Source organism: Antechinus flavipes, chromosome 6 (genome assembly GCF_016432865.1).
Source record: "Antechinus flavipes isolate AdamAnt ecotype Samford, QLD, Australia chromosome 6, AdamAnt_v2, whole genome shotgun sequence".
NCBI classification, from domain to species: Eukaryota; Metazoa; Chordata; class Mammalia; order Dasyuromorphia; family Dasyuridae; genus Antechinus; species Antechinus flavipes.
In genome coordinates, this window is record NC_067403.1 from 180503324 (window position 1) to 180629094 (window position 125771).

The following is a 125771-nucleotide window of genomic DNA, read 5'->3' on the forward strand; positions in this document are numbered from 1 at the left end:
GTGCTTGAGATTCAAGAGGAGAAGGGAGGAGAATATAGCCTTTACAGTAATGGTGGCCTAGGAAAGAACTAAGAAATGGAGGGATTACAGTGAAAACAAAAAATAGATTTGGCAGAATGATGGGGGAAGGTAATAAAAAGACATAGGATGAATAAATGATTATCAGATGAAGAAATTATGTAGTCCAAAAACATGGAAGCAGAGCACTTAGGAAGTCTAGAAAAGAATTCTAAAAGAAAAGGGTCCAAAACTACGTGAGCAGGGCCACATCTCTAGATCTGATTGCCCCAAAATAATCCATCCTCATATCACTCCCAGTGACCAATAGTTTATAATACAACTTCTATGTCACGGGAACCAGCCCACCCAGTATTTACTCCTTAGCAAGAATCCAAAGGCCCATGTCTCAGTCCATTAGAAGGATTCCTAGAAAAATAGGAATCAACTTGTTCAACCCTGTTAAATTACCAAGAATTTCAAATTTTCATTGGCTATTCTTCTCTTCTTTCTCTGAGGCATAGTTCTCTTCCCTCTAATCTTCTGATATAGGTAAGAATTCCCTTTACCCCTTCAAAACTGCTTTCTTCCTTATTTTATTTATTTATTTTTTTGGGGGGTAAGTATACCTTTCAGTCTTTCGAAGAATCTATTTTTCTTCCTGATAACCTGAAGAAAAGAAATGTATGGAGTGCAAAATATTCAAGAGGACTTGCACCTCTAGTGTAAGGGCTTGCTGAGCCCTTTTCATGACTGCCCATCTATCTTTGGTATCCACCTGATTCACTCAACTTTCACCTATGGTTCCAAGAAGCTGTAGCATGTGCACTACCCACGCCCTCATAAGCTGTCTCAGCAGCTGGACTAACCCAGGTTGAAGGTAACCATTGTACCTCAAACCCATTAGTGAGTTCGGGGAGTGTCTATTTCAAGCATGTGAAGACTTTCTCCAGTGAAATGGGCAGATGACAATAATTTGTTCGAACAGCTATGAAAGCAGCTGTAGTAGGTATTGTGGTCAGACATCAAGACAGCAAGGTCATCCAGTGCATCCCAAGCTATTACAGTTGTCTTGACTTTTGTCCTGCCACTGGATTTTGATGACTCTGGGAAAGTGACAGTGACAGCTTTGAGTAACTCTGCCTTGCTTGAATCCAATTCACTTACAAGTCAAAACATTATCTTATGATGTCAATGATTCTTTTCAAAAATGAAAGACAAACAACAACTAGGAGTTTAGAATAGTCCTTATTCCTTCAACTCTAGTAGACAGATCAACTTACATTTTGTACATATGTAGGTAAGTGTTACTCAGCACTGGAAGAACTCCAAGCAAAACACATTAAAATATTCCTTTTTTTTTTTTAATTGTCCTACACAGCGACTAGAACTTAGGTCTTGTTTGCTAAGAGCTTTTGTGGACATCTGTGGAGGCCGATGATCTTTAGGTAGGCATCAAGACAGAGAGAAAAATGGATTTGAGATGAAAAAGACTTTTTCACTGAAACTGACCAAAAGTCAACTACAACTGACAAACTACAATAGATGTAGGAGAGAGGAATGAGGGACAATAGTTGATTTGCCAGTGAGCAAACAAGGATGACTCCCTAGAACTAGAGTGAAGAAGTAGTATCAGACCTGGGTGCCAAAGTAGGGACCATCTGGTGGCTCTGTTGTCTGACACCCAGTGCAGGGTCATAGATGCAGATTAGAAAGGAGCAGTTGTCAGTATAAATACTAATTGTGATTGAATACAGAGTGATTCCAATAAGCTGTATGGTTCTGATCTCAGGAGCTGAGTGCCATATTACAAGCCAAAGAAGAACCTGCAATTCAGATATTCTGAAATTGCAGACCCTCCCAGCAGGCCAATAATGTTTGAATTAAGCAGCAATCTCTTGAAACTGTGAAAGAGAAATAAACTGATAGACCCAATCTGAGTCAGGGTTTTGTAGGATATGAAATAAACTGTTTCCCTCTACTCTAGACTATACCATTTTGGAAGCTCTGATAGCATGCATTTCTCCAGCCAGTGCTGTAAAAATAACAGAACGATGCAAAAGGATAGAAATTCAGGTTAGACATGTTCCCCAGAAGTGTATAGAGCCCAGCAATAATATAAACACCAAAATCAAGAAGTACATCGGAAGAATGAACAAAAAAAGAAAAAAATGCATGACCAGAAAAAGCTATTATGGCAACAGTGAAGCTCAAAATACATAGGAAATAATGCCTGAAACATCTGTAAGAAAAATCTCAAAGAAAAATGTAACTTGGAGGCAGGTAGGTAGTGCAGTAGATAGAGTACCAGTCTTGAGGTCAGGAGGACCTGAGTTCAAATGTGATCTCAGACACTTCCTGTGTGACCCTGGACAAGTCACTTAGCTTCAATTGCCTCAGGGGGAAAAAATGTAACTTAGACACAAGTTCAACAAAAATTCTTAGAAGAGTTAACATATGAGTTAAAGAAGGAAGTTAGAAATTATTTTGAAAGTAAAATGGGATCAATGGAGGAAAAAATGGTCTTAAAAAAAGATAAAATTCAGAGGGGAACAATATGAAAAGGAAACCAACAGCTTAAAAATACAGCAAACCTTAACTGAAGTTGACTTAATAATTAGAATTGGCCAAATGGAAATGAATAACTTTGGGACATCAAGAAAAAAATTAAAATAAAAAAAACTGAAAAATAAAAGAATATAAAATATCTCATAGGAAAAACAACTAGCTTAGAAAGGAAAGAGAATTAAAACATTATAAAACAAAACAAAACAAAAAAGGGCCTAGATATAGTTCAAGAAATCATAAAGGAAAAAATTTCAGACATTTTAGAATCAGAAGGCAAATTAGAATTGAAAGAAGCCACCAGTCATTTTCCAAAAGAGACCCCAAAATGAAAACTCCTAGCAATATTATAGCCAAAATTCAGAGTTCTCATCAAAGGTTCTTCTCACTCAAGTTCATTCAGTTATCAAAGTAGTTTTCCTAAAATGCAGGTGTGGCCATGTCATCCTCCTACTCAATAACCTCCTGTGACTCCCTATTGCCTCCATGATCCAATACAAAATGCTCTATTTGGCAGTCAAAGCCCTTCATAATTAGCACCACCCTAACTTTCCATATTTCTCCCTTCCATCCAGTGACACTCATCCTCTGTGTTTTCATGAACAAGATCTTGCATCTTTCAGCTCTAGGTATTTTCTCTGGCTGATGCCCATGCTTAAAATATTCTTCCTTTTCATCTCTACCTACTGACTTCTCTAACTTCTTTGAAATCCCAACTAAAATCCCCCATTAGATTGTATGTTCCTGGTAGCCAGAAACTGAGTTTTATCTTTTTTACTATCCCCAGCATTTTTACACAGTGCCTGGAACATAGTAGGTGCTTAGTAAATATGTATTAACTATATAAATACAGAGATAGAGATGTATATTACGTGGATTTTGGAATCCAAAACCAGTTTCACCATTTCATCTAGAGCCCTCTGCTGTCTCAAATTGGAGTTTTCCCCTTACAATTGTTGTGTAGGAGTGCCATCTGCTGGCTCAATCACATGATTTCTATTGGAAATGCTTTCAAAAAAATTTGACCTGTCAATCGATATTTAAAATAAGTACCTACTATGTGCCAGACACTGTGCTAAAATTCTAGGGCTACAATAAGAGACAAATGTCAGTCCCTGTTCTCAATCCACCAGGAATTTGTTTTCTAATGGGAAAGACCACAGTCAAACCATTATATACAAAGCAAATTAGATAGAGAAAGAATTGATAAATAACAATTTAAAATAGATAGGTGTATGTATGTACATGTATGTATATATACATACATGTACATACATAAAATTGTAGCCTTCTCTAGGGTAGGGTGGATAGGGAGGAAGAAAAAAGCGTACAACAGAGAACAATGGAAAACTTAGAAGAAAGCACAGAAAAACAAGTTAACTTTGAAAACAATGTAGTAACTATTATGTAGTTTTTCAAAAAGAGTAAACCAGGTGAAATGGAAATTCATGGTTTTATATTGAATCCTCTATGTTGAACACGGAAATGCTCTTTTGTGTGTGTGTGTGTGTGTGTGTGTGTGTGTGTGTGTGTTCAATATATATATATATTTTAATTGTTAAAGTAATTAAAAAGTAATTAATCCATTCTGACTGCTGGCGAGGTGGTTGTAATATCCCAAGGAAGTCAAAGTTGGAAACAGAGATCCAATACAATTTAAAAAACATCCAGAGGATCATAACTCTAGAACCATGAAGCTCTTTGAGTTAAACTCCCCCATTTTCAGGTAAGGAACCAAGACCCTAAGTTGTCTATGTGACTTCTGCAATATCATCAGAGGCATGACATGAAATCAGCAATTTTGAATCTGAATTCAGTGTCTGAGTGACCACACTGGGCATAGGAAGGGGTAAGTGAACTCGCCTAGAATTATCTTGTTAGGCAGGACCTTGATAGGATATGAAACCCAATGTTCCCTATCTGAAAGATCAATGCTATTCTCACATTGCATGGTAGCAAAGATCTAGAAACAAAGTGAGTGCTCATCAACTAGGGAATAAGTTATGATTCATGTGTATGCATATGTTAGATCTGCTTTAGTATATTGTAAATTTTCTAAGGGTGGGGATTTGGCCATTTTCTTTTTAATTGAAGTGAATCTTGCTGGACAGAATGTGATATATAAATGTGATGATATACATGATGAATTCATGGAATTTAGAGAAACATAGTGTGATTGGATCAATATCTAACAAACTTTCCCCTATCACTATCATATTGAGTTAGTTCTTTTCCTAAAAAGGCAAGTAAGCTTCCTTTCTTGAACTTTCTTGGCCCAAGGTGCTAATGCATGATGCAGCTTCCTGGTGGCCTGAGGTCATATTGATTTGGTTTTCTGATCACCTAACATCATAAAAAGGCCCACCCCCATGAAGCAGGGATCATCTACACTTGGAGGATGCCCCAAGACCATCATAATCACCACACAGAACCCCACACATGGAAAATTCCCATTGTCCTTAGAAGACAGCAGCAAAGTGAATGATGGTGATCATGCCTCTTCTTTAGTGTCATGTTCACTGATGAAATCTTGTCAGTTTCTGATGTTTAACCTCACAACAGAGCCATTGGACATGTTCTGTGGGTCTTCAGGAGCAGTCGCCAGGCTGAATCTTCCCAGGACAGTAATTAAGGGCAATAAGGTTCTGGAAGCATTCAAGTCTTAGGATTCTGGGATTCTGGGTCCTTGGCTGTCTCCATTAGGGTCTGAGGGAAGAAGGTGGGAAAGGTGGATGGTGATTTGATTTGTCTAGGACATCCTGATTCTCCTTCAGGGTGCCTTGTTGCTTCAGCTAGACTAGCTTTCCTGATTTGTGAATGGGAATTGGTTGGCAAGTAGTAATTGTGTATTTTCCTACATCCTATCCTTCTCTTTCTTTGCCATCCTCTTTGTAAAGAAGATGGTGAGACAAAAAGTTGAAATAGCCCAGGCAATAAAATTCAAGACAGCCGCAATGAGGAAGATTTAGAACTTATTTGGTACCGAGCTTGGGACGGAGTTCTAATCGAATTCCATGCTTTACAGAACTAAAGACAGCCTTATAAGCATTTCTGTTTGGCTTGTTACATTTTAATCTGTGATTTGCATTTTACAACAGGAAGATAGGGGGTTTTACAGGATAAGAGGAGAAATCCCACCGGGGCATTATCAAAGATAGATGGTTTCAGGTACCACCCTCTTGGTACCACCCTCCTGGAACAGATATCCTAAAGGCATTGTTGAGCCAGCCTTTTGGAATGCAGAAGAAATTCCCCGATCTAGCTGAGTAAACTCTTCTGCTGGCCCAAGGCAGAAAGGAGGGATTTGTCCATTTCAGAGTGAGCTCAACTTCAGTGTTTTGTTAGATTTAATCTGCTTTTATTCCTCTTCTTCTCTTCTTTTCCTTCACCCAGAATTTTCTGTTCTTTCTTTCCTTTCAACCCTTTTCAAATCCACTTTCTTTTAGAATTTATTTTGCTTAGGACTCATTTCTTCCTTATCTACCTTACCTTTAATTCCTCCTTTTCACTTATCTCTTTTTCCTCCTATTTTCCTGTTGAGTGAAATGTATTTTAGTACAACTATGTACCCAACTATGTCTAAATGTGCATTTTTCCCTCCTTTGATCAGTTCAATTGAGATATACAAATGTCACCTGATTCTCTCACTCACTCCTCCTTGTTAGTATTGATTTATACTTGAGTATACCATCCATTTTTTCCCAGTTCTCCTCCCTCATCTCTTCTCCCCACTCCCCCAATATATTCCACTTTCCTTAAGTCTTTTCTTAAGATTATCTTTCCAGTATTTCCATAAGATTATCAAAAGAATGGGGGCAGCTAGGTGGTGCAGTGGATAGAGTACCAGCCCTGAAATCAGGAGGACCTGAGTTCAAATTTGACCTCAGACACTTAACACTGTGTGAGCCTGGGCAAATCACTTAATCCCAATTGCCTCAGGGAAAGGAAAAAAAAAAAGATTATCAAAAGAATAACAATACCACTCCCAGGCATTCCTTCTAATGGTGATAGTATTCCAAGGATACGTGTATCCTTTTCCAACATTAAAATGCAAACTATGTATCCTCTTTTAGCCTCTTATGATTCCTTGCTTAATTTTTTTAAATATTTCTCTGAATTCCTGTGTATTTCAAAATTTATGTGTAGATCTTATTTTTTTCCATAAGAAATACTTAATTCACTATTTCATTAAATGTTCATCCCTCCTCCCACTACCCACAGAATTATATACAGTTTTGGTGTGTAAGTTATTCTTGATTATTAGCCTATATCTTTTGCCTTCTTGAATATTATATTCCAACTTTGCTTTATTTTAAAAATAAAATTTCTATCTCAAGGAGTCATTAGTTCCTATTTGGTTAATTCTAATTTTCAGGGAAGTCAATTCTAATTTTCAAGAAGTTTCTTTTCCCTTCCTGAGTTAGGCTTTGTCCCTCTCCCTCTAGGCTACTGATTCTCTTTCCAATTTTTGCTCCTATAACTCTCATTTACTGACATTTTTTTCCTCTGCTGCTCTCATTTGGATTTTTAAAAAAAATATTTTTAAAACTTTTTATTTCTAATTTTTAATCTCTTTCAGAAATTGATTGGACTTGTGCCTAAACTCTGTTTTTGTTTTTTGTTTTTTGGGGGTGGGGCTTTAAATGCAAAGTTATTCTATTTTTCTATATTTATGTCCTGAACACTCCTGCAGTCATAATACCTTTGTTATGTTGGATTCCTTTTATTTTTTTTCCTCATTCTTCAAGCTTGCTTCCTGATTTCAGATTTGATATTAGGGTTGGACTCTCTGCAAAGAATCTCTAATCTAGGTTTTTGTCTTCTTGAATCTTTCTGTTGCTTTCTTGGGAATAATTGGTGTTTTGTTCCAGAATCTCAAGGACAACTCAGACTGGAAATTTCTCTGATCTGGAAACTCATTCTAGCTTTGGACTTTATAGAGTAAAATACATCTTCACTCCTATGGCCATTTCATATGACTGCCTTGTTCTTCTCAGAACCTCCATTTTTAGGAAAAGGTCCAGGCTACCTATGCCTTCTCATTCCATTCCAGAATATCCTTCATTCCTTCCCCAGAAACCTCTCCATCCTTGGAAGTTCATTCCAATCCTGAATTTCACAAAATAGACTTCACATCTTATGTCCTATTCTTGTCATTGACTGGTGACTCCAAGAACCTATATTTTAAGGAGGATATAATGTCTTTGTTGCTTTCCAGGCTTATTCCCAACTCTATCCTTATACTTTCTCTGTCCCCATGTTCAGTGCTTCACCTCCCACCCTATAAGCTCATTCCCAGATTTCCAGGTTCCTTTTATATGTTGTCTTCCACATTAGAGTATAAACTTCTTAAGGACAGGGGCCATTTTTCTTACTGCTTACATTTGTATTCATCATACTTAGTACAGTTCTTCGCATATAGTAAATACTTAACAAATGCTTATTGATTTGCCTTTTTTTTTTTAACCTAGAAGTTTTCAGTGCTCCCAGTGCAGTAGGACAAAATTTTACCACTACCATCTTAGTCTAACCTTTGTAAGTTCCAAATCTGGGTTGGATTCTGTGCAATACTCCTATCAGGTTGCCCCAGTTAGAAGTTCTGGACTTAGTCATTATTAGTCAGCTGGAAATTTCTGATTTCTCAGAGTGATACAACTTAAGGCTCTTATTTGATCTGGCATTCATGCCCTAGTTATGTTGCTACTGGCCTGGAGGCTATAATGGAGACCCTGAACTGCTCCTAGAACAGTGTCCTATTAGGTTTAATTATAACTCCTAGAGTCAAAGGCACACAACTACTGTTTTCTTCTGAACTTGTTCCTATCCCAGTGCACAGCCCATGATAGTGCCTAAACAATTACTAAAGTACTCTTCACCCTGAAACCTCACTTCTAAATCTCCCCACTCTGAGAACCCCTTCTTAGTCTGCCCTGGATCTGTGACCACAAAGTGCATCACATTGAAGGACAAGCTGCCAGTTGGTGGGGTTCCACATCCCACACAAAGTCAATGTCTTCCTGAAATGGTCTGAGACCTCTTCTTGCCTTGGTGTAGAACCTGTTTTCTTTCAGTTCCTGTGCATCCCTCATTGTCCACCCGCCTCTTTGCCTATATCCCTGTGTTGATCTGGGATGTAAACATGCCTCATCATGATTTTTTTTTCTTGAATTTCCTGATTAGTGTTCAATCTAGTATGTTTTCTGGATCTTGTGGAGGAAATTTGTCAGGAGGACAAATTCTCTTTTTCCCTACCCATAATTTTTCAAAGATCCCAAGATTATAGTAATTCTGTCTTTGGCATTATAGTCATGAAATACAAGTGGTTTGGGACAATGTTCCCAGTTAGGGAGAAAAAAGTCTCTAACAATGGGCTCAGAAATTGGGATTCCAGTTCCTCTACCAAGAGAGGTCTCTCCTCTGAGTGCCCCCATGTCCTCATGCTACAACTAATGGGAGAAAATGAAATTCAAGAGGAGGGTCATCTACATGTGTATATTTAACCACATATTCATGGGAAATAATATTAGATCAGTCAGATGCAGTCTTTAACAGGATAAAGAGACATGGTTAAGAATAGTTCTTGTTCCATACATCTGAACTGGGATTAGAACTGTCAGTTCTTCTGTCAGTTGTTTCTCTCAGTGTTCCAGCCATCTAAGTGTCAATAATAATAATAATAATAAATCCACAGTCTTATATCTCCCATTTGCCTTTTTACCTTTCATTTTTCATGGTGAAAGCTTTGTTTAGATTAAGGGAACTGCTGATATTGCTACCACTAGTCATTATGGTTGTGTTGTTTAATGTGTTAGGAGAAAGACCCCCCTTCCCCCCCATCTCTACCTTTTCGTCTCCTTCTTCCAAAATGAGATCTTTTAAAAACTGATCTCTATTGCGATTTTCTAAAAATTCCTGAATCTTTAGCTGAAAAGAGAAAAGAAACCCACTCTCCAGTCTTATCTTTTATTAGTCTTCCTCTCTTTCAGGGTGGGAAGAAACATAACTCCCAGGCTTTGTCAACTTTATAACCCTTGCTGCAATGACAATTTCATCAGGAATATACCCCTTTCTCATTTCTGCCAGTTCTTTCTCTGTTCAACTGAGGAACCACCTATTCAAAGACTATCTTAACATTTAAAACCCTGCACAATTTGGGCTTTAACCTACCCATCTAGACTTGCAGTACATTTTGCCCCTTCACACATTCTTTTTTAGACATGATGAGCAGCTAAGTGTTCCATGGATAGGACATGCCACTTTCTGCTTCTATGATTACACAGGAATCTGATTCTGTGTGATTACCATGCCTCCCTCCATTCTAAAAATAATTTAATATTTGCTTTGTATATTCTTTATGTATTTATCTGTGTGGATGACCTACAATCCAGGAGTATACAAGTTTCCTGAGAGTAAGGACCATTTTGTCTTTGAATGCTCAGCACCTAGGATAGTTCCCTAAGCTGAGTTCTGCTTAATAAAGATTTGATAAATTAAAATAATTGGCTTGATTATGCCAAAATGAATTGTTAATATTCTCTCTCTCCCTTTGTTATTTTATTTTCCTGAAATGCTTTGGATCTCTCCTTTGTTCTCATCATACTCTCTTTTTGTAGACATATTTGTTTATAGGTTGGATCTTCCCTGCAGTAAACTCCCTGAGGGCAGACACCATCTTTAAAAAAAAAAAAATTCTTTGAATTCTTATCCTATGTGCAGGATCTTGAAAAATAATTAGTGCATAACTTCTATCTATTTATCTATCTACCCATCCATCTATCCATCTATCTCTAAATCTATCTAAACATATATGTGAATATCTATAATTATTTATGTATGCCAGTGTGTGTGTATGTATGCATGCATGCGTGTGTGCATGCACTAAATCTGGAGAAAGAAAAAGAGGATTTCAAGCCTTGGCTGTGTCACTTAATACTTGTATAACCTTAGGTAAGTCAGTTAGCTTATCTGAACTTCATTTTTCTCATCTGTTAACATGAGGAGATTAGGTTAGATGCCCCTTCTGTCCCCTTTCCAATCCTAACAGTATGATTGTGTTTGTTTCCAGTCCTTTGGAATTGAATGAAAAGAATGACAGAAAGCTAGAGGAGGGAAAGTGTGGGAGTTATTCACTAGTCAGCCAATTCAAGGCCACATGCTCTTGACTACAGACAACATAACTCATTCTTTTCAAGTAATTTGGCCAGAAACAAAGGGAAAACTTTCCCGATAAGTGTATAAAATAGAACCCAATGTTATTTAAGAAGGCTTCCTGAAGACCAAATACTTAGACTAAGATGAGAAAGGAAATTGAGGATGAATATAAAGAATAACTATAGAAGATGAACATAGGTAATACTTTGTGGAGTTTTTTATTATACATTGTTATCATGTAAAACGTTTCCATATCCTCATGTTGTGCACAGACCCCTCCCCCCCAAAAAAAAAACCAAGAAAAACAAAGAAAATAAAAAAGTATGCTTCAATCTGTATTCAGACACACCATTAGTTCTTTCTCTGTGAATGAATAGCATTTTTTATTGTAAGTCTTTCAGATCATTCCATTTGTTTTGGGTGTACTTCTGAGAATAGCTAATTCATTCAAAGATGATCATCTTACAATTGCTATTACATTGTAATATCTTACTTTGCATGAACTCATATAAGTCTTTCCTATTTTTTTCTGAGAGCATCCTGCTCATCATTTATTATACTACAATAGTATTCTATCACAATCACATATCACATTTGGTTCAGCTCACATTTTGTTCAGCCATTCCCTCAATTGATAGGCATCCCCTCAATTTCCAATTCTTTGTCATCAGAAAAGAGCTTCTATAAATACTTTTGTACATATGGGTCTTTTCCTTTATTTATTTATTTATTTATTTATTTGTTTATTTATTTATTTATTTATTTTTTTGCTGAGGCAATTGGGGTTAAGTGACTTGATCAGGGTCACATAGCTAGGAAGTGTTAAGTGTCTGAGGTCACATTTGAACTCAGGTTCTCCTGACTTCAGGGCTGGTGCTCTATCCACTGTGCCATCTAGCTGCCCCATCTTTTCCTTTTTTAAAGAATATCTTTTTAGATATAGACCTATTAGTGGTATTGCTAAGTCAAAGAGTATGCAGGGTTTTATAACCTTTCATATAATTTTATAATTATATATAGTTTCATAAGCCTGGAAACAGGAAGACTTATCTTTCAGAGTTCAAGTCCAGCTTCAGACACTGCTAGCTGTGTGACTCTGAGCAACTCTCTTAACCTTATTTGCCTCAGTTTCTCTTTTGTAAAATGAGCTAAAGAAATGACAAACTGCTCCAGTATCTTTGACAAAAAAACCCCCACTCTCCCTAAGGGTCACAATTAGAACTGATTGAAAATGACTAAGTGGCAACAAATAAGAATGTTGTTGCCTAAAAAAAATTAGCAATTACATACAAGCTTGTAATCCTGCTAGTGTGGAATGTCCAGTAGCAAGATTTTCCTGTTATGTTTAAGGTGTTGCATATGACTCAAAAACCTGGGGCCATTTAAGTAGATTTCCTCATTATTGGCTCATAAGTTCCATCCAACAAAGCAGGAAAACTCTATTCCATTTACATACATCCTCTTCATACTGCAACTTAGAACTTCCTCTACACTAGCACTTTATTTACCATATTGCAGAAGAAAGATTTTTTTAAAGAAAGAAAATGAAACAGATCTTTGAATAGTAACTCATTAATCCCCAAGAAATATGTAAATCTTTAGAATTGTTTTTTTTTTTTTTTTTGGAGGAAAGCCTTTCTTTTCTTTCCTCCTCTCCAGATCAGGTTCTGTCTCAGTGTGTTCCTCCCATATACAATTGGTATTCCTTATGACTCATCCCATAGCCCCAGTCCAACAGCCCAGTAGCTTCTCCATCTAGATGAAGGTGAGTAAAACACTCTCAGGAATTAAAGCCAAAAGAATTCTTCCTTAGAGGTCATCAAAATTAACCCCTTGATTTTAGTCTATAGATTCCTCCAGATGCCATCTTCCAAGGGTAGGACAATGGAAGAAATTCCAGTCCTCTTTACCTCCTCCAACTCTGCTGTGCCTTTCTAGTCTCATCTAGTTACAAGACTCACCTATCATACATGAGGACGCACACAGTATAGTTTTCTCAGTGACTTAAATGGGAGGGAAGAGCATTTGCTACAATAAAATTATCCTCTCCAAAAAAAAAAGTTGTGAAGCAATATGATAGAGTGGGTAATGCATCAGACTAGAAGTCAGGAAGTCACAAGTTCAAATCTTGTCTAAGACACCTGAATGAATAATTGAACAAAAGAATGGGGGGAAGCATTTATTAAGCCTTACTAAGTGCAAATTATTGTGCTAAGCACTAGGAATATAAATAGGAAAGTATGAGAGTCCCTCATCTCAAGCTCACATCTAATAGGGAGAAACAACAGAAAGCTGCAACTCAGCTGATAGAAAGGTTCCGTGATCCTTAGGGTATAATTTTAAAAAAGATAGTAATGTCTTTTTTAAAAAAAAATCATTCCCACCTACAAACTCTATTTTTCAAATGTGGCCATTTACCAGTGCTAAGGATTTTGGTGAAAAATTCTTTCTTGAGTTTTCAGTAGCAATGGCCCTGGCACCCATGGGAATTGTTGCCAGTTTCCAGCTCTACAAGGATTGCTTCCATGAATGATGTCTATGGGACTTGAGCAGAAGTCAAGGAAGGACGGTCCCAAGCAAGAGGAAGATGTTTATCAAGTGTTGCCTAATCTTTTTTGCTAAATATGAGAACAAAGTTTAAATGTTTTCCTCTTCCCCACCTTTGAACTCTTCTTGTTAGTCTTTCCTTCCTTTTCTTTTCCTATTCTTACCAGTTACTTCTTCACTCATCCCCGTGAATCTCTCTGGTTGATCACCATTTATTTTCCCACTTTTCTCAAATAGGAAGTGAATGGGGGAGAAGGGAGGGCTCAAGAGATCTCCATATCTACTACAGAGATAGCAATTTTGTCAACTGCCTTCCTCCCAGTACCTGGGCAGTAAGTATAGTTCTTAGACAATAGGAAAGATGGTCTTAGCTTGGAAGAAATTGCAGAATAATGCATGGTTTGTTTTGGGAGGGAGGGAGAATACGTATTTATTAAGCACCTATTTGTGCTAAGTACTTTACAAATATTGTCTCACATGATCCTGATGTGCAAGAGTAAAAACTGGGTTTACATTCTGCTTCTGACCACTTCCTGATAACAAATGGGGGCAAATGACATCCCCTCTCTATTTCAGTCTATGTATTAGATGAGGATTTTAAGGCCTACAGAAAACATGTCATAAAGTTGTTGGAAGACTCAAATGAAGTCATACATTTTAAATTTGCACAAATTGCTAACTTTCAAAGAACAAATATGATATGCTTGATATTTGTATTTCTATATCCTGGGCTTCTAGTTAAAGCATTACTCTTAGAAACTAGTTATTCAATACCCTATTCCCAATTCCATCTCCTTATAAAAGGAGATCAATTCTCTCTGTTATCACCTTTTCTTATGTTTTCCTTCTCTCCCACCTTTTCAAAATTAAGTGCCTCCTTTCTTCCACCTTCTTATTATCAGGGCAGCTATGTAGAGCAGTAGACAGAGGACTGGGCCTGAAGTCAGGAAGATTCATCCTTCTGAGTTCAAATCCAGCCTTAGAAAATTATAGCTTTGTGACTCTGGGCAAGTCACTTCATCCTGTTTGCCTTGGTTTCCTCATCTGTAAAATAAGCTGGAAAAAGAGATGGCAAACCACTCCAATTTTAGCAAAATTCAAATGGAGTCTCAAAGAGTTGGATAGTACTAAAATGGCTAAATAAGAAAATGCTCTCTGAGCTCTGTTTCCTCCTCTGTAAAAGTAATATGTTGGAAAGGATGATCCCTAAAGCTCCTCCCTATTTCTTTAATACCACCAAAATTAAAACTCTTAGAATCACAGAGCTGTAAGGGTCCATCAATAAGCTGTCCAGTCCAACCCTGAACCTGAATATAAATGGCCTCTAAAATATTTCTGACAAGAAATTATCAAGTCTTTGCTTGAAGCTCTTGTAATGAGTACTTAGAATAAGGAGAAAGCTCACTACCTTCTAAGGTAATCCATTTTATTTCAGGAGATTCAGGTGTATATGACTAGAAAGTTTTCCTTATACTAAATTGAAAAGTGCCCCCTCACAAGTTTTTACCAGTTGCTCATAGCATTTTATCGATGTGAAAATGTAGACTGTATATGGCAAATGACACAAAATGTAGAATATAAAGCCCCTGGGGGTAAGGAATATTTTATTTTCTTTTTTGTATCCCCAGCATCTAGCATATAATAGGTGCCACAAATGTTTTGGATTTGTTTTGTTTTTGTTTTTATTAATTGAAGTGTTCAGGGCTTAGGGCAGATCTCTGGAACATTCTTCTTCTAGATTAAAAATTGATGACTCCCCTTTGATAGGAGAATTCAGCCAATTCTGAATCTATTTAAAGGTACTCTCATACAGCCATCTTGTCTTTGAAACTAATAAGAAATATTTGATTCAATGCTTTCCTGAAATCTCTGTGCTCTATACTTAACTCAAACATTCCTTTGATCTACCAGGCTGATACCCTTGTACAAAAGGGAACAGAGGTCCCTATGGCAGGTAGTACTTTTGATGAAGCCAACCTGACTTAGTGATGATTGTTTTCCTTTCTCAACAGTAACACATGAGGTGACTTCTAGTTCTTCCTAACTCCTTTCTGATGAGGACTGGATAATCAGAACAGGCTTGACAGGTATTTCCATTTTGCATTCAAAGAATCTTTCCACCTTATGTTCACTCCATGCAATCCATCCCAGTCCCATGAATAGCCCTTGATTTCTGGATCCTCAACTATCTAACAGACTCTAGTCAACCTTCTCATTTTTCACATTTTCTTTTTTTGATTTTTGTTTTTTCCTCTCTTTTGAAGGTCATTGAGATCTCTTCCAACTCAAATTCTCTGGCTGTCAGGGAGAATAAAAGATCAGGGAAGATAAACAAATGCTTCCACTTGTCCACAGATCCAGCACTATCGGCAAGGCATCAACCAAATGACTATGGCTTGGTTATATGATGTAGGTGCATTCAGTTGAAATCAATAATTATATTTAAATACTGACTGGGAACAAAACATAGTTTTGGATGCTAGGAATATGAAGATATACATCTATTATGTTTTCAAAAAGTTGCCAGGTTATAAAGAAGCTGGGAAGGAAGAAAGTACCTTCAGCTTAGAGAAGGCTGCCTAGAAGAGATGGTAACTGAGATAGGTTAGGCTTAGAGACCGGAGGAGGTGAGTCAGCAAGATATGATGGATAGTGACAGTTTAACTGGAAGGTGGTACATAGGAAGAAGCAGTTAGGTGGTTCAGTGGGCAGAATGCTGGGCCTGGAGTTAGAGTTTATTAAATTCAAATCTGACCTCATATACTTACTGTGTGACCTTGAACAGGTCACTTTACCCCGTTTGTCTCAGTTTCCTCATTTGCAAAATGAGCTGGAGAAGGAAATGGCAAACCACTCCAGTGTCTTTGCCAAGAAAACTCCAAATGGGGCCATGAAGAGGTGGCCATGAAAAGTCACACACTAAACAAAAGCTTCACAAACAATAGTGTAGAGAAAGAGGAGTGGGGTGAGATCCTATTTCTTAGTACTTATTGTGTGAAACATAAATTCAGAACTGGAAAGGATCTTAAAAGTCCCTCACTTTAAAGATGAATAAAACTAAGGCCAGTTAAGTAGTTGGCTAAAGTCTTAAGGTCATAAGCATAAGAGAGGGAATGTAAACCCATGTTCTAGAGCTTAGGGTTTTTTCCTATTCTGTTTCCCTCATAGAGGGATACTCTGGCCAACAATTTTCAACAAAGCAAGGAAGGAGGGAAATAAGCATTTATTAAGGGCCTACGATGTGCCCGGCGGTGTGCTAAGCACTGGGTCTACAAAAAGAGAGATAAGATAGTGTCTGACGTCAGGGAGCTTCCCATGCTAGCTCTGGGAGGGAAGCACATCATTCCCATTTTACAGAAAAGGAGGCAGGAAAATGTCAATTGACTTGCCCCGGTTTATCCAGCCAACACCCGTCTCTGGACTCCAAGCCCAGCACTCCGTCCACTGAGTCTTGTAGCTGCTTCTATTTTCGAGATAAACCAAGGGAGGGAATGGCGTGTTTAGCGATCTATTTAGTACACGTGGAAATGCAGGAAACCGGAAGCTTGGGCCTGCTGGCCTAAATGGGGCTGGTGCTTCAGGGTCAGTGGGGGTGGAAGTTGGAACAACTCAATTTTTTGCACTCAATTTTCTCGCTCATCTCTCTTTTCTCTTCTCTCCCTTTCTCATTCTCCTTTCTCTCCTCTCTCCCCCTTATCTCCTTTTCTTTCTTCTCTTTTTCACTCTCCCTCTCTTCTCCACTCCAAAACACGGCTTTCGCAGACCGCTTCTGACTTGACAGAGCTCAGGAATTCTCTTTAACAGCACCCGGAGCAGGAAGGTCGCGGATTTCCCGGGGCGGGTGGGGCGGGTGGGGCGGGGCTCCCAGAGACAGAAAAGGGGGTGGGGGAAGGGGGAAGAGGCGGGGAAAGATTGGAGGCCGGGGCCTGCGACACGTACGTACGTTAGAGCCCCCCCCACTGCGCCGGTGCGAGTTTGACGCCTGCGTAGTGCGTCGGACTGTTGCGGAGGTGCGAGGATGGCGGCGGCGGCGGCGGCGGCGGCGGCGGGCCCTGTTCCAGGCTTGGACTCGGAGAGAGCTGGTGAGCCCGGACTCCGGTCGCGGGCCGTAGGCGGCGGCGGCGGCGGCCCTGAGGAGGAAGAGCGGGAGCCCCGGTGCCCGGGGCAGGAGCTCACTAAACATTCGTACTGGTTCGACCTTTGGCTCTTCCTGCTCTTCGACTTAGTGTTGTTCGTGTTCGTCTACCTGCTTCCCTGGTGAGGAGCGCCGACGCGAGGGGCGTGGGAGACCCGAGGGGAGAGAAGGAACTCAGCGGGCCGGGGAGTGGCTGGCAGGGAGAGCAGCGTCCGCTTGCGGCCCCGTCGCGGCCCGCGCTCCAGGAGGCCTCCTCAGCATCTCCCGGAGCTGCATGCGCTTTCCCTATTAGAGTTGGAGCTCCTGGGGGGACAGGTGCCACATTGGTCCTTGGTTCCTTGGCACCCCCTGCCTGGGGGAAGGGCCATTCTGATGTGGGGATGAGATCGTTATGGGGGTGGGGGATGTCTTTCTGAAACCTCGGTATTCATCGTCGGCTGGTATAGCGAGCAAGATGAATATTGCTGGTGAAAAAATGTATGACACAAAACTTGTCTGCGAAGCCGAGGGTGTGCCCGGGAAAAAACTGATGGCTGTGTTCATTTTACTGTGAATTTGCGGGTTTGAATGTGAGCACGGATGCTGTGATACTTGTATTGAGTTTTATTGTTGCACTGTCCCAACTCTGTGCCCTCTTGGAGGTGGAAAGCCCAGAGTGGGCCAGAAAAAAGGGGATGAAAAGTGGGCAGCTGTGGGAGGGCCCAGGTTAGTCTGTGGTAACTTCTGCAAGAGCAGGGTGGGACTTTTGATTTGGGGTACACGATGATTGGAGGAAGTTGAGTTGGGATCAAGGACTTTGGAAATACATTCTTGTCTTTACTGGCATGCTGGGATTTGATGTTGAAAAATAAGTAGCTGTAAGGAAATTCCCGAGGGGAAAAAAACCTTTTCTTCTCTTCGGTTCCCTCTTTTTTAGTTCTGTAAAATAGCATTTCTTAGTCTCCTAAAATTGGTCTTTGGTAACTATGCACTTGTTTTGTTTTTAACTACTTGGAATTTGTCCTTGGCAAAAGACAGGCTTAGATTAATTAAAAAGGTGGATAGCAGTGAGGAAGTAGTATTTATGAGAATTTGGAAGAACATACTTGCAAAGGAGCTAGCTGTGACTGAAGTTTCCTTCAGTAATCAGTGTCTTTTTTGTTTTGAGGATATAAAAAATGGTCCCTAACAATTATTCCCTCATGCAAATTTATGACTCAAAACAGCTGAGTGTAAAAAAAATGGAAGATTTGAGTTTTCCTGTCAGTTCTTTCTCCTAGTAGTTCATTATTATTAAACTAATTCAGTAATATAATTCTCAGAATGAAGCGCTTTTTTCCACCCTCCTTTTCTCAGTTTCTAAATAAGAGGGAAACACCATTTTAATTTTCAGGTATACATATGTACATACATATACACATATGTTTGCCAACTAATTAGGTAATAGTGATTATCCTTTAAAAATTGTTTACAGTGTTTTAAAATTCTAAAAGGGCAGGAAAATGGTTAAATAGAAAATTACTGAAGCACCTGTGTTTTTGTTTTTGTTTTTTTACAGAATGATTAAGGTGATTCCTGTATAGACTTGATGTGCTGGATGGTTTTTGAAAATAAGGTGTTCAAGAGTTTCCAACAGCCATGGGACTTCCTTCTGTTCTGCAACAATCATTGGATCTTCTTATAGTCTCAGAGATACTTGTGTGACACTGTATTCAGTGGGTAACTAAGCTATTGCTAAATTGATACAAACAGCCTGCAGTTCATGCAGCAATAACTTTTTTCAAATGTTTAATGACTTTAAAGTGGCTTGATATAATGGAACATTTTTACTTATTAATTATATCTACATATATCTTTGATATTTAAGAAAAAATGTGGAAGTATCTGTTATTGGATTTCTGGATTACTAGGGGACTAAGAAGATAAAATATATCAACTCCTTTGGCCCTCTTTAATATGGTTTAAAAGGGAACCATTTGGTGATAGTGAAATTATAGCAGTCTCCTTTGCAGTTTCTTGTATTATTATTCTAGGCTTTTTTTCTTATTGTTCTTTACCTCATTTTCCCCATGCCATCTTCTAGGACATTCTTTAGCCTTACAAGGTTCTAAACATCCCTACATTTGGAAAAGGAATAAGATACTCAAAAAAGCCAAAGTATTTTAATGGAGGAAATTAGATCTACCACTCCTCTGTCCCACTCTCCAAAAATGTTTCCAACATTGTGACTAAAGGTTCCTCTCTCCCAGAACTGGAAGTGAACTGTATGGAAAGCATAGCCAATAAAACTGGCTAGATGGTAACAAACTTTATGACTTTTCTGAACTTGCACCAGCACTTCTTTCAAGGGCTTGGCTATAATCAGATCAGCTAAGGATAGCTAGGTAGTATAGTGGATGTAAAGCTGGGCCAGAAGTCAGAAAGAATCATGTTTCTGAATTCAAGTCTGGCTTTAGACACTAGCTGTGTGTTTTTCTTAGTTTTTTCATCTGTAAAATGATATGGAAAAGGAAAAGGCAACCAACTCCCATATCTTTACCAAGAAATCCCAAATGGGGTTCGCAAAGAGTCTGGCATGACTGAAAAACTGAACAAATGATCATTAGGGTCTAGTTGTCCAGCAATAGACAATTAGTTTTGTTTGCATTTCCCATAAAAGCAAACAAATAGCCAGTGTGTCTCCCTCCCTCCCAAAAAACACAGTTCATACATATCAAGAACACAAATGCACAATCTAATTTAAAACTTATTTACCTTTTAACAATTTTAAACTAGAAGAAAATGATTTCCTAGGAAAATAGAGCATTCTAAAGATAGTTTGAAACATTTTTTTCATTACAAGAACTGTTCAACACATTACAAAAATTACCATGAAAACTTCATAATCAAATTATAAAAATAGGCACCCTAAAATTAAAATCAAAAATTTAAAATGTGCATGATAAATTAGCAATTAGAAATTCTGCCTGCATAAGGAGTATACATTCAAATATAAAAAGTAATGACATTTTGTAGTTTTACCACTGCTGTGTAATTTAATAAAAGCTGTAAACCAAAGGCTTTAACTAAAAGTAGTACCTGGAATAAATAGCCTATTTGTATTTGATAGTTGGTATACTCAGTGTTGATAAAGTGCCAATACCAAAGACCTTTCAAATATCTGGAAATCAGGATTAATATAGAGTTGAAAGCAACAATTGCACTCCTTTCCACCATACATTAATGAATCTTTTGAAATGCTTGAAGTGAGTCAGTCTATTGCTGATGTTCCAATTATTTAAGCAGCAAAGTCAAACTTTATATTATGTACAAATGTCAATACTAAAAGCTTTATAATAGAGCTTTGGATAAAAGATAAAATGCATTTTATTTGGTCTGTTCAAGTATTTCTAAATTGTTTAAAGATATAAACTAAATTATTGAGAGCAGTAGGAGGAGGACTTTCAAACCTTTGAAAATTTTTAGAATAAATGGAAGACAAACATAAGTCAGGCCAAGATTTGGTTACAAAATAAATATACAAACTTTGTACAAGTAATTAATTTCTACTATGCTAAAGCATAGCAATTTACATTATCTCAATATTTCAGAGTATTCTCAAATACTCTTAAGTACAATTTATGATCAGGTGATTCAGAGAAAAATAATCTGCTTTGCAAATTTTAATAAAAATTCAATTTAAATAAATAAGCAGATTTTTTAAAGTAGAATTTTACAGACATCTTGGAGGCTCTTATCAGCCAAGGAATCATCCCTGGACATGTGACCGACCAAGAAAGAACAAATAGCAGCAAGAAACGGATTGTGAATTTTACTAGTAATATAAAGTATTGGTGAATATAAACTATTGTGAAGTATCCGTTTTATCTTTGGTAATTTTTAATTCTCTAAATCTAGTTTAGCGCCTTTTCCCTTCCTTAAACATTCTGAAAAGCTGCTTCCTCAATTCTTATTTTAAGGTAGAAATTGTAAGATACTTAATTAGCAAGTAGAGTGAAGAAGCAAGTAGTATGTGAACAATTGCATTCAAAATGAGGGCATAGTTAATTAGGTCTCAGGTAGTATACAAATTCCAGGTTTTAAGACCCTTTGCAGACAAAAAGCAGAAACATCACATATCTTCAGGATTCTGTTTCATTTACATACATATGATATAACAGCCCAAGGCCACAGGCTTAGAGCAAAAGAACTGTACTTTGCTCTACTTTTTTTATGCAAAGGCTAGCTGGAATGAGAAGATATCTGCTTTAAAATGCAAAGAATGATTCAGAATAACATTTTATTAACACTGAATTCCAACTGACCATCTGAAGAGTAAATTTTCCAAATTTAAGGATAGACATAGAAATCAATTTGCTGGATTATTAAATGAAGTTCACAATTTCTGGGAAAAGATTCAGGCAGCCATGGAAAGTATTTATTGGTGGCTCACAATAAGGGTCTGGCGCCATTTCATAGCATTGGTTATTAGCTTCCAAAATACAACACATAAACAACACCTTCAGGATTCACATAAAATTAGAGACAACAATTAATAGATAAAATCTCCTAAAGGTTAATATCCGAATATTTTTAGCTTACGTGACTGAAGTAAAATTCATGGCATACCAAACTCAGTGGCTTGATATACATCTATGCTACTGCTGAAGAGGCATTCTCAATAATGGATTTTCAATGAAACACAAAAATAGAGCTCTAGGAGGGAGAGATTACTTCCCTTCTGTTCCTGACTTTGAAATTTTAGTGTCGAAATCATTCATGTTTAAGGCTTTTTCCCCTCCCAAATACTATAAAAAGGATAAAATTTACACATTAATCTATTTAAGACACTTGAAGGTATCATAGGTAGTAGACTATCATAGAAGTCAAAAAACAAACAAGATTATGGGTAAAACCTCTGGCAGTTTACCCATGAAAAGTGCTTCCTTATAAGCAAATACTGCTCTGACAAGCCGTGTCATATTAGACACATGGCAACATTGATCAGGTATATGTAACTGCTGGTGAGTTGCATACACATTTATCTAACTACCCTGAAGGTTACTGGCTGACTATACACATGGTTGCTTGAACAGTTTCTGCAGCAGCTTCTGACGCCTATGTGCACAATGAATCCCAAGGAGTCCCATTTATGAAGGGTTAGAATGCTGTGAACACAACATCAACAAAGAAGGGCCCAGGCCCAACAGGTGTCAAAGCGTCAAATGCCAAGGCTTGCAAGCTTCTATTCTAACTCTAACTCTGTTTCACCCCAAATCTCATCAACTAACTTGGTTGGTTCCTACTCTACTGTCTTGAGTGGACTGAGTAGTGCTTGCTTGCTGACCTTAGTAAAGTCTCTCTGTGTTGCTCACATAGCAGGCCAGGCTTATACATTGGCTGGCTCCAAATCTTCATGGAACACAGCTTTCAGCCTTGTTTCAGTTTGGGATAGAGATTTGTTACCATTTTTGTCACTGCTCTCTGAAAAACAAAGCCTAGGTCTCTGGCAGTATTTCAATCTGTACGTGTCAGTCATACAGTTATCAACAGAAAAGTAAGTGGTAAGGGAAACTAACCCAGGTGGCTCTGGCATACTGGCCCATGCTTCACTCTGGGGAACACCTTTACTAACTGAATCCAGAGGGATATGGACATCAGTGGAAGGGCTGGATCGGATTCTCGGTTTGTACTCAGCAAGTTCTTTCCCTTGGCCTATTTCTTTCAGTCTTGTTTCTGATCCCACCTGGGAAGGAATGCTGATGGCATGCTTCTGGAGGCTTGGAGGCTTAGCTTTTCCCCTCCCTGAGAATTCTTGCTCAGGGCTGAATTCTTTCTTCTCTGACCGTGACACTGCCATGGCTTTAGCATACCTCTTTGGAGGCAAAGGAGGTGGCAAACTCTGGCAAGTGGCAGGTTCTAACACCCCAGAGTTATCAGAGGGGCTGACAGGCTGCACACAGTGAGTGACAGTAACCTGCTTAGCAGAGCTGCAGAGTTCTCCCAGACTTTGCTGGGCAAAGGATTCAACCACTTTCATGTGTACTGATGATTGGGATGAGGAGAGAGTCTCATCGCTGTCAACTAACTTGGTTGAGGCAGAATGATCAGGGATGTGAAAGGGGACAGATCCCTTAGCACTGAGCAAAGATGGACCATTTTTTTCAGGCCTTTCTGAATTAAGCCTTTCAGGAAAATGACATTCATTTGAAATTTCAAGCTGCTTTTCACTTGGTTGGGGGATGTATTCTCTTGTATCATGGTCCTTGAAAATCTGTGGATTCGATGGGGACAAAAACTTCTCACTGGTATCGTGCACATGAAATCTAAAAAATAAAGGAAGAAATATTAAATATGGAGAAAAACCATTTTCAGACATAAATGTGTGTTATAACCTATATGTCTGATTTTCTGAGACACCATACATTTAAAATACTTAATGTCACATTGAAGACATAATTTGCAACATTTCTGAGTATGTTTGATCTGAGCATTTAAAGAAAAGTTATCTATAGCTGCCTTAATAAAAGATCACAGAACCTTAGACTAAGAGATGAGAGAGAATCAATAATTTCAGAGCTCCAATTCAGTTATTTCTCTGTCTCTTCAGATGAGAAAACAGACTCAGAGTGACTTAACCATTTTTCCATTATTGTCCCCGTCAGCTGTCTGACACAAATATCATAATTTTCTTTTGGGCTGAAATATAGCATATAGGATTAAAGGTAACAACAACAAAAATGCAGAGGCATCCTGATATGGTGCCCATAAGTGCTGGCCTGAGGAAGTCAGGAAACCCTGACTTCACATCCCCTTTTCATCCACTCTGGCCAAGTCATTTAACCTATCATTGCCCTGACAACTGTCAGTTCCCTGAAGCTCTATCAGCTATGAAAAATTTAGTAATTAGGAGCAATGAAGAAATTGTAAATATTCTAGGCCAGGGGCTTAAAGCCAAATAATAAATCCAGTATTTGAAGAGCTTGATCTTTTTAATAGCAATATTAAAACAAATGCAATCATTAAAGGATAAGATCAATTGGTAAGTACTTAATAAGCACCTATTATGTGCCAGGTATTGTGCAGAGTGCTGAAGATTACCAAAAAAGAACAAAAACTAAAAGAAGCCCATACCACAAGGAGCTGACATCCTAATGTGCTTGTCTGGTTTGCAGTTTTTCTCCTATTGAACACTGTATGGCTAAGGTATTTTTCTTCTACAATAACATACTGGTTCTCTTTGGTGACAGAGCCTGCTCTTTAAAAAACATTACTTAAAAATAACAATTCTCCCATCAAAATGTGGGGATTGTCACATTGTATAATTATTAGGAAATAATAAAAAGCATTTATAAAGAACTGCCTTCACTGCAAGATTAAACAAAAGGAATTTCAATAATACAATAATTTAGAATTTATTTCTATCATTTTCATTACCTCTTCATTAAAGGATTCTCTAATTGTAGATGCAAATCTGGATGGAAATCAGGGGGTCCACAGGCCATTTCTGAAATCTTGATGTTTTCTCTCATATCTAAAACAAAAACAAAACCCCATCAAATGTTTAAAACTATTCCTCAGAATATTCCTTTTTTGTTACCTTTAAGAGGAAGATTTTCACTTTCACTTGGAGCTAAACAAGACACTGCCAGATCTCATTTGCCATTGAGAAACAACATGATGCTGGATGGAAGACTGGCCAGGGAAGGAGAACCATAATGCAAAATGTATTTAACCATAGGCATAGGTTTTCTGTACCTTAGTTTTCTCAGGTGAAAAATCAGGGAGCAACCCTTAAAAGGGCTGTTAGAACTCAAGTAAAATCTATACAAAATGTTTTATAAATCTTTAATAATAAGTGTTATATAAATGTCAGCCATTTCCCCCACTACCACTACTTGTACTAGATCTCTATAGTATCTAGCCAGGCCTTAGCTGTATCCATATCTAAAGAGTTGGAAGGGACCTCTCAGGTGCCACCAAGGCTAAAAGAGCACATGACAAAGAAATCCCACAGATTATGTGTCTCAAAAATAAGTGAAGGTGGCCAAGGAGAGGAAGTCTCCTGCTTGTCATAGCAGTCTATCTCACTCACTTGGGCACAACTCTTACTATGATATTCTTTCCTGACTTCCAACTTAAATTGGCCTCTTTGCAATTCTTTGCTCTCTGAGGACTCCTCTATCTAAACCTTTCAAATAATTTAAAACAGCTACCATAATCTGCTGGTTCCTGCCCCCAAATCTTTTGCAGTTTAAATGTGTCTAGTTTTTTCAATCAGTCCTCATAGAACTTCAACTCAAGGCTCCTCCTGATGGCCTTCCTCTGGACTCCAGTTTATGTCCATTCGTCAGACATGGTGCCCAGAATACAAGTAGTGGTGAAATACCTGCTAAACTGCTCTAATAACTTGGCCCCAAGTGCTTTTGGCCCATCTGGCTCCCAAGCCTGCCTCAGATAGCACCAAGCTCGTGTGGAGGCTTAGCCCAGGCACTATCTTTGAGAAGATCCTTCCAAATGTCATCTCTTTCCTTCTTTCATGACTTAGTTCTCATTTTGTGCCTATTTATTTGTGAGTGTAGTAGAAATTCAACTTCCCACATTCCCCAGGAAGCTGATTTTTTTAAAATCTAAAATGTTAGGTGCACAGGAGGAATTTAGTTAATGCTTACTGAATTGTATGCAGCTGGAAGGAATCTTAAGAGAAAATTTATAGAAGTGAAGATCTAGACTACCAAAAGGACTTGCTCAAAGTCACAAAATAATAAAGTTGGGATTGAAACTTGACTTGATATTGAGATATGACTTTTGTATAGCATTCCCAGTTACCCTATCTGGACTCAGTCAACCTCCATTTGTAATAGGAGGCGCAATATTCAGAAAATCCCAACCTGTGCTCAGTTAAGAGAGACCACTGAGCTTCAGCTGCAAGAAACAAGTCCCAGCTTCCAAACCACTGACCAGACTGGTGGATGTGCCTTCTAAACACTGCATGTGTTATTTGAGAAACTGATGCCTTTTGCTTGAACGTTTATTTCTGAACATGCATTTTCCTTCTCTAACCAGTGATTCATCTGTTGAAATGGAAACTTTAAAACCAAAACAAATTTTTTTCCTATGTAACACAACACTTATGAGATCCAACAATGGTTTCCCACATCCACAGTACCCAACCCCAGCAAGGAAGCATGTGTAGGTTTTCAGTTCTGCTGTGGGATCAGGTATAGAGCCTTACAGTTATATAACAAACAGTGGATAGTCTTAAGAACACCACCACAAAAATCTTGGTTTAGATGTAGTAACACTTCTCCTTGGCCAACTTCATTTGTCAGGTACATAATCTGTGAGATTCTGCTGTCATGTGCCTCTGTCTGCTGAGTTGCTTTAGTGTTTTCAGGGAATGTAGTAATTATAGCTTAGAGCCTAAATATTCTGGACAACTGGATTTTAGAACTAAGTTTCACTTGTAGCAAATCCATTTTTTTCAAAAATTGGATCTTACCTTTCCAAATGACCAATACATTTAAAGAAACTAATTTTTTAATCTTTTTGCCACCAGTGAAGAGTTATAGCAGAAAAAGAACAGAAGGAAAGAAGGGAGAAACATGGAAGGAGGAAGTGAAGGAAAGAGATGGATAGGAGGATTTTTTGGATGTACACACTCAGCACTCTGCTGGAGGAGCTCCACCTAGCTCCCTCTACAGGTACAGCAACTAACAGAAGGGAAAAGAGGAAAAAAAAAAAAAGGGTAGGGTGGACTGAGGGAGATCATGGTCAGAAGCAAAACACTGGTGAGGAGGGAAAGGAAAGAGAAAAGTATAACTTTTTTACTGTTAATGTGAATGGAAAAAACTCTCATAAAACAGTAGATAGCAGACTGGATTAAAAGTGAGAATGCTGCAATGTATTGTTTCCAAGAAACACATTTAAAGCAGAGTAATACATACAGAGTAAAGGTAAAACGCTAGAGCAGAATCTATTACGCTTCAGCTGAAGTAAAAAAAAGCAGGGGTAGTGATCCTGACCTCAGATTAAACAATAGCAAAATTAATCTAATTAAAAGAAGGAAGGAAAACATTTTGCTAAAGGGTATCATAGATAATGAAGTAATATCAATATTAAACATATATGCACCAAGTAGTATAACATCCAAATTCCTAAAAGAGAAATTGAGAGCTGCAAAAAATAGACAGCAAAATACTACTAATAGGGGCAGCTAGGTGGCGCAGTGGATAGAGCATTAGCCCTGAAGTCAGGAGGACCTGAGTTTAAATGTGGCCTCAGACACTTAATAGCTATGTGACCCTGGGCAAGTCACTTAACCCCAACTGCTTCAGGAGGGAAAAATCATCAAAACCACAAAAAGGCACTTCACTTCAACGAGCCTTCTTTTCAGTGAAAACTTTTGTCAAATGTAAAAAAAAAATACATTGTGTGTATGTGTCTGTAGCAGGAAGAAATAATAATGTAGAAATTTGTCCTCCATCATAATTACATCTTTTCCTTAAATACCCTTACTCACTTGTGTTTCTGCCCCAAATATGATGTACAAGCTGCAGGGACATGCTTCAATATCATATATGAAGAAACAGAAACAGGGCTTCTAGGAATCAAGATGGCAGAGGAAGTAATAAATAACTTTAACTCTTCCACATTCACTCCAAACAACCATAAAATACCCCAAAACAAATCCAGGAACAGCAGAACCAGCAAAAATATAAGGAGAAACAAATCTTTGAGCCCAAAACACTTGAAAGATTTGCTTAAGAAAGGTCTATCTCACTTAGGGTAAGTCCAGGACAGGAAGCATCCCACCAAGCCACACCTGAGCAAATCAGCAGTAACTCTTGAACCCCAGAGTGGTAGATCAGACAAACACAAACACCAAGACACATTCACCCTGCTCCTCCACCCCTGCCTCAGCAAAGCCAAGGGACCAGTCCAACTCCAGCTCTAAGAAACACTTCATGCTTCAGCATAGCCCTGGGCAAAGTGGCTACCTCCAGTGACCAGATTTCATGTGCTTCAGCAGACATGGGGAAAGAGGAAGCCTCCAGTAGCCAAATTCTATGTACTTCAACAAACCCCCAACCAATGAGATAACCACTAACCAGATGCCTAAGCAAATAGACAGCCACCAGCATTGGGGCCCTGTAAATATGCTTTAGTTGTATCCCTGGGGAAATGTAGAAATACCCCACTGGCCTCAGTACACAATGAACACCACCACTAGGACCCTAGTTCAGCAACAAGTAAGCTAATAGAACCTATGGTCTCCAGCAGTGATAGCCACCTCCTATCCCATCCCTCATTGCAGCACCAGACACAAGGAACACTTGCGGGCATCAGGATAATATCAATGCAGCGCCAAGTAAAAAGCCAAGGCCTGCAGCTCCTGGCACAACAATCCTGAGATGATTCCCCTTCTACCATGGGACTAGAGCTCAAATTTAAAAGAAAAGAAAAAGGCAAAAAAAGAGGGAAAAAAAAAAAACCAAACAAAAAAAGAATTTGACCATAGAAAGTTATTATGATGACAGGGATGATCAAAACATACACTCAGAAGAAGCCAATGTCAAAACATTTATGGGCAAAATCACAAAGAAAAATGAGAAGTGGCCTCAAACTCAGAAAGAACTCATGGGACGACTCAAAAACAAAATAACTTAAAAAATCATATAAGAGAGAGCAAAGAAAATTTGGGCAAAGAAATGGGAGCGATGCAAAAAGAGTCAACACCTTGGAAAAAGAAAGTTTTTAAATAAACTGGCCAAAAGGAAAAGAAAGTACAAAAGCTAATTAAAGTAAATAACACTTTAAAAGTTAGAAATGGACAAGTGGAAGCTAATGATTCTATGAGACATTAAGAATCAATCAAATAAATGAAAAAGAATGGAAAAAAAAAAAGGAAGAACATGTAAAATATCTAATCAGAAAAACAACTGACCTGGAACAGAGATGCAAGATAGAGAATATTAGAATCTTTAAACTATTTGAAAACCGAAATGAAAAGACCTAGACAGCATTTTTCAAGAAATTATCAAGGAAAACTGTCCTGATATTCTGGAATCAGAAGGCAAACTAGGCATGGAAAGTCACTGTTCATCTCAGGAAAGAGATCCCAAAATAAAAACTCCAAGGAACATTACAGTTATTTCAAATTTCAAAATTATAAAATCAAGGAAAAATACCACAAGTGGCCAAATGTCAGGGAGAGACAAGACTACACAGAAGTTGGTAACTATAATATTAAAAGACCAGAGGTCATGGAACACAATAATCCGGAAGGCAAGAAAGCTAGGTTTACAACCAACAATCATCAGCAGAATTAAACATACTACATCAAGGGAGACAATGATCATTCAATAAAATAAAAGGATTTCAAATTTTTATAAGACCAGAATTAAACCAAACATTCTTGACAAAGAGACCTAACTCAGTTTCAATTGATCAATGATGGACAGAAGCAGCTACATCCAAAGAAAGAACATTGGGAAATGAATGTAAACTGTTTGCATTTTTGTTTTTCTTCCTGGGTTATTTCTACCTTCTGAATCCAATTCTCCCTGTGCAACAAGAGAACTGTTCGGTCCTGCACACATATTGTATCTATGATATACTGCGACATATTTAACAAATGTAGGACTGCTTGCCATCTAGGGGAGGGGGTAGAGGGAGAGAGGGGAAAAATCGGAATAGAAGTGAGTGCAAGGCATAATGTTGTAAAAAATTACCCTGGCATGGGTTCTGTCAACAAAAAGTTATTATAATTAAAAAAAAAAAAAAACACATTTCATCTCTAACGTCAACATTCAAGAGAAGCCAAAACAGGTAAAAAGGAAAAGAAAACATAAAGGATTCAATAGAGCTAAACTCTTTTGATTCTTACACTTCTTCAAAATTGCATCACTAGTGGTTTAGCAAGAAGGAATATACATAGAAGATACAGGTATAAGGTGAATTTACAAGAATGATAAAAAAAAATAAGGGATGAGAAAGAGGAGTACATGGGGTATAAAAGGGAAAGGATAGAATATGGTAAATTATTTCACATGAAGAGAAGGGAAGACTTTTATTACAGTTGAGGGGATGATGGGAGGGAGAGCGATGGGCATCACTTAATCAGTTGATCCATCTTATCCAACAGGGAAAAGGGGAGGAAATTAACAGAGGTATGGGGACAAACAGAAAGGAGGGCAGAACAGGGAAGTGGTAAATAGAAACAAAACATTGGTGAGAAGGGAAACACTGGTTACATGAGAGAGGATAAACAGGAGGGAAACAGGAAAGAGGGAAACCATAATGTGAATATGAATGAGAGGAACTTTCCCATAAAACAGAAATGAAGAGCAGAGTCGATCAAAACCCAGAACCTTATAATACAATGTTTACAAGAAACACATTTGAAGGAGACACACATAGAATAAAGAAAAGGGGCTGAAGCAGAATGCTTCAGCTAAGGCAGTTAGATGACACAGTAGATAGAGCACTGACTCTGGAGTCAGGAGGACCTGAATTCAAATCCAGATTTATACACTTAAGACTTCCTAGCTATGTGACCTGGGGAAGTCACTTAATCCCAATTGCCTCACAAAAAGAAAAAAAAAAAAATAGAAAGACTTAGATAGAATGCTTCAGCTGAAGTTAAAAAAAAATGCAATCTTGATCTTAAAGTAAAAGCAAAAACAGACCTAATTAGAAGAGATAATTAAGGAAAATATATCTTGCTAAAAAAGTACCACAGGCAATAAAGCAACATCAGTATTAAACATATATGCATCCAAACTCTTAAAAAAGGGAAAAAATAGTCATCAAAACTGTATTATGGCAACCCCAACTGTCCCCTTAGATCAATAAATCCAACCAAAAAGTAAGAAAAACTAAGGAGGCAAACAATATTAGAGATGACAGACCTTTGGAGAAAACTGAATGGCAAGAGAAATGAATATACATTTTTCAGCAACACATGACACCTACACAAAAAACATCTATGTAGGACTCAGGAATCCTCAGCAATCCTAAGAAAAGTACAGCACTCCAGAGGCATAATTAGAAGCCAGGCTGTAGAAAAGGGATCCAAAAAAACCAGCCAATTGCATAACTTCTCTCTGCTGCCATCTCTCAGTGATTTCTGCTTTCTTCAAGAGCTTCACATACCTTCCATCTCTTATCTGTTGAGTTAGTAACTCCAACTGTCTCATGGATATCTCAAACTGGATATTATCCTGGCTTCTCAAACACAGCATGTTCAAAAGAGAATTCATTTTTCTTTCTTCCCAAACCATCCCCCTCTTTGCCCCCCATTCCAAAATCCTCTCTCAAAATCAAGGGCACCATTATCTACCTTGTCACCCAGAACTACAATGTTGGTGTTGTCCTTAACTTATAACTGTCTGAACCTCCACATATCCAATCCAATACCAATCTTGTTTCCACCTTCTCAATATCCCTTATAGATACACTTCTTCATTCACATAGTCAAAAACCCTAGTTCAGGTGCTCATCACCTCTTGTCTGGACTATTGGTCTAACCTTCAGACTTATCTCTATGCCTCAAGCCTCTCTACCTGAATCCATCCTCCACTCGTAGCTGCCAACACAATTTTCCTGAAGTGTAGGTCTGACATGTTGTCCCCTAGTTTAAAGAGCTATACTGTTACCTCCAAGATGAAATAAACTAAAGTTCTTTATAATCTGAAGGTAACTTTTCTGACACTTTACTCCCACAAATTTTAAAATCCAACCAAACCACCTATTTACAATTCTTTTAATACACTAAGCCACCCTCTCTGTCTTTACACCATTTTTTCCCCACCCCTCCAATGCTCTTGTATATTCATCTCTATTTCTTGGTTTTGCCAGCATCTTTCAAGACTCTTAGTTCAAATTCTGCCCCAAAACAAAAGCCCCTTTCTGGGCCCCCAAATTTATAATGACCTCTTCCTGCAGACTACCCAGATATTCCTTATTCAATCTCTTATCACTAAAGCTTGACCCAAGAGCTGCTTTCTCCACAATGCTTTCTCTGATGCCCTAATGTTAGCATTCTGTCAAAAGACTGTATCCTTGATATACTGGCTTCACACTGACATGTTATTTAATCTCTGCCTGTCTCACTTTTCTCATGTATAAAATGGAGTTAATAATAATTAGAAGAACCTCCCAGTACGGTTGTGAGGGCAAAATGAGATATTTCTAAGTTGACCAAAGTTAATGAGGCATAACTATGACAATCTCCATCCACCAAGGAGTTATTAATTCATAAGAATCAGAAAAATAGGCTCTTTTCCTAGCTGAGCTCATAGTGCTTCATGACAATGTTTGACTTTCTGCAAAAACAGTATAATGAACACTGGTTTTATATAAGCCCACAAGCATTACAATGTACCCCTCTGGACAATATAATACTTCTTTTTTATGACCTCTGGATATGAGAACAATTCTAACATCCTAGCAATCACATTAAAAAAATGGTATTCTACCTAGTATTTTTTTTAAAGGAAAACCAGTTTAGAGTAGTTTATCCCATAAAAATAGAATTATTAACTTTACTTTAATGGTATTTCAGAGACAGTGTCACTGATCCCATTAATCCTGGTAAGGGTTTCTATGGCAGCAGCAAATAACTAGTGACCTTCCCTGGTATGTCCTACATCTAGAGCTGAAAGACAGCTAGTCACATCTCCTCATTTTACAAAGGAGGAAATGGATGCCCAGAATAGTAACAAGACTTACCCAGGTCATAAATGTTGTTCAGAGGTGAGATCTGCACCTAGAAATCAAGGCTCTTTTACTTCAGCTAAAGGGGACCAGCCTCTGAACAAAATGAGTTGAGATCCAGACACTTTAATGGGAATAGGCAAGATGGAGATACAAGCCTTCACTCATGTTGTCATTCCTCAGGCTAAGTGAGATAAATCAAGAGATGGCATAATGATAACCCCTCCTAGCCCGTGAGTTATGAGTGCTCACCATGAAAACACAATCATTAAAGATGGGGACAAGACCAAGAAAAAGATGGCCTACTATTATAATTGATGTTATCTCAAAAAGCACCAGATAGGTGTACACCTGTGACAACTGTTTAAAGAATGACCTGCCTCCCCAAGCCTTGGCAGGATGATCAGGGTGTTATAACTAAAATCTGTGAATGGACTGTGCTAACTTGTCTCATGGACAAACTAACATTACAAATGATGCAATATGATTCAGGTCAATTCTGGGAACATGCCAGTTTTCCTTTACAATAGTTTAAACTTCTTTCTAGTGTGAATTCTGGGTAAATGAGAACTAATTTTTTCTTTAGATCCAAATAAGGCCTCCCCTTCATAAAGAATACATTGCTCCTCACATTTGTTTTGTCCTTGGAAATATGCAATCTGAAGAAACTAGTTCATCTCTATCTTCGTACAAATCACTGACAACACAAGGCCCAAACCTACTGCAGTAATCTTACCAAGTAGAACACTGTCCATGACAGCTTCACAACGGATGGGCAGCAGGAGGCAGCAGAACCTTATAATATATGTATAGTGTTTTCTGTGCTTCTGGGGCTCACTGACAGCAGGATTCCAACAAATTTAAAAATAGATGTGTTATTTTTCTCTTCTGCTGACACAGACATGCATGCATAGTTAAAACACAGACTGGAATCTTTACTGGGAATTTTGGGTCTAGGTGCTATGCAAAACCAAAGATGACAGATTTTAACACCACACAGAGCAAATCACTAGAGCATGACACACTGGAATGATAAACTAATGAAAACTCTGATTAGGTATCCCAGAGGAAAAAACCAAATCCTGACATGTTCCTGTCCACAAAGTTTATCTGAGTAGCCTACTATTCTGGGAACAAAATGCAGGATTAACAAAGCACACTAGGCACATGTAATGTGTTCTTGTAACATTTTTAATTAAATAGTTAAGGCAAGTTACAGTAACTTTGAAAAAGTGAATATATAAATAATTTCAAAAGGTATACTTCTTAAGAAAATTCTGAAATTGTAACTGCTACTTTTATCTCTAAGGTTGCCAGTTTTCAAAAGGAGAAATGGAGAGATTTGATTATTTTAAAAGCTATAATGTAAAACACAACATGTCAAAAAAAAAAAAAGCTGATAACTTCTTTTTTTCACTTTGACATCTAGGAACTGACATAGGTGAATAAAAAATAGATTTTAATACTTTAAAATGCTAAATTTAAAAATACATTTAAAAATCAAAGTATACTAAGTTTTCAAGTGATATAGCATTTTAGAGTAAAATGTGGTTTCACAACAAAATCCACAAGTTTATCTTCAAATAAGTTGTCTTGCAACATTTTTAAAAGCTACTAGGGAAAAGTGGCCAGTGCCTATTATTTTTATTTATATAGTTCAATGTTTGTTTTTGTTGACAGTTACTAAGTTTAGAATACATCTTTAAAAAGAAAATAGTACAGTTTTTTATTACTCCCCAACGAGCATGGCCACCTAGGTTTCTCCCCAAATTCTCCATACCATATCCCTCTAATCCATCTTTTATAGTACTACTATTAATGCTGTCCTATCATCCTGGTCCATAATTCTGGATTAGGCTCAAAAACTTGCCATGGCTTGCAAGTTGCTATTTCCTAAGTAAAATACTAATGCCCCAATAGGGCCCTTGCCCCACTGAAGTCCTCTCACTGGCCTACCTGGCTTCTCCCACCCATTCTGCATCCTGGAAGACCTCACTACTCACTGGCCCCTGCATAAATTCAGTCCTTTCAGACTTTCTTCTGCTTATCTACTTGGATTCCTTCCCTTCTTTAAAGCTCACCTCAAATATGACTTCTATGAGCCACCATGTCAGCTTGTTTATAATCCATTCAACAAAATGTAGTCCAGACACAGCTTGGTAGAGCTGCCCGTGCCACCTGGGTTAGCATTAATGGTAAAAGAGTTATTGTTTTCCCTCCTGACACTAAAGTGCTTCTTTGTAGCTTCTTTGTTCTAAGTATAGCTATAACTTCTAGGGTAGTTGAACAGTTCTGCACAAATTCTCTTCAAACACTCAAAACCAGTTCACATGTTCTTTATGATACTAAATGAATACTTCCAGGTTCTTTAAACCCACCCTCACATGGAAGACTCTTAAGGCCTTTCACCAGAACAGAGCAGATGTTTTTTAAAAGTCAACTACAACCCATCCCTCAGCACTGCTGCTAAGCTGAAAATGATTGCACAGCTTTCTACTTATTTAGGATGCTGAGACTGAGAAGACAGAACAAAGAATTTGTGAGTTGGGAGGGAGTTCAAGAGTCACTTTGTGAAATCTGAAAAAGACTCCTCTTTTGTAACATCTACACTAGTCAAAGATGTCAATGATGATAAATGTACTCTCTCTCATATTAATAATAACTAGCATTTTACAGAGGGCTTTTAGGCTTATGAAGCACTTACCACCACCTTGGAAGACAGGCGCTATTTTACATTTCAGGAAACTGAAGTAGGCAGAACATCCTACTTGCCTAGAAGTCTGAGGCTGGATTTGAATTCAGGTGTTCCTGACTCTAGTCCCAGTACTCCATCCACTGAGCCCCCAGCGAGATCCCTTTACACTAACTTTTCACATTTCTTCTCTCAGTTGAGGTTTCATAGCCACACTGTGGGCAGGTGTTACTTCACTTTTATTTTTAAAAATAACTAATGCCACAAAATGCTGGCCGTACCTGTGTGAGACCCAGAGAACTCAGACCTCCTGTCTCCTAGCTAAGAGCCACTAAGTGCTATCTCCAGTAGCATCCCAGGTGCTCTGGTAAAGATCAAAGTTCTAGTTTTCAAGATCACTTTCCAAATTTTTGACTGTCTCAGATTTTTTCAGCCACCACTCCAAAGAGATAAGGACACAAGCATCTATTGCACGCACAGTGTTGTGCTAGGGTCACTCAAAGACATGGTCTGACCCCTCCCCCCCCAATAAGAGCAAAGAAACAAAAATATAGATGCCTGGACTGTGATAGAGTCCCTTGATTGTCACCTCATACCATCCTCTTTGAGGTTTCTTACAGGGATGGCTTTAGTCCTTCAATGATCTATCTGCTAATACCTCCTCATTATGGAGAATGGAAATGAACTGTTGTTGGCTGCAAGGGAGTATATGTATATGTATATGTACATTCATACATTTACTTATTGCTCTATTACTAGCACTTGGCACAGGCATACAACAGGTGCTGAACATATGTTTTATTGGTTAGCTAAGGCCTTTCCCCATCTGCTGGAATCTTGGTTTTCAGCCCCTTCTATTATGCACCCATCTTAGACTCTTAGTTAGGATTTCCACGAGGAATCCAGGAGAGAACACAGGCATTAGGTTACTGTTCTTCACCATGGGAGCAAAACCCTACTAGTCCTGGCCAGGCAAGGCTGAAGTTTAAATCCACATGAATTAGACACTATTTCTGCCTACAAAAATAATTTTAGTTGCTAATGGCCTCCATTTGTTTTGAAAGCAATCCAGCTAGTATTTAAGTGGCTATTATGTGCAAGAACAGTGCCTGGGCTTTAAAAATACCAGTACTGAGAATGAAGCAAGGAGCTGATGTTCTAATGACGGCATATCTAAGGAGGTACAAAATACACAGAAAGAATATACCCAGAGTAGTGAGGGAAGGAGGAAGGAAGGCCGTTGGCATAGATAGATGGGAGGGATTCAGGAAAGGCTCATAGCAGAATATAGGGCTAAGCAGTTCCTTCTTAATTTGAGAGGAGGCCAGAGCAAAGGCATAGAGATAGAATATCCAGTTTCACATGTGATGAACAGAAAGAAGGCTAATTTGACTGGAGCAAAGAAGACAGGAGGGAGAATGATGACTGATGAGGATGAAAGGAAAGGCTATAAAGGCATTTTTCTATTCTATCTTAGATGCAATAGGGAGTCCCTGGACTTTCCAGTGACAAATTAGTTCTGTGCCTAAGGGTAATCAGTGGCAACCAAGTAGCTCTCCATGACCACCACTTTGAGAAGACCTCCTGAATCAGGCACCTCTTCTTCTAGTTCTACTCACTGGATATCTTTTTCCCATCCTTCGCAAGTATCTACCCCAATATGGGCATTCTTCCTTCGGGCCTCCTTAGCCACTTTGAATGTGTTGTTTCCCCCAACAACTGTAAACTCCAATAGAGCAGGGGCCATTTTGCTTCCTTGTTTTTATATTTCTCTAGCACTTGGCATAATTCTTGGCATAGTTCCAAGTATGGTGAAAATTGTTTCTGAGCACCCTCACATTTTCAAAGTCTCATCTATCTTTTAAAAAAATAAATCATCCCCAAGAACAATATGATGAGTTTATTCAGATTTGTAAAAGCAGAAAAAATTCATATTACAAAGTTAAAAACAGCTACATTATCTAAGAGCAACAAGCACAGTCAGTCTACAGTTTGAATTATCTAAGTTAGCTAACTTTTAAGAAACAACAACTCTACAATTAATATTTGACTTTGGGGGAAGAGGCATCATGTTTCTCACGATGAAAACCAAGACTCAAATCTCTGGGATTATCAACCCTGAGAGTTACTTGGAATAATCTCTTCCTTACCAAAACCTCAATATCCAGCTATAGCAGCACAGCTATTTTAGTACGTGCCACAGAAAAACACATTAACACCCAATATTGATAAATTATCTATATTTAGACAGGAAGGATGTATCCTTTGATAGCAGAAGAAAAAGAACACTATTCTGAAAGCTCTCAAAGGTCTTAGGCATGACCTAGGCATACCACAGAGAAATGTCTGACAGAAAAACTCATTTAAAAATATGATTCTCAAGGCAAGGACCGAATCACAGTAGGCTTGGAATCTATAACTAAACTTACTATCTATCATCTTGGATACTTTCCTGAGGCATCTGTGGAGGTAAGTTGGGGGTGGGGAAAGAGTAAGAGAGGAGAACCTAAGCAGGTCTAAGAGACCAAACTGAAGAGCCCATGATTGACCAAGTGGTGATTTCTATGTCTGTTATCCATTAAATATTATGTTTAGAGAAGAAATGAGCTATATCTATTAAATTTTTGACAGGAAATGTCAGGGCAATTCTTGCCCAAGGACCAGCCCCGCCAAGTTTAGATATGTTCACACAGCAACTCTCAGATTCAATTATTAAGTTAAAAAAGAAGCTGTAATCGGTGTCAGTAAAAGGCAGTTTATTAGGTTAACACACAATTGATAGAAATTATATTTGTGGTTTGTAAACCTGTCCAAGTATAGACTATTTTAAAATACAAATAAAGGAAAAGTGCTTTAGAGCAATTTTTAACACCACCCAAAGCTTTGTGCCTCTTTGTTGATGACAACCAGGAGACAAACAATGCTTTGTAGCTGGGAGTGAGTTTCTGATTGTTGTTCAAATTCACTGTCTTCTGGGGTGATTTCTAGCCAACCTTTTAGCTGTCTCCTTTGATACTCAGCCAAAGAAATATTTATCAGGCCCTGGACCCTGTGAGGCATTTTAATTTGGGAAAAGAAATCAATTTATTTTGGGCAAATGTATCCTCTCAATATGACATCATCTGATGAAAACAAAATAATTAAAGGTTTCATTATAATCAATAACATATCTATGGCTTTATTTGTGGTTTTTTCCCCAAAAGTCTAAACAAATACACCTATTCTTCATTCTGAATGAAAAATAACTAAAAGAGGGAACACTGAGCAGGAATGGATGTTCTTTGGAGAAAGAATAAGTCTCATATCCCATATTAAAAAAAAAAAAAAAAAACTGAACCAACTAAAGAAAGAGATTTTATCTTTGTGAACTGGAACTGACTACTATTTAAAAGATTGAAGGATGAGTGAAGGTGATGTGCTCCAGGTACTGAAATTCTACAGAAATTTAAAATGCCAATCTGGGAAGATCAAGAAATTTCTCAAAGCTACCATTTAATCATGTGGTTCCTCTGCCCCAGCCTTATTTCCTTTTTTTAGCCTAGACAAGTGCATAAGAACAGAAGAAGTTGGTGGCCCTGGCATGCTGCCTGTTGCTGTTTAAAGGACAGAAAGTCCATCAAAGCTGATTCCTGACTTAAGGGGCAATTCTAATACTGCAAGTATAGGAGTGAGCCTTTTAATCATTGGTAAAAGATGAGGGTCTTTGATCATATTCCCTTCCTATTAACCAATTCAGAAACTTAACTAGTGTTTCAAGTAACCAAATATGCTAGGAAGCATCCTGGCTGAGAATGAGTAAACAGCCATTGAAGAGGATCTTCACACATTTGTAGTATGTTTGAACTGGAAGAGCTTTCCGTCTGATCACCCTTTTCATTTTGCAGATGAGAAAAATGAAGTCAAGAGGATTTCTTCAACTCACCTCATCTACTGAATGACACATGGCCTACACTCCACATCTCCTAATTCCCAGCTTGAGGGAGATCTTTTGGCCACCAATATATGTGTGGTCTTTGGATTTTTCTGCCCATGAGAATGAACTAGATAGCTTTTCAGTTCCTTTCCAACTGAGACAATGATTTCTATAACACCAAGAGTAGGGACTTTTCCCTTATGTTAAAAGGTAGAGGAGTATCTTGATTTAATTAAATATAAAGTAAGTTATTTCCTCTCTTGTCTACTTATAATATTTTTTTTTGGGGGGGGGGAACTTTAAAGACATGTCAAAAATAAATTTATTAATACTCTAAAAGTTTCAGCAATCAACACAAAATAACATAAGAAAGAAATGTAAAAATCTTTTTTTTTTTTTTTTTTGCTGAGGCAATTAGGGTTAAATGACTTAAGTGACTTGCCCAGGGTCACACAGTTAGGAAGTATTAAGTGTCTGAAAGCAGATTTAAACTCAGATCCTCCTGACTTCAGAGATGGTGCTTTATTCAATGCACCACCTAGCTGCCCTATGAATGTAAAAATCTTAATGTCCTGAATATCCCAAACTAAGCCAAAAAATACTGTGAAAACCAGAGTACTCCACAAAAAAAAGAGTATTCATTTCTTTTTGTGTACATAAATTTCATGAAAATAAGATAAACCAACTTTTAAAAGATCAAACAAAATTTTCACGTTTTATATTTAAATTCTTAAAACTTCTAGAGAAAGTTTATACTCTAATATGCTCCAATCTTGTGTCTAAGTAAGGAAGACTCAGCTCAAAAACAGGAAAGCGTTAAAACCAGACACTTATTATTATCTATGTGATCCTGGGCAAGTCACTTTTTTGCCTCAATTTCTTCAAGGAATATCAGTGTTAACTAAGTGTAGAACCATCTAGAACAGGGGAACATGTGAAGCAAAGAGATTACCTTGGAAGCCAGTGTAAAAAATCCAAGCATGAACTAAACTGGCTGCCTTTATAACCAGAAAGAAGGCCAGAAGGTGGGAAGACAAGGCTGTGAGAATGGGCCTAGCACCTAATCACCATGTTGGCCAGTTGAAGACTATTTACCGGGTTGGGGGCAGGGGCATGACTTTCTTGAACACATTAACTCTAAAGGATGAATATAAACATGACATTTGGTTTTTTATTGCTACTAATAAATGAAATTCCTACCTTCCAGATGGTCTTTGCACTGTCGGGAGTTTTGTTGCAAACTGTCTACATTCAGTTTACTTGATTGAATCTGGTTACTGTAAAAATAAAACAAAACATCTGGCTTAAAAAAATGCAAATGCAGTAAGAAATTCTTCTAATATCTTTCTTACAATATTCCCAACAGAATTATATGACTCAGTTTTTACACTCTCCATGGTGTTCCAATTACTACAGAAGTAACGTGTATAAAGAATATGAAAAATAAATTGCTGTGCCAAATATTTAAAATAGGGGTGATGAGGATTTTCCTCCTCAAGAAATATATCTACTTCATAATTCTACTCTGAACAGTTTCTCTTTTGAGATTTTGAAGATAAGCTATAGACACTTTCCATACATTACCTTCTAATAGAGAGCAGCCATTTCTTCTGCTGGCCTAGCATGTCCTGGAACACCATCTGGAGAGTAGGAATGACCACATCTATTTTGCCCCCCAATTTCACCAGAAATGCTCACCTTTTTCTTATTAACTACCAAAAAGGAATGTTTATGTAACTTCTGGGGCTGGAGCCAAAATGATGGAGTAAAGCCAGGAAGCTGGCTCAAGCTCTTCCAGTTTCCCTCAAAAACAACATGAAACCAAGCTTCTGAAAAGAGTGTAACAGAATGAAACTATTCTCCAGTTCAAGATAGATGGAAAAACTTCGATAAAGGTCAGTCTCACTGAGGTGAAAGAAGTGTTCAGCTCAGCTCAGAGTCTGGGAAAGCCAATGAGAGGGTCTTAAATCACAATGGATGAGCAACTGAGATTCTTGGTCCTGACTCAGTAGTGAAACAAACCAATAAAGCAGTCCACAGTCCCAGCTCATATGGCAAATTTTGGGAAAAAAACAGGCTGTTTCCTGGAAAGAGACGATAGAGCTACTCTTGCAAACACAAGAGATTCCTGTGTTCAAAGCTAAGGCTCAGAGCGGCACAAGAAGCTTGAGACAGTCCCCCTTACCCCAAGAGCAAAAATAAAAAAAGAGAAAATACCAAAAGAAAATAATATGAGCAAAAAAACAGAAAACAACATTGACCACAGAAAGCTACTATGGTGACAGGGAAGACCAAAACACCAATTCAAGCAAGGACAAAATGTCCAGAGAATGATACCCAAGTCCACAGAAGCTTCTTGGAAGTACTCATAAAAGACTTTAAAAAAGTAAATAAGAGAAGTGGAAGAAAAAATGAGAAAAGAAATGAGAGGTATGCAAGAAAGTTAACAACTTAGAAAAAGAAGGCAATTCCTTAAAAAATACAATTGGCCAAATGCAAAAATATATTATATATAAATATATATATATATATATATCACTGAAGAAAATGGCATCTTCAAAAATTGAATTAACCAAATGAAAAAAGATATAGAAAAGCTAACTCAAGAAAATCATACATTAAAAACTAGAACTGACCAAATGGATGCTAATGACTACAAGACATCAAGAATTATTCAAACTAAAAAGAATGAAAAAATGCAAGAAAATGTAAAATACACATTGGAAAAACAGCCAACCTGGAAAATAGATCCAGAAAAGATAATTTAAAAGTTATTGATCTATCTGAAGGCCATGAGCAAAATGACCCAGCCTGGATAGCATTCTTCAAGATATTATCAAGGAAAACAACCCCAATATTCTAGAAACAGAGGGGGAAATAGTCATTGAAAGAATCCATCACTTTCAGAAAGAGATCCCACAAGGAAAAAATGCCCAATGAACATTGTTGCAAAACTCCAATGCAAGAACTACAATCTCAAAGAAAAAATACTGCAAGCTGCCAGACAAAAACAATTCAAACTACCAAAAAGGTTCAAAAAGAAATAGTTGCCAGGATTCCTGGATTTTGTAATATTATCAAATAACAAAAAAAATGAATATCAACATCTTTCTTTGTATTGTGAGCTACAAAGCGATCACATGATGGCAGATTTTAACAGAAAGGTAGAAATGTATGGCTAATGTACTTATTATTCCTAAGTCATTTCTTTTTAGTTATTTCAGTCCTCCCCAAACAAGCTCTCTTTCCACAAAGTCCTTCCCTGGGGCCTACTCAGGCTCCAACTGTGATAGTGACCTTGCCAAGGATCTGCCAGCTGACAGCAAATTCTAATCATAGAATCTAATCATATCAATGTGGTGCCAGAAAGGTCTTTTGAGCACCAGCCCAGAGGGCTTACTGTGTTTACAAATGAATCTGGCACTTTATTCAGAATAACAATAAAACAAAGAAAAATGCCCAAATGTTCTGGATTCTGAGACCCCCTTCTGTGTGATGACAAAGAGATAGAGAAGGGAGCAGAAGGAGCAAAAATGAGTTTTCAGCATTAATTTAACTGCCAGTACCAGTGAGATTCTTTTTCCACTGGCCAATGAGTGACGTGCTACTAGGGGATAAAATCTTATCAATAATGACATTCTAGGACCAGAAGACAAGCATCACAGAGATGTGCCCTCAGAAAAGCAATCAAGCCGGTGATGTCTCAAGATTAGGGATAACAGGTGGATGGAAATCTTGTGAGTTGCACTGATGACAAGGAGATGCTCCTTGTCTAGAGAAAGGATCCTAGCATATGTACAAGAGTTTTGGAGCATAAGGCAAATGGTGCCCAGCCATAGATAAGCTATCTGGGAGCCAGCAAGCAAATTGATGAGATCACAGATCCAGGCAAGGAGGGATAAATAAAGGCAATCCTGAATGAAAATGGTAGAAGAATTCTGCCATCAGTCCAGCTAGGCTGACAGATCAGAGGATAAGAAGCACTTTCCCCACTACAATACAACAAGGCAGACCATGCAAGTAACATCACTTCCACTTTACAGATGAGGAGAAAGAAGTTTGTTTCAATATAAGGAACCACATTTGAACCATTTGAAACAAGAGAATGAATACCTGATTGCTGAGCAAAGGCCCATTATTTCACTCACTTATGGAATCAGTTCACACTTATTGTTCAAAACCATAGAAAAATTCCAGACTTTCAATATTGCTAAGATATTTATCAAAGTGTTCACATTATTCAAACAAATATGATGAAAACTTTCAAAATGTTTAGGTGAGTGATGCTTTCACCTGCTACTGGCATGAAAATCTTTTTTTTTTTTTTTAATAACTTTTTATTGATAGAACTCATGCCAGGGTAATTTTTTACAGCATTATCCCTTGCATTCACTTCTGTTCCGATTTTTCCCCTCCCTCCCTCCACCCCCTGCCCCAGATGGCAAGCAATCCTTTACACTGACATGAAAATCTTTATGAATCAGAATCTGAGAGATGGGACAAGACAATCTTTTCATTTTACAGGTAAGGAAACAAGTCCAAAGATATTCACAGATTTGCTGATTAGTCCTAAGCACAGATATTTTGACTTTTAATCCTGAATTAAAGAGGTTAGGGGCACAGTCTTGCAATCTGGAAAGCCAACATGAAAATTTTTGGATCTTCCTTCATACCAAAGAAATCTAATTTTTTTTCCTCTTTTTTATGGTGTGTTTAAATAACATTATTATAAAATTTGGATTAAGTGTTTAATGATAGGGTCTGTGTGATCTGCTGGCACATGTCATCTGCAGCTTCCACAAAACTCCCCCAAAATTCTCACTTAATTTCTTATGCCAATCCGCAATATATTAAAATCATGATGGGGAAACGTGTGAAGTAGAAGGGATAACTATACTGCATCATGACCTCTAAATTTGGATAAATGTTTCAGAATATGAAGAAAATTGCAGATCTATAATTTCTTTAAAAAGAAAAATGAATCTGTATTTACATATAAATATTTGTTGAGAGCAACCAAGAGTGCAGACAAAATGGTTTCCTTTTAGTCATGTGTATTACCTGCCAGACCGTGTTTCTCTTGTACTATTGGGATTTGCTGTGTTCCCTTCCAGGAGTGGGGAATCCAAGCTGGCAGACCCACTACTGATCCGATCACTGCTTTCATACCCCGACTCAGTCCTTTGTATCTGCCCACCATCATTGAGAACCTTGTTCTCCATAAGGCCTTTCCCTTTCTCAGGTCCTTTCCCAGTAGATTCAAGGGAACTCCTGCTTCCAGTCTCCTGCTTTCCTTCATCTTCATATATGGTCATTAAACCTTTTTGCTTGGTTGTCTCTTTGGGCCAGTTGTTACCTCTCTGATCTTGGCTGTGTTTGGATTTACTATTTGCTTTGTGCTTTGGAGCAGCATGTCTCTTCTCAGCATCACTGAAAACGCTGTCAACATTCAGCGTCTCTCTCATTGGTTTCCAGCTGCGGGCCCGGCTGCGGCCACTGCTGCCACTGCAGGTGCTGCCCCTGTCCCGAGAGTCTTGGCTGCTGTCTGTGTCATATCCAGTGGCACTGTCACTTCTCCCTTTGCTGGTTATCTTTTCCCCTGAAGCAAGCATCTGGGGTTTGACTGAATTTGGCACTTGTGTGGAGGGCCGACTCTGGAGTGTGGCACGCTCATGTCGGGAAGACCCTCTCCCTTGGCTGGAAGATCCAGGTTGGCTGCCATGCTGCCGAAATCCATTTGCTGAGGCAGCAAGGGGTGCTCCAGATTTGAAGCGAGATAGATCTTCACTGGGCAACTCTGAAAAAAAAAATGCACTAAGCTTTGGGCAGTCATTTTTTAACATGTGAATTGAATGTGCTATCTGCTATGAGAAGGAGCACTCAACCACAAGCATCTCTGATAATAATGTTTGTGGTATCTGGCTGCTGGGGTAGGGCAGATACGAGGGGCCTCTACTGAAAATGCCTCAGCTTATACGATGGCACCACAACCCCTAATGGATTTCTAAAGCAGTCTTTGAGATGTGAGAATAATAACCAAAATAAAATCAGGAACAGGGAAGGGGAAGGATCATAAGAGAATCACTAATGTCTCTTAAAGGGCACATCTGAGAAAGAGAGCCAAGCATTCAGCCTGAACTGATCTTCAGGCATGTCTTTGTCAGGTGTTTGTTACAAGACTTGTCACTTACCTCGGTGTCTCCCAGTCTCTTTCCTCTGTTCCCTCTCCAAATCTCTTCTTTGGGAGGAGAGGAAGTTTTTCTGTTCAGCGGCTTTTTGAGCACATTCCCTAGAAATGTCCTTGAGCTTCTCCCTCTGGTCACTATGATCAAATTTAACTGGAAAAAAAAAATCATTCTGATCATGAAGGAAGATCTATATTTTCTTCTGAACAATTAGAAAAACTGGGATAAATCTTAGCACTAAAATATTTAAAACTGGTATATGTCAGAAGAGCACAAGATTACCATTTACTGTGTTATTACTAAAAATCTAAAGGTGTCAGAATTAGAAACTGGTCCAGCTGAAGTCTGGAATGAGTATTTCCTAAAACAAAAAAAATGTGCTCTCCAGAAAAGTAATATCCTTGAAAGATAACAAAGTTATATCAAATGTTAATGTAGATTATTCTAATATCAGAAAATAAAAAGAAAACTTCAAGCATTAGGTATTAAAATTTTGAAAGAAAAAAAAAATCATTGGAATCTTTTTTTTCATAGATGCTGTTAAATTCTGGTTCCTACCTAAGATTAACCATTATTAAGGCTAAATAATAAAGGAATTTAAAAGTTTTGGTTATAGTAAAAAAGGTGAACACTACCATTGCTTGGAATTTTAGGTTTCCTAACTAAAACTAAATATGGCACCCTTGATCTGTTTCACTTCAAACTGAAGTCACACAAATTATAATCCTGACTAAAAATTGACTGTGGAATCAGACAAAAACAAAGCAGAGTCTGATTATACTAAGAATCAGGTCAAGAACAAACAATGGTTCTAAAGTATCTCCACTCTGCACAGCATTGACTGATGCCCCACTTACTGGGAGATTTGCACATTACAATGTACTTCAACTCAAATTCTTCAAAAGTCTGTGGTACTTCAACATGACAGATATGGAACTATGTTTAAAAGGATTGCACAGATTTAACTTAGATTGCTGTCTTAGGGAAGGAAGAGTTAAGCGAGGAAAAAAACAGACTTACAAAAATGAATGTTGAAAATTATCTTTACATGTATTTGAAAAAATAAAATACTATTGAGGGGAAAAATAGTATATAGTTACTGAACCATGGGAGAGATGAAGGAAACAACTTTCCCCAACTTCCTCCTCTATAAAGTGAGGAGACTACCAGATGTCTTCTGAGGTCTTTTCCAGCTCTACAGTGTATGGAAAGACACAAACAAAAAATGAATATGGTGAGACAATAAGGGTGGGATGATCTGAGGGGAATACTCTTATCACTGAAATTATGAGTCCATTAAATTATGCTATATGCACAATTTAGATTATAGATTTGGGGCAACCTCCTTGACCTACTGGTACCTCATAAAATGCTGAATTCATAGTTCAAACAAAATTTCTGAATGAAAAATGAGCCTTAAAAACAATACATACATTAAAATATAAAGAAACCGTGAAACACAGAACCTTGCAATTTACTGGTGACAAGACAACACTAGCTAACTAAGTGCCTTATTTATGTACATGAGGTGGTAGGTCTACACAAAGAACTTAGGTTTCTTGAAAGAATTAGGCTGAATTACAAATTTTAAAATGACATTTCATAGATAGACAGACACACACACACACACACACACACACACACACTCCACAAATCTATACCTGGTCCTTTCCCACCACTCGCCAAGACAGGGCTGCGAGTCAAAGCCACAGTGTCATCAACATGCAATTTTTGATTGATTCTCTGCTTCACCTGATGACCGTATCCATCTTCTTTGGTACTTTCTGGTTTATGAGTAGAGGGCCTTTCAAAACCTTTGAAACAGAAACATTGTCAACTATGAACTGAAAACTATTTTCTGGCCATTCTTAAAATTAGCTTTTGCTTTTAGAAGATTAGTCCTCCTCCCCCTTCTCAATATGGTGCCATTTTTAGCAGAAGGTGCAGAGTTCCCAGTGACCTAACCAATTAGGCAGGGAGTTGTGAGTTTCAGTTTAGTTATGATTTCTGGAGTTATGGATTTCAAATACTTCTGCAATCTCTATGAATTTCTGGTAGTAATTATCTTTTAGTATTCCATACAATTAAAAAAAAAAAGAATCTGGCTCACAGATTTTCACAATCTTTGTTCCCAGTAAATCCATCTGATGACACACTGTCCTTAACCTACCAATCACCTAATACAATCTGGTCCCCAAATCTGGACACTGATAGTGAAAGCACTGAAAAAATTACCCAGGTCTTCATCAGCAGAGGTTTTATAATAGGACCAGTGGACGACATGTCTAAGAGCATCTTCAGTGGACACAGCTGAACCATCCGGATTTGCATAAAACAGAAGCAGTGGCTGAAAATGACATCTCGTGCACTTGGAGACCACGTCTTTCCATTTAGTCCCAACCTAAAAAGGTTTCAAGGTCAATGATCTACAGAACAATCATTAGATGAACTAAGTATTAATGATCCTTTAAAAAAAGGGAAGGGAAGGAGGACCAGAGAGGTGTCTGACATCCTTATCTTTCCAGGTATAATCACCTGCTACAGGGTCACTTGTCTAAGGTTGAATTCCACAGGACTGCTAAAACTAAATTATGTCACATCCTACACACGTGGAGCTTCAGGAGTTATCAGCCTCAAAATGTGTCAAGAGTATAAAAAGGAAAAGGTTTTTATTTAATTCACAAGGAATTTAGTAGCCTATTTCTCCACTTTAAACTGGATTATTTGTTTAGGTGAAAAAAATCAATAAAAGCCATTAGGTGATTACAGGACTTTTAGAATTGCCAATAAATGCTATTTCTACCATTAAAATGAAAACCAACAGTAAATAAGCTTCAGTGAATGATGCATACTCAAAACAGTCCATGATTTAAGCCAATTATGTTTTGAATTGTTCCATGACATTAGTGGGATGCTCTCCCTCTCTTTTCTACATTAGCACAGTGGGAACCCTGTGCTCCTAAAGTCTATGCCAAGGAATGCCATGTTGTGTCAGAGCTGATCTAGTTTGGTTAGAAACCAAATCCCATGACTAAACAACTCTGGCTGGCCAATGAACAACCTAGTGTAACTCAAAGAACTCTATATTCCATGTTACCAGCTATCTGGCCTAGGTAGGGTGGGAAGTGAGAGGGGGCCTGTGGACTTTTTTTTTCTCCAGTAAACTTTCTATTACATGGAAAGATTCAAATATCCAAATCGACATAAAGAGAATAACCACACAGATAAAATCTTGAATCAGTTGAAGTCATAAAAAGTCATTCTATCAAACAAGGAGCCGGGCCCTATGAATGGATCAATGATAATGTACACAAGGACAGAGTGAGCACTACTTTCACCAATTAAAATCACAACCTATTCACTGTAATCATGAGTTTCTGGGCACCAGAAGACAGACTTCTGAGATGGTCTTTAATTGTGTCCAGATTCATATTTAGCAGCTATTTCCATGAAACCCTGCTCATGTCTCTGAATATTTGCAGGTATTCAAAGTATGTGTTGGTTAGTCAATGGACCAAGATTCTGTGTCCAGGATTTGAGGCACACCATCACAGCCTCCTTCCTCACTGAGGCATGCAACACCTTGGTATAGCTTGGCAGACCAGTGTTTTATATCAGAGAGACTACATGTTTCATAATTTATTTTAAAAGTATTTAACAAAGAAAAATCTATAGCTACAATTCTCCCATAAACCAAAGATCTTCATGAACTTTTGGCAGCTAGAGTTGACTAAGTTAAAATAGTTTAAAAAAAAAAAAAACAGATGGGTCAATCAGCCAGCACAAAAGACCCCTTACCTCTTTCACAGTGGCATCATCAAAGAACACCCACTTGGAACTCTTGGTATGAAAAGCGAAGGCACAGTAATGTCGGCTGGTATAGCAGATCATGCCAACAAGATGAAGCTCACTAGTCTTGGCATTTTCATCAGTTACCCTATAAAACAACTGTATAAAAAGATTACCCATTGGTAACTTCAATTTGGTACAACAGTAACAAAATGAATAACACAGTCTTCCTGTATCCCTTCCTTTACTCACCCACTATTGTAGAAACTTCTACCTTTTCTTGTCACCATCAAAATCACTACAAATCTTCCTATCACCAATGTGCAATTTACTGTTATTACTCCAGTAGTGAAGATATTACCATTGCTGACTACCTTAAACTCAAATATCAATTCTACTAAAACTAAGTCCCTCTGGCAATACTGGTAGAGTAGGGAAAATACTGGACTTGGAGTCAAGGAGACTTGGGTTCAAATACTTTCTTGGAGACTTCCAAGGCTCAGTTTCCTTATGTAAAAAATGTGGAGTTTTGATGCAAGTACCTCTAAAGTGTTTTTCAGTTCCAAACCAAACCTAGTGAAGTAATGAACAAATTTTGAAAAACACAAATGAAAACACTGCCCAAACTCCTCATTTTCTAAAACTGTGCTAGATTCTCTTTAGTTCCCCTATATTTTTCTACTCATATTATTTGTGAAGACTTCAATCAGTGTGATGAAACATAATGAGTTAACTGAAACATATTCAGAAATATTCATGACCTGCCCATGTCAGTAAGGCACTTGGTAAAAACTTTGTGTATTAGAAACCAGTTAGGTAGAATAGCAGGAGCTATTTTGTTCCGTCTTTGTATTATTGCCATCATTTAGCACAGTGCCTCACATATAACAGGTACTTAAATTTTTTAAAACTGAATTTCTGAATGTTTCAGGTCCAATTTTCCAAATTCTATATCAAAACAAAATGGCCTAATGAGGATTATGACACACATATGTGAAGAATAAGTGAAAACTTTTATTAACTTTTTATAAATTTTGGCTACTGATTCAAAATATTTCAGTAGAAAATAATAAAATAACTTTTTTTAAGGGATCAATGGGCATAATCTTGGAAATCCTGGGACAAGGGAAGACTAATAAAGTACACTAGGTCCTATTCAAAACTCAATTCTAACATTTCTATTACTTGAAAATAAGATTACATTATCAAGCTCAGTATAATTTAATGACTTTGTGTTCATATCATAGAAGTTGCCTTCCAGACAGTGGAAAAAGCAAAGGCACAGGAGAAAAGCCCTACTTTTGACATTTACTGTTTAAATGATCTTAACCTTCACAAGCCTGTTTTCTTTTCTGTAAAATGAAAAGGGGTTGGACTAGCTGACCTTAAAGGTCTATCCCCAGTTTTATGTCATGATCCTATTTGTTAGGGAAATAATATAGCATATAGGAAAAGAGCCTAGATTCCAGCTGGCATTAAATATCCCAATGCTGCCACCTGCCTCCTTGAGGACCTTAGAAGTCAGCCTCCTGAGCCTCAATCCCTTACCTTTTTTTTTTTTTTTTTTTTGGCAGAGACAATTGGAGTTAAGTGACTTGCCCAGAATCACACAGCTAGGAAGTGTTAAGTGTCTTAAGCCAGATTTGAACTCTGATCTATCCACTGCACCACCTAGCTGCCTCCAATCCCTTTATCTGGAAAATCAAGACAAGGTTAGACTAAATGGCCCACAGTCCCTTCCTATACTGTATAGTCTACAATCTTTTATGATTTCCTTCAGGATGGCTCCCTTATATATACAGACAAATGTAAGAAGGAACCTCAAAGGTCATCCAATCGGATTCAATTCCCTCGTTTTATTTCATTTAATTATGAAGAAATTGAGCCCAGAGAGAGGTAAATTGACCAAGATCAAAGTAAACTGACCAATTATCAAAAAAGGAGCCAGAGTTCAAACTTCAGTTATTTGACTCCAAATCCAGCATTCTTTCCTACTAGATCACAAATTCCTCCCAATATCAGAATTATAACAAAAAGTTCTCCTTAAAGACAAAGACAAAGAAGTTAGATGGAGGAAACAAATCGAATGTGTCAAAAATGAAAAGCCCTTTAAAATAATTGAATAGCTCACAATCACAAAGCGGTTCCCTGAAAACAACCCAGAGATACCAAGTGAAAATCATCTCTCTTGCTTTGGGAGACTGTGAGAGGTGAAGCTATCTATCTAGGGCCACAAGCTAATGTCAAACCACAGTGCCTATCAACTGCCCAAATCTCTGCTGCCAAGCCCAGCTCTTATTTTTCATCATGAACCCTCTGACTTTGGGGGAGAAACCAAATATTAATGGAAATACAAGAATGAAATACCCCTGGAAGATAAAGGTGTGTAGCCAGATTGCGAACAACTTCCTCAGTCAGATCAGAATGCTCAGAATCCCAAACTAAGCCAATTGTGACGATCTCAGGGCAATTCATTAGAACACGGCGGATTTTTATTTTTTGGCCACAGTTACTCTAGCGAAGAAGAAAAAAAGGGCAAAGTAATAAAACAAATGTGAACAGAAGAGTTTCATGAACATCTTGAATGTTAGGTTTTATTATAAAAAAAAGTTCATCTGAGTAATATTTTAGTTAGAAAATTGACTTTTTCTTGCAGGCAAAACTTTGAAATGATAAGGAACTTTATTTTCTAATACATTTTGTATTTTTTTCTAATATGTTATATTTCTCATCACCTAAATTAATCAAGAATCGATTAATTTCTTTAAAAGTAGCAAAATTTAAGAGTAGTAATCAGGCTACCACAAGATCATGAAAGTTTTCAATACAGAATTTGATGATCATATATATTTTATCTTATTCTTAAATTGAATGATATATTTAACATGTATTAAACTACCTGCCAGCTATCAGAGAGAGTGGGGGGGAAGAAGGGGAAAATTTGGAACAACAGGTTATGCAAAGGTCAATGTTGGAAAAATTACCCATGCACATGCTTTGTAAATAAAAAGCTTTAAGAATAATAATAAGAAGAATAAAACTGAATGATAAATTTCAGGGACCAAAAAAGAATGACAGAAATTCAGACCCATTTTCTCAACTAATACTTACAGGACATTTTCTAAAGTCATCAGTAGTATTTGCAGCTTGCAATAATTCTGCAAACATTTCAGGCTTTAGGCGTTCATGTCTTTCAATCATTTTTTCCACTTCATTACTGCAAGTAAAAAGAAATATTTCCAAATCTTAACTACAAATTTTTAAAAGACAAAATAATAGAGAACTAAGAAATGCTTTGGCTGCAAAAACTAGACTATTTTTTTTTTCAAAATAGTATTTTGGGTTTTTTTTCCTCTAATAATATGTCAAGACAATTTTTAGCATTCATTTTTACAATATTTTAAATTCCAAATGTTGTCCCTCCCTTGCCTTTTTCCTAAAACGGTAGGCAATTTGATATAACTTATATGTGTGCTATTATGTAAAATTTCCATTATTAATCAGTCAAAAGAAAAAAAAAAGAATAAAAGTAAGTGAAAAAATATATTTCAATATGTATTCAGAATCCATCAGTTCTTTATCTGGAGGGAGATAGCATTTTCCTTTATGAGTTCTTCATACTCACTTATCCCAGATCACTGTGTTACTGTGAAAAGCCAAGTTATGCATAGCTTATCATCTCACAATACTGCTGATACTCTGTACAATGTTTTCCTAGTTCTGTTCATTTCATTTTGCACAATTCTTTCCAGGTTTTTCTGAAATCTACCTATTCAATCTACCTTATATAGTACAACAGTATTCTCTTACATTCATATATCACAGCTTGTTCTGTCATTTGGCAGTTGATAGGCATCCCCTCCCTCCATTTGCAATATTTTGCCACCATGGAAAGAGCTGCTATTTTTTTGCACATGTTGGTCCTTTTCCCTTTTTTATGATTTCTCTAAGATACAAAACCCAGTAATTGTATTACTGGATCAAAGGGTATGCACAATTTGGTTGCCCTTTGGACACAGTTCCAAAATGCTCTCCAGAATTCACAATGCCACCAATAGTGCACAAGTGTCACAATTTTCCTACATCATTTTCAATAATTATCATTTTCCTTTTTTGTCACATTAGCCAATCTGATAGATGTGTGAGAGATAGGTATTTCAAAAGTGATTTAAAATAATACTTCTTCGTGTGGCTATAGATCTGATTTCATTAGATGAAAACTGCCTGTTCGTATCCTTTGATCATTATCAATTGGGGAATAGCTTTATAGTCTTATAAATTTGACTCAGTTCTCTATATTTTAGAAATTAGGGCTTTAACAGAGATACTTGCTAAAATGATTGTTCCCAACTTTTTGCTTTCTTTCTAATCTTGGTTATATTGTTTTGTTTGTACAAGTTTTTTTAAATTAATATAACCAAAATTATCTATTTTATACTTTGTAATGCTCTTTATCTCTTGTTTGGTCACGAACCCATAACTCAGGTATTCCTATTTCTTCATGGTCTATGGTATCCTTTTAGTGAAGATGTAGTTTCCTTCATCATCTCTTTTAATTAGATCTATTTTTGCTTTTTTCTTTGTCTGAGATCAGGATTGTCATCCCTGCATTTTTGTACTTTAGCTGAAGCATAACAGATTCTGCTCCAGTCCTTTACCTTTACTCTGTATGTATCTCTCTTCCAAATGTTTCTTGTAAACAAGATATGGTAGGATTCTGATTTTTGATCCACTCTGCTATCTCTTCATTTTATGGGAGAGTTCATCCCATTCACATTCATAGTTATCATAATTATGTGTATTAATTAACACCCTTATTTATGACACCTGCTTTTAAATAAGGTACAGAAGAAGCATCAGAATACATTAAAAAGGACAAAAGACTGGGTGGCAGAAAACTTGCATTCAAATTCCATTTCCATGACAACTAATTAATAGTAGTGTGATCTACACAACCTCTAAGGGTCTTTTCAGTTCTGTGTTCATTGGCAGTTCCCAAATATTGTCCAGATAGTCCATAATTAAGACATGAGAAAGAATGCTTTAAAATAAGAAGGAAAATAATCAAATGAGGGGGGAAAATTTGCATCAAGTTTCTCTGATAAAAATAAATCTCATTTCTAAGATATGTACAGAATTGATTCAAATGTCTACAAATAAGAGATACAGATAAATGGTCAAAGAAAATCAACAAGAAAGCAACTCTGTAAGACTCAAGACAATAACTTTAAGCTACCAAGAGCCATCTGAAGAAATGTTACAAAGCATTACTAATTACACAAGAGTAAATTAAAGCAATTTTGAGGTTCCATCATATACTTATTAAACTGAGAAAGTCAATCAGACTTTTTCAGAGGAGGGACTAAGGGAAAACAAGCACATTAATGTACAGATGGTGGGGTTATGAACTGGTCCAGTCATTCTGGAGAAAGAAACCTTGGAACTATATCCCCAAATCTGCAAAATTGTGCATACCTACTACTACTAGGCCAAAATCCTAATAAAAAAAAAAAAAAAAAAAAAAAAAAAAAGGACCCAAAATATACAAAAATATGAATATGATGTAATTTTATTGTGCTGCTAAAAAAAATAATTGGTTTTAAGAAATCTGGGAAGACTTGTATGAACCAGTACAAAGTGAAGTAAATAGAACCAGGAGAACAATTTACGCTACAACATTATAAAAACAAACAGCTTTGAAAAACTTTAATAACTCTGAACACTGCAATGATCAACCATAAACTCTAGAGAAATGAAGAAAAATGTTACTCACTTCCCAAAAGAAGTGGTAGACTAATAAGCAGAATGAGAGGCATCCTTGGACATGATCCATGTGGGAATTTGTTTTGCTTGACTATATTATAAGGGTTTTTTCCTCCTTTTTTTTTGGGGGGGGGGGGGGGGGAGATAAGGTTATGAGTACACAAAAAAAAAACAATCTTACCTACTCTATCCTCAAATGTCTGGACTATCAACTTGAACCTTTTAGCAGTTAAGTGGAATGTAGCGGATTGCTTTTTTTCAGGAAGATTCTACTCCTATATTTTAAAAACCTAGAAGGGCAGTCACAACAATATCACTCCTCTAGCTTCAAGCTATAGACTCCTGTAGACCATGTAATTAGAAGAAGTATGACTGTAGGTATTCTTTAACACCTCAGAACTCCAATTCTCTAAGACTAGGTTCCAAACCAAATGCCCATCTTTATTGGTGGAGGGAATAAGCACATCAGGATCTCTTTACACTAATGAAAATCAAATATCTGGTACAAAGAATCGTGTAAAGACAAAATACACACACACACACACACACACACACACACACACACACAAACAGACTGCACACTTATCCACTGGCTTTCACTGGAAGAGAAATTTTGTTCAACTCTAGCTCTTCATGATCACTACCACTCTCTAGTTTACAGTGAATTCTTGATTCTAAAACACGGTTCTCCTAGTCCTGACATTTGGAGTAGTTCTTCTGTCACCCACCTGACAACCACAGTATTAGCTCAGGTGTCACTTGATGAGAGCCCAGATCCACTTAACGATTCTGTATGTTGTCCATTTCAATTTCTGTTTGAATTGCTTTATTCTATTAAGTGTTTGGTCTCCTGGATAGCTGTTTATGGACTACAATCCGGCCTAAGTAAGATGATTAGTGTATTTATTCATCACCCTTGCTATAAACATGTTTCTTAAGTGTTAGAATTCAGAGGACCCTATCTCATTCAATCCCTGGCCTACCTGGCATCTCTCAAACAATAGCCTACCTTAAGAATGCCTGCTGCCTCCTCTCCCCTTTCTATGGAATTTTCTTTCTACTGTAGAAATGATGACACAGCACAGTGTCAATTGATAAGCACATAATTCATAGATGCTTTTTTCCCTAAACAGTGCTCCTTGGGGCAACACTGTAGGTTAAATATTTTTGTCTTAATCTTTATGGCAACTCATCCATTGCAGAGATGCAGATGAAAACCAATCCACGCTGTTTTACATCTCTAATATGTTCCACATTTTAACCATTCCTCAGTACACATACTCATCTATATGTCCAGGGAGGACCTCGAGTAAGAATCACATCTGTTAGCATCCTCTCTCCCCCCAAAAAAGAGTCCACTTTATATTGATCATAACACATAATTGGTTAGCAGCTTAGTTCTTAATTTCATATCTTTTTGAAACCGACAGTCCCCTAAAGGGATAGGGACTATTAGTTTTAAGTTTCCCAGGAATTCTCTTGATGTATTGTGGTTTTTTTTTTTTTCCATTTCATGACTTCCTCCCAAAAAAGCATAATATAAATGATTTTAATTTTGTTTCTTTTACTTCCTATCATTTTAAATAATATTACCTTCAAGGAAAAAAAATGGTTCCCACACCCCTCCCTTTCAAGGTCCAGAGAAGGTGCCACTTCATTGGTCATGACAATACCCCTTACCCAGAGTTTCCTCTATTTATGAACTGGCTCAGCCCCCACAAAGAATAAGATCATAAACATCAAATGTCAAAAAAATTGTCCTCCAGAAGCAACTACACCCAAAGAAAGAACACTGGGAAATGAATATAAACTGCATGCATTTTTGTTTTTCTTCCCGGGTTATTTATACCTTCTGAATCCAATTCTCCCTGTGCAACAAGAAAACTGTTCGGTTCTGCACACATATATTGTATCTAGGATATACTATAACCTATTCAATATGTAAAGGACTGCTTGCCAACTGGGGGAGGGGGTGGAAGGAAGGAGGGGAAAAATCAGAACAGAAGTGAGTACAAGGGATAATGCTGTAAAAAATTACCCTGGCATGGGTTCTGTCAATAAAAAGTTATAAAAAAAAAAAATTGTCCTCAATTGGGCTGTAACAGAAATAATATCTGTGGCAAGAGAGAGAAAGAGAGAGAGAGAGAATGAATGAGAGATGATGAGCTACTTCTTACCAAAGGGCTGTTGTAGAAATATACCGGACAAACTCTGTAAAGGGCAGAGGATCGGAGGATGCTCCACAGGTTCGGCACACGCACTACAGACAAAAAGTTAGGTGGATTTTTAGTCTGTGAGGGTTTGAATGAGAAAATGTCATAATGCCAAATAAACTAAAGTAATCCTACCTGTTCATAGAGAGTCATGGCAAACTTCTGGTGAGGAATGCAGGACTTCGAGGTGCACATATCTGAATCTCTACCTGGCACAATATGAAAATGAATCTTCTCAAGATATTTTCCTAATTTGGTCATAAAAGCAAGAAAAAAAAAACTTAAGAAAGTCTAATTTTTTGTTGTAAAATAAATTCTTATTAGCCAAGAATTTACTAAAGAGTAACATAGTGAAATGTCATCCACAGCATCCAATGAAACAGATACTTCAACAAACTGACTTGCAACTTTCCATTATATGAAAATTAAGAATTAGAGCAGATAAACAGAAAGAGGGAATGCCATTTCCTTTATAAAAGATCCTTTAATTTATAATACCATGTTTTTAAAGATAGGAAACTTATTTTCTACTCCAATACTTTCCTACTATATTTAAAATCATTTGATTTGAAAAAAAAAATTACAGCTTATCAGGAATGCATCTATTATTTACCAGTAAGTAAAGCATTTCTAAAGATGGGTAATGTTGATAGCAACGCTCATTTTATTTGGTGTTTAAATTCAGAATGTCAAATCTAGTAAAATGTGTTCTGGACCCATTAGAATACAACAGATGTGTAAGCAGGGGTTATTTACTTCTTGGGGAGGTAGGATCTAGGTCCTATTTGGAGGGATGGACTCTGAATAGGTGAAAAGGGAGGGGGGTATTTGAGGAAACAGGAAATAAAATAAACAAGCACACAAAAGTAACAATACAAAAAGTACTGCACCCGTTTACTAACTGGAAACTGGCTAGAGCAGAGAAGTTTATGTCAGGAAAATTACACTGAGCTTGAATCATAAAAGACCTAAGAGGCCCAGCCAAATTTAAACTTTCTTTGTAGGTTCTGGGGAAATACTGCTTTTAGTAAGTGACAATAAAAGGATTATTTTAGGAAAATTAATCTGATATCAGTACTCAAGATGAAAAACAGGAAGGAGAAACTGAAGGCAAAAAGACCAGTTTAAACAACTGCAATAACTCAGGGATAGAGAACTCACCTAAAATAACAACTGTAGAAATAGAAATGGAACAAGGAAACAAAAAGAAAGAAGAACCAATAAGATGTAGTAACAGATTTCATGAAAAGAAAGTAAAATTTTGAGGCTTAAAAAAAAAATTCTTTAATATTTACCAGGGCAGAAAGTTATCTAGGGTAATATCAAACTCAAATTGAAAAGATCCTAGCAGGTCACATACTGATTTAGAAAATCTCAAATTAACATAATCTGTATTGTATTTTTATTTTGATAAACATTTCCCAATTACATTTTAATTTGGTTAGCCCTCACTGAGGATCCAAATCTCTGGATCCATACATTGCTTCTTATGTCTAATAAATTGTGAAAATATTTAACAAACAAAATTAAAATGCTTACTTAAAAATTTTTTTTTGAAAAACTTTCTTTTAAAAATCTTACTAAGCATGTTTTCCATGTTAAAGAAACTAGTTACATTTCCAGTATAGACACTACTGGCTCTGTTTGCTGTTAGGGCAGCTCAGCAAGGTACTTCAGAAACCCCAATCAGGTTTTATAGCTTCTATTTTGTCCAACCTGTCAACTTTTAAGTGTATCTAAACAAACATTTGACTAAGCTCAGGACACCACAAAACTGCCAGCCAGGTCTGGTATTCTTCCATTAGTCTAGCTGTGTTATAAATCTCCTTTTTGCAGCTACCTTGAAAACTCTGGGAAAGCTACCATTTCAGATCCCATATGCAGGCACATGTACTTGCATGTGCTCATGAGCACACGCATGTATATACAAACACCCATATATGTACTTCCACACCAAGAATCCTTGAAGAATACTCACAAAGCACTCAGCAGCATCATCCATAAAGCCAAGTTGAAACCGCTGTTCATCTCTGAAACTCTCTGCCAGGGCATGTCTGATATTATCGGAGGGAAGCGCTTTTTCTCGACTGTGCTGAAACTGTGCAAATATTGTCTGGTCCCCAGTCAGGACAATAAAGAAAAAGAACAAAAGATGACTTTAATAACTCACTTTTCATTTTATATGTCCCCCAGAATCCAGTGAAATCTAAAACTTATTTAGAAAACCTTCCCAAAGTGGAAACTCATTCTAAACTCTTTATGAACAGCACTGTATAATATTAAAACTTAGAACTGTTAAAGTTCAGAGACACTTTTCTGATAACCATCTGGGTAAGAAGACATAATTCACAGCAGACGAAAAAACACCACCATAAAACCAGCATAAACAAACAAGTGAATGTACACTAAATATAATCTATTTGCTAAAACCAAATTAAAAAAAAAACTTCAAGAAATACCTAACTCTTAAAAAAAAGTCTCCAAAATCTATTACTTCACAAATAAATTAAGAATAATAACTTCTCAAAGGATCTGATAAAGCCTCATTTCCAAAATATATAGAGAATTGACTCTACTTTATAAGAAATCAAATCATTCTCCAATTGGTAAATGGTCAAAAGAAATGGACAAACAATTTTCAGATGAAGAAATTGAAACTATTTCTAGCCATATGAAAAGATGCTCCAAATCATTATTAATCAGAGAAATGCAAATTTAAGACAACTCTGAGATACCACTACACACTTCTCAGATTGGCTAGAGTGACAGGGAAAGATAATGCTGAATGTTGGAGGGATGTGGGAAAATTGGGAACTGATACATTGTTGGTGGAAGTGTGAACAGATCCCACCATTCTGGAGAGCAATTTGGAATTATGCTTAAAAAGTTATCAAACTGTACATACCCTTTGATCCAGCAATGTTACTACTGGTCTTATATCCCAAAGAGATCTTAAAAAAGGGAAAAGGACCTGTATTGCAAAAATGTTTGTGGCAGCCCTTTTTGTAGTGGCTAGAAACTGTAAATTGAATGGATGCCCGTCAATTGTTGAATAGCTGAATAAGTTGTGGTATATGAATGTTACGGAATATTACTGTTCTGTAAGAAATGACCAGCAGGATGATTTCAGAAAGTCCTGGAGAGACTTACATGAACTGATGCTGAGTAAAATGAGCAGGACCAGGAGATAGTATAGATCATACTATATGATGATCAATTCTGATGGACGTGGCCATCTTCAGCAATGAGATGAACCAAATCAGTTCCATTGGTTCAATAATGAAGAGAACCAGCTACACCCAGTAAAAGAATTATGGAAATGAGTATGAACCACAATATAGCATTTCCACTCCCTCCGTTTTTGGCCGCTTGCATTTTTGATTTCCTTTTCAGGTTATTTTTACTTTATTTCTAAGTCCGATTTTTCTTGTGCAGCAAAATAACTATGGGTATGTATACATATATTGTATTTAACATATACTTTAACATATTTAACATGTATGGGTTTACCTGACATCTGGGGGACAGGTGGGGAGAAGGAGGAGGAAAAGTTGGAACAGAAGGTTTTTGCAAGGATCAATGCTGAAAAATTACCCATACATATATCTTGTAAATAAAAAACTATAATAAAAAAGGAAATATGTATGGAAGAATTACATGTGTTTAACATACACTGATTACTTGCCATCTAGGAGAGGGGGTAAGGAGAAGAGAGGAAAAAATTTTGAACAAGATTTTATAGGGGTGAATGCTGAAAATTATCCATGTATATATTTTGAAAATAAAAAGCTTTAATAAAAAAAAAAGAGTAATGACTTCTGCAAAATTCTTATTTTGGAGAAAAAATATTAACATAATAACATAGAAATTTCTGGCATAATAACATTAAGAATTGAAACTTCAAAATGTATTTTTCAAAGTAGGCAATAACATATAATAGTTTACAAAGTGTTTTCCCAGATTGCAGCCTGAAGCAGCAGATGTTCATGGGAAATTGTAGGCAATTGGGGTAGCAGTGAGGGAAAACAGAGGAGCAGAGGGAAAGAAGAGAAGATGGGGGAACTTCTCTTGAAGCAAAAAAAAAAAAAAAAAAAAAGAACACACCCAAGGACTTGGGCTTCCCAGGCTGACTTTGCACACATACACACCTCCAAACTATAGATGACATGAGTTAAGTTAACAGTAAGACAGCAGGAAGATTTTAGCCACTGCTTCAAGCCACTTTCCTTCTCTCCCTCTCCCTCCCTTCTCCTGGAAGCAGAGGCTCACATCACGAAGCCAGATTTCCCCTAAAAAATAAAAAATAAAACCCCAAAAGCTTAAGCTCTTGTTCCCCTTTCCCTTTATAGTATAGTACTATACTCCCAGAAATAGTCAATATTTACTAGACTCCTCAAATTCTTGCAAGCTGCCCATCATCCTCAGATCTCTCCTAAAGCTGATCTTCCCAAAGTCATGAATGAATTTCTTCTACCCTTCATGAAGTCCAAAGACCTTTTCTCATTCTTTAGCCTCTCTGCCTTTCCTGCAATATTGCATGGATACCCCTCCACTCCTCTCAAGATTCTTTCCTTATGACTTTCCTTGATTCCTTTTCCTCCTTCCACCTTAAGTTTTGTACTGGGTCCTCTTCTGTCTCTCCCTTATGACCCCATCCCTTGTTCAAGGCTTCAGTAAACACTTCTAAAGAGATGATTCCACTGTCACCTTTCTCCAGAGCTTTCTTCCAAGTGCTTGCTGACTCTTTGGATCTAGTTTGACTACCATCTCAAACTTTACATGTTGAAAATTAAACTTACTATCTTCCCACACTTGCAGGCATTCAAGGATTGCCTCCCAAAGACAGCTCAAAAACCTCTCTCCCTCCCCCTCCCTTTTCTCCTTCACCTTCTACTAACTGGTCAATCCCTATTAACTCTTATCTTTGCCACATCATGGATGCCATTCATCCTTCCCAATTTCACAGTATTTCTCCAATTCAAGCACCTCTCACCTTGCACTTGAACTCCCCGCAGTGACCTTATAACCATTCTTCTTTTCACCAAGAGTGGACTAATATTCTTCATATACCACCATTACTTTAATCCTATCCTTCCCCAGTACAAAAACATGAAGACTTCCAAATACTTCCAAAATCAACTATGATCTCCCTGGTCTGGAATTCAAGGTTCTCTACAGTCTGACTCCAACTCACATCTCCCATTTTATTTCTCACTTCTCCAATTCAGCTAGCCAACGTGGACGGGCAGCCATTCCTGTTTTCCCCATTTCTATTGCCTTATCCTTTCCCATTCCATTATCCATACCTGAAAAGCCATCTTCTTCAAACCTGCATGTTGGAATGCTTATATTCACCCATTTATTCCAGTGTTAAATGATATATTTGTAACATATTATGCAGATCCTGGAGTTACTCATAAAGAAGAAAAATCGAATGTGATGGCTAGAGCTTTCAAGGCCCAGCTACTATGTTCCTTTCCCTGGTAAAATCTTTCTTGTAGCCAAGAAAGACCCCTGCTTTTTTAAATTGCTTCTGGTCTTTTGTTTCATCTAGTCCTTTCCACTATCACAATCATTATAGCAACTGGTATATAGGTGATCTTATTCATTTTCACAGATACCTGATAAACAGTCTATGTTTAATAAATATTTGTTGGTTTGACTTTACTCTATTAGGAGATAAGGACTCTATAAGCAGAGTAAGGACTTATTTTCTCTTAAGAAATCAAAGTGCACTGAGGACAGTCCTTTGAGATAGTTGAATTTCAAGAAAGATTGGGACTTTCACTGGATAGAATACTATTTAGGAAATTTTCTTCTCCTAGTACTATCAACTAACAAAAGGCTACAGAGAGCTCTGTGAACCCTATTCTCCAAATTCTCCAATTGGATTCTAAAAGGCTGTGCTGAAAAGTCCCAGCCCTGTCAGGTGCTCACAAGCTGGGAGGCTAGAGTGCTGGCCTGCTGATGGAAGGGAAGGGCAGATGGATGGTTACTATCTGAAGGCCAGTCTGATTTTCGAAGTCACAGCCACTCTAGAAGACCAGCTCCTGAATCACCAATGGTTAAGGGGGAATATGCAAAATCACAGAGCCTTCAAGGACTGAAATGGTGGTGGATGTTGCTATCATAATTTTGTGACTAATTAAACTATTCATTAAACTATTTTAAAACATAACTCACTTATTTGAGTATTTGACTTTTCAGAAACAGCATCCAGAAGCAGTTTCAAAATGGTATCTCTTTCAAGATTTTCATCAGAACATAAAGATGAATCAGTTTCTACAATTTCAAGTAACTCAAATATTCAACATTCAATGAATATATATCAATATTTAGTGGGTATAAAACTAGATTTTATTTATTTTTAAAAAATTAACAACCATCAATTGATTTAGTCAGGTTAAAGTCAGTAGTGTAGGTCAGGTCAAAAAAAGCTTTAAGAGCCAAATAGAGGCTTCTGTATTTGATCTAAAAGTGAAAGGGCGCCTTTGGAATTTACTGTATAAACAGGAGGATAACATGGTCAGACCTACTTCAGGAAGCTCACTACGGCAGCTGAGTGGAAGAGGGCCTAGAGTAAGAAGAGGGTTGAGACAGAGAAACACCCCAAGTAGCTACTGCCACAGTTCAGATATAAGATACCAGAGTGTGGACAGTGTGAAAAAGCAAAGGAAAGGGGATATTTATGAAAGAGGATCATGAAACTATAGAAAAGAAAGGACTTAGCAACAGATTAGATTTATGGGGTATGAGAATGAGGAATCAAGGATGACTTCAAGGATATGATTCTGAGGGACTAGAAAGATGGCAATGTCCTTGATAATGATAAAGAAGCTCAGAGGGAAGGTTTGTGGGGAAAAAAGGAAAAAAAAAAAACTTTGAAAATGCTAAGTCTGATTTGCCTACTCTTTGAAATATCCAATTGCCAATTAGTAAGCATACCTACCTCTTATTTCTGTGACCTCCTCAAGGACAGAGATTGTCTATTGCCTTTCTTTGTAGACCCATGGCTTAGAACAGGACCTAACACAAAGTAGGTGCTTAATAAATGCTTGCTGACTAGAACAGGACTTTGGAGGGGTGAAGAAGTAGATCTGTGCTCATGAGATTCATGAGATTACCTAAGGAGTTCATGAGATTATCTAGTTGGATAGTGAGCCAGAAAGAGCCCAGGACAAAGTCTTGGGGACAACCATAATTAGTAATCATCTTGGGGACAACCATAATTAGTAATCATGGTCTGAAGATGCAGCAAAAGAGATGAGAAAAGCAATGAGACAAATAAAAGAAAACAGGAGAGATCGGTGGTCCAAAAATCTAAAGAGGACAGTCTTAGGGCCTGACAAGATTAAGAAATATCGTGATTGAAAAAAGGCCATTAGATCTGGCAATTAAGAAATCACTAGGAACTCAGTTTCAACAGAATGATAAGGTTAGAAGCCAAAGTGCAGAGAATTTGAATGGTTTAAAATCAATTATCGAGATAGTAATATCTCTGATAATTTCAATTGTATGTGATGGGGGGTAGGGGAGAGGAGGACAAGAGGAAGAACAATCATAATATAGGACATAAATTTTTTTGGCTGTTTATCAAAAGAAAATAGAATTCTACCTCTAAGAATTCTAGCCTTGAATTTTTCCAATGTCTCAATTTTGTGTGATTTTCCAAAATGGCTAGAATGTTATCATCATAAGTTTTAAAATGAAAATTAATAATTTGTTGCTTCAAAATTACTTAAAATTCCTTGAAATACCTTAAAATTCCCCTGAATATATGTCAATTTATCATTTGCAGTTACTTTTATTTAAGAACTAAGAGTATCCATTCAATCTGAATAAAGCACAGATTCCTAAAAATTTAAACAAAGACAAATGGCTTAATAGACATGTTAAGAACTCTATACAAACCTGTAATTTCCTCCAAAATCTGAATAATGATCACTTAAGCTCCACTTTCCTAAGTATTATTGAGTTTACCTTTAAAGCACAAAATATGCAGGCATCTCCCTGACAAACATGTCCAGATAGAATGCGTAAACTCCGGCGAAATATATCCAATTGCCATAAAACCTAAAAGAAAAAAAAAAGTCAGATATTAAGAGAAAGAATCTAAAAGGTACTTTTTGACAAAGAATTGGCTTGAATTTGAGTATTTTATCCTTTACAAAATCATTTATTCTTTTTTATCTTTATCATCAATTAAAACATATAGGACATTCATCACCCTCATACTGTAAACCAGCCAACCAACTGGTCTCCCTATTTTGAGGCTTATCACCACACAGCTGCCAAAGGAATATTCCAGAAGGCAAAAGTCTAACTAACCATATCATTTCTCAATCCTAAACCTTCAATGGTTAACTGTTATTCCTAAAATAAAATGTATCAATGATTATCTGTCACTCCTAAGATAAAATGTAAAAGTCCTCAATCAGGAACTTAATTGCCCCCACCACATTCAGACTCCAACTCCCTTTATATGAACTTCCAGCCAAGGGGGCCTATTAGCTATTTTACAAATCCATCATTCCATCCCTATCTCCTCACCCTTCCTACATTTCAAGCCAAGAATGTATGCTACTCCCTCACAGATCTCTACCTTTCCCAAGATTTAGCTGCCTTCCTCAAAAATTCAACTTTGGGCATTTAGTCAGAAAATGGTATAGGTATAGCTTACCTAGCTTTTAGGGAAGCATCTACTAAAGCTTTTCCTATCATTCCTTGGGGGAAAAACTAGAGAGATTAGAGCTTAGAATAGGGTAGGTGAAAATAGAGTAAAGTAGACTTGGCACTGTTTGAATGACCAGTCTCAAGAATTAATGAGAAGTGTCAGCAAAGATTAGGATGAAGACCTAGAGGGCATGATCATCAAAACTGCAGATGACAAAGGGGGTAGTTTAACACACTCTAGAATTAAAGATTCCAAAGTCAACAGAGTTGGCCCAGGTCAGAAGTACCTTTAGGGATCTCTGCGATTTAACATTTTATCAAAGATTTGGAAGAAGGCCTTGAAAGCATGCTCATCAAATCTGCATAAGACACACGGGAGGGATAGCTAACACTAAGATAATTTTCAAAAAGATCTAGCAAAGCTAGAGGACTGGGGGTAAATTCAAGAATAAATGTTGCATGTTTGGATCCCAAAAATTAACTTCACAGGTAAGATAGGAAAGCTACAACTAAACAACTGTTTGAAAAAGGCCTGGGGGTTTCAGTGACTACAGTTAAGTTTCTTTGATAAAGGTCTAATTTCCATGATATATAAGGAACTCATTCATATCTAAGAATAAGGCTGTTCCCCACAGATAAAGGAATAAAGAAGCAACACACAGGGAAAGAAACCCAAACTATCCATAGCCAAAAGAAAACACTGCTCTAAATGACAAATAAGTAGAAAAATGCAAATTAGAGCAATTTTGAAATTCCACCTCCCACTAATCACACTGAAAGATGCAAAAAAAGTAAAACAACAAATATCAGAGAGATAAGAAAAAGGTACAATGATGCACAGTTAATGGACTCAGGAAAAGAATTCAATCATTTTAGAAATTGTTAAAGCTGGGCTCAAATGATCAAAGAAACAGGAAAAAGTATTTAACATATAAAAATACTAATAAAGAAAATACTCTAGAAGCTAAAGGTAAGCCAATCAATTGACAATGGCTTAATAGTTTTGATAAATTAATATAGTAAAGAACTTCTGTGGCATTAAGATTTGTATGAAAAGAAAGAAAAATTTGTGCTATGTCAATATTTTTTAAAAAGTAATTATTTGAAGAATACTATAAAGATAAACAACTTTGAAAGCCCTAAGAAGTGCTGATCAGCCCCAGGATTATTCCTGACTGCAGAGGATGAATGATCAAATATATTACCTATCCCTCTCCAAATCAATAGGTCAAGATACATTCAGAATCTCTCTCTGTCTCTGTCTTCTCTCTCTCTCTCTCTCTCTCACACACACACACACACACACACACACACACACACACACACACACACTACTTGACTGCATACACTTGTCATGTTTTTCTTTCCTCTTTTTCCCCCCATAGGGGGAAAGTGGGGAAGTGGAAGGGAGAACAAATAGATTTTTTAATTTTTTAAAATATGATGCTAATAGCTAATAGGTGGTAATAGCTGTGGAATTTTGTACACTTTCAGATGGGGTGGTTGTCATATTGTTAGTGTTACTTAACTGTAATACTTTATTATAAGCCTTATGGAGTGGGGCAATCTGTGAATATTTGTAACATAAAAACAAAATATTAATACGAGGGTTTTTTTTTTAATATTTCCTAGTAATTAACTCTAGCCCAAAGTGAAATGGGCTACCTCCAAAGTATGTAGGTTCTTTCTCCTTGGAAGTTTTTTTGTTTGTTTGGTTGGTTTTTTTGCTGAGGCAATTGGGGTTAAGTGACTTGCCCAGGGTTACACAGCTAGGAAGTGTTAAGTGTCTGAGACTAGATTTGAACTTGGGTCCTCCTGACTTCAGGGTTAGTGCTCTATCCACTGCGCTGCCTAGCTGCCACTCCTTGGAAGTTTTAAAACAGAAGATGAATGACCACAGAAATATCCTCCACTATGTTAGTTCTGATATTTTCTCACTTAAATGTTTTGTCAATGTAGTATTATACTGCTCGTCCACACTCTCACCTCTTTTTCTTCACCTATGCAGACTTTTCATGTGTTACAGAGAGAATTCTGCTTTCAGACAGGTTGTCTTTAAATAGGACTTCTACTAGATGATCAATGAGAGTCTTCAAATTCTATAGAATATTGGGACTGGGAGATGATTTAAATCCAGCAATCTGGGTTTAAAATTCTTGCCACCTGTGTGATCTCATATTATCAGTTTCTTCCTCTGTAAAATGGAAGTACTGAACTAGATGATGTTAAGGTTTCTTCCAGCTTTAAATGCTAATAATGTCCTATTAAGTCATATCAGATATTCAACACCAAAGCAAGTAAATCAATATTAAAAAAATGAGGAAAGCTGAGCAGTTTAAGGAGATTCATTCACTAGTGAATAAATATTGGGTCTACAATACAGATATGCCATCTGCATAGGCAGTCTCTGCAAGAAACACAGGATAAGAAGACAAGCCTCAAATACAAAAAAGTGAAACAAACAACATGCTTCAAGTATAACCTGATGCCTCATCTTCTTTTAATGAGGTTGTCTCTGACAGAGCCAGTTAAGAAGCTACAAAAGATTCAAGAATGAGCCCACAATAGTCCGCCTTACCTGAGACCCAAAAGAGCCAGGTCAGAGGCTTATCACCTACAACTGGCCACAGGATAGTGTAATATTGGGGTATGAGCCATTATTTAATACTATCTATTATGCTAACTAATTTTCATTGTCCATGGGTGATCACAGCAAATATGTAGCAGCCTATTTGAGTCCACTTATCACCTCTCCACTATACTTTGGATCACTCCAAACTTTGGTTCTTTGAAAGCTCTGTTGATCTATGATTCAGAGTCTTACCTTGTCTAGAGTATACCTGTTTTTTTAAATACAGGTTGGCTTATCAGGGCTCAGTACATTTTCCCAAATGTAAATATGCTTACTTACCCTTTTCTTCTTTCTTAATTCTGAATCAAATCAAGATCTTTCTATAGGGTTTGTTCCATATACATATAATAAGATATAATCTTAATGGAGTAAGTATTCAATAGTATATCAGTCTGACCAAAAGGCATTTTCCATACATTAGTTTTTTTTTTTTTTTTTTAATATATAGATTGCTTAAGTTTATCTTTCATGTAATCTTGGTTGTCACAGAAGAAATCCTGTAATGTTTCAGGGCCATTGCTATCAACACAATATCACTTATATATAAATGCATATGGATGACTGACCATTTCTATGGAATCCCTTTTAGATCCTGCACAAATAAACTCCATGAAACCATCTTTGGGGAAAGTATGTATGCCTACATGTGTGTATGTGTGTGTGTGTGTGTGTGTGTGTATATATATATATATATACACACACATACAAATTTACATATACAATAACAATGTGATTCATGCTCTTTCCTATTTCCTAGGTCTTTCTCTCTCAGAGAGTTTAATCAAACAATTCCTCTCCTTCACTGCTTTCATTATTGGGCCACCCATATCCCAAATTCCCTTCACATGCATGTCTTTGATCTGGTCCAGCTGCTCTTCCTAACCCATGGCAATTTTATCATTGCTTTTTGAAGACTGAGGAGATAGAGGGTACCAAATGCTAAGGTTCCACAGTCATTGATTGTAAAAAACCAATTGCATACATGCCAACAACTCTTGTTTCCTTTTTCGTCCAAGAACAAGGATAGTCAATCTCCCTTTTCTATCACACCAAATTCTGTAGAGACTGGTTCCCATTGTTACTGTTTACTTTTTTTTGCTACTGTTTACTCTTATAAAGTGATACTACTGGTAACTTTTTGCCATTCTCCTCTGTCATACTTTACAAATGTGTTTATTTTCCAAATCACTGTTGTCCTTGACTGCTAGCTCTCTGCTTAACAAAGAAAACAAATATTTGATGATGAAAACAGGTTCTGGGTTATCTTGTCCCAACTATTTTTCATCACTTCTGTGGCAAATGATGATCATCAAGGCCAATATTTCTGTCTTTCTATACTTTCCACTTTCAGCTGATGGCCAGGATAGGTCAAGCTGGAAAACTGCAATAATCATAGGTGCTATCTTTGGTCCTTTTTTTCTAACTGGATGTTATTTTAGATCTTTGCTCTAATGGAGCATCTCCAGAGAATTGATTCTGATCAAGACAATCAATTTAATATTTATTAAATTTATTAAATAACTAATATCTATTAAATATTTACTATGTGCCAGAAGTGCTGGAGATACCAATGCAAATAAAAAGACCCACCTCTAATGGGGGAAATCCTAAAGGGCAAAAAGATCTAAATGAAAATGGGGAAAAGTGAAGTGGGAGAGATGCTCAGAACAGGGGTATGAGAACAAAGATGAGTCAGCCTGGGCCTTTCCCCCAAAAAAAGAGGTTTCCAATGGGAGAGGGGAACTACATGGCAAAAGGGTGTTCCACTGTGGGGAGGCTGCAGGGGTGGGTAGGTTTTCCAGAGTGAAGAGATCCTAGATACTGAGGGAGGCTGAAGATATGACTGAAACTGAGACAAAGTGATGTTAAAATCTGCAAAGTGAAAAAGTACAGCCAGAACGGGAATAGAGGCTGGCTAGTTTGGGTCCTTCCCCAAATTGAGTCCTGAGGAGAAATTCACTAAAAATATGAAGGGGCTTGCATAGTGGAAGGATATTCTACTATGAGCAGACTGCGAATACATGCATTTCTAGGGTAAGAAGATTCCCAAGTAACACCACCCCCCCCAAGAAAAAAAAAAAATCTTCCAGAAGACTAGGTTTTAAATCCCCCAATTTCTGTTTTGTTCCAATTTTTCCCCTCCTTCCCCTCACTCCCTCCCCCAGATGGCAGGTTAAATACATACACTGTTTTTTCAAAGAGATGAGCAACTTCATTATATTTCCTTGTTTGCTTCTTCAGCATTCATATTTTACCAATGGAATAGCACAGGAATAGCCTCATTTTCACAGATATAAGCAAAAGTTGCCCAAAAAGGGGGGGGGGGAGGGCTCTTCCTATTTAATGGTTGTTTTCCAGTAGTCAGATTCATGAATCACTGCTGCAAAGTTTACCCATAACTAAATTTGGAAATGGGGATGAGGGGGAAGAAATAGGCATCCTCTGAAGTGTTTCTTAATATATTTATTACTAAATGAACACTATATGTTGGGGTCCAGCTGAAACATTCCATTTCGCATATATTTATATCCCACATGATAGGAAGTACAGGGAACAGGACATAAGCAGCAACTGAAGCAGTAGGAAACATAAGGGGTGATCCATACTGTCGCACACGAGTGTGTGTGTGTGTGTGTGTGTGTGTGTGTGTGTATACGCACACACATACCTGCCACCAAACTTGCAGCAAAGCAGCACCCACTGTGTGCCACACATTAGGAATACAAGGACAAAAATGAAAAGCCCTGCACTCAAGGAATTAATCAAGGTATGACTTTCAAGAGAATAGAAGAGACAGTCTCTCCATTTCTGTCCTACGAACTCAGCACAATTTCACTAAAGAGAAACATGTACATATGTAATACAAGGTAATTTGAAAGAGGGGCAGGCTCAATTAAAATTATAGTAAACTGAAAGATAAGATTCAGTAAGTAATTAATTGGGTCAAGATCCTGTTAGTTTTCACTCAATCAGGAAGATAATGGAGCAAAATCTCCAGCAACATTGGTATCCTCTTCTGGTTGGTCATCAATGACATACAGTCAGAATGGAGATTTTCATCATTACACCTCCCCTTCTGAAATCCCATTAAACCACCTGGTGATTTGAGTCATAAGACAAAGGTTCCCAGGCAATGAGAACTACAATAGTTTAAGGTAGCTAGGTAGAACCACAATAGATATGAGTGCCTAGCCTGGAATCAGGAAGGCTCCCCGAGTTCAAATTTGGCTTCAAACACTTATAAGCTGTATGATCCTGGTTAAGTCACTCAATCTTGCATACTTCAGTTTCCTCATTGGTTACATGAGCTGAAGAAGGAAATGGCTTAGCCAAGAAAATCCTGAATAAGGTCAAGAGAACAAAACAATTTAAATTGAAGATGTCTAATGACCTTTGTCTAACTGTAAAGTGAATATTGAGTGGGGCCACAAAGATGGAGGTAATCACAAAATAAAAGTTGCATTTAATACAAATATCACTGCCTTAAGTATCTCCAAATAAGTTTCTACTAGTTATGGGGAAATAACACTAAACGTAAGAACAAGGTCCATTGTGCAAAAGGAAGGGGACGGAAAGAGAAAAAGCATTTATACCAGGCAAAGTGCTAAACATTTGACAAAATGTTTAAATTAAAAAAAAAAAAAACTTAAAAAAAAGAAAACCTTAAAAAAATTAATAAATGTATGAAAGAATGTGACAACCCACTAATAAAAGAAATGCAAATTTGAGAAGAAAACTTCTGATGCTTTACTTTTTACCCAGCAAATTGGCAAAGATAACAAAAGATTGGAAATAGTCAATTTTAGAGATGTGAAAAAACAAGCACACAAAAACTGTTCTGGAACTATGAATTAATTGGTCTAGTTGTTCTAGAAACTAAGTTAGATCATGCTTTTTTAAAAAGCGACTATCCATTCTCTTTAAACTAGCTATTCTTAGGTAATTACCCCAAAGAGATTAAAGGGCAGAAAGCTGCCATCCTAGTATCCAGAACTCATCCTATGACAGTCAAGAAAATCAATGCTCTTGGGGAATGGCTAACCAAATTATAATCAGGAGAACATTTTTGTGCCCTAAGAAAAAATGAATATGAAGACTCAGCAAAGGAGAAGTGCACTTTATGTGAACTAAGGGAAAATGAAATAAGGAGATACTAAATATAATGACTACACTGCAAAAAGAAAGAAAAGATGAACCAAGAATCTGTGACTATAATGCCTGATTTGGACACCACTCAGTTTCTGTGAGTTGTGCTGAACTGCTGCTTTTTTCCCTTTTCCCTTTTTTTATCTTTTGTTACAAACAATTTTTCCCCCCTAAGGAGAGAAAATGGATAAACTTAGAAATGAAGAAACGTGATATTTTAAAAAGTTATTAATAAAAAATTTTAAGTGATGCTTTCAGATTTTTAATTCTTCCTTTAAAAAGACCTTCCACTAGCTTCCTTCAATCAAACTTGAAGCAATCAGTCACACCAAGGCAAAGAGACAGGAAGCAGACAAATTGATTACACATACACCCTAGCTCCACTTTGAACATCATTTCCTTTCAGATCCTGATGGAGAAAGCCCAGGATCCTGAACCCAATAAGCCTTGGGAATAGAAGTATCCCCCAAACCTCAGACCTGCTTCCAGCCTAGTTCCTTTGTCCTTATCAAGGGGAGAAACCACTGTGGATAACGCCACCTGTCTCATCATGACTAGTCATAACCACTGATCAACTGAGCACAAAAGTCCTGGGAACAGAGGCAGCCCTTACAGATTTCTGGTACTGCTTCCAGCTCATTCCTCACAACTATCACAGTCGTCATCTGGGGAGAAAGCTCCTGAAGATAAGATGGCAGATGTCTACACAAAGTGCCACACATTGGGCAGGCACCCAGAGGAAGAGATAGGAAACAGTATATAATAAGCAAGGCAAACAGCACTTAAATATAAATTCCCCTCAGATCCTAATGGAGACAGTATAAGAACTGGGGCCAAGAGCCTGGGAAATAAGCTTCCAGCCCAGGGTCCTTGGCCATTGCCTTTGGAAGCAGCAGGTCCTGGGGGTATGCTCCCGGGATACTGCTTCTGCAAGGGATACCATACCACTTCCAGGAGACCCAGAAAAGAAGGTTTTTGTCACCAGATTATAGCACTGTCCAATGATTCAGTAGCAGAAATGGCTTTGATTTTCAGTGAAAATTACATAAAAGCAAGCACCATCAGCTTTGCCACTATCCCAGAAGGACTCTGTATCCTTTCCAGCTAAAATGCAGCTGAAACTTTCCATGTTTCCCCCCAGAATGTGAGTCCCTGAGGGTAAGGACTGTCTGCTTTTTGTATCTGCATCCTCGGAGCTTTGTTTTCCCATAGTGTCAGACTCTTCAGGACCCTATTTGGAGTTTTCTTGGCAAAGACTATGGAGTGGTTAGTCATTTCCTTCTCCAGCTCATTTGACAGATAAGGAAATTAAGGCAAAAGAAGCTATATGTCTAGGGTCACACAGTGAGTGAAGCCTTAGTAAATGTTTAATAAATGCACATTCACCACTTCTTTCTTCTGATGCTTGACACCAGGGTGGCCCTGAAATGTCCATATATCAAGGAACACAAGCTCTCTTTCGGCTTCTTTCAGGTTGAAAAGCTTTGTAGTAGACTGCACAAAACTGGCAAAGACTCTTCAATAAATCTGACTTTTTTGGCTATAGAAATTCTCAAAGTAAATTTACTAAGTAATGGACGAGTTGCAGACTATATTAGCAGAGGAAGTAATGACACTATTCTAAGCAAAGATAGCAGAAGCACCAAAGAGAAAATGTACAAAGAAGGGTCATTCCAATCAATAAAATCTTCATCCTTAAAATATGCTTAAAAAAACAATGACCATGGCTTTTCTTGCTAAGTATTTAAATATGCAAGGTGTCCCAAAAGTTTTGGGGCAGTTTTAAGCTTTATTAATTTAAGATTATTATTATTAATAGCTTTGAAATTTTCTTTGGGAATTTCATAACTTTGAAAATTTTAATAACAAAAATTTATCTAGAGGGGAACAGTTTATTATTAAAAGTTATTAAAAGTGGATAGAGCACCAGCCCTGAAGTCAGGAGTGTAAGGGTTAAAAAAGTCTCAGACACTTCGCACTTCCTAGCTGTGCAACTCTGGGCAAGTCATTTAACCCCAATTGCTTCAGCCAAAAAAAAAAAAGTTATTAAAGCTTAAAATTGTACTAAAACTTTGAAGAATTACATTCCTACTACAGAAAGAATTGGTTAAAAAAAAAAAAAAAAAGACTTACCTGTACGGCACTGTTTAGAAAGCAACTGTTTTGTCCTGGTTCATTTAATAAGCCCTTGGTAGGGGCTAGTGATAGCATACTTCCAGGCTGGTAAACTTTTCCCAGGTTGCCCCCAGGTTTCCGTAAGAACTTCACCCATGCCATGTTTCAATTATTGCATGTATAGAAGGTGAGCAATCTATTTCTCAACACTATCTCCAAAGATAGAAGTAGCTAAGGTCTTAACTGGTCCACCTGGATTCAAAACAGTCTGATTGACTAGACCAGTATCCTTTCCCTTTGGAGCTTCCAAGTTAATGTCTTTTTTGATCCTGTGACTTTCACATCAAGGCACCTTTCCAATCTTCTAACAAAGCCCATGAAACGTGGAGACTCTAAAAAATTAAAAAAATCAAAAGCAGGCCCTTAATCAGAAGACAGAGTCTCGCAGAAGACTATGTCTTAAAAAAAGAAAATCACTACAAAATTCAAGTGATTCCAAATGGAGAATATTTAGGAAAGAACTGCTAAAAGGCATATCTCAAAACAGGTGTTTGTAAAAATACAATCTGCTTATCTTACTTATAAAATTCAAAAAAATGGACATTTTGATATCTAGAATTCTAGTTCAACATCATTCATTTGGTCATCTATTTTACTTGTGTTTTTCTTTTGGGAAAGAAGAGTCTGTCTTTTATACATGAAACTGTCTTCAACAAGGCCATATTTTGCATCATTGGTGGTCAATCTGCAAGAAAGAAAAAAATAAAAGCATTTACATGCAAGTAAATATTAACCACTAGAAAATTCTAATTTATAGAGCAATACCTAAATGCAGAACTGAAAAAAAAAAGCCAAAAAAAAGCTAAAAATGGTATTTAAATGTTTTTGTAAAAATGAAAGCATCCTTCATTTCAAATAGAAATATTTTAATGACAATCTTATTCACTATCTACTTCAAGATTTCGAGTTTCAAAACAAAGTTTTATTGGAAAAGACAATGTGTGAGAAGATAATTTGATAAGCTTCCAGGAGTAGGATCTATGTCAATTGCTATATTCCATGTAAATACAAAAATAAAAAAAAAAAAAAAAAAACTATTCTGCACAATTTATTTTACTATGATTTTTCACACTGGTGCATAATATTTAGTTTTTTGGGAAGTCAAATGAGTCAAATGTCATTATGATAATATCAAAGGACATTAAAAATAAGCATCATGACTGAATCTATGATTCACTAGTTTGGTTAACCAACAACAAAAAACACCCTTTTACTAAGGCTGCTTGGCATTTTCTCTGTAGTTTAGTTTTAGATAGTTACCAGAATGAGGCAGCCAGATGGCTCAGTAGGTAGAGCACTGGGCCTAAAGTCGGAAGACCTAAGTTCAAACTGGCTCAGATAGTGTTGTCACTATGCTCAAAAAGCTATCAAATTGTGCATATCTGATCCAGCAGTTTTCTACTAGATCTATATCCCAAAGAGATCATAAAAAAGGGAAAAGAACCCACATGTACAAAAATGTTTGTAGGAACCCTTTTTGTAGTGGCAAGGAACTGAAAACTGAGTTAATGCCCATCAGCTGGAAAATGGCTGAATAAGTTATGGTATATGAATGTTACAGAATATTATTGTTCTATAAGAAATAATAAGCAGGATGATTTCAGAAAGGTCTGGAGAGACTTAAATGAACTGATGCTAAGTGAAGTGAGTAGAACCAGGAGAACATTATACATGACAAAAACAAGATTATATGATGATCAATTCTGATGGACGTGGCTCTTTTCAACAGTGAAGTGATTCGAGCCAGTTCCAATGGTCTTGTGATGGAGAGAGCCAAGAGTGAGAACTGTGAGGACTGAATGTGGATAACAACATAATATTTTCACTTTTTGATGTTGTTTGCTTGCTTTTTGTTTTTTCTCTTTCTTTTTTTTCTTTTTGATCTGATTTGTGTGTGTGTGTGTGCAGCATGACAACTGTGAAATATGTATAGAAGAATTGCACATGTTTAATATATATTGGATTATTTGCTGTCTAAAGGAGGGGGTGGGGAAAGAAGGAAAAAAAATTGGAACACAAAGTTTTACAAAGGTGAATGTTGAAAACTATGCATACTTTAAAAATAAAATAACTCTAGACCATTAAAAAAAAGTGTTGTCAAATAAGTTTCCCAATGGGAATCAGCTGCAATACCCATGATCTCTTGAGCTATTCCACTCTTAAAGGGACGTTCATATTTTTTAATTCATCCTTCCGTTCTAATATTCTACTTGTACCCAACTCTGAAACTTCTCTGCCTTACCATAGCTTCCTATCCTTCCATCTCCTCTTGCGCCTCAACCCCTCAAATCATAACTTCCCAAATCAACACCAGCTTCTTCCCTGCTTTCCAAGGCTATGTATGTACTAGCCTGGCTTGGGGTCTCACTTTTCTGTTTTCAAAATCTTGCCTCTACTGTTAACCAGTTCAATTTTACACACTGTCCTCTATTCCAAAATCCTTTGCCTTCTTGTATTATGACCACTTGTTCCTTTCTAAAGTCAATCCTATATAATCCCTACCATCTTCCTACTTCCCTCCTATCTTTCATACTACTAAATTCTTCAAGAGGAAATCATGCAAGCACACTGGTTACAAACATATGGGTCTATTATACATTTCTATTGTACAACCTTAATTTAAGCTCACTTGCCAATACTTTTACTATTTCTTGACTGACCACCTACCCATCATAGTCAGAGGTTCCTCTTCCCTATTAGTCTCAAAACCACATTATATCATCTCTCATGCAATATTCCTTTCACCACCCAGATAAAGTGACTTTTGTCCTTACTGATGTCAAATTTCCCCCTAACGTAGGCCCTAGATTTCATGCTTAGTCTTGTCTTCTCTATTGTCTGATGGCATCCTTAATCATTCCTCATCCCCACTGAACCTCCAACATTTCCATATATACTTATGTCTTCTTGTCTGCCTTCAAACAGGCCCAAGTTCTCCTCAACTACTTCACTGAATTTTAGCACCCCCTCAAACTATAATCTCATCTTTCTCCTTCCTTTGTGGGTCAAACTCTTTGGGAAAAGTTATCTACATTTGCTGCTTCTATTTTCTATTTTCTTGCTCTCTCCTCAAATCTTTGTGTACTACTTTTTGGCCTTATCATTGAACTGCTTCTGCCAAGTTATCAAGTTCTAATACTTTTAGACACATATTTTAAATCACTCTATTGATTCACAAATGACAAATTACCATTTCAAACAAGATGCTAGATGTCCAGAAGACATCTCAAAATCAATCTTAAAACAGATGTCATTATTATATAAGCTTTCCCCTCAAAATCTCTCTTCCAAATTTTCCTTTTTTCTTGTGAAGACACCCTCATCTTTCTTTTCTCCTAGATTAAATCCCTTGGCATTATCCCTGACTTCTGCTCACCCCACATTTCCAATCAATTGCCAAATTCTGATGTTTCTATATCTCTTGAATTCAACCCCTTTTTTCTACACAAATAGCTGGATAGACCTTCCTTATTCAGACTTTCAGTTCTCCAAATTATTTCAAGAGCCTCTTCCTACCTGGTGGTCTTGCTGTCTCTAAAGCATTCTAGTGCCACACTTCTGTCTAAATAATATTCCTATATCACAGATCTAACTATGGCACACTTGCCTATTCAATAAATTCCACTGACTTCTTATTATCTCTAAGATAAAATATAACATCTTTTTAGCTTTTAAGGCTCTTCACAATCGACCCAACCTTTCTTTTCAATCTCAATGTACATTTTTCTCCATTCTTGAATTCTATTTCAGTCAAACTGGCCTTGTATTTTCATCACACACAACATGCTGTCTCTAATAGTGCCTCTGCACTAGCTAGCTATCTCCCCATGCCTGAAATACATTTCTTACTTCTACCTTAAAAGAATCCCTCTTTCTTCCTTCAAGATGAAACTCAAGCACCATCTTTTATATAAAACCTTTGATCCCCTGCCCTCCCCAAATTATCAACTACTTTGTATTTGTACGTATCTATTTTTAACATGTGCCTTATTTACATTTCTATAGCTTATCTCCTTCATTAAACTGCAAACTGCTCTGAGTAGGAATTATTTCATTCTCTGTACTTGTCATATCCCTGGTGTCATAGAAGGCATTTCATTAATGCTTGAGGACTGCTTGTCTCCATTCAATGTCCCCTGGGTATCTCAAATGCAACATGTCTAAAATACAACTCATTGTTTTCTCCCAGACCTTTCCCCTTCCAATTGGCTCCAATTCTGGTTTGGATACGACAATCCTTTCAACTCACCCAGATTCATGATGTCAAAAATCACACTGGCCTCTTCTTTACCCTCCACACCCGGAGCACACAGATCAAGGACAGTTTCCTGATGGTATTAATTCTATTTCTACAATGTCATTGGCCTTCTCTTCTTTATCCATATATGACCATTATCCTCCCTCCTAGTTCAGGCGCGCATATTCTTAGCCTGGACTTCGGCAATAGCTTTTAGAATTGCTTTCCTTGCCTCAAATCTCTAATTCATCCTGCCCACAATTGCAGAAGAATTCTTCCTAAAGCTGGAGCCTCACTACATCACATCCTTGCTTGATAAGGTTGCTTTTCAAAGCCTTTTCCAATCTGACTTTATCCTACTTTTCAAGTAGGTTTGTTGCACACTGTTATCTAAGATGTACTCTATGGTCAGGCCAAACTGATCAACTCTCTGTTCTTTATATACAGCACTATCTCCCATTTCTGTGTGCCTCTGACCTGACTGTTCCCTATATCTGGAACGTACTCCCTTCCAGCTTTAGAAACTGTAACTTCCTTCAAATTTCAGCAAAAAATAAGTGAAAACATGATTTAGATACAAAAAGTCAAATCATAAACAAATTAAAAGAAAAACTTTTCACAACTGTGGATGAAGAGTTATAACCTTCAAAAAAAAAAGTATATAAAGATAAAATTAGTTGCATAGCTGAACATAACTGAATAATTTGGGTTCCATAAAACTGAAAAGCTTTTGCACAATGAAAATCAACAGTTAAAATTACAAGAGAAACATGTATTTGGAGGGGAAAAAAAAAGCCTTAGCACCAAGATGTTTAAGAAAATGATCAAATTTATAAGAACAAGAGCCATATTCAATAAATGGTCAATGGATATAACATGCAGTGTTCAAAGAAATACAAGCTATCAGCAACTATCTGGGATAAATGATCCAAACCACAAGCAATTAGAGAAATGCAAATTAAAGCAACTCTGCCATTTCTATCTCACACCAAATAGGCAGAGAATATCTAAAAAAAAAAGGAAAATGAGAGGTGTGGGAGGGGCCACAAAAAACCCAGGCAAATGTGACCAGCACAATACTGAGGAAGCTGTGAACTGGTCCAAATATTCTGGAAAAAAATTTGAACTATTCCCCAAGTCACTAAACTGCAGATTTCTGACCCAGCCATTCTACTGGTCCAATTCCACAAAGATGAAAAGAGAGGGAAAAGACCCATATGTGAAAAATAAATGAAAGTAGTTTTGGTTTTTGGAGGGTTTTTTGTAATGGACCAAGTGCTCAATGTATTATGATTGTGTGTGTGTGTGTGTGTGTGTGTGTGTGTGTGTGTGTATATATATCAATGTAATACAATATTATTGTGCCATAAGAAATGATAAAAGAGATGGTTCCAGATAAACCTAAGAGACTTGCATGAACTGATGCAGAGTGAAGTGAACAGAACCAGGCAAATGATTTATATTATAACATTATATTATAAAATGAACAATTGTGAAAGACTTAACTGTGATGACTGCGTATTTAAAATCAGTCAGAATCAGGAATTCAGGTAAGGGGAAAATCTTCAATCTTTATTCTTTTTGAGGTGAAGGGGGATTGTGATAGCAATATGGGCAGCTGCGACAGGAAGCCAGCCAGCAGAGGTGAAGGGTGGGGAGGGGGGGGGGGGGAGGTCTCAATAGCAATGCAAGCAGCTGTGTCAAAAAACCAGCTAGCAGTCTCTGTTTCCACTTCCCTTTCCACTCCCCTATCTCCACCCACCAAAATCATCATTTCCTATACAACACATCAGGACTTGCATAAAAGGGGCCATTCTTTCTCCAACCATATATATTAATAGAGTATGGTCCAATTACTATTTAGCCTCATGTGCTTGGGACCTCAGTGCATCAACTCAAGCCTCAGCCCATTACATCTACTCTGATTAAGGCAATGACTAGTCTTGATTCCAGAGGACTATTGATGAAGAATGCTACTTCCCTCTTGACAAGTAATATAGATAGGCTAAGAGTAAGCCTATACTTAGCAAAGTAAGAAATTTATTTCCAGATATGGTCAATATGAGAATTGTTTTGCATATTTGTTACAAGGGTTTTCTTTTTCTCCAATGGGGGAAGAACTATAGTAATATAGTTCACATGTCTCTTTCCCTTCTCCCCCCAAGAAAGTGGGTCATTGAAGTACTTTTGAAAAATGCATCAAAGAGGTTAGAAGAAAGGCCAGAATCACAGACAAGCCAGACATCTTTGAAAGTTGCATGCTGAATTACAGACTTAAAACTTTAAAAAGTGTTACATAACAGAGATCTGTGGTTTTGTGTGCACTATTTTATCTACTTTGTATATGGGACTACCCAGTTTAAGCGGATACTTATTAAAGTCATAATTTTTTTAATTCAGTTCAGGGAAAATTCTAGTAGTTCCTTCAAGATGTAAATCTTTCTGCTTCACAACCCACTGCCACCCTACAAGGCAGAATTACTTTGCATCTACTTTATATTTAGTTTTCTGTAGATATGTTCGATTTCTAGTTCTTTAACATTCCATTAAATGCCTAATACATTAGGTATTTAATAAATGCTGCTGGATGAACTATGTAAACGGGGAAAAAAACTTTCATCTAGTTTTTTTTAAATTATTATTAATTTAAGTTTCTTAGTGACCAGATTTCAAATTTTAAAAATTTTTTCTAAAAACAACTAGCAACAGTATCTCCCGGGTCTGTATCCCAAAGAAATCACACAAAAGGGAAAAGGAACCACATGTGCAAATATTTGTAAGCAGCACTTTTTGTAGTGGCAAAGAACTAAAAACTGAATAGATGCCCATTACTTGGAGAATGGCTGAATAAATTATGGTATATGAATGTCATGGAATGTGTCTGTAAGAAACGATCAGCAAGATGATTTTAGAAAGGCTTGGAGAGACTAGCATAAACTGATGGCTAAATGATGTAAGCAGAACCAAGAGAACATTATATACAGCAATAACAAGATTATGTGATGATTAATCATGGTGGACTCGGTTCTTTTCAACAATGGGTGATTTACACTAATTCCAACAATCTTGTGGTGGAGAGAGCCATTTGCATCAAGAAAGAGGACTATGGCGACTGAAAGTGGATCACAACATAGTAAACATAGTATTTCCACCTTTTTTGTTATTTACTTGCTTTTTGTTTTCTTATTTTCTTTTCCTTTGTGATCTGATTTTTCTTGTGCAGCATAATTGTGGAAATATGTATAGAAGAATTGCACATATTTTAACTATATTTTGGATTACTTGCTGTCTAGAAGAGGGGGAGGAGGAAAGGGAAGGAGAAAAACTTGGAACACAAGATTTTGCAAGGCTGAATGTTGAAAAATATCTTTGCACATATTTTGAAAATAAAAAGTTATTTAAAAAAAAATAAAAATTAGCAATATGACCATGTGATATTTACACATAAAACAAAAAAAAATCTAACGTTGCAGAGGTGCCTTAGTATTTAGTATTTGGCCATACTTATGTATGTAAATCAAATTTTAATTAAGTTCAGCAATATTTTAAGTGCATTGAATGACTATGTTTTTTGGGAAGCAACTGGGGTTAAGTGACTTGTTTAGTCACACAGCTAGTAGGTATCTGAGGCTACTTTTGAACTCAGGTCCTTCTGACTAGAGGGCTTGTGCTCTATCCACCTTGCCATTAGCGACACCCACTACAATTTAAAAAAAAAAAAAAACAAAACCTAATGAACATTATAAAGTCCCTTTGCAAATTACAAAACTTCAAATATGAGCATCAACCTGGTTATTTTTCTGTTTTCTAGGCTTGGATTATTTTTGTCTAAGATTTTTTTAAAGCACATAAATAGTTACTTGTTTAAAATTATCAATATACAAGATACTGAATTCTTTCCTGTCCCCCTCCTTCCAAATTCAAGAGCAACTTAACCAATAATCTGTCACAAGTCTGATATTTCATGACAAATCTCAGCATCCAAGTTAGAGCTGCTACTGACAAAAGAGGTCGATAGGGGACATTCACAACATTTTCCCCCCATGAACCTCCGTTTCTCCTTTATCATTCTAAAAACAAAGCATTGACATTTAAAAAAATAAATTCCCCAGAAATTTCTTTTGGTTAATGTAAAATACTTTATGGTACTACCCTAACACATAGCTTATGCCCCATTCAGATTCTCGATCATCTTTCTTGTTCAAAAAGTTAGAAGCACTGAATCAAAAGATAACACGATAATATTAAAACACAATGCCTGACTGAATTTATTCTATACTAAGTCTGACTATTTGGTCATTTCTTTATCTGAGATTTCAGAACAGTCATACTTTTCATACTAACATTAATTTCCCCTGATATTGGTCTAGCCATATGAAAAGATGCTCCAAATCATTACTGATCAGAGAAATGCAAATTAAGACAACTCTGAGATACTACTACACACCTCTCAGATTGGCTAGGATGAAAGGAGAAGAGAAAAATGAATGTTGGAGGAGATTGTGGGAAAATTGGGACATTGCTACATAGTTGGAGGAGTTGTGAATGGATCCAACCATTCTGGAGAGCAATTTGGACCTGTGCTCAAAAAGTTATCAAAATGTGCATACCCTTTGATCCAGCAGTGTTACTACTGGGCTTATATCCCAAAGAGCTCTTAAAAAGGGGAAAGGGACCCATATGTGCAATGCATGAATTGATGATGAGTGAAATGAGCAGAACCAGGAAATCATTATACGCTCAACAACAATACTATATGATGATCAATTCTGATGGATGTGGCTTTCTTCAACAGTGAGATGAACCAAATCAGTTCCAATTGTTCAATAATGAAGAGAACCAGCTACACCCAGCGAAAGAACTATGGGAAATGAGTATGGACCACAACATAGCATTTCCACTCCTGTTTTTGTCCACTTGCATTTTTGTTTTCTTTCTCTGGTTATTTTTACCTTATTTCTAAATCCGATTTTTCTTGTGCAAGATAACTGTATAAATATGTATACACATATTGTATTTAACATAACTTTAACATATTTAACAGATCGGTCTACCTGCCATCTAGGGGAGGGGATGGGGGAAGGAGGGGAAAAGTTGGAACAGAAGATTTTGCAAGGGTCAATGCTGAAAAATTACCCATGCATATGTCTTCTAAATAAAAAGCTATAATTAAAAAAAAAAAAAAATTAAACCAGGGCAGGCCAGTTCTAATGGTCTTGTAATAGAGCCACCTGTCCCCAGAGAAAGGACTGTGGGGACTGAGTGTGGATCACAACATAGTATTTTCACTTTTTTGTTGTTGTTCCTTGCTTGCATTTTGTTTTCTTTATTTTTTTCCCTTTTTGATCTGATTTTTCTTGTGCAGCATGATAAATGTGGAAATATGTATAGAAGAATTGCACATATTTAACATATACTGGACTACTTGCCATCTAGGGATGGGGCAAAGGGAAGGGAGGGAGAAAAAAAATTGGAATACAAGGTTTTGCAAGGGTGAATGTTGAAAATTATTCATGCATTTTTGAAAATAAAAAGCTTTACCAAAAAAATAACAAATTAGGATTACATAGAATTGAATTTCTCTAATGGACAGAAACACAAGACAACAAAAAACCCAAATGTTTTGACTAAACAAAGATAACAAATAAGCTTAAAGGAAATGTACTGTCTTGCCGAAGCCAGCCTCCCTCTCCATGCTGAAGATTCTCTCCCATCCTCCTTGCTCACTGACTCCCCGGAGGCTTCCACAGTCCTCAGAGGAAGGCTGCAGCTGGACTAGGCCCTGTTCAGATCAAGGCTTTGACTTGCAACAATATATTTCTAGACAAATTTTTAAGAATGTGTCAACTTTCAAAGCTGGGACAAATGACCAATATGTCTGTTTAGGGGAGGGGTTTTTAGTAAAAGCAGTGCTTAGACACTTCCATTAACAAGAACCTCTCAGTTGATATGAACCCTCTTTTAATACTACCCCAGTAGTGGCAGGGGCAAAGCAGGGGCAAAGATAGTGAGCATAGGGCAGTATCCCACAGGCCTTCTTTTTAAAGGTGGGCCAGGACAAACCCAACTTAGGTGCAAGCTAAATGCAGAGATCCACATGGAATGGAGAATGTAGGGAAGAGTTACCAAATCTTGACACCACCAGCATGAAACCTATTATCTAGATATCACTAGAATAAAACCTTTTTATGTTAAATCAATTCATGTTCATATAAATCTTCTTAAAGCAATGTATTCCCTTTCCACCAGACACCCTAATCTGGCTGGGATTTCAGTTCCTCAATGTAAAACAATAAAAATCTTGTTAATAATTTACTCAAGAAAAAACACTTTGGTTCTTTAAAGAAACAACAAAGAAGAAATATTATCTATTCTCAACAGTGGAAATAATTTCTTTTTTGAAACTCATTCGTCTATACACACACACACACACACACACACACACAGAGAGTACAGAACTAGCAAAAAAAACATTAAGAATTTCTCAAGAAGGCAACAGGGGTATAACACTGCTAAAAGAAGAAAACATCTTCAATCTATCCAAACTTATAGTCAGCTCACATGACAAAAAAAAAAAAAAAAGAAAAAATACAGGGGGCAGCTAGGTGGCACAGTGGATAGAGCACCAGTCCTGAAGTCAGGAGGACCTGAGTTTAAATCTAGTCTCAGACACTTAACACTTCCTAACTTATTATGACCCTGGGCAAGTCACTTAACCTCAATTGCCTCAGAAAAATAAATGAATGAATGAATAAATAAATGAATAAACGAATAAATAAATAAAAGTACTTTTTTTTTTGTTTCTGTCTTCATCTTCCCTTACCACCCCTCAGGTTAGTCAGAGATTTGGCAGTATAGGATTCTTAAGGAATCTAATCTCAAATTTGTTACTGTTTTGCTAGTCCCTGAACTTGCTTCTGACAAACAATTCTTGCTCTATCACTTAATAAGACTCACAAAAGAGCTTACCTTCTTGAAAGGCAAATTAAGAAATTAGAAAAGGGAGGGGGAACTGGGGTGAAGGAGGAGGGAAAAACAAGAGATGAGAGGAAATGAATGTCCTAAAGATGCCAAGCTAACTAAAGTCCCTTTTCTTTACCACCTTTTATGGCACATTTCCCCAGAACACCTGTTTTGTCCTCCTCTGTCCAGGTGGTCTATAGTCTATTTCAATAACAATCCTGCTTCTGTTTCTCAGACCACAGTTCCTTAGCCAACTGCTCTTTACCAAGCCAACAACTAACCTCCTTTTTAAAGCTTCCTCCCTCAGAATCTTCATACACAAAGCTGCTCCTTACTATTCCACCCTCTGCTTCCAGCCCCTCCCCAAACCTATCTGGCCTTTCAGTTTATGGTGGATTAGCATGATTTAATCTCCATATTGTACTCCAGAAGAACCCCAGTCTAGCCCCCACACAGAGGCACAAATTATGTCTAGTTCTAGGAACCGGAATGCTCAGAAACTTGGCTTTCACAGTCAATGTGAATCATGGGAGTTGGAGGATTAAGTTGGAGGTTATGATTCCTGAGCATTTCACTGGATACACTTATTTACTGAGGATATTTTTTATAAAAAAAAAAAAAATCTCTGATGCTAAAATAAACAATTTGCTATAGAGTAGACTGCTTTTAAAAGCATATTATTTTAGAATTTTTAAAAATAATCTATACACAATGGGTCCAGAAAATACTTCTATTAATTATATAAATACACAAGAAAATGCTATTTTCTAGAAGAGTAACATGCTAGATCCAGACCACACATCAGCACCAATAAGTCAATAATAACCGTTTTATGAAATTGTGTTCAACCACAAACAAATCAAGTTTGATATTCAAAGTCCTGTTATGGACAATATACACCTCCAAGAATCTAGAGACTCCAACCAAGAGGAGGAGGCCTGGCATAGAACCAGCACCAGAGTCACATACTACAATACCAGGTCTTACTTCATACCAGACCACAAGATGCTCAATGCTGTAAGCTAAATTATTTTTCATAATCACTGAGGCAGATCCATGAGATGGAAACATCTTACAGGTAAGTGCATTTCATGCATGAGACCAGTTCAGTATTTCAGTAACTGCACTTCTTTAAAAGGAGGACACTAAGAAATTGCTTTATATTATATCTAATTTAGAAGAAAAACTTTTAGTTAAGTCAATTCTTGCCCCAAACACATCCCAAATTATTTCAACAAGGCCATATATGCAACAAATGAATTGTTTACATAAAATAAAGCAGCTCAAATTTTAATTTTCTTTCAACTTTTTGGGAGTTTTTCCTATAAAAATTTTGTAACCCTCTGGTCCTTTGGATTTTATTCCTGGATATTACTCAAAGCCAAAACATGTATTTACCTATATAAGATCTGGTTATCAATTACACTAACTCTTGCTTTATAAATCACAACACCTCACATAATTTTCTTTCAATGAAATATGTTAATTTGAAGAAAGCTCTTTTGAAAAGCTTATCACTCGAAAATAATCTTTCCTAAATTAGATTTATATGACAAGCAAAAGAACAAAGACTTTGGGGAATGAGAAGGAAAAATCCTAAAGGCAATTCTTTTATTAAAGAAAAAAAAATCCACTCAAAAGAGCATTTACTAACAAAGTAAGTACATTCAAATCAACAAGCACATGCCATTTCTGGGTAAGGCACAAGGACCACTGGGAAAAGTCCCTGTTCTCAAGAAGCATAAAATATAGTTGGATAGAGAGAGGAGTCATTCAGATAAGGAAACTGGATACAATAAGAAGGTAGAGATGGCTAACAGCTGAGATTGGGGTTGGGGGGGAATCAGTATAATCTAAGGAGGGGGCAGACCCAGAGTTAAGCCTTTCCAGCAGATAAGGTTCATTAATGGCCCAGGTGAGATGACAATGTTTTCCAGGAATAGGCTCAGGAGATCCTGGTTGGAGACAGAAAAGGGAGAGCAAGGCAGTCAGTATGAATGAAACCTAGAAGGGTAATGTCAAAAAAGTTGTAAAGGGCTGCTGGAGCCAGACTAGAGGAAGGGCCTCAAATGCCAGCAAAGGCCTATTTTATTCTAAAGGCAAGTAAAGAGGCTGCCAAAAGTTCATCAACAGGGAAGGGAAATGATCAGATTTGGGCTTCAGAAAGACTGCTCTCAGGACTAGGTGGAAAATGAATTAAAAGGAGGCGCGTCAGAGGAAATCAATTAGGAGAAGAGTCCAGTCATGAAGCAATGATAGCCTCTAGAACATAAATAAGGTGACTAGAAAAAGGGTTTCTGGGTAAGTCATTTCAAGAATAACCAATATTCTATTATCAAATGTGTGAAAAAAATTTGTTTATCTACAACTGAAAGAAATCAATCAAGTGTGTTCCTCCCCTACCTACACAAGTATTTGTCTATTTTAAATGGTCTGTTTGTAAATGAAGATAGTGAGTCATTTTCATTTAATTAGCTGAGAAAGTTTTTTTTTAAATGAACATTAATCTGCCTAAGCACTATCAACTGAAAAAAAATTGAAAAAGATGGAAAATAAGATTATTAGATTTGGCTAAACATTTGAGTTTTGTGCCCTTAAATGATAAAGAAAGGTCCCATATACTCCAAAATTTCCATCACAGCTCTTTTTGTGGCAGCAATGAAGTGAAGAGATTAAAAAAGCCCAAAGATTGGGAAATGGCACATGAACAGAATAGCATATCAATACTCCACAAAAAGATGAATAGGAAAATTTCACAAATGAAGCAGCTGAGTAAATAAATATATGTACTTCACTTTAAGTCAGAAAGAAATGGGTTCAAATCCAACCTCAAACATTTACTTAACTGTGTTCCAGGACAAATCTGGAAGGTAAATGCTCTCAGGCTCGGCTTCCAAATCCTGAAAAAAGAGGCTAATAAGAATATCCTTTTCCCAGGATTGTTTTGAGGATCAAGTGCTAGCAAAAATGGAAGAGCTAAATAAATGCTAGCTCTGATTATTCAAAAACAAGAGAAGATTTGGATGAACTAGAGCATTTATTTGTAAAGCAATCTACACATTTGAAGAAGGGAAATTCAGATTTGTGAGTTCATAGATAGTATAAAGAATTTCCAGTGTTGTTCTGTAAATTAGCATCTGCCTGGGACACTCAAAGGTGTTGTAATGAAAGTAGTAATATATAGTGCTGGTCAACAGAAGATTTTGTGGTGGTCTGGTAATCATGGGTAATAGTAGTAATCATTTGAACCATACAACTACCCTATGAGGTACGTTATTATCACCATTTTACAGGGAAGGAACCTCATGTTCCTAAGATCAAAGCTAGTGTCTCAGATCTGGTAGCAATATATTTAATGCCCAGCTCAGAGTTAGGAAGATTCCTCTTCTTGAGTCCAAATTTGGCCTCACATACTACCTGTATGACCTGGGCAAGTCACTTAACTCTGTTTGCCTCGGTTTCCTCAAATGTTAAATAAGCTGAAGAAGGAAATGACAAACCATTGCCCTATCTTTGCCAAGAAAACCCCAAATGGAGTCACATAGGGTCAAACGTGAAATAAAGGACTGAACAACAACAAATACTTGACTCCAAACTTGGAGCTCTATTTGCCAGCAGATCAGACTTGAATGTAGATAGTTTTTCCAAATTTCCAAAGCCCAGATTTCTATCCACTATCCCACTCAATGTCTTAAAAAGACAACAGTGTCTAAAATAAAGAAACAATAAGCACAACAGAACACGGTGTACTTCGATTAGCCTTGGGGGAGAACTAAGAAAAATGTACTTCCCTCCCTTCAGGGGGTGTGGAAAAACAGCTAAGAACAAAACTCCAGGGCATGGCAAACTCTAGGAAGTTTTTGCTGAACTGCTTCACCCTTTTAAAAACTTTATGACAAAGTTTTCTTCTAGAGAGAGCTGCAATAGCTGGTGTCCTGTGAATACCCTGTGAGACTTAAGGTGGGTCAACCCATCTCTTTGGGCCGTTTCATCATCTGCCAGAACTGAGGTAATGCGGATAAAGCATTGTGCTAACTGCAACCTAAGTAACTGGATCTTGATCACGTCTTCGCTCTCTCCTAAATCCTATGAGGGGTGGATATTGCATGGATAGCGCCGCTAAGACCCCCGAGAAAGGTTGCCCCGCTGCTGGAGGCGTCTGGATCTGTGCTTGCATTGCAGGTTCGGGAATTCCCTCGCTCCCGGATGCCTGCAAGTCGGAGCCTTCTCTTGGAACCTCCGAGTGTGGAGGGGGAGGGGCGAATGCACGGGAAGAAAGCAGGTGCGTGGCCCCTTGGCCGCAGGTCCCCGACACCGATCTAGGCTGGCGGCAGAACTCGGACCGGGTTCCATTCACTTCCCACAAGGAAAGCTAAGCAGCCCCTCGGCCCGAGAGAGTGGCCGAGACGGTGAAGAGCCTCAGATACTGGGAGAACGATGCCGTGGGCTGGATTTTCTTCGAAAGCCTTAAGCCCCTTACCAACCCAAAACGCTTTCAGAAGCCGCCCCCGGGAGATATAAAAGACTCCGGGACCTCGACAGCCCTGCTCGGCCCTTGACCCCTTCTAGGTCTGGGGAACCCATTTCTCTTTCTCCACGGCCCGCCTATTTCCCGCCTCCGGATCTTTGCCCCGGCAGTCTCCCCGCCAGGAGCTCCCTCCTCCTCTTCCCGGCTGCCGCCAGATCCCATCCCACCTGAGCAGGACGCCCTCCCGCCTGCTCAAAGGGGTGGCAGTCTCGCCGATTAGGGGGGAGGCTGCCACTCTCCTCCCGGGCACAAAGTCGGCACCTAAATAGTGCTCGCGACCGCCAGGCCCCGCACCCCTTTCCAAGCTCGTACTCCCGACCCGTAGGGGCTAAGCCCCCCCACCCAGACTGCTCCGCCGTCGCTCACCTCGCCGCCGCCGGGGCCCCGCCCCGGGCACTGCCCGCCGCCTCAGCCGCCGCGCCTGGAGCATGCGCGAGGCCGCCGCCGCCGCCGAGTCTGCTACCACCACCTCTTGGAGCTCAAAGCAACGCAGACTGGCTGCTCCGACACCTGCGCCGCCAAGACCCAGCGTGCTAGGCCCCGCCCCCATCCCATATAACCCCGCCTCCGATCCAGGCCCCGCCTTCGCCACAGTCAGACCCTGCCTCCAGCTAGCGGTCGTTCGACAGCGGCTGCGCAACTGCACAGACATCTCGCGATATTATGGTTATACTGCCTCATTTGGCCCGCTCTCGGGCGAGTCTAGAACGGACCTGTCAGGAAGGGAGGGGGCGGGGTGTGCACTGTAGGGTGTGTGGTAGGGGTGTGTCCTCTGCCGCGCCGCGCCTCCCCGAGTCTTTTCTGGCGCTAAAAGGCTGAGCCTCTCCCCTTATTAACCTCTCTCCATGCCCTGGGGTTCTGGGAGCGCCGGGCCTGAACTCCGTACGCTCTTGGGTGGAGGAAGGAGGGAGCGCGCGCACGCGCACGCGGAGGGTCAAGAGTCGCCGCCCTCGTGTCCCTCCTGCTTGGGAGCTTAAGCAAATGTTTAAAATCGCCTGCACAGTGGAGCCTATTTTTTGCACAGTTAGCAATTTCTCTTTCATCACTTCCTTAGCCCCAAACAACGACAGAATTGTAAATCCAGCCTCGCTTTGCCGCATTTGCAGTGTCTCGGGTGCAAATGATCACGCTAAAAATTTAATAACCTACTCCCGGTGCTTAAGTCATAGGCCCTGAAAAGGGGGAAGCGCGCGGTACACAGTGGGGAAAGCTAGGTACTTTTTATTGCCTCGAGACGGGAGGGGCATGCTGGAGGGCACCAAGCGCTAGAGAAAGAGATACTATTGTACTCTTTTCACCGAGGAAGAAACTCAAAGGCAAGGCAACAATAACAGCAAGAATAACAGTAACTATTTAACTTTACGGTTTGCGAAATAATTTACATGTATTAGCAGCCTGATAGTCGCCCATGCAAAAGCTTTGGTGCCATGACAATTGATGTGATTCGAGAACCAAAATGATGTAGGATGATATAGACACCAGATGATGGGAGGCACCAAAAGTTGGGGTCCAGTCATCTGAAGAATTCACAATGGCCATTCTCTTTTTAAAAATTATTTTTTTATTAAAGCTTGTTTATTTACAAAACATGCATGAGTAATTTTTCAACATTGATCTTTGCAAAACTTTCTGTTCCGTTTTTTTTCCCTCCTTTCTCCCATCCTCTCTCCTAGATAGCAAGTAGTCCAATACATTTTAAATATGTTAAAATATATGTTAAATGCAATATATGTATACATATTTATACAGTTATTTTGCTGCACAAGAAAAGTCAGAGGGGGGGGGGGACCCTGAGAAGGAAAACAAGATGCAAGCAAACATCAACAGAAAGTGTGAAAATGCTATGTTTGGTCCACACTCAGTTGCCACAGGCCTCTCTCTGGGTGTAGATCGCTCTCTTCATTACTGAATAATTGGAACTGGTTTGAATCATCTCATTGTTGAAGAGAGCCACATCCATCAGAATTGATCATCGTATAGTCTTGTTGTTGCCGTGTATAATGATCTACTGGTTCTGCTGATTTCACTCAGCATCATTTCACGTAAGTCTCTCCAAGCCTCTCTGAAATCATCCTGTTGGTCGTTTCTTACAGAACAATAATATTCCATAACATTCATATACCATAATTTATTCAGCCATTTTCCAATTGATGGGCATCCATTTATTTCACAATGGCCATTCTCTATGCAATAGGTAGATTTATTTAGGGAAGAGATTGAAGACAAAGGAAGGCATATAATAGACACCAGGGATGATAAATATGAAATAGAGTGGGGGAGTGTATGAAAGACAAATTCCTCAGTGGGACTCACAATTATCCAGTAGCAAGGAAACAGCATCCCATGAGGCTGGGATATGCCCTTCACTGGCAAGCTAAATCCATGGAAGGATTAGCATACTAAGAATTAATTAGCTATAAGAAGGAGAAGTGGGGTTGGAAAGCATAGTGGATTTAGGGGAGATACCACATGGCATGAGGAAAGAGGAAAGATACCAGGGAGTAAAATGCTCTGGGGGACCCATCATGGAATGGCCCATAAGTAGACATTATTGGGAAAAATTAACCTCAGAGACATGACAGATTTCTGACAGGGCACAGCAAGATGAGACTTTCTGGAGACCTCTACAGAAGGTGGGTCTCAGGAGTAGACCCCCCCTAGGGTCTACTCGAAGACCTCCCCAGGGGATGAGACCATGGAGCTAAACTGATGTCTTAGAGCCTGCCGCAGGAGTTAATTTTTTTTTAAATCAATTCCTCTTCTAACCATACCTAACATTGAAGACCTCATTGACAACAGCAATAATAATAGTGATAATGATAATATAGCATTTAAAGAACTTTTTAAAGACTTGTAAAACATTTTCATACACACATATTAGCTGCTTTGATTAGAACTCCGCTCTGTCAGTTTCTAAGTCTAGCATGGAACTGACCATTTCATGTTGCTACTGAACAACTTATAAATGACCAGTAAAAGATTGTCCATCCTGAGCAAGTTCCTCTAACTTTGCCTTTTTTCCATTTTATTCATTGGAATTATTCATAAGCAAAATTATTTTGTTGCAACTACAAATTAGAATGGATTTTGTTAGACTTCCAATTCAGACTCTTATCTGTTTTTATAACCCTGGGCAAGTCATCTCCTTCTTCAAAGTCATCAAACAATCAGTGAATACATATTAAGTTTTTATTATGTACTAGACAGTGTTCTACACAGGATATACCAAGAAAAAATCCCTGCCCTCAGAAAGATTACATAATTATGTGGGAGATAGTATATCACATGTATACTGTATGCATGTTCATATACATAAATATATGTGTGTATACATATATATAACATATGTGTATATATGTATACACACATATACAATATAATACAGAAAGGAGATGCTTTAGTAGTGAAAGCTATGTGTCTTCCTCTAAAATGAAAGCTTTATGCCCTAGCAGTTTTATAGCCTGAGAGTTGTGGAAAAAACTAAATGTAGGATTTGAAACAGACCTTAGCAGCCACAGCCTAAACAACACCTGGGGGGGGGGGGGCTGGAAATCCATTTTATTTATAGTTCTAGCCTTCACCAAAATTGAAGTTTGAGATTTGTCAAGCATTTTATTCATATTATCTGTTGTAACCCCACAACAACCCTGAGAAGTACAACTGTAAAGGCTGGAGCTGGCTTCTGGTTTAGGAGATTTTTGTTCAGTTGTCCAATTCTTCATGAGCCCATAGACCATAGCACACCACTGTCCTCCACTATTTCCCCAAGTCTATCCAAATTCATATTCATTATTTCCATGAGCTTATCTATCCATCTCATCCTCTGACTCCCCTCCCCTTTTATTTTGTTTTCAATTTTTCTCAACATTAGGGTTTTTTCCAATGAGTTTTCTCATTATATGGCCAAAGCATTTCAGCTTCAGCTTCTGTATTTGACCTTCCAAGGAAGAGACTGAACCAATTTCTTTAACTATTAACTGATTTGACATCTTTCTGTTCAGGAGACTCTCAAAAGCATTCTCTGATACCATAATTCAAAAGCATTGATTCTGCAGCATTTTTAGCTTTCCTTATAGTTCAGCTAAAATAATCATTCATTGCTACTGGAAAAAAATATAGATTTGATTCAGGAGAGCCAACTGATAACTATTCAATTACCAATTAGGCCTTGATTTATTATTTTGTCAACTGTCTAGACTTAAGAAAATGTCAGAGAAAATATTAATTATGAAACTTAATCTTAAAAGCATGAAATATGAACTTTTCCTCCAGAACTATTATTAAACATGTAAGCTCTGAATGGTTATGGAATTAACCAATCTGATTATCCCCATTTTACATTTGGGGAAACTGAAGATTAGAGAAGTAACAATGACTTGCCCAGAGTCGCATCTGAACATTGCTGCCCTTCAGAAGTAGTACAGTACATTCTTCTCTTTCAAGACTCAAGATATTAACAAGCTTTTCCATAAATTAAGCCTAAAATATGCCTCTCTGTAATTTTTACCATTATGAAGACCGATGTCTAGATAATATGATTGCATAGCAAAATGGAAGTATATTGGATTTAGAATCAAAAGCCATGATTTTGATTCCTGATTTTGAATCCTTATTCTAGAACCTGAACAAGCCTGGGAACTTTCCTAAGGAATTAGAAACAAGAGATGGCCATTGGAAAGAGCCATGTTTCAATTTAAGGGGGAAAGTTTTAGCAGCTGGTTGTACAAAGATAGAGTGGGTTTCTTTCTTAGATAACAAGTTCCTCATCATTGGGAGATGTATAAACCAAAATTTAACATACACTTCAAGCCTTTGATCCCTATCTTAATTGAATAATGTCTGGAAAACTCCAGATATTTTACAAATCAACATTTATTTCAAATAGTATAATCACAAATATACAAACTTACTCCATCCAGTACATAGGAGACACAATGCTGTTGTCCCCTCTTCTTTGTACCACCCCAATCTCTGGAAAGGGGAAGGGGATCAGGTTCATAGCTTAGCTGTGACTTCACAGAACACAGTCCCAGATCTAAATCCAAATAGTCCCAGGCATCCTGGCTTCTCAGGGCCAGCATGTCAGAGTGATTCACTGTGCAATCCTGCCTGCAGTCCTAGCTCCAAGGTCACCACAACTCTGACTGCTAAATCCCTTGAGGATCACCTCTAGCACCATGCATTGCTAGAAAATGAGAAAAAAAATCACCCAGAATAGAAGCAAACATACACTCATGCAGACCCATGCTGGGTAGGCATCCATGCCAGGTGGGAATCTATGCTGAATGGGTATTCATTCTGGGTGAGCATCCATGGTAGGTTCAATAGACAAGAATCAGAGGAAAGAGCAAAGCTAAAAAGAATCATGGGCACAGGCTCTGGCTCACTATTTTTAAAGATGCCAATAAAAGGAGCAAAATGCAAAATGCATATGGTAGGAGACACAGCAGGGCTCCTTGATAAGCAACTGGAATTATTCAAAAGCCTGTCATAGCTGACTCCATGTTAGAATTATGTATGACCAGTTGCTCAAGTAACCTATTTATAAATGGCTAACACATTCATGCTAGTGTTTCTCATGTAAACTGAGGAAGGGCCTTTGTGGAAGCATTAGACTGGACAAATACAAGGCCTATATCCTACGTTCTACCCAAAAGGTTCATAATCTGTTAGATCCATATCATCTTTTGGCAGGTGGTTCCCAGAATCTATGCATCACAGGCTCTGACTAATTCCAGACCTGTATATCCAGCCAGGGCATCACATGGAAATAACTAACTGAACCTCATGAACAAAACCAGGCTCATAGTTTTCCCTTTACTCCTGACTCATTGCTTCTTTCTCTGACAGTGTGATTTCACTAATCTTGAGGTTATCTTTAATTCCTCAGAAACCTGAACTCCAAGACCCTTTGGAATAGCAATGTTTCTAGCCAAGGCAGGTTGTGAGTTTCAAATAAGATAATGGATGTAAAACCACTTTATAAACCTTAAAGTGCCTTAGTATTATTATTATTATCATTAACCTACAGGCACTAGACCTCCACTTTGGTGATGACTTCATTCCCTGAGCCTTTTACTATACTTCTACTGAGCTCAAACAATGTTTATAGAGGAATACAAGGGCTTGCTGGTAAATGTTTAGCAACTGGGTTCCCCAGAAGGAAAAATAAAAATGTATACACACACCTATAAGTTTAATTTGCTTTATTAACACTTTCTTAAGTCTAAACAATCAACAAAAAAAGTCAAGCTCTAATTGTAGCACATATTATTTTTAAGATGTAAATGTTAACACTGAACATTTAATGATCAAACTCTTGGAAGCTGGTTAGAACTGACTCTAGCATAGCTTTGTTCATACCTGCAGGTGGCCTCCCACTCTAGCACTAATGTTTACGTGAAACTTTGTCTCAAATCATTGAGAATAATTCATGTTGTTTTTAAGGGAGTGCTGACCTTGGACATGTAATAATGCTCTAGTCTCTTGATGTGGGAAGCTAAAATGCCAGACCCTTTACCACAAAGCGTTCTTTTTAATGTCAGATTTCCAGTCTCACTAGCTTGTGATGGGCAGGGCTGCCAAGCCAAACAAATGGCACAGTGAAAGGGAAAGATGGTGGCAGTGATGCAGAAATCAGGTAGTCAGGTAGAACAGGATAAAGTTTGAGGATCTGGGAGTGTTGAGAATGCTGATGATGCAGGAAGGAGTGAGGAAATGAGAAGAGAAGGAGGAGGACAGATATTGACCTCTCAGGAGGTTTGTAGAACAGAGTATGATTTGAATTGATACATGGGGAAAGTTTTTGTCTCAAGATCTCTCCACGATCCATTACAATTACAGCATTTAAAGGGTTTTAAGATGGAAGAGTGCTTTATGCCTGTTCTAGGAAAGAAAGAAGAAAATAAAGATGCATTTATTCAGGGCTTAATATGTGTGAAGCACTGTGCTGGAAATATAAATAGAAGAATAAAAGAGTCTCAGCTTTCTGGGACTCATATTCTAAAGGGAGACCCAGCAAGTAGGCAGCTAGGGGATGTAGCAAATAGCAAATTGGGCCTGGAGAAAGGAATATTTGAGTTCAAATTCGACCTCAGACACTCACTAGTCATGTAACCTGGGGAAAGTACGTAAACTTTCTTTGCCTCAGTTTTCTCATCTGTAAAATGGGAATATAATAGCTCCTATCTCTCATGGGTGTTTGAGGATCACATGAAATCATATTTGTAATAATATTTGTGAAGGGGATATTCTCAGATCCCTTGTTAGGGATCATGGCCCTAACTCCCAAGTGGAACAGCTCTTATGTGACCAGTACTGCTTGTCTACCTGAAATGGCGAGGACTGTGAGCAATGAGGGGCAAGGATCAGGGTGATGTGAGACTCCATTTATTACAAAGACTATATAGTACCTATTAAATGATAGATATTATGTAAATGTTTTTGTTGTTGAGGCATTTTTCAGTCATGTCTGATTTTTCATGATTTTATGTGGGGTTTTCTTGACAAAGATACTGAAGTATCCAGTATCCAGATCATTTTACAAATGAGAAAATAAAGGCAGACAGAGATTTAGTGCCTTGTCCAGTGTGACACAGTCAGGAAGTATCTGAGGTCAGATTTGACCTCAGATTTGAAGCTAGGAAGATGAGTCTTCTTGATCCGAGGCTCAGGGCTCTTTCATACTGTGCCATAAGAATGATTTTACCTTCAAGTCAGGTGGAAATGTATGATGACCATTAGGTTCTTTTTAATGTTTATACTGAAAAAATGATATCAGTTTCTGATAAAGCACTGGACAGGGCCAAAGAGTTTAGTGGCCAGAGCTTTCCTTTCTGGATCTTCAGTCATTATGATTTTATCACCTGTCAGATCAGTGACCAAGCACCAGGAACTGCTTTCTAGAATAATGCCTGCAGGCACTGGGAGACTAAACTGGAGGCAAGGCTGATGTTGTAGAGGGTAAGGCTCCTCCCAGAGGTCCTGTAACTACATGGAATTCTTCATCTGATTGATCCCTTTGGTGTTGAAGGCTCTTTGTCCATCCTCAGAGGATGGCATTTTGAACTCTATTCAAGGTTAGATACTTGTAACTTGATTTCCCAGTTGTGTTCCTTTCCCACTTATTCTTGAGTATTACTATGGGTAGAATTGCAACTGCATGTGTGGTCCTCATTTGTGGTCTTCATACCTGAAGTTAAGCAGAACTTCATGTTTTGTCATGTTATAATCATGTCCCTCCTTTTTCTCTCTTACACCAAATTTCTATTTTCAAAGCAAGTTGATCAGCTTAAAGGCCATGAGCAAAATGCAAGTATGTAAGATCTTGTTGTTTTCTATCTGAGAATGTGTAGTCACATTAACTGATTGTTTTCTATCATTGGGTAGATGAATATTTGGCCTAGTCATCTGCCTGTTACTAGAGAAATATTTGATTAAAAACATGTTTGTATAAGATCTTGAAATCTTTCAAAATATAAGAGCATTTAGCTACTGATGCAATTGTTCATGAGACCAGCTGCTATTCTCATGTAATAGGAGTTAGAGTAGACAATGTTAGTGCACATAGTCTTCTTAGAAAATGTAAGCATTTTGTATTACATCTCTGCAAAAAGTCGATGTTATTTAAGCTAATGGGCAATAACATCTGTTTGTCCTTTGTATCCCATGGCACAAAGATGGTTTTTAATTTTTTTTTATAAATAACTTATTTGATATATACAGACCAAATCAATTCAGCCATAAAAAGCTGCAAGCCAATCTATATTGGCCTCTCCCAGTGCATCCCACAGCAGACCCTGGCACAGAAGAGACACATTCTTCTCCAACTGGGTGGTTTTAAACATCTTTAGGACAGCTTCTAATTCCATAAATGAGCCAATAGAAAATTCTCTTAAGACTATGCCAGGCTACAAAGACTGTTCTTTAATCACTTGTAAAATCTATTTTCACTGGTCAAAAAGTAGGAGAAACTATTAGGCAGAATTATCAGACATGCCCAAAGTCCAATATTTTGTGCCCAAATGAGTCCTGAAAGTGCCATTAAACCCCCTCTTTTAAAACCTCTTCAGATGAGGCCTACTTGTCCAGGAAAAGACTGGCAGAGGGACTTTACACATATGCCTCATGTAAGAGTTTGCTCTTTTCCTCAAATTCCTGGTTTTTTTTAATAGGGGATTATTCTCAGATCCCTTGTTAGGGGTCATGGCCCTAACTTCCAAGTGGAACAGGCCTTATGTGACCAGTACTGCTTGTCCACCTGAAATGGCGAGGACTGTGAACAATGAGGGGCAAGAACCAGAGTGGTGTGAGACTCCATTTATTACAAAGACTGCAGGGTCTTTTTATCATCTTGGTGATTGTTTCTAGTTGCTACTTCATATATAATCACATCCTAGCCTATAGTAGATACATGATTCTCTACAGGAAGCAACACACAGATATGTTGTGTGCATTCCTTTCCTAATAATAGTATCCAAGGTACTCCCCTGTAATGTCTGGCACACCTCTCCTGGGAACTGCCACGTTGCTCCTTAGTGTGGGACTCCCTTCCTCCCAGTGTCATCTTGTTCACCCTTACAAGGCTACCCTCAGATTACCTGAGCCGTGCCCTGTGTGATGTCCAAGGCTGGTGGGGGATTGACAGACCCTCTTACAATCCCTGTTGAGGGAAGGGTTGAATGCCTTAGTTACTCAGGTGGCATTCTTCTTTCTGAAAATCACTTTTAGGTTAAAAATAATTTTAGCTCCCGAAAGCAATCTCCCATTTGGGGATCTTGGTTACTCTCTTTGCTTAGCACACCACTCCTCTCCTCCCTCTCCCCCCCTCCCCCACTATGGCAGCCCACTTCTAAATATCATCCCAGACTTTAAGTGGGTCTTTTGTTCTTAAGCATGCTTTTGTTAAAATGACTTTTGGTGTAGGTCTCTGAAAACTGATCTCTGGAGAATCTACTACTTCCCTTTTTAATTGTTACCTGGGTTTTAGACTTTAGGGAAGATATACTAGTGATCCTGAGACTCTCTGACCCCAGAGTGCTATTGTTCTGACAATTTGTCTATCAATGATTCTAAAGTCTTATATTAAAATACTCCTAGATATGCTGGTCAGTGATAACCAAATTCCTGAGACCACTCCTCACTTCTACCTCTAAGTCATAAAATTAGCATATCAATAACATGAAGAACTGCATAAATGTGTCTCCTTTTTCTTGGTCCTTTGCTAAATTCTTTTGGAACTTAGCCTGCTTCAATTGGCATTACAATTACAATAAACTTTGCCCTTTGACTTGGATATGGGTTCAAGCCTGCAAATTCTTTTGATATACCTTGTGACACTGGTCTATGACCCTCAACCTTTTGGGTTCACTTCTGAGCTTCAACACAATGGTATCATGAATCCCATTGTAGAATATAACCTCTTTGAAGATAAGAGTAGTTTTAGTTTTTACCTTTGTATCTATTCTCTCTCTTACCAAGCATCTTCTTCAATTTGAGGATAATTTTGGTTATTGGAACGTTCTTTCTCATGTCACAATTTTTCTGGCTTCCCTCCTATAGGTTCTAGGTATGCTCTCGACGGGGTGAGATGTCTCCCTTATATTCCAGTGTGTTCTCAACCTTTTTAACTGCCAGGTGTTAATGTCCCAATTTCATTTAACCAAGTAACATCAAATAAGCCATAGTGATGAGGCAAAATAGGCACCAGGAGTGATGAATAGGTATAGATTTGGAAAAACAATACATTTTTAAAAGAATATTATATAAAAATAGTAAAGTAGAGATTCAGTTCATGACATGGAGTAACCATGACAAGACATCTATGACAGATTACAAAATTTTGCTATTTCGTATGTGAATTAACAAGGGGAAATATAAGTTCCCTAGAGGAACTCACAATTAACCCAGAGGAAGAAGCCATTTAAAAGGGGAAAGGCAAACTATTTATTTTCGTGAATAGCCTCATAGATTAAGCAATTACAACACAGTTATACATGAATGGATAGTTTGCACTTCAGGTATAAGAGTTTTTTTTTTTTTTTTAACTGAGGCAATTGGGGTTAAGTGACTTACCCAGAGTCACACAGCTAGAAAAGTGTTACGTGTCTGAGGCTAGATTTGAACTCAGGTCCTCCTGACTTTAGGGGTGGTACTCTATTCACTGTGCCACCTAGCTTACTCAGGTATAAGACTTTTAAAATCTTGGGAGCAGAGTTAGGATCTATGAAGTAACCACAGGAACCAGGAAGGAGTTTGGTATCTCAGAGGGAGGGATCAAGAAGGAGCCAGATAGAATCCATCTGGCTGACCAGGTCCTAGACATGTCTAACAGATATGCTAATCAAGATCTTCAAGGTTGTTTAAATATGCTGATAAGGCAGTTTGGGCATATTTTGGCTGGCTTAATTATGGTAATAAGACAGGAAAACTAAGTTCTTGGCATTGGTATTTTAGCATTTCCTGACTGGAGAGGGAATAAGCTGATTTCAGAATTCACATCATAGTATTTGCTTAATAAATTGGATTGGATTAAATACTAAACACATAAAAGAATACTAAAATTTAATACCTTCCTTGTTTAGTACAAGCCTTCACTTTAGCATCCCTTAAACTTTTCTGCCAAATTAATTTTTGCTATTTGGAGCTGCAACTTTGGGTTTGCCAAAAACTCCATTTTTTTCTTTTAACTCTAATTATATTAACTTGTTCAGTCATTTTTCAGTCATGTGTAAATCTTCATGATTCTAATGTGATTTAGGAGTCAAATGATGTGATATAGAAGAGCAGCTCTTAATTGTTTCAAATGATCTGTTTGGGGTTCAGCACCTGATGATGAGATTGATGTAAGAACCAAATATTGGGGTTCAGTCAGGTGAAGAATTCACATAGCCATTTTCTTTGGCAAAAAGAAGGTTTGTTTAGGAGACTTTAGAATTGGTAAGCATGAAATAGAGTTTGGAGAGCTTATAGTTAACAAAAAAGGGGGTTTTAACAATTAATGATAAAAAAAAGACAAGATCCTTAGGAATCCTCAATTAACCATAACAAAGGGCAACCCATGAGCTTGAAGTATGCCTTTAATTGGCAGACTAAATGTACAGAGGAGTTTAGAACCCTATAACCTCCCATTCTGAGGCTACTGATTGCCTGGGCCATACATACCAATATTCCCCAGATAGACATGGAAATGTGCCCAATGTTAAAGTGCCAAACAGCCTTTCTTTATTAATAATCTCAGCAGGGGTTAGCAGGAAGCAAGAGCAAGTGTATGTATGTCTCTCTCTCTCTCTCTCTTTTTCTGTGCATCCTTGAATCTCTTTGCATCTCTGCCTCTATACTTTTTTCCACATTCTTTTCTTCCTTTAGCCTATGGTGAAGCTGGCCATTTATATTTACTCTCCTCTAGAATTACCCTGTGCCTAGCCCACTCAGCACTTTGTAGGTAGATCTGCAGAAGGGAGATACCTGGAGTTAGTGCTATGTCCTAAGAAAAGATCTAACACCTGTAAGACACAACCTCCTGCCTCAGAGGCTAAGCCCCTTTTTACCTCCTGGGTCCACTCTACCAGCTGACATAGCATACATGGCAATTCTCAGAAGGAAAGTCTCTAACAGAACCCTAAAAGAATTAGTTATCTATAAGAGTGAGAAAGAATAGAGGCATGGTGGAGGATAATAGAAGAAACATCATGTGACATGGGGAAACCGAGTAGGAAAAGACACTATGAGGCAGAGTATAATGGTGGATTGATTAAAAGGATTCAGTGAGGATGGTATGAGCCATGGACAGATTTATGGGGGAAATTTAACCCCAGGAGTTTGATAGAACTCAGATTTCTGACTAGTCATAGCAAGTCGGGGCTGTCCTCAACAACTTTATTGGAGTTTTCTTGGCAAAAATACTTTAGTTGTTTGTCATTTACTTCTCCAACTCATTTTACAGATAAGCAAACTGAGTTAGCCAGAGGTTAAGTAACTTGCTCAGGATCACACTGTCAGGAAGTATCTGAGATTGGATTTGAACTCAAATCCATTTGAAAGATGAGTCTTCCTGACTCCAGCCTAGCCCTCTATTCATTGTGCCACCCATATGAACTTAAGTTATCTCATTTTACTCTTGTGCCAATTTTTTCCCCATAGTGTCCAGACTCACTTATCTGCAAAATTGTAAGGAGAACCTGTATTATCTTATAAAATCCTTTGAAGTCACCAGATGAAAGCTAACACAAAGTCCTATAATGTGTTATTAATTTTATTGCTTTACCATTAATGTGATACTTCAAACATCTATGAATTCTTCCTCTTGCACCCTGGTTATAATGTTTATTTTAACAAATTCTTAGGATAGGATAGAACCTTAAATGTCATATTATCCATTTTATTAGTGGTGCAAGAATTCCCTATAGAAACTTTTATTATAGATGGTAATCTAATCTTGAGTACTACCAGTGATAAGGAATTTACTTTATTACCCAGCACTTCATTCTATTTTGGGAGAAAACAATTTTGGTCACTGGAAAATTTTTTCTCATATAGCAGTTGATTTGGACTCAATAATGAGGCTGTGACTTTTCCTCAGGATTCTAGGGCTATCCCTAACCTGTAGAAGTGTTTCTCCTCTAATGCTATTGACTTGAGCCTCCAATCTGGCAAGCTCCTCTCTCTTTTTATCATCAAGGTTTCATTTAACGATTCATTTTTATTGTTGTTCAGTCATTTTAGTGATATCTGATCCTTCAGGACCCTATTTGGGGCTTTCTTGGCAAAGAACCAAAAATGGCTTGCCATTTCCTTCTCCAGCTCTTTTTTTCCCCAACAGATGAGAAAACTGAGGCAAACAGGGTTAAATGAATTGCCTAATGAAATAAAAATAAAGGCACCATGTGAAATGATTATATCAAATAGAAATATGGAATAGATTTGGGAAAGCATAATGGTTAGCCACATGGAACAACCATGACATAGACATCCATTACAGATTATGAAGGTTTGTCATTTATTACATGAAATAGCTTCATCAACCACAAGTAAGCAAGGAAGAAAGAGTCAGGTGATTAAGCAACTTACTTTTAGGGGACATGGCTTTTAAAGTTACAGGGAAGTGGGGGGGGGAGAGGGGAAGGAGAGGGGAAAGGGGAGGAACCAGGAAGGAGTTTGGTTATCTAAAGATTTGCTAATCAAGACGGCTCAATTTGGGAGACTGGATAGATGGATTAACAATGGATTTAGACATCATTCTATTCAAATAGGACAGTCTGGGAGAACTGACCTAATTATATGATTAATAATAGGAACAGGATTTTAGCAATTCCTGAGAATAGCTGGTTTAGTTCACAAACTGGTTTAGAGTTCCCATCACTTGGGTCACATAGCTATTATCTGAGCTAAAATTTGAACTCAGATTTTCCTATATTCAGGCCCACGGCTCTCTGTTTACTGTGTCACATAGCTATCCCAATTCATTACCATTAGCTATTATAAAGGGGTATTTACTTTGAGGATAGAGCAAGAAGTAAAACTATCTATGTACCTCATACCTGAGAGGCATATTCACCTCATTATCATCTTGATTTCTGGGGAGAATATGCTTAGATCTAGCCAAAAAGAAAAAAAACAAAACAAAACAAAAAAGTATATACATGTCCCACCCTCCATCCATACTGGAGAGCTCCTATTAATTAGATCATCTTAGTCTCTGGGATAAGACTTACACTTAGCACAATTTGTCCATAGCATTAGTCCCACTAAATTGATATCCTAAGGCCACATTGCTGTTGGATGAGTCCACGTCTCAGCTAATAATGAGTTGGATTCTGAACATTACTCCTCACATCATAACCTCAATGCTTGACTTACTGGCTCCAGAACAGACTTTGTGGTCAAATTTGCTAATGTATCACTCTCTTGACTTTTTGAAGCCATCTCTGGTATCCTTCACCCCAAAACAGGAACAATAAATACATGGGTGTGGGGTGGTACGACCCTCACTCAAATTGACTGCTCAGAGGCATCTTGAGGTATATACAGAATCTCAGGAAGCGCACAATCCAGCACTGAGTCTAAAGGGGAAGCTTAGTGCTTGGAGGCTAGTGGACAGAGGCTGTCAGCAAGCCTTTATCATCAAAACCCACTAAAACCACAGTACTTCCCTAACCCACCTCATTCCTATTGGCTTCTAATTTCATTGGCTGGGTCCTCGTCCACAGGGAATAAGGAGACTCATGGACTTTCTGCAAGGTTTTATTCAGGGAATAAGGAAGCTTGTAGCCTTCCTGCAAGGTACTTTTGCAAAGGCTTTACAAGAATATGGTCTTCACAACAGCATTTTGCAAGGTCAGACATTAGCATTATTGTAAAGGGGTTAGTAATTTTATTTCTGAGAAATGGAAACTGGAGCTCTTAGACTTTAATTATTTTAATAAATTGTCTCTGGGAGACTTTCAATATGTTTTACTCATATAGAAGCAAAAAGCAGAGTGCCATAGGTTGGGCTCCATAGGGAGAGCCCAGGTCTATCTCTCTCAGCATTCTCTCTTACCTAGCAAAGCCAGACGGGAAGGAATCAGGTTAAAATAAACAGGCCTCAATAGATTAGTGTCTTTTGAGTGCTCTGTTTCCACAGCCAATTAAAGAGACTTTTCTTCACTATGGAGTTAGCAGACTAGAATCAGTTACAAAATGTCTACACATAATTCAGAGTCAATATAAGAATATCATCTGCTGAGCACTCTACCCTACACTCCTTAGGGCTGGTCTCCTTGGCTTCTTTATCTTATTGGACCAAAATTTGTCTCCTTATATGTAACATTATCTATTGGACCCTAATTCTTCAATTCCAAATAACTCTTAACTTCCTTTTGTACATGGCAGCCCTGCATGTATTTGAAGATAATAAATACATTTTTCATAATCCTTTTCTTCTTCAGGATAAACACCCCCAATTTCTTCATTCATCCTTCCTACTTCAAGTTTTCTACATCTTTCCCCCATCTTGGTTGCTTTTCTTTGACTAATTCTACTTTCTTTGAGTCTCTTTTAGTCCATAAATATACTACATCAGGTATGGCCCAACTAAAACAAAGTAAAAGTACAGTGGGATATTTTAATAATATATTATTAAAACAATGCAAAATTCTGTTTAGCTTTTTTTTTTTTTTTAAGCAATTCATATATTCAGTTTGTGGTCAGCTACAATCCTTGTTTCTTTCTCACCTCCCCCATCCCCCCCACAAAATTATTTTTAAATTAAATCTCCCAAATCCTGTACTTAAACAACTGTTTATCTTTAATGGATGATCTTGTTAGTTCTGGCCTATCAAGCTCTTTTTGAGTCCTGATTCTTTCATATATCTCATAAGCTACTCCTTCGTAGTTTTAAATAATTTGGAATTCAGAAGAGCATGCCTTCATTATTTTTATCCAGCCTACCTCATTGGCACAAGGAAGATTGCCACTTATTTACCATGGCTGATGAGTATTATTTAGCCTCAGGTTCCTTACATATAAAATTGGGATATTAATCCATAATGTACAGTTATGAAAATATTCTGTATTTAAAGGGCTATGCAAATGTATCATTTAAAGACATACATGTATGATTCAAGTTATTAATAAAATTTTAAACAAGATAGTTGCCATTCAGTTCTAGCCTTGAACCAATTCATGAGATATATGGAGTGCTTAGAAGTACTTGTATTGCTGGTATGAAGGCTTGCCAGCTGCTCATCCACCTTTGGTGTCCATCTAGCATTCAGTTCTCACCTGTGACTCCAAGAAGCCATATTCACATAAAACTTTAACAAATGGACTACAGTAGGTTAAGGGTAATCAAAAACCTCAAATTCATCAAAGGAGTTAGGAAGATATATACCCCTAGAATGTGAGGATTTCCCCTGGCAAACTGGGCAGGTGAGAACAATTTATTCCAATAGCATGAAGATGAATAAAGAAGGCTCTGAGGACCTTTAAGAGCCTGGTCAGCCATAGAAGACACTAAGGTCATCTATTGCATCCTGGGTCATCTCCAATTATTTTGACTTTTATCTTGTTATTGGACTTTAATGACTCTGGAAGAAAGAGTGAGGCTAATGACTTTGCATAGCTTTGCATCACTTTAATCTAATTAGTGCGTGTCAAGACATTACCCTGTGATCCCATTGGTCTTCTTTGAAAATGAAGGACAAACAACAACCAGCTAGGTCTTGATGGTTCACATGGTTGACAGTTGTTAGAATGGTGGTTTTGCTAATCTTAAAATCAGCCAGATAGAGCTTTAAAATTCACTGACCTCTTAGGTAACCCTGATTTAAAACATTTTTCAAAGACTAGGATAGAGGCTTTGGTAAACGCAAAATAAAATGAAATGTGATTTTAGGTTTTCAGAGGGAGGGCAATGATTAATGAACCTCCATTCATCTGGAATGGAAGGTCTAGATTAGGTACATGGTATTTTGTTAGAAGATGAGGCAGTACAGATTGGAATTAATGCTCTTGTCAGTCAATCAGTCAATAAACATTTATTAAGTGCAGTAAGCAGCAGGCACAGCTCTAAGTGCTGAGCATGCAAAATAAGGTAAAAGAGAATACCTTATCTCAAGGAGCCAGGTATAAGACTTTCCTATGGAGAGAACAATTCAAAATGAGCAAATACCAGGAATCACTAATCAGGGTAAGTGGCCTGGTCTAACTGTATCTACCATCAAATGAATGACTATTTATAAACTGCTTGACTTAGTGGCAATCACCTAGTATGCACATCATAAGTGCTAATCCTCTTCCCCTCCCCCCCATCACTGCTCTTTATAAGCAATGATAAGATAGGAGCAGAATTGTTGTTATTGTTCAGTCATGTTTTACTCTTCATGACCCCTTTCAGAGTTTTCTTTTCTTTTTATTGACAGAACATATGCATAGGTAATTTTTCAACATTGTCCCTTGCACTCATTTCTGTTCCAATTTTTCCTTTCCCTCCCTCCACCCCCTCCCTGAGATGGCAGGCAGTCTCATACATGTTAAACATGTTAAAGTATATCTTAAATACAATATATGTGTACAGATCTATACAGTTCTTTTGTTGCACAAGAAAAATCAGATTCCAAAGGTAAAAATAACCTGGGAAGAAAAATAAAATTACAAGTAGTCCACATTCAATCCCCAATGTTCTTTCTCTGGATGTAGCTGATTCTGTCCATCATTGATCAATTGGAACTGAACTGGATCGTCAGAGTTTTCTTGACAAGGATATTGGAGTGGTCTACCATTTCCTTCTCCAGCTCACTTTACACATGAGAAAACTGAGGAAAATAGATTGAAGTGACTTTCTCAGGGTAACACAGCTAGGAAGTATCTGAGGCCATATTTAAACTCAGATCCAGACCTAGTTCTCTATTCGCTGCCCCACTTAAGTCACAGAATTATAGAATCTTAGAGCTGGAAAGGATAATAAAATATCTAATCTTACTCTCTTATTTTCAGATGGGAAAGCTGTAGGGCACAGGGCCTAACCTATGTTAGGTTAACATAGTTACCTAAGATCCTCAACTTGTTTGTAGCAGGGCTGGGACTTGAACTCATATTGTACTTCCCACTTCAGTGTTTATTCTATTATTCAAGACTTGGCATTTAGATGGAGTAGAGAATACAACTTTAAACCTAAAAAAAAATCTCCTACTCTAATGCCTTCATTTATTACATATCTGTACAAATTTTTTTTCCTGAAACAATCTGAAATGCTTCAGTAGAAAATGGACATTTTTGTGCCTACTAGAAATCTATAGGCTTTGTTTACTCAACAGTCTGATTAGTGATAATGATGAATTTAAAATATGATTTGAATGTGCATTGGCTATTGATACTCTATAAAAACAAGGAAAAGGAATGTGATTAAGAGGAACTTACAAACAACTATCTTCTTTCCCTGTACAGTGTACAGTATAAACTGGTGCCCTGATATTATAAACAAATAGTTATTTATGGGAATTCACTAAGCCTATTTTCCTCCACCTCCTTGAAATCCAAAGAACTTCAAATCTTGCAAAACATTCAAAAGAACTCTCACATCTTGGACTAATTTGTTTTTAAAGTTAGTCCTTTAAGAAATACAATAGTGAAATAACATGGTCTTGTTTTTTACTCTCAGGATACTGGCCAAAACAGCTGAAATACTCAGACCAAAGGAAGTTGCCCTGGAGAGAACATTTCTTTGTAGAAAGGACAAAAATATTCAGGCCAGCCTTGCTTTCAAGTTTAACTTCCTTGTTGAAATTCACTACATGAACAAAAGAGAAGAATAAATCAAGTTAGTAAATAATAAACTGATTGGAAAATGTCCATTGACCTCAATAATATGTATTTAAAATAAACACAGGAGATAATGTCTGACTGCAGCAAAACTCTTGATGTTATTGTTATTGTTTCCTGCCCCTCTGTTCCTCCTTTACTTCCCCAGCTGTTCTTCCTTCTTTCACACAGTTCATTTCTATACAGATGACTCCTTAATATATAGATGAAAAGAGGGCAAATAGCTTTGGTTCACATATATACATATTCAGAGAGTGGGAAAAAAAAGGAGCAAGTAAATAAATTGGAAACACATCAGGAGTGAGAAACATTGCAGAAGCCAAGGGAGGGGAGTTTCCAGGAAAAAGTGATGACCAACAGTTTGAAGACTGAAGAGAGATCAAAGAATGGAAGATCTGAGAAAAAGCCAATGAATTTAGCAATTTAAAAATCACCCTCTCTAGATGTTATCATGCCCTTCCAACTATTGTCCTATTTCTCTCTATCCCCTTTTTAGCCGAATTCCTTGAAAAAAAACTATGTGATGAGGTCCTAGGTAACTGGGTAGGCTTGGCAGGGAAAGCCTGAAGCACTGATATAATTACTCCCTGAGGCAAGCAGGGAAGTCATTGATGGGAATCAATTCAACATTATAATCCCATACTCTTGGAAGGTCTTGGATAGTCCCACTTTGCTGTGTTCAGTCGGGAATCCAAGTGATGTCAAACTCCTAAAGCTAAATTTCCCCTATAAATCTGCTTATGGCCCATGCCATCTTTGTTGATTCACTTTTGAGTTAGCCTGACATGGCCTTTTGCCTCATGATGCCTTTGTCCTCACCTCCTCTCCCATACTTCATGTTGGTATTATTTTCATTCTCCCACCATTCTGCATGCTATATTTCTCCTTCTTATAGCTAACTCTTTTTAGGATACTAAACTCTTCTATGGATTTAGCTTGCCAGTCAATGGAATACTTCTACCTCATGGTATATTCCCTTTTTCCTGGTTAATTGTGAGTTTCACTAGGTGATGAGGTCTGCGGTGTTAGGTGTGATTAACAGAAGAATTGATCCCTGAGGCAGGCAAAGAGAAGGCACTGATAGAGATCAGTTTAGCTCCATGGTCCCACACTTTGGGGAGATTGTCCAATCTTAAATCCAAGTTATGTCAAACCCTGAGACCCACCCTCTGTAGAGGTCTCCAGCAGTCTCACTTTGCCATGCTCTGTCAGAAATTCCAGTCATGTCCCTGCGGTTAAATTTTCCTATAAGATCTAGTTATGAGCCATCCCATGGCTGTTGTCTTTTTTTGGGTCAGTCTGCCATGGCATTCTGCTTCATGGTGCCTTTCCCCTTACCCCTTCCCCAATTCCATGTGGTATCTCCCTTAATTCCACCATGCTTCCCAACCACATTTCTCCTCTTTATAGCTAACTAATTCTTTTAGGGTGCTAAGTCCCTTTCTAGGATTTAGCCTGCCAGCTAAGGGAATGTCCCAACCTCGTGGGGGTACTCCTTTTCTACTGGGTAATTATGAGTTCCACTGAGGAACTTGTCTTTCATATGCTCTTCACTCTATTTTATATTTACTATTTCTGGTGTTTATTGTATTCCTTCATTTTGTCTGTAACTTTTTCCCTAAATGAATCTCTTTTGCTACAAAGAACAGCCACTGTGCATTCTTCACATGACTGAACCCCAAGTTTTGGTGCCGACCATCATCTGGTATCTACACCATCCACATCATTTTGGTCTTTAAACCATATCATTTGGTATCTAAACCACATCACAGGGAGCTTGTCTTTTCCATTGTTAAATGTTAAAACCACTTTCCTGTCTATATGCTCTCCCAAGCCTATTTCATATTTACCATTCCTGGTGCCTTTTTTATCTTTTATTTTGTCTGTAACCTGTTTTCCTAAATAGATGTCCCTTTTGACAAACAGAATGGCTGTTGTGAATTCATCATATGACTGAACCTTAACATTTGGTGCTCAAACATCAATTTCATCATTTGGTGCTATACCTTAAACACATCAAATATACAATAAACTAATTGCCTTAAAAAGATGAATACTAATTGCTATAAAAACCTATGTACTATATACTAATTGCATCCATTTTCTCTCTTTTCACTCTCATCTAAACCTCCTGAAATTTAATTTCTGATCTTATTACTCAACTGAAACTGCTTTTTCCAAAGCTACTAATGATTTTGTAATTGCTTATTCTAATGGTCTTTTCTCAATTTTTAATCTTCAATTCTTTTAATTCTTGACCTTTGTATAGCATTTGACACTGTTAACCTTCTCCTTTTGGATATTGTCTTCTCTTAGCATTTTCACATTATTATTCTTTTTCTTGATCATTTTCCTACCTATCATAAAATATCCCTCAGTTTCCTTTACTGTTATTCCTCCAAGTTATGCCCCTAACTTCCAGTGTATTCTGAAGCTCTTTCCTGAACACTTTTCTTTTTGTTCTCTACTACATCAGCTCCTGTCAGTTGAATTATCATCTCTGTGTTACTTCTGTCTATACATCCAGCTCCCTCTTTGAAATTTTCATCCTCAAAAAAAATTCCTTTAATAATAGGGATGGGGTATCATTCATAGGAAAATTAAAACTGATTCTACAGGAGAAGGCAGAAACACTACATAAGATAAGAGGAAATATTAAAAAAAAAAATACTTGAACTCCCCTCACTGAGTGTCCTTACCTCATTCCCAACTTCTCTTTCTACTAGGTAGAATTGATGTGAACTGATTGCCTTCCCCTATCAAGAAAAAGCCCAAATCCTATAGAATAATGTAAAATCAGAGTCTTAATTCATCTATCCTACTTCCAATCTAGTTAGTATCATTAAAGACATTCACAACAATCTTTGAGACATTTATTAGCATATTTTTATCCTGATTCAGGACCTGGTCTGCCAGATGTATTCCACTTAGTACCTTGACCATCCTTCTTGAGTTCTATACCTTTGCACTTGGGAAACCCCAAGGCTGTATATCCTCTATAAAAGATCTGCTTATGATGATCTTTTCTAAGTTCCTTTCAGAAGTAAGACCAGTATGAGATACTATCTCTCCCTCATGGTGATTTCCCTTTACTGATAGCTTTCTTCTTTCTCTGGCTAACTCTGGTTAGTCTGCTAAATTCCTCTATTGATCTAACCTGCCAGTCTAATCAGAATGCCAATGACATGCTTAGGTCTCATGGCATATTCCTTTAATGAATTCTTCCAAATTCCTTTCCTTTCTAACTATATGCTCCCCCAACTCTATTTCATATTTGCCACTCCTGGTGCATATTTTATCTTTTATTTTGTCTGTAAACTCTTTTCCTAAATAAACCTGGCAAAGAGAATGGCTACTACGAATTTGTCATATGTCTACTTCAAACTAGGTATTGCTACCTTGACCTCATCAGAATGGTATAAACTCAAAGACTTATAATTCAGAATCTGGCCATAGAAATTCATTTCCATTCATCCTATTGCAGTGATTTGGCCTTAATTCCTGCCCTTCCATCACCATCCCCATTCCATCCTACAACATAGAACTACCTAGAAGGCAAACAAGTATTGTGGCCTAACAGATAGGATGCAAAACCCAAATGATACAAGTCCTTTACTCAAAGCTACCAAAGCCTGGGAAGAGAAATTTGAGGCAATTAACCAATATTTAAGAGAGAAACTGAATAAAACTATAGCTTACAATCAGATAATGTGTCAGAAAGAAAGGAGGAATTTGTGTCCAAAACACTATCAATAAATATGATATTTGTATATTAAGAAAAATGAATCCAAAAAATCTGCTTTAAAAAATCCTTTGAACTTAGTGAAGCTGGTACAAGGCTGTAAAGAGGCAGTTCAATTCACTGAGAGCCTCCACAGCTATGGAAGGAGTTGCATGGTAGTCTTTGCTGACATAGAGTGTTGTGAACTGGGAATGAAATTAATTGGAGAGGGAAAAGGAGATAGATCAGACAACACAATAGCCTCTAAGTCAGAGAGGTCAGAGAACAGCAAGTGCCTCTCAATCTCCTTATAGCATCCTCTCACATGAGGAGATCCATTCTTCAGGTCTGGGTTGGATCTGCAGCAGCCACTGTCAGGTAACTCCCATGAATTCCAACACAAAGCCAAAACAAAATAAAACAAAACAAAAAACAACCCCACAATAGTTCAAAAGAGAATTAAAAGTCTTAAAGGAAAAAAAAAAGAAAAGAATTGATGGTCAGAAAATAAGGGCTCATATAGACTCTTAAAAAACAACACTATAGAGAAAAAATGAACATACAATGACTAATCTCTTCAAAGAAATAGAGTCTTAATAAGAATTTAGAATTTAAAAATCCTGAAATAGAAGAAAATTTGCTAAAAGCGTAGCAAAAGACAACAATCTGAAAAAAGCTAGCCAAAGCAACTGACCTTGAACACAAATAATGCAGTGATAACTTAATGATCATAAATTTCCCAGAAGAAAATGAAAAATAGAATACCCAAATACTCTACTGAAAGAAGATAAGGAAACTTACTTTAATTTTTGAATTTAGACAAAAAACAATTATTAATCAAATCTGCTGATTAATTACTTGAATCTGCAGATCATCACAGGAAAATAAAATAGAATAATTCAAACTCTAGACCAAATAATAATTAAATTTCTCAATTTTGATATGTAAATAATTATGAAAGTAATATAACTTTCAAATATGACATTCACATATGAATGAAATGCTCATCAAATAGCCCAAAATATTCCATAGCCAAAGATAAAGACAAGAAAGAAATAGTATATTACAAAAAGCAAAGACACTAAACTATAATTCAATATAACATATCTTACAAATCTAAGACTAGTCATCTCTCCCTTCCCCCAAATGACCTCTAGTCAAAGAAAGGTATTTGAAAGACTCTTATCAGAAAATAGAGATAATCAGATCATTTAAAAAACTTCAAATATATATACAGGTAAACTAATTCATTTTTTTAATTTGAAAATTAAATTAAAAAATCAGTTAATTTGTATTTATAAGCTATTGCTTAAAAACATTTTAAAAAATGAATCTGTGGGGTAAAATAAAGTATAAAGATGGCTCATCAAGGGTCTAAAAAAACACCAAAACCTTAAAGAGCAAAATAATTAAGGAAAACAAATCAAGAAAAAGGAAGAAGGAAAGATTGAAGTAATAATTCATGGATTAACTTCCTTAAGAAATAACAGAAGAGAAAATCACACAAATAGGGAGGCAAGAGGTAAATAAAATCTTGGGTCAGTAATGCTACATGAAAGGAGACATAATCCCAGAGTTAAGATAGCACAGTCTTAAGAACAGAGACTGATCATTGTCAGGTTTAACTCATAAGTTGGGGTACAGGGTGATCCCTATCTTATATTGCTTCCCCCTGACATTGCTTTAGTTATGGATTTTTATTTCTAAGCCTGAGATACAGCAGAAAGTAGCAAAGTAAGACCTATCAAAGTATAACACTAAAATGGCATACAAAGAAGTTTAAATTTGCTACTTCGGATTCTTAACCATCATGAGCAACACAAAGATTAAAGAAGAAAAGAATAAACACATAAATCAGAAAGGATATAGCACATGCATCAGAAAATAAAATTCAGAATAAACTGGAAGGGAAAAAAAATTAGGTCAGAGCAAAAAAAAAAAAAAAAAAACTAAAAAGGGTGTGGCAAAACATGGTTACTTAAAATAAGAGGCTTGTGGAAAGAGAAGATTTTAAGCTATTTACTTGGCTTAGTGGAAGGAAAGAAGGGTAAAGGAAATGAGGAAATAGTGAATAAAAAGAAATTAAATTCAGAAAGCTCAGGATGGGTAAGCAAATATGAATGAGGGATGGGAGTAGGAGGAGAAAGCCTATGAAAATAGTCTGGCATCCAAGTGTAAGCACTTTGCAGGGACATCTGACTTAAAAGAGCAAAGGGATTAAAAAAGCAAAATGGCAAATGGAAAAAAAAAAAAAAACACAAGCCTAACAATAATGACTTTAACTTAAATGGATTAGATTACCCAATAAAATAAAAGAAGTCTTCAAAATAGGGAAGAAAAAACCCTAATAATCTGTTGTATACTGGAAATATTTTCCTTATTTCACTCCCAACTTTTAGAAAATGAAGGAAAGTTGCAAGAAAACAACCACAACAACAGCAACATGAGTTGAGTTATAATTATACTATCAGATAAATCAGAAATAAAAATTGTGTACTATTGTGAACACAGAGAGAAAAACAAGAAAACATAAGTGTAAAAGGGACATTTTTAATATGATAAAAATATACATCTAAAAATAAAAGCTAATATTATTTGCAATAGGGAAATGGTAGACACTTTGCAATGTATCTACAACCAAAGCAAGGTTGCTTCCTTTTTTTCTTCTGCTACTTAGAATATTTCTGGAAATACTAGCTATGTCAAAAAGACATGAGAAGGACAATAACATTATGAAATGGCAGAAAAGGAAAAAATGTCTATTTTCTCAGGCTATGACCATTTATTTATAATACCTCCAAGGAATTAGAAAAGACAAAGAATAACATCTGCAAAGAACATGATACAAAAACATCATCATCATTTCTATATAGTAATAACAAAAAATCCAGAGGAAATAATAGAAATGAAAATTCCATTCAAAATAACTACAGAAGCATAAAGTATATGGAACAATCTGCCAAGACAATTGAAGACAAATCCCTATTGCAGAACATTCTTTAAAGAACTATAATGACAGAAGACAGAAATAGTCAATATTGCTTGTGGTTGGGCTTCACCACTATCATAAAAATGACATCACTTAAATCAGCTTAGAGATATGATGGCATGCCAATTAAATGACCAAGAGTGTTTTCATTTGGAGGAAGACATGATCCAGAATCACAAGAGAAATAATGAAAATTAGGAATGAAGGTAAGGAAGGGAATGGGACTAACACAGACTTCAGATTATGTTACAATGCAGCTATCATATCAATTAAACAAAATAGAAGGGTAAATCAATGGGATAGATAAAGGAAGATTGAGAAGCAAATAACGTGTCTGATAAACCTGAGAACATATTACTTGGAGAATTCCCTATTTGACTTGAATTTTTGGGAAAAATAAAAGCTAGCTTGGCAAAAACTAACCATTTCAACCATTGTTTGACATCACATAACACCATAAGTTCAAAATGGATATATGAACTGAGAGAGAGAGAGAGAGAGAGAGAGAGAGAGAGAGAGAGAGAGAGAGAAAGAGAGAGAGAGAAAGGAAGAAGGAAAGAGAAAGGAAGGGAACAAAAGAGAAGGAAAGGAATGGAAGGAAATTGAGTCAAGTACCTTTAGAAGTTAGCAAGGGGATAGAAATGAAGACAAAAGATAAAACAAATTATTTGGATTTAGTGAAACTGAAAAACTTTTGCACTACAAAATGAATATAACCAGAATAAGAAGGGAACACATTTATTATGAAATAAATCTTTGAATCAATTAGCTATCATGGATTCTGATATCTAGAATATTTGTAGATTAAACTGTGTAAATGACCAAGCATCATTTGCCAATATGTAAATTGCCAAAGGAAATGAACAAATAGTTCATGAATAATGAAGAATATTAATGATCATTCAAAAATTTCTGTGAATTCCTAAAGTAAATGAAATGCAAATCACAATAGCTCTACAGTTTCCTCTTATATCCAGGAAATTGACAAAGATGACAAAGATAGAAAAAGCCAATGTTGGGGAAGACAGATAGGAATGCTAACACAGTGCTTGATGAAGTTGTGAATTTGACCAGTTATTCTGAAAAGCAATTTGGAATTATTCTTAAAAATGAATAAAGTGAGTTATGTGTCTATATTCACTGACTCAGAGATCTCACTTCAAGGTATATAACCTAAAAAGGTCAAAATTGGGGGGAGGGAGGCCTATATAGAGAGTAATACTTATAATAGTATTTTTTTTTTTTGCAGCATTGTAGAAACTATAAATGACTTTTAGTTGGGCAATAAAGTATAATTCATAAATGTAATAGGAAGAATTCAGAAAAACATGCAAATTGATATAGAATAAAATAAGTAGAATGAGGAAAATTGATGCAGAATGAAGTAGAATCAGGAAGAGTAAAATGACTACATATAAATGGGGAAGAGGGAAGTTAGGAATAATTAAAATGGCAAAGCTTCAACCCACAGAAAGTTAGAGAAACTTCACATGTCTTCTTTCTTTGCAGAGGTGAAGAATTATAAGTATGGAATATGGTATATGCTCTCAGACAAGGTTGATGTGTTGATTTTATTGAATTGATTTTTTTCCTTTAATATTTCTGTCTTTTTACAAGGGGATAAAAAGCATTATATTCAAAAATGAAGATGCTGCAACAACAAAGATGTTAATGTAAATAATTGTCATTGTTTTGGTTATCTTAAGGAGAACATTTTCAGTGATGGTGTTGGGGGCTATGACCTAAATTACAGAGGATTGATGGTGAATAAGTGGTGAGGAAGTGAAGAATGCGTAGCTTTTCTCATAATTAGAAAATCAAAGGGAAGAGAGATACAAATAGAGTACACTACCCTGAAGAACTGACAGGAAAAAAATAATGATTTTTGCTTTGTTTTGTTTTAAAGATGAGGGGGAATTTATTGTATTGGTATGTAACAAGGAAGAAGCCAAAAGATACCTTGAAGTTGAGTGATGAGAGGGGATAATTAGAGGTGACAGGTTCCAGATGTGATGGAAAGGAATAAGATAATAAGCACAAGAAAAGAGCTACCTCTTCATCAATGATGAGAACAAAGAATGGGAGGAGGAGTAATAGTATAGAGGGGATTTCAAGTGTGGAATAGCGGAGATACAATAAGCTCAGAATCAAGAGTTTTTTCTTGTAAAATGGTTGGGGTCATCTGCTCAAAGATGGGATATATGGTTCTGGTGGGGTTTTGAAAAGGTTTGGAACAGCTACTGTGAAAAATGATATAAAAATATTACTGTGCACCATTAAATGATCAGTTGAGATTACTTATCAAGTACTAGTAGATCAAGACCAATACATTGTCACATGGTTTCCTCAAGAAATATCCAAAGTATTAGGATGCATAAAATTAATGAAGACAAATTGATGAAGACTGGCAAGATGGAAAATGATGAAAGGAAAGAGCAAGAGATCTTAGATTTTTGATTATATCTAGGGTCTCCCAAAAGAAGGTAGTAGAAAGGTACCCACAATACCATATGAAACATGGACAGGAAAGTTATGTTTTTCCCACTACACACAAAAGAAATGTTAACCACAGAACAGTCACATAAATGCTCATTTTACAGAAACAAACTTAAGTGGAAATATTAATTCTCAATCCTCATTTAAACCTAAGGCATTTTATGATATTGCTGAATGGGCACTTGACCTGCTCTGCATTCTTCTCTCTTAGGGTAGGTGTCTTCTGGAATACTACTGCACTATAAGAAATGATAAGCAGACAGATTTCAGAAAAACCTGGAAAGGCTGAGCACATTATACAGTATTCTATCTAACTATCCGTAAAATGCTGAGCTGATTCATTAGAATATAAACTCTTTAAAGAAAGGGACTGTTTTTGCCTTTCTTATGCACTTAGCACAGCATCTTGTACACAGAAGGCACTTCACAAATGCTTGTTCCATGGCTTCTCAGGACATCTGATTGACTGGCATCAGGGAGGACATCTTTGTGCATGTTCTGTTTAGCTCCTCAGCTGCAAATTGATGGATTGTTAATTGAAAATTCAGGCAAAGGGGTTATTTTCTACAAGAAACCGATGCTACTTCTCCTAGTTGCTAATACTTCACCCCTCCTTCCTTTGTGTTTCCCTTTTTTCTCTTTCTTTCTTTCTTTCTCTTTTTCTCTTTCTTTCTTTCTTTCTTTCTTTCTTTCTTTCTTTCTTTCTTTCTTTCTTTCTTTCTTTCTTTCTTTCTTTCTTTCTTTCTTTCTTTCTTTCTTTCTTTCTTTCTTTCTTTCTTTCTTTCTTTCTTTCTTTCTTTCTTTCCTGAGACAATTGGGGTTAAGTGACTTGCCCAGGGTCATACAGGTAGGAAGTGTTAAGTGTTTGAGACCAAATTTGAACTCAGGTCCTCCTGACTTCAGGGCTGGTGCTCTAGGCACTGCGCCGCCTAGCTGCCCCCATCTTTTTCTTTTTTAGGAAAACAGCATTAAATGATTTGTCCAGGACCTCACAACTAGTAAATGTCTGAGATAGGATTTAAACTCAGATTCTCCTGATTCCAGGACTGGTGCTCTATACACTACCTTTCCAAGCTGCTTTGTTCTGTGCTTATTTTGCAGGCATTTTGTGCATACTCATTTTGTGTATTAAGTTATTCCTTAAGTAGACTATAAACTTAGTGAATTCAGTGATTGTCTCATTTATGATCTTTTAATGTACAGTGTCTAGCAGTGCCTGAAACAAAGTACTTAATAAATAAATGTTGATTTATTAATTTTAAAAATTATTGTTAGAAGTAATTCCATTTAGCAACAGTAGTTTTGTTTTAAAATCGAGTGTGAAATTAAACTTTTTCTCTCCTTGTCTCATTATTCAACTTTATTTCCTGCCTTCTCTCCATTCTCTAACTTCCAGAAGTCCCTAACATTGAAATATATTTCAAAGCATTGCCCAACACAGAATACTAAGCACATTCCTTTATGAATTTGAAATAAATCCTGCTGGAAATGGTCAGCTTTCTTCCCACCTGCCCATATGTACTGAATGTTCCAACTGACATTATAATAGTTTATATAGACAAGCCAAAGTTTATATCCTGTGCTGAAACTGAATTCCTGTGTTTAAGGAAGGTAGAAAGGGACAGACACTTTCTTTTACCTAATCACAGCTCTCATTTTTTGGTGTGCTTGCCTAGTTGAACTTTATTATTAAATTAGTTTGGGGAATGTTCAAATTTTTCATGAATTTTAATTTTACTGAAACCACATTCTCTGTATTATTTTCTTTTGTCACTTGATACAAAGGAGACTGACCAGTTAGTCATCTTTAATTGGCTATGACATGTATGCCCTCTTTTGCTTTTGGCAGAGGACTGGCATCCCTCTTATCTCAGGACAAAGAGAGTGGCCAATTGCCCCCCCCCCCCACCCCGAACAAAGTCAGTGGAGGTAGAAAGGCCTTCTTCAGAAGAAAAGCAAGATTGAAAGGAATTCCAGATGAAAGACTGTGCTAGCTGGGGGAAACATGCACTGATGTCATGTAAGTTCTTTCTCCTTAGCAGCAATGTTAGGAAATGCCAGCATAAATAAACCTGCTGATACACCCATGCCCTGAGCTAGTAAGTTCAGAATGTTCTTTGCATGATTTGGGATTGGTCAATTTACTCAGCTATACCCTTTGTGAAAGCCAGTGGTTTCTGGATTGTCTGCACACTAGGAATGTTTTCAAATTTGAATTTTAAAATAGATGTGGCAGGGTCAGCTAGTGGTATAGTGGATATAGCACTGGCCCTGCAGTCAGAGGACCTGATTCAAATCAGGCCTCAAGACACTTACTAGGGGGCAGCTAGGTGGCACAGTGAATAGAGCACTAGCCCTGAAGTCAGGAGGACCTTGAATTCAAATTTGACCTCAGACACTTAACACTGATCCTGGGCAAGTCACTTAACCCCAATTGCTTCAGCAAAAAAAAAAAAAAAAAAAAAAAGACACTTACTAGCTGAGTATTCTTGAGCTAGTCACTTGACCCAATTGCTTCCAAAAATAAATAAATAAATGGATGTGGCAAGTGTTAGCAAACCATAAACTGCTATGAGCATGTTTATCATCATCATCATTACCATCATTCTGGTTCACCTGAAGGGCCATGTAGTAGGTAATACATATTGCTAATAAATAACTGCAGACAAAAAAGGGATACTGAGGATGATATCACCAAAATAAAGGCTTGACTGGGGTCAGGGGAGAAAAGCAGGATAGTAGATGGAGAGCATATTTGCTGTACTTAAGAGCTCAGGAGATCCAGAGAAAGACCTGTAACACATAGGATAGGTGTCCTGGGGAGACTATGGGAGAATATGGATTGTTGTTGTTTGGGACATCATTCCTCAAAGAGAACCAATGACATCTTGAAAGTAATGTCTTAACTTGCAAGTGAATTGGATATAAGCAAGGAAGGGCTATGCAAAGTTGTCAACCTCACTCAATCCCCAGAGTTATCTGAATCCAGTGATAACACATAGGCCAGAACCACTGGCAATAGCTAGGGGTATAGTGGAAGACCTTGGCCTTTTGAAGAGAAGGTCTCTTCTAGGTCTCACTTTGCCTGAGGCAGTGTCCATCCAGTAGTTAAAGGCTAGGTAAGAACTGAGGCAAAAGATGACAAATTTGTGAGAGGAAACAATCTGTGAGAGGAAGAACCTCAGAAACAGCTGCTATTTGTGCTGATTTTTAGCCGACAGACCTGGAGAATATGAATGGATGAATCACAAAGGATGGAAAACTAGAAATGGATGGGCTATGGTCTGTATAATTGTCTCATTGCAGTAAGACTCATTGAATTTTTTCTTGGGTGACCAGATTTTTGGTATCTAGGATGGAGGTCCCCCTTTTAAGAATTTCTGGGAGAAATCATCCTGCTGTTCCCTTACACCAGGGTGGAAGCAGCCTTTCCCATTGGCTATGTACCTAGAACAGAGTTTGCCTTTAAAACTATCAGCCTGGTACAGTTTTTCTCTCTGCTAGAAGGCAACATTGGGGGAGAGGGAAGGAAGAAGGTTGGGGTATGGTAAAAGTCTTATTCACCGAAGTCTGGTCTCCATGAACTAAAACTAATTTTCCCTTTATCCTTCCCTCATACCCCTAAAATAAAACAAGCATTTCTTTAACATGGTAGAAGGGGGGGTGGGAAAGATCAAACATTTTCTCATAATAAATCATAAAAAAATTTATTCTAAAACAATTCTTTGGTATAATTTTACCACTTATTAAAGACAAAAGCAAATTTGCATACTAATGAGATGGATATGCTTATTTATTTTAACATAAAGAATTAAATCTTGGCACACTATTTGATACATTTTACTGTTGCCAAATTTTTCAGGATCCCCACATTCAGTTACATGATCCCATATAGGGTCATGATCCACAGTTCAAGAAATTTTGCTATATAGAAATTGAATGAAACTGTGATCCCCTCACTTCCTCAGAAACTGAGGTGCTAAAAGGATAGAGGGTGGGGGCAGGGAGTTATGCCTCCCAAATTTGGGGGTTGGAATGTTTGTTTTTTCTTGCAAAAGCTGATCTAATTGATAAATGGTTAAATGGACCTGGAGTGGGTGGGGAACCACTAAAATTGGATAAATATTATTTGTAGTGGCCCAAGCCAATGGCAGAAATTGAGACAAAAGATGACAAATCTGTGAGAAGAAACAATCTTTGAGAGGAAGACCTTTTAGAAATGTCGAAGAAACTTGGAGGATGAATTAAAGGTAACCAAACTCATGTGCAGGTGGTTAGGACTAGAATAATCTTTGCTACACTTGATTATATAAGTAATAATATCAATGCTAAGAAACAAAATTCAGAGTATTTAGTGATCTGTTATCTTGTATCCTATGTTTTGGAATGAATGAAAGTGAGTTTGGGATCAAAAGGACATCTCTCTATAGTTTGTATCATTGATGACCACACCCCCTTTTCTGGATACTGTATCCTTTGGCTCTCTTCTGATCTTCCATCTGAGAATCTTTCATTAAATCAGCTGCCTGACTTGTCACGGCCCTTGCCACAACATTTCTTATGTTTGTCCCCATCTCTCCACTCATGCAATCACTGCCCTAAGTCAAGCTCCCATTCTTCTCATCTAGACTAAAGAAATGGAATGTATCTCCCTGTTTCTCATTATTCACTCCCCTCTCAGGTATAGCCTTTTTTCTTAGTTTCTAAAAAATCTTCCAAAAACCTGACATTGTCAATCTCTTGTTCCTTGCCTATGGTCAACTCCTTCTACATGAATTCTTGATGCTATTCCCTCCTGTCTTCTGTAGAATATTGCTCCTACAATAATTGCTTTCATTTTTAGACTCTCTTCATCCGTTACAACTTTCCATGCTGCCAAGTATCCCTCATCCTTAAAAGGTCCTTACTTGTCATGCTAACATCCTATGTCCTTTCTCCCAATTCATAGCCAAACTCCTAGAAAACAAACTATCTATTCTTGGTTTTCAACTTCCTCTCTTCATTCACTTTTCAAGCCTTTGAAATCTACCTTCTAATCCCATCATTCAACAGAAACATCTCTTTCCCAAGTTACCAATATTCTCTTAATTGTCAAATCTAATGAGGTTTTCCTCAATCCTTTTTTTTTCTTGAACTTTTTGTAGTATTTTCACTGTTGACCACTGTCTGCTCTCTGGGTTTTCATTATATGACTCATTCTACCTGTCTAAATGCTTCTCCTTAGTCTCATGTGCTAGATCATCATTCATATTCCACTTCTTACTATGGACATATAACAGTTGTGTGTGTTGGTAAATGTTTTACAACTGTGTGTTCAGAAAATAATTGGTTTTTTTAAGCTTCATTTGTAATATTAGCATGTTCTTTATCACTTTCTTAAGTCTAGCAATTAGACAATAATTCAAGTCCAGATGTGGTAACAATAGCTGATTTCTAGAGTATAAATGTTCACATTAAAAATTTAACAACAGGCTCTTAAGAGCTAGATGAACTGCTTCCTGAACATTTTGGAAACCTTGGGCTTTGACTCCTTTCTTTCTCCATACCCTCCCACTTGGTGCCTTTTTAGGTCCCTTGGATTTAATCATCATTAAATTCTTTGGTATACATATAATTTTACATTTGTTAAAGACAAAAGCAAATTTGCATACTAATGAGAAGGATATGCTTATTTATTTTAACATAAAGAATTAAATCTTGGTACACTATTTGATACTTTTTACTGTTGCCAAATTTTTCTGGACCCCCACATTCAGTTACGTGACTCCATATAGGGTCGTGATGCACAGTTTTGCTATATAGGAACTGAATGAAACTGTGATCCCCTCTCTTCCTCAGAAACAGAGACAACTTTCAGATGTATAAACCTAGCTCTAGTTTTCTCTTGTGTTCTAGTCTTCCACAACAGCTACATATTGTACATCTCAACCATCATAGTCTTTAGTCTTCTCAAATGTGGCATATCTAAAACATAACTCATCATCTTTCTCCCCAGCACTCTCCCCTCTTCTGAACTTCTTCATGCCTGTCAATGTCAACACCTTCCTTTCAATCATCCAGGTGCACTACCTGGAAATCATCTCTTCTTCATTTCTATTACACCCGTTTACCTCCACCCCCCCCCCATAACTAATTCATTAACTTGTTATGCCTTCATCCCCTAAGATCTTTCATATCTTCCCCTTCTCTGTATTTGCCTAGCCACTGCCCTGGTGATGGCTCTCATCATCTCCCAGTGGTCTCGTATTTGGTCATCCTACTTTAAGTATCTTTCCCCTCTCCAG

The 125771-nt window shown here is 37.4% G+C and overlaps 2 protein-coding genes across 2 annotated transcripts; one reads left to right on the forward strand and one right to left on the reverse strand.

The window, feature by feature from the left end:
* Positions 1-17240: 17240 nt before the first annotated feature.
* On the forward strand, positions 17241-19681 carry C6H4orf3 (chromosome 6 C4orf3 homolog). The gene is made up of 2 exons (XM_051966233.1): positions 17241-17517; positions 18933-19681. Coding segments are annotated over exons 1-2 (240 nt in total). The 5' UTR covers positions 17241-17278; the 3' UTR covers positions 18934-19681.
* Positions 19432-91431, reverse strand: USP53 (ubiquitin specific peptidase 53). The gene is made up of 16 exons (XM_051966235.1): positions 91349-91431; positions 75213-75939; positions 65609-65701; positions 59603-59741; positions 57764-57876; positions 57593-57675; positions 52764-52869; positions 52020-52166; positions 49662-49811; positions 48099-48264; positions 47525-47677; positions 45870-46016; positions 44740-45475; positions 40879-40955; positions 24791-24887; positions 19432-23679 (listed from the first exon to the last, which is right to left on the reverse strand). Exons 2-16 carry the CDS (start codon positions 75354-75356, stop codon positions 22743-22745), a joined length of 3288 nt encoding a protein of 1095 aa, XP_051822195.1. The 5' UTR covers positions 75357-75939; positions 91349-91431; the 3' UTR covers positions 19432-22742.
* Positions 91432-125771: the final 34340 nt, after the last annotated feature.

What these genes read in the sequence shown, in the direction of transcription:
- C6H4orf3 (XM_051966233.1), top strand. Translation starts at nt 17,279, where the DNA reads ATGGCGGCGGCGGCGGCGGCGGCGGCGGCGGGCCCTGTTCCAGGCTTG.
- USP53 (XM_051966235.1), bottom strand. Translation starts at nt 75,356, where the DNA reads ATGGCATGGGTGAAGTTCTTACGGAAACCTGGGGGCAACCTGGGAAAA. An exon ending in TTCTAAACAGTGCCGTACAG is followed by an intron (nt 65,702 to 75,212) that starts GTAAGTCTTTTT and finishes TTTTTCTTTTAG; the next exon opens with GTTTTATGGCAATTGGATAT. An exon ending in ATGATGCCACTGTGAAAGAG is followed by an intron (nt 48,265 to 49,661) that starts GTAAGGGGTCTT and finishes AAACCTTTTTAG; the next exon opens with GTTGGGACTAAATGGAAAGA.